At 46.9% G+C, this 130840-nt stretch overlaps 27 protein-coding genes across 27 annotated transcripts; 13 read left to right on the top strand and 14 right to left on the bottom strand.

Annotated features, from left to right (window-relative positions):
• Positions 1-10459: 10459 nt before the first annotated feature.
• On the bottom strand, positions 10460-10714 carry F5B22DRAFT_616500 (uncharacterized protein; the record flags this gene model as incomplete). Its single annotated transcript, XM_047975587.1, has 1 exon — positions 10460-10714. A coding segment is annotated over one exon (255 nt), but the record flags the coding sequence as incomplete, so codon positions are not given.
• Positions 10715-15050: 4336 nt separating this feature from the next.
• On the top strand, positions 15051-17922 carry F5B22DRAFT_648916 (CP2 transcription factor-domain-containing protein; the record flags this gene model as incomplete). Its single annotated transcript, XM_047979090.1, has 3 exons — positions 15051-15064; positions 15155-15310; positions 15675-17922. 3 exons carry the CDS (start codon positions 15051-15053, stop codon positions 17920-17922), a joined length of 2418 nt encoding a protein of 805 aa, XP_047828456.1.
• Positions 17923-36350: 18428 nt separating this feature from the next.
• On the bottom strand, positions 36351-38233 carry F5B22DRAFT_648913 (major facilitator superfamily domain-containing protein; the record flags this gene model as incomplete). The annotated part of the gene is made up of 3 exons (XM_047979089.1): positions 36351-37080; positions 37134-37547; positions 37605-38233. 3 exons carry the CDS (start codon positions 38231-38233, stop codon positions 36351-36353), a joined length of 1773 nt encoding a protein of 590 aa, XP_047828455.1.
• Positions 38234-44515: 6282 nt separating this feature from the next.
• On the top strand, positions 44516-47662 carry F5B22DRAFT_323001 (sulfate permease). The gene is made up of 4 exons (XM_047970720.1): positions 44516-44985; positions 45055-45772; positions 45836-46677; positions 46785-47662. Exons 1-4 carry the CDS (start codon positions 44728-44730, stop codon positions 47337-47339), a joined length of 2373 nt encoding a protein of 790 aa, XP_047828454.1. The 5' UTR covers positions 44516-44727; the 3' UTR covers positions 47340-47662.
• A 2957-nt stretch (positions 47663-50619) lies between these two features.
• Positions 50620-53257, bottom strand: F5B22DRAFT_322979 (uncharacterized protein). Its single transcript, XM_047970719.1, has 2 exons — positions 52303-53257; positions 50620-52249 (listed from the first exon to the last, which is right to left on the bottom strand). The coding sequence occupies exons 1-2, from the start codon at positions 53063-53065 to the stop codon at positions 50643-50645; spliced, it is 2370 nt and encodes a 789-aa protein (XP_047828453.1). The 5' UTR covers positions 53066-53257; the 3' UTR covers positions 50620-50642.
• A 1993-nt stretch (positions 53258-55250) lies between these two features.
• Positions 55251-56230, top strand: F5B22DRAFT_616455 (Rhodanese-like domain-containing protein). The gene is made up of 3 exons (XM_047975586.1): positions 55251-55612; positions 55667-55781; positions 55842-56230. The coding sequence occupies exons 1-3, from the start codon at positions 55460-55462 to the stop codon at positions 56024-56026; spliced, it is 453 nt and encodes a 150-aa protein (XP_047828452.1). The 5' UTR covers positions 55251-55459; the 3' UTR covers positions 56027-56230.
• A 70-nt stretch (positions 56231-56300) lies between these two features.
• F5B22DRAFT_658031 (uncharacterized protein) lies at positions 56301-57414 on the top strand (the record flags this gene model as incomplete). The annotated part of the gene is made up of 1 exon (XM_047980094.1): positions 56301-57414. The coding sequence occupies exon 1, from the start codon at positions 56419-56421 to the stop codon at positions 57412-57414; it is 996 nt and encodes a 331-aa protein (XP_047828451.1). The 5' UTR covers positions 56301-56418.
• A 1101-nt stretch (positions 57415-58515) lies between these two features.
• Positions 58516-61308, bottom strand: F5B22DRAFT_322945 (HET domain protein). Its single transcript, XM_047970718.1, has 2 exons — positions 60424-61308; positions 58516-60367 (listed from the first exon to the last, which is right to left on the bottom strand). Exons 1-2 carry the CDS (start codon positions 61177-61179, stop codon positions 58817-58819), a joined length of 2307 nt encoding a protein of 768 aa, XP_047828450.1. The 5' UTR covers positions 61180-61308; the 3' UTR covers positions 58516-58816.
• Positions 61309-64022: 2714 nt separating this feature from the next.
• F5B22DRAFT_322897 (arginase) lies at positions 64023-65461 on the top strand. The gene is made up of 3 exons (XM_047970717.1): positions 64023-64323; positions 64383-64966; positions 65054-65461. The coding sequence occupies exons 1-3, from the start codon at positions 64240-64242 to the stop codon at positions 65364-65366; spliced, it is 981 nt and encodes a 326-aa protein (XP_047828449.1). The 5' UTR covers positions 64023-64239; the 3' UTR covers positions 65367-65461.
• A 1141-nt stretch (positions 65462-66602) lies between these two features.
• On the top strand, positions 66603-67880 carry F5B22DRAFT_322875 (uncharacterized protein). The gene is made up of 3 exons (XM_047970715.1): positions 66603-66966; positions 67107-67381; positions 67518-67880. The coding sequence occupies exons 1-3, from the start codon at positions 66776-66778 to the stop codon at positions 67616-67618; spliced, it is 567 nt and encodes a 188-aa protein (XP_047828448.1). The 5' UTR covers positions 66603-66775; the 3' UTR covers positions 67619-67880.
• On the top strand, positions 67499-67974 carry F5B22DRAFT_322864 (uncharacterized protein). Its single transcript, XM_047970714.1, has one exon. It carries the CDS (start codon positions 67634-67636, stop codon positions 67880-67882), a length of 249 nt encoding a protein of 82 aa, XP_047828447.1. The 5' UTR covers positions 67499-67633; the 3' UTR covers positions 67883-67974.
• F5B22DRAFT_322878 (uncharacterized protein) lies at positions 67855-68994 on the bottom strand. The gene is made up of 3 exons (XM_047970716.1): positions 68412-68994; positions 68215-68317; positions 67855-68098 (listed from the first exon to the last, which is right to left on the bottom strand). The coding sequence occupies exons 1-3, from the start codon at positions 68503-68505 to the stop codon at positions 68068-68070; spliced, it is 228 nt and encodes a 75-aa protein (XP_047828446.1). The 5' UTR covers positions 68506-68994; the 3' UTR covers positions 67855-68067.
• A 75-nt stretch (positions 68995-69069) lies between these two features.
• F5B22DRAFT_658028 (glycosyltransferase family 90 protein) lies at positions 69070-71981 on the bottom strand (the record flags this gene model as incomplete). The annotated part of the gene is made up of 3 exons (XM_047980093.1): positions 69070-70846; positions 70907-71591; positions 71862-71981. The coding sequence occupies 3 exons, from the start codon at positions 71979-71981 to the stop codon at positions 69720-69722; spliced, it is 1932 nt and encodes a 643-aa protein (XP_047828445.1). The 3' UTR covers positions 69070-69719.
• A 1137-nt stretch (positions 71982-73118) lies between these two features.
• F5B22DRAFT_322447 (uncharacterized protein) lies at positions 73119-76105 on the bottom strand. The gene has a single exon (XM_047970712.1). The coding sequence runs from the start codon at positions 75711-75713 to the stop codon at positions 73833-73835; it is 1881 nt and encodes a 626-aa protein (XP_047828444.1). The 5' UTR covers positions 75714-76105; the 3' UTR covers positions 73119-73832.
• Positions 76106-76497: 392 nt separating this feature from the next.
• On the bottom strand, positions 76498-79594 carry F5B22DRAFT_637971 (pectate lyase superfamily protein-domain-containing protein; the record flags this gene model as incomplete). Its single annotated transcript, XM_047977518.1, has 7 exons — positions 76498-77791; positions 77912-77952; positions 78011-78354; positions 78404-78485; positions 78558-78989; positions 79052-79102; positions 79160-79594. The coding sequence occupies 7 exons, from the start codon at positions 79592-79594 to the stop codon at positions 76498-76500; spliced, it is 2679 nt and encodes an 892-aa protein (XP_047828443.1).
• A 9742-nt stretch (positions 79595-89336) lies between these two features.
• Positions 89337-91031, top strand: F5B22DRAFT_322284 (ankyrin repeat-containing domain protein). Its single transcript, XM_047970710.1, has 3 exons — positions 89337-89788; positions 89977-90778; positions 90877-91031. Coding segments are annotated over exons 1-2 (708 nt in total). The 5' UTR covers positions 89337-89786; the 3' UTR covers positions 90683-90778; positions 90877-91031.
• A 513-nt stretch (positions 91032-91544) lies between these two features.
• On the top strand, positions 91545-93062 carry F5B22DRAFT_321538 (uncharacterized protein). Its single transcript, XM_047970709.1, has 2 exons — positions 91545-91745; positions 91881-93062. Exon 2 carries the CDS (start codon positions 92081-92083, stop codon positions 92945-92947), a length of 867 nt encoding a protein of 288 aa, XP_047828441.1. The 5' UTR covers positions 91545-91745; positions 91881-92080; the 3' UTR covers positions 92948-93062.
• A 2857-nt stretch (positions 93063-95919) lies between these two features.
• Positions 95920-96977, top strand: F5B22DRAFT_322802 (uncharacterized protein). The gene is made up of 2 exons (XM_047970713.1): positions 95920-96356; positions 96558-96977. The coding sequence occupies exons 1-2, from the start codon at positions 96128-96130 to the stop codon at positions 96848-96850; spliced, it is 522 nt and encodes a 173-aa protein (XP_047828440.1). The 5' UTR covers positions 95920-96127; the 3' UTR covers positions 96851-96977.
• A 1-nt stretch (position 96978) lies between these two features.
• Positions 96979-98479, bottom strand: F5B22DRAFT_321409 (uncharacterized protein). The gene is made up of 2 exons (XM_047970708.1): positions 98462-98479; positions 96979-98216 (listed from the first exon to the last, which is right to left on the bottom strand). Exon 2 carries the CDS (start codon positions 98137-98139, stop codon positions 97276-97278), a length of 864 nt encoding a protein of 287 aa, XP_047828439.1. The 5' UTR covers positions 98140-98216; positions 98462-98479; the 3' UTR covers positions 96979-97275.
• F5B22DRAFT_322426 (uncharacterized protein) lies at positions 98357-100884 on the bottom strand. Its single transcript, XM_047970711.1, has 2 exons — positions 99297-100884; positions 98357-99242 (listed from the first exon to the last, which is right to left on the bottom strand). The coding sequence occupies exons 1-2, from the start codon at positions 100558-100560 to the stop codon at positions 98575-98577; spliced, it is 1932 nt and encodes a 643-aa protein (XP_047828438.1). The 5' UTR covers positions 100561-100884; the 3' UTR covers positions 98357-98574.
• A 387-nt stretch (positions 100885-101271) lies between these two features.
• Positions 101272-102825, top strand: F5B22DRAFT_637967 (uncharacterized protein; the record flags this gene model as incomplete). The annotated part of the gene is made up of 3 exons (XM_047977517.1): positions 101272-101671; positions 101724-102446; positions 102503-102825. The coding sequence occupies 3 exons, from the start codon at positions 101272-101274 to the stop codon at positions 102823-102825; spliced, it is 1446 nt and encodes a 481-aa protein (XP_047828437.1).
• Positions 102826-107571: 4746 nt separating this feature from the next.
• Positions 107572-109810, bottom strand: F5B22DRAFT_616375 (uncharacterized protein). The gene is made up of 6 exons (XM_047975585.1): positions 109012-109810; positions 108707-108933; positions 108500-108639; positions 108346-108440; positions 108179-108292; positions 107572-108090 (listed from the first exon to the last, which is right to left on the bottom strand). The coding sequence occupies exons 1-6, from the start codon at positions 109147-109149 to the stop codon at positions 107722-107724; spliced, it is 1083 nt and encodes a 360-aa protein (XP_047828436.1). The 5' UTR covers positions 109150-109810; the 3' UTR covers positions 107572-107721.
• A 1412-nt stretch (positions 109811-111222) lies between these two features.
• Positions 111223-113549, top strand: F5B22DRAFT_616372 (uncharacterized protein). The gene is made up of 2 exons (XM_047975584.1): positions 111223-111624; positions 111735-113549. The coding sequence occupies exons 1-2, from the start codon at positions 111588-111590 to the stop codon at positions 113390-113392; spliced, it is 1695 nt and encodes a 564-aa protein (XP_047828435.1). The 5' UTR covers positions 111223-111587; the 3' UTR covers positions 113393-113549.
• A 1212-nt stretch (positions 113550-114761) lies between these two features.
• On the bottom strand, positions 114762-117137 carry F5B22DRAFT_616371 (putative secreted beta-lactamase). Its single transcript, XM_047975583.1, has 3 exons — positions 116306-117137; positions 116080-116250; positions 114762-116026 (listed from the first exon to the last, which is right to left on the bottom strand). The coding sequence occupies exons 1-3, from the start codon at positions 116829-116831 to the stop codon at positions 114972-114974; spliced, it is 1752 nt and encodes a 583-aa protein (XP_047828434.1). The 5' UTR covers positions 116832-117137; the 3' UTR covers positions 114762-114971.
• A 1229-nt stretch (positions 117138-118366) lies between these two features.
• Positions 118367-120174, top strand: F5B22DRAFT_321268 (uncharacterized protein). Its single transcript, XM_047970706.1, has one exon. It carries the CDS (start codon positions 118469-118471, stop codon positions 119675-119677), a length of 1209 nt encoding a protein of 402 aa, XP_047828433.1. The 5' UTR covers positions 118367-118468; the 3' UTR covers positions 119678-120174.
• Positions 119899-120801, bottom strand: F5B22DRAFT_616367 (ankyrin repeat-containing domain protein). The gene is made up of 2 exons (XM_047975582.1): positions 120399-120801; positions 119899-120326 (listed from the first exon to the last, which is right to left on the bottom strand). The coding sequence occupies exons 1-2, from the start codon at positions 120751-120753 to the stop codon at positions 120220-120222; spliced, it is 462 nt and encodes a 153-aa protein (XP_047828432.1). The 5' UTR covers positions 120754-120801; the 3' UTR covers positions 119899-120219.
• A 311-nt stretch (positions 120802-121112) lies between these two features.
• F5B22DRAFT_637962 (prion-inhibition and propagation-domain-containing protein) lies at positions 121113-123849 on the bottom strand (the record flags this gene model as incomplete). Its single annotated transcript, XM_047977516.1, has 4 exons — positions 121113-121145; positions 121348-123104; positions 123151-123231; positions 123273-123849. The coding sequence occupies 4 exons, from the start codon at positions 123847-123849 to the stop codon at positions 121113-121115; spliced, it is 2448 nt and encodes an 815-aa protein (XP_047828431.1).
• Positions 123850-130840: the final 6991 nt, after the last annotated feature.

The raw sequence follows: 130840 nt of genomic DNA, 5'->3' as shown, positions 1-130840 counted from the left end.
TCGTTGCTAGTCAAATCACTCCCCGAGACTTTTCTCGCTGACTCTGGTTCTTCCCTTCCACCTTCTGCCTGCTCCGCTGGGCTGTTAATGCCCATCCTGTCGATTCTCAGCTCATCGTCGCTATTATTCTCACTTCTGGTATCGGTTAAGTAATTTCCGGTTGTATTAGGCCCCGGGTGCTTAAAGCTTCGTGCCAGCTCCTTGTCTAGCAAGCTATATCAAATGGATTTTTACCCACTTCTATCATTTGTCCTATCGTTTTACAAAAGCCGTCGGGTATCTTCAAGGTTTGACGTATACAGACACCCTTGTATTCCGCTGTCACGCCTGGATTTTTAGACGTTTACGCGGCGCAGGCTCTTCAGAAGAACAGAGCTAAATCTGTAGTCGATTTAGTTGGTCGCGACTGCAGATTTAGCTATGCTCTTTCACAAGGCTTTGGTAAACTGAATTGTAGTGCATTTCCTAACTATTCCCCTCTTTGATAGGCCTCTTGAGCAAACCAGAACCCTTTATGGGTAGGAGCGTATCCAGGACCTTGAAGGGACATGTAGATGATACTGTAAGTAAGGTTAGATAGACATCACTCTATGAAATGATCAATGAGACTTAGGTAGTCAGGATTAGCTATCAAATTATATATACAGTCGAAGCTAAGCCACCAAGATCAAGAAGAAATTGGTTGGCCAAGGACCTTGCAGCCCTAGTAAACCATTATATTGGGCATAGATGCAATTTCAAGCCCTGTCACCTGCATTTGTTATAATCACGATCTTCATTGGAGGTCAATTCTTTTACATACAAGTTCGAGGATATGAGTTATGAAGAAGTGCAAAAACTTGCCTCTACTTCCAGAAATTCTCCAAATCTAATCGTTAAAATGCCCATCTGGTGTTCAATAACCTAAAAAGGGATTGTTTCAAATACAAATATCACGAGACACCAGGACCAAGAAAATGAAGGTATGGCAACTCCCAACGCCATTATGCCTGCAAGCAACTTATCATACTGTCAAATCATCAGACCACTATATGCAAGATTGAAAGGCGTATAACCACCTTACTCCAAATTCTGGTGATTGTCGAGTAAGTAGGTCGCCACGTGTCATGATTCAACGCATGATGCGCGCCACGATCATATGACTGGCGAAATGAGGCGCAAACATGTATACTGAGGAAGAATGTGTCATGTAACTAACGTTGTTAAATGCGATAATGTATCGAGTTTTATACAGTATTCATAAGGTGATCATCAGGCAATTCAAGGTTTCATAAGCACCAGCATACGTTATTATAATACATGTAACAATAGAATAGTGGAGAGGGTATGTAACAAAAACAATGATGCCATTGGTCTGCTTGTATAACTAAGAGGTATATGCATATGGGTCCAGATTCCAGAAACAAGAGAGCTGTTACCTCCAGCGCAGTAACATCAAGAAAGCTTGTAACCAGAACTACAAAACCCTAAATTCTGACTCTGGGAGCCTGTGAGTCAATAGAGAATTGCGGTCAAGCTAATCAAGCGTCTCATAACAGCTTTGCGACATCTGTGTAACCCTAACTGTGGATAGTAAGTCCGCATTCACTAAGGGAAGAATCGTATTGCAACTCTAGGCCATTCGGCTGCGGTTCAGGCTTCAAGAGCTCAGGCGAGGTCCAGTATATCACATACATCGTCTTAGATACTCTAATTCGTCTGATCTGAGAACTATGTATTGTCTCAGGCAATTGTTAGGCCAAGTTTCACAGCCATTGGCATGTGGTTAGCAACAAATTCACCTAATCTATTGAACTCTCAGTTCCTATCAGAGACTTTTTTTTACCTTTGCATGGGCCTAAGGACATTGATAACTTGCAATTAGAAATATATATGTGACCATATAGAGCTGATAGGCGAGTTTCAAGTTTCACCGCCGGTTTCGACTAGGGGTTTTTAAAATGAAATAGTTTACAATAGCTAGAGAACCATCCTTGTAATTCAAGATAACAGGCTCAATACGCGCATAAAGAACAAGGAGATACCACGACGGTATAATTATAAACAAGCTTAAAGACATAACTTGGGAACCTTCAAAGTACCAGCTAATCACGCCTGCATTTCTCTTTCAAATAGTGTTCATTCTAAGCATGAGACATTGCAATTCGGTACAGGTAAACGTGGTATGGTCAACTGCATTGTATTTCTTGTATGCAATTTCATGCTTCGAGATTTTCTATCAATTTAACTCTTATAAGAAAACAGATAAGTTCCTATCAATAGATGATACTTCGAACAATAGTGAGTCTATTCTATACAACGTGAACACTCGGCTTCTCATCAACAATCTCACTCTTATGCTGCTCCAGCAGATTCTCACTGAATACCATGCCCCAGGCAAAGCGCCCTTTATCAGCGCCGAGGCCTCTTTATCATGCCCTCGACGCATAGTCAACAATGACAAGGGCATGTGATAAAGCCTCAATGCAACTCACGTCTAGTCTGCAGCTAGCGTAAGAGCGCGTAGCGACCTATCCACTGCAGCTGAAGAGAGTCCCTCACTCCCTTCTCAGTAGCGCGAAATGTAGGATAGGCTATGGATTAACCCCTAATTCAGAACACGATGTGATGCGCAGAGGATGAATTCATAGTATCCTCAAAGTCAGCTTACCAGCGTCACGGGAAACTCCGTTAAGATGCAGTACGACGGCCTCCCGCCGATCATCTCGTGTCTGAAGTAGCCTCGTAGCCTTATCCAAAGGTGTGTATATCATCCGGTCCATCAGGCTCTATTGACAGGGCTAGGTGAAGATGGTCGCAAGGGGTGTGTTGCTCGAAGTAGAGGTACATACACTACACGATAGGTGTGGCTTGTGGCGAGGATACGTACTTCGTTATGGCCACATGAAAGCCACTGCTATTGCCAGGGATCACCAATAAGCCACGGACAAAGGAATTCGCCATCATGACAGCATCGACTTTAACGTTACCTAGGGAGTTGCCGTGTGGTGGTCAGCAACGACGATGCCGGAGATCCAATCAATGCGGCAAGCGGGTTGTATAACTGTTTTCACATAAGGAACGATACGAAGGAAGTCCCCTGCGAGAGGCGACGACTTGGGCAGCCGATCTTATCATTGGGGGGAGGGAGATATGTTCAGGGTCCCCATCCTGTTGTATGATGTAGTGACAGCTGCAGGTCCCAAGCTCGGACCCGAAGGGCTACGGGAAACGTTCCAGAAAGGTTGCTACGAGCGCTAAGAATAGACTAATAATTGTATGAATAATTGTATGATATTCTGGGGTCTACGTAGTAGCGGCCAATAATTGATTTTTGGCTATCCCACCACGTTACAGGGGGAAATGGAACCTTGGCTAGGGGAATTTGGCCGCTCCCTTCAGCATGGTAACAACCGCCCTAGCGGTCGCCCTATCATTCGCGGAAATGATCGACGTCTTTTTTTGTGTCCCCTTGTAGCACAGATTGATTTCGCTGGGGTTGGTTACATTACCATCGGACAATTAGTGACGAAGGGTCTCATCGTGGCAGTGCAGAGACATGCACGATGATGTGATGAAAAATCAAGGCACAAGCACCCATCCGGCGGCACAAGCCGTGCTCTACGGATTCACGGGAGAGGGGCGAAAGGAGGGTTTGTGCGGAGCGCCGAACACGAGTTCTCCTGCATCGACAACCGGCCTTTCCGATTCAACCCCTTAACCTGCGGCGACCTGACACGGGAGCAGAGTTGTCGGCCTACCGAGCTGCTGGGTGCACCGTTCCATTGCGGTTCAGGTCTATCGCGGGTTCCGGATGGAGAGAGAATCACGGCGTGGCACGAATCCGGTCGCTGAGCCTTGATTCCGATTTGGTATACAGTAAGTAACATCGCCGACCGGCAGCAGCAGCAGTAGCAGCATATTCTGCAAAGCAATTGAGCGTGTTCTAAATGATCCTTTACTTTGATGTCCAGGTTATTCGCGGAGTTGTTAAAATAAGACTCACACTAGAAAACTACTTAGAGTCGATAAACAGAAATTAGGGTGATAGGTGGGCAAATCGGAGGACATGCCATCTTGAGAGGCTTATCTGGGGAAAGCAGAGCAGCATAGTAGGGAAGATGATTGCTGTCGCTGAACGATCATCCACTCTTAAGCCTATCCTGGTAACGAAGCCGAAAGAGCATGGAAGTTCTCATTAATGATTATTGAGCACCGCCACAAAGCACTATTGGGCTAGGGTGCAATACTTCATAGTGTCGTACCCGTCAATACTACTGCGCTCTTTGGGGTCCTATGGAATGCAAGGGTATCGACAGGGTCGATCTATCTACTACGTAATCATTGTCTGTACACATCCAACTGGCAACGTCTGTGCTAAGACACCCAAGACCTGTGTGACGTTATTAGCCCAACGGGGACGAGCATAGGCGAGCAACGCGAGTAGAAAGGTGGAAAGGTGTAGAGTTATACGGCGCCTGCGAAAGGAACCTGCAGCACCCAAACATGAGCGCAATGTAGTACACAGTCAGCAGGACATGTAGGTACGTCAGGTAGGAGGCAAGTGACAACGCTTACCGGGCCAATGAGCACGTATCTCACGACCCCTGGGAGGAGAACGGGACGCGGACAGTGATATTGCAGCCGGCCGGCGCTAAATTGTAACGCAATGTTGCAAAAGAGCTGCTCGATTCCGGGTAAGGTAGCCGTCTTGGGCTAACGACGGCTGACCAAGACAGTGAAATCAATAGTGCTATGCGCAGGGCACACGCAAAGTCGCGGCAAGGGTTTGATTGCTAGATTTTGCTGGGCAAATTAATCGGATTTATCCAACGATCGAGCGAAGAAGCAAGCATTGTCAAGCTCCTCGCGGACCGGCTACTTGGAAATGCAGCAACTAAGACGATGCTAGGGCGATGTTATGGCGAACATATCAAGCCCTATCCCTGTTCCTGCATAGACACAATCCGCCACGTTGTCCAATGAATCTGTTATGATAGTAGGGACTGTGTGCACGCGAGACGACGGGTGGGGATATGTGTATATATGTCTTCGGCATATTATTGGGCCAGTGTTGATGAACGATAATAATAGGATTCTATACTAAGAACGGCAATTGCTTCCGCTATAATCATAATTGAAGATTTCGACCGGAAATGATGAGAGGACTGAAGAGGCATTGACTGGCTTACGCAAGAGACGGGATACCAGAATCCAAGAGACTCAAGCCGCCAAGGACAGCGAAGGGGACCTAGTATCTATCTCACCAAGTTCATACTTAGTCCCAAGAAGCCCACGACTCTGTCCTTGTGGGGTGAGCTGACGAGCGGAGGTATAACATACGGTAGGCTGCATCCCCATCGAGCTGATTATACTAGTAGTATCGATACGCTACTAGATTTGTGGCTGAATAATGTACAGCAACGTACCTATTATACCCAGGTAGCGTATCTGGCGGATACACCCCATTACCATGTACGGTCAGCTACGCGAGATGCGACCAAGATCATCTTAGACATAAAGCTTGGCATGCCGACTATGAGGGAAAAGCGTGCATGCGCTCGAGAGGCACAGGCGAGTGACTTGCTCAGTATCTGTTCCTACGCAGTAGGGCTCAGGTTCGGCCCGCAACGATATATGGAATGTTTTGAGTGCGTCGAATAACACAGACGGAAGTGCGGGCACCGATGCACGTTGACGGGAACGTCATGTTTCAGATTAAGCCCGCTATACCGTGTTATTGGCCAGCCGGCGCTGCCTCGACGAGAGACTAAAGTGACCGTGCTCACTTGACACGTAGACATCTGCCCACAGAGGCTAATGTTTGTTGTTGTTGGTGATGGTGGTAAAGGAGGAGGAGGTGGTGATGGTGGTGGTGGTGGTGGTGTAAGACACTCGAGTAAATCATTGCAGTATTTAGCCCCCAACATACCGCACGCGGTGTAATGTCAGGGGGCATGCCGCTTGACAGAGGCCGGGGGGCAATCCGGAATGCTGTACAGAAGACACTTCCCGTGACGTCGCATCGTGCAGGATCCGCCATGAACCGCAGGCGTTGTCGGCTGCGATGGAGACGATTTAGACGCAGTCATGAGAAGAAGGCTGTGGGGTTCTCTTTACTCGAGTCTGTCATGAGATGTCTGTTTGACACGACTGGGCTTCCCGATAGCGTAACGGCCTGGATCCCTGGACTTGCTGCATCCTGTCGCCTGCGTCGTCTCCGCCGCCAGTCCCCATCAAAACATCATGTCGTCTCTTGAGAATTCAGAGATGATACAGCAGATGATACCGCAGACGAGAGAAGCCGCTGCTGACCTGTGCTGACCTGAATTGGTTGACCTGTGCTGACGCACGTGCGATGCCCCCGAGTCGGCCATATCGATGGCAAGTATGCTGGTACAAAACGTGTAGCCAGCGCCAAGTTGAGTCTGCGGCTGCGCGTAGTAGCGTTGCTGGGAAGAACCAGGATGGCTCGGCAGCTTCCGAGTGAAGCGAAGCCAACTTCTCGGCGTCATAATCGCGCAACCCCCTTTACAACCAAGACCCTGGTTTGGCCGGAAGCATCAGATAAGAGACTGCTCCCAACTTGATATCAACAGCGGGTTAAGTATATCCAAGCTGTCTCGTCTTGAGTTGCTATCCATAACAACACGATTCTGGTCATAGACCCTGGAGCCGAAGGTCATCTTCGAGAAGGAAGGCAGTCGCCTTGTCAATAACTCAACTGGTGATGCCCGATAACAAGCGATGTTGGAGTTGAAGTAAATGAGGTCCTGAGGAGACAGATACGGATGCCCCAAAGGCGCCAAACTAGGCAAGTGATGGGGTCGCCGGGAGGCAGGGGTCCAGATTAGAAATATCCTCGGGATTCCATGACGTCAACCAGCGACGACTCTGGGTGTCTTTGTTTATCTCTGTGCGCGTGCGTGATCCCGCCATGTCAATAAGACTGCCGGTATATTTGGACTGCTGGAAGCACGCGTCCTGACTGGTTGGAAGCGAGCGCTGCCTCCCTGAGCATCGTGTATAGCCGCACCAATTGCTGAGCGGATGACTGGTGTTGAAGCAATGTAACCAAAATGGGATTGATATTAATGCAGACTGGGAACCGGGTAGTCCTGAGTTCTCTAGCCTAGGTAGGTAGGTAAGTAGATAGGTATATCTAGATGTAGGCAGACATCGATGTGTTTGGCGAGATGGTAAGTAGGTAGGGAGGGTAGGGTAAGACAGCCAGCTACAGGTAACAAGGACAACGAGAACAACATGCACCGCACCTACGATGCATACAGCGCAAAAATGGGCTATATACCAAGCCTACATTGTAGCGAACGGTAGCGAACAGGTCGTACAGCAGTATTCTGCACTATCTAGATACTGGCAGAAGAAGGGGCAGGAAAAAGCTCACAGAGTGGATGCCCTTGGCTGCCCACAACAGTAAATGTGTCCTATCGCGTAGTATACCGAAAATAAATCTCTATTAAAGGAGGGTGAATGAATATAGGGTGTGTGTATCGGGAGGCAAATTCCGAAGGGACGTACTACCCAGTGTATACTACCCAAGTTCACTATTATTAGACCATGTATACAGGGTTGCAGGGCAGGGTATTGACTGTACATATATGTACAGTAGGTACAACAATATTGAAGCGCAAGGGGGTAGAGGAAAGAAAGAAAAGAGCTCCAATAGGTATCTATCTGCATATGAGTTAAGAGAATGAGTATCTGTGAATGCGCGTATTCGAATATGATTATACAGTGTCGGATTTGATATCGTTACCTTAACGGTATATCGTTTTCATTGGGGATATAGATTGCCTATTCAAGTTATAGGAGTGGTGAGGTATCTGGAGTCGACTAGGATTCATCTAGGCGTATTACCAGAAACGGCTGTATCACCAGCTAAAGTGCGGCTAGGGCCTGCTTAGTAAGTGACAATGCGGCCTTCTTACTGTAGACATGTAAGTCAGTCTGTAGTTCGTCTTGACTTTGCCAATAGAGATCTCCTATGCTTCGGGTCGCTAAAGGTGTTCTGTCAGAATCTCCTCCTGCCTCCTTGCGTTGCGTTCGTGACAAGTTGCCGGTTACAGCTGATTTGTCAACCTTCATGTCACCCAGCTCTCACCACTGGAGCGGTGTAGGTGGCCGCACGACAATTCGTCCAATCGTCCTAGGTTGCAGGTAGCGCACATCATCTGCAGATTTGTCTCGCTGCTGCGAGAATGAGGTGCGCTATGAAGAGAACGGTTAGCTACTTCATCCGACGGCGCTCAAGCTAGCGGCGATGACCCCATTTTGACCCCCCGAAATCCATGCTGCAACAATAGTATCTATCAGCTGACAGGCGCTCAGATTTGCTTGCTTTCTTTTTTGTGTGTCGAACTTGCGTTCGCTCAAGCATCTACTCACTTATCTACGAAACATCACGACGATCCTTCCGCAATTCGGTTACGGGAAGGGGTTGCCAGGGCATTTTGAAACCGATCTCTCTACTGTACCTAAGCGTAACTACACTAGGTAGAGTAAAGCAATTGGTTTAGATATTGCTAAAGAAGCATCCACATTGGAGAAATATGCGATTCTAGCGCCACCGCACATGCTCATGACAATCCCATACCTTGACACCCGCAGTGGAGATCCTGGCACGGAACTGGAGGCGCTCTAGCACGAGATGTTCTTGGAGTCAGAGCAACTCCAGTCAAGTCAATAATTCATCCGTGAACCTCCCCACAGCTCAGTATTAATTACACGTTCTAACCTTGCGAACTTGCTGCCGACTCTATGAGGAAATGTGGTCAAACACAGGGTTGGCTCTGCACGGGCTGTGCACGCTGCCGGGGGTTATCAAGCCGATAGTTCGTCAAAGAACCCGAAACCCCCCAAAATTGAAGCAACTTGAAAAAGCTAATATAGCCCGTATATCTTCAATTTCTAGTAATACACTACAAGGGAACCTAAAAAAAGCCAAGATAATTCTATTTGGCCGAATGTGGCATATACAACGAAGGAGTCATCCTATCCAACGTATTTCTCTGACAATTACACTTATTGTGGCAATGTATACTGGACGAAATTTCGTAAACACGGGCTTCTAGTAGGGCGAACACAAACGAAAATTCTAATGCTCTATTCGAAACCTACAACACTTAGATTTCCGGCAGAGCCATGGTATTTCGACTATTCTCTTGGAAGTCCCTAAACATGTTTCGTGACAGCATTCGAAGGTCATTCAATAAGGCACATGATTCTCTCTATATGCGCGAGAACGACGCTAGACTAACCTGATACGAGGCTTTTTTACATTCATGGGTTGCACCTCCTTTTCTCAGGTAGGTGGCGTCTCTTGCAAAATTCATAAAAATCAAATCGACCAAAGTCTCTCGTGAAGAGCCTCACAAAGGTCACACACAACGATCGCTCACGCATAAACAGACCGATAGCGGACCACATGACTAGGCGGCCATCGAAATCCCAGCATTTACGTTTCTAGCGTGTGCAGGTGGCATAAGATAGCGCCGTCGTGATATGTCCGCATTGATCATCCAGGAAGCTTATAGTTGCTATTTTATCCAGAGATAGAGATATACGAATACTTGAGTTGCCCTGTCACCGTCATGACCATTCGGGCCACCGGGTTCTTAACCCGGCACGCCTAGAGAAAGAGGACGGCGACCTGGAATGAAAGAAGTTGTGTGTCCCTTCATTCCTATTCCCACGGCCTGCCATACGGTGGTGTGCTGTGCGTTTCTATTGCTCATAATGCGCAAGTATACCTCAGCTTGGCGTAGGCTCTTTGATGAGGCGGGTGGCTAGAAACCGCGGTTGAGAAGGATCGGGGGGCTGATAAAGCAGAATAAGTTCACTTGTACCATATTTGCCCATTTACTAGGCAACTCGTTACCATGCAATAGTACACAAAAAGAGGGGGGTGTTAGGACATCTACGTAGATCAGACCCGATTCATATTTTAGGCACTCGATCGACAGATCTGATGGCGACGACAAAGTGTCGTATCGCGTACTTTTGTCTGCATATACAACACGGACGATTCAACATGCCGGAGTAAATTCAGCTCCATGTAACACAACATGTTTTAGGTGGCTCTTCTGCACTGCACGAGGCATTCCTAGCGATATACAGGCAAGAAGAAGGCAAGCGGAGGATGTATAGAGGAGGCCATTATTGGAGAAATAGAAGAGGATCTACACTGATACGGGGACCCAAGCACGTGCTGGTAATTAATTCTGGCAAAATTGGAGAGTTGGAGGCTAACCTTAAGTTGAAATCTCAAACACACCTCACGGCTGCGCCAAAGCTTGAGAGGGGCAAGGTGCGAGAAACAAGGTTGCCAGTCCACGGATGATGCATACAGCCCCTGAACAACGCTTCGCAAGTGGCCGAGTTAGTTTGGCATAGAGCTATCGTGATCCCGTGAGTCGGCGCTCAGCAGTCACGCACGCGCGCCTGTGCTGCGAGAGGACTATCAACCCAATATCGTGCAGGCAGAGGGCGATGAAACGTAAACCTGCCGGGCAGTTGCATATGACATTTCAACCGTGAGTTGGAGAGAGATCAAGTGTTCGGATGAATGTGCACCTGAATTAGGTAATCGGAAGTCCGATAGTCCGGCAGAGGAAGAAAGGTAATTAGCGTGATATGTGAGGTTATAGTAATGAAAATTGGGTAAATATGAAAGAAGGGTTGAAATTGTGGGAAATATAAAAAAAAAAAAAAAAAAAAAAAAAGGACAAAGGATAATTGCACGATAAAACAAAATCATCACGGAAGATACAAAGTTATTGAGCAATGATGCACTCGCGAACACAGACGTCGATCCACCACCAACCACCAACATTCAGCATAATACCTTCCATATAAGAAATGCCTACATAGTAGAAGCAAGTATGGAGTATGTGCCTTGGCACACGACCATACCATCATGGAAAGATGCAGCGCTGTAAAGAGAGAGAGACAGACAGACAGACCTTGGACAGATACCTGGTCGGTTAGACAGGCCGTTAAACAGGCCGCCGTTAGACGGACAGACACTAAAAAAGATGCGGACAGCTATATATGATCCATTCTATCACACTTACAGTAGATAAATCTTGAAGAAGAGAGGGAGTATAACAAATAGACATACAGATAGACAAACAGACAAACAGTAGATAGAGATAAGATACACACATATACATATACATATACATACATAGCTTTGACTTTTTATCTTATGTTTCTTTTATTTTATTTTACCTTTTTTTTTCTTCTGCTCTTCCTTGAACGCCACAGGCCTAGGTGAGGTACCTCGGTACCCAAGGTGTGGGACCCGGAGCGGACAGGGGCCGTCCACTGGGCCGGTGGGGCGGTGCAGCGACCTTGCGCTACCTACTCACACCACTGCACTGCACCACTGCACTGCGCACTTATGCTGCACCTCGAGGTACCTGCTGGGCCTGTGGACTCGGCGCCGGGCAGGTATCTTCCCGCGTGCTTTTGGCCCGGGACTACTCGCCAAGACATCCCGCATATGTACATGTATGTGCTTGCGTACGCCACTGGTAACTGTCGAGAGACACCCCCTCTCCCTGCTAGAGGAACCCCCCCTACTCCCCGATCTCTAGTACAACCCAGTGCGGGCTCACTTAGGCGAATAGCGAGCGTAGGTACCTACCTACAGGCATGTACCGCCCACTACAGTCCAGTATATCGATACCTACCTCCCTACCTACCTACCTACCTACTTAAGTATCTAGATACCTGTCTACAGGTACTCACTCACTTGGGGACTTACCTAGCCACAGGTACCTAGCACTACACCAAATGCCCTGCAACACAGAGGTATCTACATATGTACCTACCCACACTGCCTGCCTCCTCTACTATGTAAAGTACCTACATACATATGTAGTACGTACGGACTGTGGGTGATGGGCAAGGTAGTAAGTAGCGTGTCCGGGTAGCCCTGCGTCGGTCAGTAAATGAATGGCATGTAGCAATCCCGACAAATACCCAAAGCGCAGCGGTGATGGACATTAGATGGCAGACTGAAGGAACGTTATACCTTACCTTGCCTACCTACCTAAGACAAGACAAAGACAAGACAAAGACAAGACAATCTACGTATCTACCTAGGTAAGTAAGTTACAATTGTATACTTGAAGCTCAATGTGAGTACCTAGCCTAGGTACATCTACCAGATAAATGGTAACTCGTTGTCTGCGTTGTTTTAACTTCAGGGCTATACCTGTATGGGGTTGGTGTAAGTGTACCTAGTTGCGTCTACATTAAAAAAAAAACTAAAAAAAAAAAACTGGTAATACAAGGATGTCGTTGCTTGCTTGCGGTACAACAACGCTTCAACGGGCCTTTCCTTTCCCACAGACAAGACAGGACAGGACAAGACATGTCGGCCACCTGAAGCTCCCTGCACCAGTGTCGGTTGTTGTGGTGGTGGTAGTAGTGGCAGATCTTCTGCCTCCAGCAACTCGGGGACGGGAAGAGCAGGAATAGCAGGACTGCCAGCAGCAGGTTGCCAGGAACAGGTAGGTAGGTCCCGGGGATAGCAAGGCGTGTGTCATCGAGGAGGCAGGGCGCCAGCCAGGTTGGTTCAGGTCATGTATGTAGGTATGGGATGGATATAGGCACATATATGTTTATATGGATGTATGTATGTGTGTATGTGTGTATGTGTGTGTATATGTGTGCTGTATGCTGTATTTTGCAGGTGTAAGTATGTATGTAGGTTTGTATGTAGGTATGGAGTAGGATGGAGTACATAGTAGGTTAGGTAGGTGCTATCAGTGCTCTCTCGCTGTTGCTGCTGCTGCCGCTGTGGCTGCTGTAGGTACCTAGGTAGGTTAGGGACTCGGTAGGTAGGACTCGACCTCCTCCTCCGCCTCCGCCTCCGTCCCCTCCTCCTCATCATCACCACCACCATGATCATACCTACAGTACATACCTTATCCATACGTCCACTGCACCCAAGCCAGCCAACTACCCAGCCAGCCAGCCAGTTGCCTGCATCTTTTGCTCTTGTTTTAATCCTCGTCCACCGCTCCCTCCCTGCGGCGATCACGGAGATCCAATTGCTCTAAGCGTTCTCGCGCTGTCTGTCTACTGTATCCCATACCATGTCCCAGACTCCCAGGCCCTCATCCAAGTCATTCAGGCCATTCAATCTACCTAGTACACGGGCTGTCAAGGTAGTGCTACCTATGTAGGCATTCTACGCTTACAGCAGTACTAACCCCAACAAGTATTGACCTTGCATGCTAAACTCCAGAAGGTCTTGAGATGCCCGATCTAGGTACTGCTAGACTACGAAGTAATGTCCTTGGCTACAATATGCATCTGTCGAACACCATCCCAGCAGATACTTCCAATTCGAATCCCACTTCACAACAACAACCACAGACAACCACAGACAACAACGACGACGACGACGATACATGATACACCACCACACCCTACCTCCCTCCCTCCCTCCCTCCCTCCCCACCAACCTACCTACCTATGTATGCTACTGCCTGCCTGCCTAGGTACTGTGTAAGTAGGTCCCAACCTACATAGTACATCTGCCTACAGCCCATACCATATCGCCTCGCCTCCCCCGTGAGCCAGGGGCCGTGAGCCATGACAAGGGTTGGCTGGCCGGGAGCGACGTACTACGATGCCATGGGCATGCACGATGGATGGTGGAAAGCCGGGAATGTACCTCGACCTCGACCCCATACCAAGTCGCCCTTAGCATCGCAGCCCACAGCCCGCAGCCCGCCCATGGCCCATGGCTCATAGCCCATCAACCTTCGATGCTGTACCTATGTATCCACCGTACCCCTTGTCCACCCTCGCTCATTTTGCATTTTGCATTTTGCCCTCTCTCGCGCATGCTAGCTCACGACGGCTACTGCTATAATAAATCCCAACGGCCGGAGACCACTACGCTACTGGTTTAGCCCTTGCCGGTTTATTTCTTCTCCCTCGCTCGCTCTCTCTGGTCTCTCGCGCCCGCAAAGTAGTCTGCGGCTGCATAACTCAACTTACTTAAACCTTTCGTTGCCCTGGTACATCTCTTACTTGTGGTTTTTATCAGCATTTCTTGCCGCATGAGTCCGGCTCGACTTTAAGCACACATAATAGTCATCCCCCGTGCTTTCTCTATCACGATATACTTTCGTCGGTCGCTATTTATTGTATTGTCCCCTCCCGCCCGTTTTGCTCTCCTTCCCCCGTCTTTCTTTATATTCATTACCATACCTTATTACGACTTCCTTATTACGGCTTTCGCTGTTCATACTTTGAAACCGCCCCCCCCTTCTCTACCGTGTTGCTGTCGGAACTACTTCTATTGCTAATACGTGGTTGCCGTTGTGGTCGACCTGGTCATACTTGTCGTTGTCGTGTAGCACTGCGGTCTCATGCGGTTCTGTCTGACATGTATTAATCGGCGCATGCACATACACATACATATACAAAGGCACCCCTCACCACTCTGGCGTCAGTCGCTCTGACTGTCATCATCAACCCCCTTCCCTCCCCCCTCCAAACCCTCTCCAGCCTATGAGTGTTGGACCGGTCCCGGGTTTGTGGCCGTCTACTACACAGCTCTGCTTCTCTGCCAGACTAATAGCCAACCATTTTATTCGCTTCGTCCCTACTCTCACCGAGCTCCGCCTGGCGCATAATATTACATCCCCAGATCTACCACAAAAACAGATTCTTCCCACACTCAAGTAATTAGACCATCAGTGGACCTGTATCATCTCGGCCCAATCTTATTCGTCCCCAGCGAGCACGCCGCACCAGGCACGATAAGGCAAGAGGAAGCGCATACAATCCGACACGCCGAGGCTCACTTTCCGAAACAGCCACATCTGCGCCCACTTTGTATCCTCTTACCCACAAGCTCCGGCGCGGCAGAATAGACACATCCAAGTCGGGCTCATCTGCCTGAACAGGATCGCATCTTATTTAATTTCCCTTTTTGGTAATATCTTCGCGGGTTTAATTCTGCCTGTTCCCTTATTATAGTTGTCACTGCCTTTTTGCGGCGGCCGTAGGGGCTCGTTGACTAAATGTTTCGCCAAAGGTGAGCAAAACCTACGACTCTTTAACTTTTTCTCACTCAACGAGGCAAAGGAATGTTCCCACCATCTTGCCTTTGCTGACTTTCCCATAGAACCAGTTCACAGAAGCCCGACGATGCCCTTTTGGCCAACTTTCGGCAACAGTTCCCAAACATCGGCGCACCAGGAACAGCATCGTCGGCAGCTGCGTCTCACCCGCCATTAGCACTAGATAATCATGCCACTGGACAATTACCAACAGCAGAACGGTACGTGTATCCTATCTACTCCGAACCCGTCTGCCGAGTTTCTGTTATTCCTTCCCCTGCACTTTGTGTGGAAGACTGCATCACTTTTCCTGCATTTCCATTCTTTTGCCTGTTCCGATGGTGATCGCACTGAGGTAGATGGGGGAAGAGGCGGCTTGCGACATGCTAGCTATCCAGACATACCGTAGTCTCCTCTGCGCTTGATTGTGCGCGGGGTAACTCCGACAGCCCACTCCATGTTGCATAGCGCCACTTATAAGAGCGCGGCGCATCTCTAGTGTGCTTTGCGATAAACCATCCATAAGACGAACCAGAGCCTCTAGAATTGATAATCAAGTGCTAACTAAAGATCTGGTATTGACAGACATCATGTCGGCCCAGAGGCTTTTCGGGATCAGGACCCGACGCCGCGGGCCTCTGGCCCTGAGTGGAGATACACGCCTAGTCTATTCAACCCCAACTCTTTCACTTTCGACGCTTTTGCGAACCAGCCGCCGGGCTACTACACACCTACGCCCGGTGGTACGAACACCCTCTATCACCATCAGGCTGGCGACTTGCACACGCCGATGGGAATGGGCCTCAGCACCCCGCTGTCTCTTCCCACGAACGATGGCACCATACATGCTGGCCCGAGCGGAATGCTGGAGATCCCCCACTTCCACCAACCTTCTATCGCACCACAGCAATTTCACCATGGGCCTTTTAACCCGTTTATACAACCAGTTTCACAGCAGCCCACGTTTGCGCCCTCGTCCTTCACTCAACATGATACTGGGTACGAGACGATGGACCACGATGCCTCCACCCTGGGCACAGAAGGTCGGGTAGAGCGTATAGGGTCTATGGATGCTGCTTTCCATCCACAGTCGCCGTCCATGCTAAACCTTCAGTCCGGGCGGTATCAGATGGGCATGCCAGGCATGCCAGGCATGTCAATTTTATTGCCCCCGAACGCAACCAAGTTCCGTTTCCTTTGTACCCTACATGCCGCTACTGCTATGATTAAAAACGCAGATGAGATTCCTGTGACGTATCTCAATAAAGGACAAGTGTACCAGTTTACCGTCAAAGATACCATCTCGCCGCTGCCTGCTGTACCCGGAACAAAATATCGCACCTTCATACGTATATCATTCGAAGACGAACAACAACGACAGAAACCCGAAGCTTGCTGGACTTTATGGAAAGATGGCCGAGGTATGAACGAGGCACACCAGCGCAATGGCAAGCTGCAAGCTGTTGAGTACGTTGAGTCAGGCCAGCCACCGGTTGAAGGTGATGACCAGCGGACAAGGATTGAGCTCGAAAGCTCTTCGTTCGACGGATTCTGTGTCACGTGGACACCCGGTGCGAATGGTCCAGCTGAATGTGCCATTTCGGTCCGCTTTAACTTTCTCTCTACTGACTTTAGCCACTCAAAAGGTGTTAAAGGTATCCCCGTGCGACTGTGCGCCAAAACAAGCGTTGCGTCTACGGCCGAATCTCCCCCACCCGACGACCCCGTCTTCGAAATTTGCTATTGCAAAGTGAAATTGTTTAGAGACCATGGAGCTGAGAGGAAACTTACCAATGATGTCCAACATGTTAAGAAGGCAATTGAAAAGCTTAGGGCGCAACTTTTTCAAGCGGAAACTGGTGGAAAGGATTATGCAAAGCGGAAGCGAGGCGGTGGGCAGGGTAAATCACAGGATCATCAACGGCCTGGAAAGGCACCGAAGCATAAACGAACCTGGTCCATGTCTTCGGCAAGCTCTGCGGATGGCGGCAGCGGCGGGAATGCACGTTCATCCCAGGAGGCTGATATGCACATCAAGCTCACGACCTTGCAAGACATGTTCGGTAGCAGTCGTGCTGTTAGTATACTCTATCTTAGAGGCGAGGATTTGGACGATCCGGATCGTCATCCAGTTGCTCTCTCTGGAGAACTGCCTGATTTGTCGAGGGAGGATTCAAAAGAGGGCATAGCTTGGCGGAATCGCAGTGCGAGAAATTCGATAACCGGATCTTCGCTAGTTTCGCCTTCACCTAGTTCTACTTCGTTACATTCGCAAGCTACGGGCACAGGGCAGTGGGCAGAGAGGCAAGGGGCTGGTAGCTCTCACCGGATGTCGGATCAGGCTACCAGGGTTCCCACGAAAACCGATGATGATGGAAACCTAAGTTGCTGGATTGAAGCACTAGGTGTGGACCCTTCGTATAAACCGCCAAACGAGAAAACAGCAAAATCAATCGCCTGTTTCTACATAGCAAAGAAGCCGACCGCGAATTCGGATAAGCGCGAATTACACAAGGCAGTATATTTGACAGAGCGAACTCTATCTGATTTTATCTCCCGCGTCACTACGAAATGGAGCCTCGACCCCACCCGCATCACGCGCGTTATCCATCTCTATGAAGGGAGTCTAGAAGTCGAGATGGACGATGATGTTATCCGAGAGCTATCAGAAGGGCAGGCCATGGTTCTTGATGTTGTCGAGGTAGATTTGAACGTGCCTCAGACTAAGGCAGGGTGGGATATAATGTCAATTGACATCCCGGAACCGGACCGGAATTCCGCACACAGCGCATACCGCACGACGACCGGCTACGAGCTACGATTCCATTTCTAATCTCTAAACTTCCCCCTATTAAAGAATGTTATGTTTGGCGAAATTGCGTTCTGGCGATTATAGAAGGCGAAAAGATCTGGTTCTCGATTCACACGGTTAATAAACACATGACTGGACACGGCAGGCTTTCCTTGAGTTTCACGGCGTTTGCCCCGGTACATTCAAAGATACCACGCCCTTTGGGGACCACTTGCTTATTTATTCAATATTGCCTCTGGCCTGATACATCGAAATGATGGATAGATGGGAAGCAGATGACTACGTACTCGGATACTGACTCTACCTCGCGCTCGCACCCTCGCCCGGCGTGCATCGAGGTGTCACAAAGTACTCCTCCCTCATACATGCACACACATATGTATGTACACATATATACCTATATATAAACTTGCCTATCAATACATGCCCGTAGGCGATTTTTGTCACCCAAAGCGCTGGTCGGTCCCTATGTCGACTCGATTCGCAGTGCTGAGCATTGACTTATCGCCTATTCAAAGTATTATTATCATCGAAATTACTTGCTTTGCGACGGGAATCTGGGCTGCGATATCCTTAGTGTAAAGCTACGCAATGTCAAGTTTTCTCTACAGCTCGCGATATCTGCCTGAATGTGTGGTGTTCAAAGTTCATGTGATTAATAGCTCTATAAAGTTTCGCGGTGCTGTGTACCCGCATCACGCTATTGTTGCCAATGTCCGGCACAGGAGGGGGTGCTGATCTAATTTCCGGCACAGTGATCCTATGAGAGTGAAGGTTATGAAACTGATTTGATCTAAAGCATAAATCCTCGAGTCGGGGATTTGTTCATGCGCACTCTATGCTACTTCGTAAGGCGTTATCGTTGTCATGATGGTTCACCATGGCCAACCGAGATCTTCGAGCAGCCAACCCCTTCAAACGTGTTTCTCATTAAACCGAGCTAGTGCCATGGAGATGTGGAGGACCGGGGGTCGGTTTGGGACAAGTCAGGCTATCCAATTTCGCTGTCGAATTGGCCGACTCGTGGGCGCTCTGTCCCATTCTGTCCCATTCTGCCGGGCGGGCGACAAGAGCGATTAGACGAACTATCTATCAACCCCTGCTCCGCCAGACGTTGCGCGCGCAGGGGAGGGGAGGGGGGGACGCGCCTAGACTCTGCTGAAGCTAGCTGTGCAGCCGTCGCCCTGGATGATCAACAAGGGTCGGAGAGGCATTTCGGCTTGCCCCGCCAGCCCAGCCTGGGGCACTCGGCCCAATCACGCGTGATGGAAAGATCTGAGGAGTACCGACCAGCAGGTAACCCATACTTTTTGGAGTGGTGCTCGCTTCCATTCGGTTCCTCGGCGCTCTCGTCGCTCGTCGATCGATCGATCAAAACATGCCGCGTCGAATCGGGCGCATCCGACCACCATGCTTGCAAGCAAGACTAACCACCTGCGGATATACAGTCATGCCTACATACAGACCTGAGATGCGTGGTGTAGTCGTGTAGTGGCTTTGGTTAGATAGTAAGCAAGCAAGCAATTGAGAGAACTCTTCTCTCGGCTTTGCTGCCGACTACCTACTTGCAACCACCACTAGCAGATCGCAGTTAACAACCATGGCATCTAACCCCGGGGTCTTCTGCCCAAGGTACCTACCTTTACTTACCTAGGTACAGCATATGCCTACCGCATTTGTCGCGCGAGTAGTGTACATAGTAAGTAAGCAGAAATGCGCGCGACTCGTCCATCCCATGCCTCTCGGCCTCTCATGCCTCCGAACAGCAGTTCTGCGTCTGGACCGGGCCGGAGATGTTCATCCGGCCAATCCATTGGCTGGGAGCGACCCAAGCGCTGATTTTATTCCCCGCAAACATGAAACATTGAAACGGGCCTTTGGGCCAGAGAGAGAATCCTCTTCCCATCATCGCATTAAATCTTCTCCCCCCCCCTCCTTCTCATATTGGCTACAGAGATCTCATCTCATCTAATTTCGATCGTCCTATGAGAACATCGCCAGCCCGTCGGACCTCTTGCCCGCTTTCGACGATGGATGACACCCTTACTTACCCCTTCGTTCCCGAATACAACTGTGTCGTGTGTGCATTACAGGCGGGTATATCTGTGTAAGCGCGGCATTCTGTGGTTTCCATGGTGGCGCACCAATCAGCCAGTAGCCTGCCCGGGCAATGGAACCTCTTGTCTGTACTCACTAGTATGCACTCCCTTTTACATTTCACCTGCCTCAATCAATCAATCAATCAATGTCGAGGCAGGCAGGTGGGTGATGGATGACTGGAATAGCTTCATAGGGGAATTCGTTAACTGCATCGTGTCCTTCGAGAAGGAGTGAGCTTAGCTACCTACCTACCTTGCTATATCACGCCTCCCCCTTTCCCGTCCTCTTAACAGCGGTGACCACGACGGACGTGCGTGCGCGGGGAGTTCTAGGTATCTGATCGCAGGGGTTTTTTTTTTTTTTGGATCGATTACGGTCATGGCACAGACATACCGCACCCGCCACAACATTTCGACTAAATTGCTCGACGCAACGTGAAGTAGTTTCACGTCGTTGCAATGAAAAGACGCCTCGAATAGGTATTGGGGTATTGGCACCGACGACCTACCTACCTACCTACCTATCTATCTATCTATCTATCTATCTATCTATCTGAGAGCTACATGTATGGATGGTACCAGCAAGGCAGGCAAGCAAGCAACCGTGACCTGATCGATCGTTTCAGTTGGGCCGTTCCATTCTCACCGTTACTCGAGCGCAATGTCAGCGTCGGAGCCAGAACAGCACATCGGGCACCTACCTACCTACTTGTATGTACTCATTTGTATAGTCATCGGCCGGGATGGATGGCGGTGTGCGGTAGGTATGAGATTGTCTCTTTCCAGCTTAGGTACTTCAGCTTCAGCGGATTTCAGTTCTCTGTATAATTGTGTTTGTCTGTCGTTCATGTATATGTAGGTAGGTACTTACGTTGACGAGGCTTTATTTGGCCTAGTTAGTGAATATATTGATTTCCAAAAAATTAGATTTTATCTGGCCCTCACCATCTATCTGTCTATCTGTGTGCCCTTTCATTCAAGACATATGTAGAAATCAACTTCGGAGGTAATACCGGTAGTAGGTAAGGTGTAGATACATGATATGATAACTAAACCTACCCAAGTTACACAGGCAGGCAGGGGAAACAAGTGCTGTACCCCTCACGGCGCCTCGACGACACTTACCTACGGTATCTCCAACTCTCATTTTGCAGTCTCTCTAGGCAGGGTCTTGCACTACCTACCTACCTACCGTCACATTTCACCACATTACACACAAAACACCAGGTATGTCAGAAACCAATGCAGTTGTCTACTTATGGTGGCTTACCATGTCCGTCTTGTCTTGTGCCCCCGTGCACCGTCAGAATGGCGTTGTTCTGTCTCGCAACACCTCCGGACGCCACTGGCGGGACCGACCTCACCTCACCTCATCTCATCTCATCACCATCCACGCTACCGGTACTGTTACTACTTACATCGTGTAAGTATACCGGTATATACATATAAATACTTAATAGTAAGGTATGTACAGAGAGTGTCCAATCCAGTGCATCCACTAAGAGGACATGCCAATCTCGCCGGTTTCACTTTACTTCACTTCACTTCTTTTTTTTTTTTCCAACCAACGCCCCAGCTGACGTGACGGACGACGCGCTGACCTGACTTTTGACTTTGACGCAGCGTATTCGACGCGCAGTGGGGGGGCATGTCACAACGACGCCTCCTCGATCTCAGGCTAGGTGCTGGAATCGTACGATGATGATATTATCAGGCATGAGTGGCTCGGTGCCAGCCATGCTGTCTGTGGGCAAGCTCGAGTACATTGCTACATACATACCTACCTATATATACCTATATACACACCTACATACCTAGCATGTACCTCATGTAAGTTAGTCGCCTAGGCTCCGACGTTTAGTTGGAACGGCGGCCTTTTTTCCTCTTCCATGTCCCGCCAAGAAGGCCATCTGCTAACCTACCTAGTGTAAGTAAGTGAATACCTAGTTAAGTACTTACTGAAGTAGGACAGATTTCGATGGCATATTTCAACGGTTGCGGCTAAACGATGCCGCTAGCGATACTTAGTCACAGCGCACCACTGCACGTTGCGTGAGCGCCGTCGAGGGCCACTAGCTAAGTACCTAACTAATGCACTGCGATAGCAGCATTAGTTAATACCAGTGGCTACCTACTGCCCGCTGTAGGTAGGTAAAGTACCTAAGGCCACGGTACTGGGTTACTTACTTTAGGTACTTACTCGGCTACTAAGTAACACTACCTACTTAAGTAGCCTACCGTAGGTGTCTAAGATAAGTAACACAGCTTCACTAAATTAGGCGCTAGACGAGCCAGACGAGCCAGACGAGCCACTGCACAACAGCAGCCACAGAACCACAGAACCACACCACACCACACGGACAGCATCCTCATTCATCCTTTCCCCGGCCTGGGTGGACACATTATCAATGCTTTGCTGCGTTGGCAAACCACACTTTTCAATACATATACACGCGATGGATGCAAATTAGACCCTTTTTGTTTCTTTTATTTCTTTTTGGCTTCCTAATATAGTCAGTCAGTCAGTCAGTTCACGCTATTTGCTGTGTGCCGCGACTCTCTAGCGTCTCTCTTCCCTTCTCTTCTCTTCTCTTTTGATCCTTCCAAGTCACGGTACTTACTTGGCGAACCCGTTTCGTTTCATCTCTATTCATTTTTACTTTTCATATTTCTTTTTTCCATTTTTCTGCAATTATCATGCGATACCCTCTCTCTGTCATACTCCTACTTACGAAAGGCAATGCATTCTGTGACTATACGGAAACTCTCATTGGATCTCTCTCTCTCTCTCTCTCTCTCACTATATCGATATTCCACCTTGCTGGACTGTCGTAGAAAGGCTGCTCTATGCTAGCTGCGCGCTTCATGACCCAAATTAAACCTTCAGAGCGAGACCAGTGCCGACAGTAGCAGCAGATTGGACTGGTCCAACAAAGTGACCCCGAGGTATTGGCGAGCTACCATATCACTAGGTTAGGTTAAGTACCGACTCGCACTCCGAACTATGTAATCAGATGACTGTGTCGTGTCCGTCCGTTCGTTCGTTCGATTCGAAAGCTTACCGTTAGCTTTGCAGCACGACTAGTGTCACGTACAATGTGTGGGCAGAGTATGGATATCGAGAGTATCGAGAGTACGATGTACCTCACTTGCGCAACCATTGATCAGAATTGATCTATTTGACAAGCTAGGCAACTCTCGGATCCTTCCCAACCCACGTGCCACGGACTATGGCCCAAGTATCACCGGCACCGAACCTGACCGAACCAGTACTTGAAATGGCATTATCATTATCAGGACTACTACTTATGTAAGTAGGTATGTATGTATGCACTTATGTAGACAGCTAACCACATGTATCCCTTCCACTTACGTCACAGGTAGCCTACCCTACCCAAGATCTGCTCGTGGGCGGGACAGCGCGCGGGAGGCTTGAGCGCCGTGTGGACCCCCCGGCTCGACCTGCCCCCCCCCCCCCCCCCATCCCCGCCATCCCACCATGGCCCGTGTGGCAATAGCGGGTAGCCGTGGCGAGTCACGGCATTCTACAGCAGCGTCGTCGCCGCATTCCCAGTCCCGGACACGGCAAATAGTATGTATGTATGTTGGTCCATTAACACCATCTTAGCCGCGCGAGCAGAGTAACTTCCATGCCATACTTACATTTTCACCCGGTTTTTTGGCGAGTTTCGTTCTCTATGTCTTGTCTTGTCTTGTCTTGTCTTGTCTTGTCTGTGAGTTGAACCCCCGCCGCCGCCGTGAGGCGCGCCCGGGTCCGTACGTGTGGCTTTCGTTCTCGCCACGATTCGCTGATTGTTCGAGGTTGGGTTCGTAGGCTGCCTCCCTCGATTGACGCCAGGTCACACATGGTTAGAGCCTAACGAGCATTCGCGGCATGTAGTCCTTCAGCTGGACAGGGTACTAAGGAACCTTGACAACATCGACTCAAAAGACTAGAATACGGCATTCCTCAATGATCGGCCAGCCATCTTCTCGATTATCCATCGCCACAGTGGCTAATTTGAACGATAGACCCTGATGAGCCACACGAGACACTAAGGCTTAGTTGTCTGGCGGCTTCGGTGGTCGGCCCCCCGCCAATGAAGAGTTCTAGCGACTACGATAAGAAATGTTCTAGGCGTCCGACGCAAGACTAGAGCTACCTCTAATGGATACTTGCGGTCGCCGTGTATACAGTACGAGCTTCGTCCTCGTACCACAGCGTCATTAGCCACGATTTCTTCCATCACACCCCGGGGTAGCTACTCTATTCGGCGAAATGCGTGCGACTGAAGTGCCGATCACTTCCCAACAAGTCAACAGCCCTCCAAACTGGTTGCGGCTTAACAGGTACATTCATGTACGCGTTAGCCCTACCCAAGGAAGATGGGGGGGGCGGACGGTCAATCTACAGTAGCATTGGTAGCGGTAGAGGTGCCGGCAAAGAAAAAAAAAAGACACGAATCACTACCTTTTTCGCCACACTCGTACTTACACACACACACACTTCTCGCCCTCCCCTGAGCTACAGTACACAGGCGAGAGACTTCTTGAGTCAGGCGAACGGTTGGCGTTAACCAATGAGTAACCGAGATTTCACCATGTACTTTCCCCATCAGGCAGTCGAGACCACCGTCCACGGCCTCGGGAAAGTAGAGTTTTCGTTCCCCTCTCCCCTGCCCATCGTCTCTCTCTCTACGGTTCAGTGAATCAGTTCCGCCTGTACTTATGCGTTAGTTGAGTAGATTGGTTAGGTAGCAAGCACCGCCGCCCCGGGTACTTCCTTGCTTCACCTTGGTCCCCTTCTTTCCTTCCTTCCTTCCTTCCGCCGCTGAGATCTCTCTCGCCCTGGTTTCTTCACCCTCGGCCCTTCCTCTCCTCTCCTCCCCCCCATCCCCCCGTTTCTTTCCCGCCCGCTGCGCCAAGGGCGGCGGGAGTCATGTGAATAAAGCCCGTTCCCGATGCGAGTCGAGTAGGATAGCCGCTAACCTTAGGCATGTATTGTTCCGCGTAAAGACCGAACTGCGCCGAATACATCTACGACTGAGCTACGCTATGCTATGCTATGTACCTGCATGTAAAAGAAGAAGAATAAATCGAAAAAGAAAGTTAAACGTGCTAGTGGAAGGACTTGACTTGACTTGACTCGAGCCTTGACGCGTGGACATCTTCATCTTTCCAGTGCCAGAAGGGGGAAAGGCAAGCGACCGGCAGAAAGCAATCCATTGGGCCCGGCGATCTTCACTAAGGCGCCTACAGCAGGCAGGCACCAGGCAGGTAGGCAGGTCTGGCAGGCCTAGAGTCGCTGCGCGGGAAGAGGCGAGAGAAGGGTACACACAACCCACCCTTGACCTCGTACACGCAGTAGTGATCGGCAGAGAAGGCTGCTGTTTTCGGCTACTCGGATGGCGGGGGAGGGAGGGAGGAGGGGGGGGTACGGGGTAAGGAAAAGCTGAGTTTCGAGAACCGTTATGGGCGTTCTGTCGGTCGGTTCGGTTCGGTCTCACTTTTTCTCTTCTTCTACATTCTCACCTGTATTTTCCTTTTTCCTTTTTTTTTTCCTTGCTATTTATTACAATCTATGGAGTTAAATACGATTGGGTTTTCCGGTAATTACATTAAGAGATTTTTTTTCCCTCGTTCTTTCCTCTGAATTAGAAAATTCTATCTACCTAGGTTTGGGCAGGGATGGATGTATGATTGTATGTATGGCCGAATCTTATATATGCTGTGTTTGAATACCACGAACGCTCCCATCCTGCCAAGACTTTCGATGTCCAATCAGGATTTCTTGCACTTGTATTCTACTTGAACATATAATCACGTGTACGAATTAATACATCGGTTTTAGCGTCGTCTTGGGGAGAGATTTGGGTATCGGTTATGTTGATCCACTAGGAGGGACTGCAAGATATATAGCACGTGATAGGACTGAGTTAGCAATATATTGGGGTGTTCGTGGTATGCAAAGGTACGGTTTGTGTTTGGGTATCTATTTTGTGGGGATAGGTAGGTAGGTTCATGTAGGTCTGTAAGTAAATGTGATGTGATGTGATGTGGTGCCAGATAGGGTTAATTCTCGCCATCTAGTATATCCTGTTGGTTTTTTAAGGGTTGGGTTTTGCGGTGTGAACTTGCTGGAGGTTGTTGGTTATGTGAATGTAAATGAACGGACAGAGACGAGGCGATGAGCAAAAAAACTGGCACTTCCCTCCCCCCTCTAGATGATTGAATAGGTGGTGTTTTGGGGAGAGGGAAGTGCCAGTTTTTTTTTTGCTCACCGCCTCGAGAGAGTAGATAGAGAGAACGTTAGGTGTGTGGGAAAGTTAAAAATAGAAACAGGCATCATGTAGAGAAGGGCGGAGAGGTAGAAGTGGCATGGTATGCATAGGCAAAGTGTGGCCGGTGAATAGTAGATGACGATTTTAATACTGCATCGATAGGTGATAATTTGCCATGATCGTCGTTGGGATGGTAGGTTTGTGGGGATAGGTATGGGTATGGATATGGGGTATGAGTACGGTCCATGTGTACCTAAGGGACGGCCAGAGGCAGAAGCAGAGGTAGAAGGGGAGGGGGATGGACCCTGACTTTTGCATCGGGCGAATCACAGACAACTGAAGGATAGGCTGGCAAAGGGATCTGCGGCTTGTCCTCGTGTCAATTCACATGATTTTCTTGCGAAATAGCAAGAGATGGTCAGTATCGCGTGCCTTGGTGTGTATATGTGTGTTTAATCTGATTTGCGCCGCGCCGCGTTGCGTTGCGTGGCGTTGCATTTCGACATAGGTATATACTACCACCACGCATATGAAGAAAAATCAACCGAATATATTTTTCCGACGACGTGTAAAACGTCTACGTTAGATGGACAGATAAACTTGAATAGACGCAAAGTCTGTAGTTCTTACCGAAGAGCCTCCGGGCTCTCAGATTAGATTGATGCAGACAGAGTAGGTAGAAGGAGAGAGGAGGGGGAAATTACCTAATTCCCCGCGTCCGCGACCGTGTCCTACGCAATTGACGCGGTTGAAGCTGCGAATATGTGAACGTGGTTTGAGAAGGGAATGGATTAAATAGTCTCAAAACTTTCGGGCATTGTAAGAGCACCCTCATAGATTAGAGGAGGAGGAGATGGAAGAGGATACTGTCGTTGGCAATGGCAGCGCGTTGAAGGTTGAGGTCGGAGAGTGACGTCATCGGTCAAGATGCACGCATGCTGGGATACAGGGAAAAGGCAGGCGGCGTACGTCACGGGTGTAATGTATATACCGGTATAATGCACATGTACATCTACATTCTGCATAAGTACAGTAGAATTGACAGGGAGTATCTCGCAGGGATATAGGTATCTATTTTAATGTTGATACGTAGGTACTGTACCGTAGTACCTACAGTACTATGCAGGGAAGTAGGTATAAGTACAGAGTAAGTACTGCCCAGTTAAGTAAATACTTCCCCTCACGGATAGATGCATGATGACTAACGGCATACGGCAGTATCTTGGAAATGCAACCCGGGCGGACCTGAACAGGCGACAGACATCAAACGCACTTGTAAAGACCCGGAAGTACGGTATTGCATTGATGAGATCCTTGAAGACTTTACATCGCGCCATCTTGCATGCTAATAGAGTTCGCTTTTCCTTGGGTACCTGCGTGTTTGGCCATGTATAGATAGCCAGACAGACGCCGGCTCCTTTCTTCCGGGAATTGATTTCAAGCATATTCATGTACCTATGCAGCAACTGGACGCCTAGAACTTGATGATTCATCCACTCCTTACCGTACGCACTACAGGAATCAGCAGGATCATGAGGACAATTTCAGGAATTCAGAGATTTGTCTACGGCATCTGAAGATGAATGTGGATCCATCATACGCATGGCTCGCTATGATAAAGTTCCTCTCGCCACTGGGAAGGTTCAGGTGAACGACCTTCGACAATCTTGATATTCGTGGCTACCGACATCCAAAAGCGACGACAAGGCTTGCGGTTCTGCGATGCAAGAGTGAACAAAATCGCAGCGAATAGAGACGAGAGGAAATTAAGTTGAGGCATCAGTCTCGGAGTCTACGAACATGTGTGCGATGCGTATGATATTACTCTGAACATACAGATATCGAACATGCGTCCGCCAAGGATTCCTGTACTGGAATGAAAACATGCTCCGACCTTCAGCGTTGCTGGAGTTTACGTGTCGTATGGCACGGTCGTTTTCCGGAGTAAATTCGCCGAGGGCATCATCTCCCGTGTTAAGCTTTTGAGCGCAATGCTGCGAGCTGGAAGGGGGCAAGGACCCTAGGGTTCGAGGACGCGTGGGATGGATGGGGAGAGGGACAAGCGAAAGTGGAGACGGAGAATGACGGAAGAGGAGAGAAGGGGGGAGCGTAGAGGGAGGATGGATGTGGGCCGAGAGAGCATTAGGGTTGTGTATCATGCTAAGCAGTGGTTTTGTCACAGCCTTGCCACAGCCTTGCTATCTAATCTTTTGTAACCGTGGGCTGAACTTAGGGCACTTCATGGCTAATCAATGTCTGTCCCCTCTAATGACGAAGAAAGACAGTCCTTACATAACCAAGGGCCCTTGATACAGGCTTCACAGGTTTCATCAGTGAGGGCTGAAATCTCACCACCGCTAACGCGAGATGATCACGTCTAAGAGGATTCCATTTCGATATATATACTTCTATATATACTCCGCGAATTCGTCATATTGTCTTTACGAAGATGAGCGCTTGGGAAAGGTTGCTCGTATTGGGATACAGCCTCGTATATGTGCGTTCCCGCCACACCACATTTCAAGGATCCCCTATAACCCTTAAGGAAGACTATTTATATATGCTTGTTGCTTGATGAAGCAGTGGATTTCTGTTCATTGTGAAAATTTCTTAAGACTATAGCAGAATGTGAAGATAATTTTGAAGAAAAAAAAAGTTACAGAAAGAAAGGAAACCTTCATCTCTTAGCATTCGTTATTGTGCTTGGGCTATTGTATAATAACACATGTAGACAAGACTAAACTGCAACTAACACCAATTTAGAGGAATCAACCGCTTCTGTTAGATGTGCTGAATGCGCTGCGCTATCCTCATGGTCAAGGTTGGCTTCGAAAATTGATTGAACCTCGGCAATCTTCGAGCCGGGATATATCACCACAAGTCGTCGTCTGCACTAAAACAACTCCTATGGATTACACCTCATCTAGCGCCTCCACCGCTTATATCAGGGTATAGTGATACCAATGCGAAGGATTGATCCATGAGAATCTATGGCGGTCACTAGGGTATCCATACACGGTAGGTAGATACAGCCAGCCCAGGGTCCAACGGTGAAATAATATAGTTGAGTCTTTCTACTCCTGAAAAATTACACACCAGTCATATCTACCATGCTGGAGCCGGACACCGAGCACTTCATCTCCGAAATCTGCAATTTGATGTATACATCAGGAGTGCAGATGTCGGCGTGAGGCCAGATCCCGGGTAACTTTCTGCTACGTGACTTTATATACGAATAGAATAAATTGGAGGACGATAGGGGGTGACGGCATGACAATCGTCGTTGCATGGAGGCATTGAAGCCTTTTTGGCTTAAGCTAGGGCTATATACAGCGAATCCCCTTGTTTATAGCCCTGAGATTGCGAGAGAATTTGAGCGTCGAGAGCTAGCGCTTCTAGGTTCTCAAATGAAGGCATCCATTTAAGCCGTGACCTGCAAGGCCACGTATCTTCCCATGACTCTTCGAAGCACATAGTCCTATTAGGTAGGAATCTTAGTTCAAGAAGTATCGCACTGTGTAATACTGAGACTCTTTCTATAGAAGGGATCCCGGGTTCAACTTCTATGACTCTTTAGAGAGTTGTTATGAAAAAGGAAAGAGGTGTACAGTAAGACTCATTGTCGTGTGGAGGATATAGTATGGGTGTAGGATCAGCAGTGAGGGCATTCAGACTCCTTTTGGCTATGTGTATCCAATTTCTTTATCATTGGTCTCTGTCTCCTAACGGGGATGTAATTTCAAAAATGCGACGACAAGATAAGAATATGCGCAGCTGTCCTATAAGGTTTTAATTGTACATAGCTCCAAATACTATAGCGAATGGCGCTCTTAAAATAGATGAAAGGCAGTTAGTTTCTTAAAATAGATATATACATAAGATTTAATATTTTAACGTTATTTTATTACAGCTTTACGCCGTATGGTTCTAGGGTATATATTCTCAATGAGGACTTTAAACGCATCTCAGCCCACAGTATAGCCATATATAAACAACGTGGATATAGATAGGAAGAAATATCAGCACTATGTATAGGATGTATTCATTTCAAAGAACGGGATGATGAAAGAGACTTATTTTACTTGAAGGCAGTTTATTATCTTCATGTTTTTAAAGCTTTCTACGTGTAGGACTAACATGAAAAGTTTCACCACATAGTACTCGCACCTGAAGTAATTTATGAAAATTGGTAATTACCCTAGTCATTGTTGATCTCTCATGGAGGTTCGGCGGCTTAACTGGTTCTATTGTCTCTCACTACCGCCAGGATTCCACCTCCTCGGTCTTCGCATGAAAGTGATGGGATAGCTTAGTGCTACAGGTGACACTGTTCCTCCTGCTTAACTAATGCCGCCTTTGCTTCGGTTATCCATTCACCCTCTTCTATAAAATTATGAAATGATAATCGTTTAATACGATACTACAGACAAAATATCTTGCAGACTCAGTCATGTTATCCTCCCGAAACCTAGAATCCCCGCTTGAAGAGGTTGTGTCCAATGTCGCCTAAGACAAGTTGAGCTTTGGTCAAATCTATTTCCGGGATTAGGATAGAATAGTTGCTCTGCGGTGTCAGATTTCTGTCTCGCATTGCCAGTGTCTTTGAAAACTGCCCATAGGCGTAAAATAGAGGAACATACCGATAGTGTATGCAATAACATATTGGGTCCCTACAGTAATCCTCATTATTAGTGAACAAGTTTCCAATAATGTCACAGTAAATGCCGTCGTATCTTGTGCAAGTGTCCAATCTGAAGGATGTACCACAACGGAGTACGAAAACGAAGGGTCTCATATTTGGGTTAGTGCCAGTGGTTATGGCGTCTGCCTTGGATGTGAGAAATCCTAAGGTGATAATGGAACACTTGTGTGTGAGTTGATTTAGACCGACGCCGAGAATACTGAGAGCCTTCAGCTTACCTTCATAATGTATATTAGACGAGGTGGTTAATGATAAGGGGACTCTGGGAGGCTGTATAAGATGGAGATACCTAAGAAAGTCGGAACTGTTCTAGGTTTCCATGAGCTCATGTGGTCGTCGGGCCTTATAGGTGGCATTCATATTATAATCATCATCACAACTCGCTTTTCGGGAATTCCATTGGTAGAACAGTAGCGGCCTCATTAGCAAGCTGTGTGGGAGAAAAGACACCATAGGTACTACCTCGGCTTTTGAAGATAAATATTCCTTGGTGTTATTACTGGTGGCTACTCTTATCTGTGTAGGAAAACAATCCGACATTACAAAACCCCCGTCGGTACGGCAAACAGTTTGCTAGGGAATTTGGAAAGGGATATCAACGATGCGGAGAAGCAACCACACAACGGAATGATTGCAAAACAAACAACTAGCCAGTTAACATAGAATACAAATGTAGAACCAATGGCACTATGTAATTTTATGACCAGTTGGTTAATGAATTTGACGTTAGAAGGATAGAATCCGGATCCTTCACAGGGGCTTTTGTATGTGCAAGCTAGTGTAAACTGTATATCTTGTTCCTATTCGCGAGGACACCCTAGTGTACAAGAAATCTTACAGACTTTTCGAAACACATGTGATGCACTTCTTTGCATAGGTACTACTTTCTAGGCTCGTGCTGTGCTTTCGTATGGGCAGTTGAACCCCTTACGGGGAACAAGGCAGGACATTGACATAAAAGACGCACCATAGAACAATTGAAAGAATCATTTCTTAGTATCGGAATGTAACCAATCGCGTGATAGTCAGTAGTGGCTGCTGTAGCAAATGTTTAAACCGGCACGCAATTTTAAAGTTAATATAAAAGCGTTTAAAATAAGGGGTTAAGGATAGAAATAGGGGTTCTTATAAAGTAGAAATATAAAAGCAAGGAAGCCTATCTGTTATATGTGCCAGTGGACCATGAACCTCACCTGGAAATGGAGCTGCAACACAGCTTAAGAACTAAACGCAACGTAATCAGAGCAAAACAAGTAACCCAACCTCAATCCATATTCACTGGGTACTATTGATACTGTACCTGGTCGGACTCAGGTATGTATAACCAGCCGGGTATAGCACTTATTCCCTCCAATATATACTTGTGCGCTCGCTGCCATTGATCTTGTTTGTTATTACCTTTCTCCTTTCTTTAATGCTATTAGGTAGCACCCCTTAGGCGCAGTGGCAGCGCCCTCCAACCGCCACCCGTCATCACTTGAAGGTGTCTTTAAATTCTTAAACTGCCTATCGACAAAAAGACTGGTCCTCGATAAAGGGAAATATAAGTCGATGTAGTTTTAGAGGAAGATTGGAAAGGGAAACGACGGCGTTCGAAATTGTTTTCTCAATTCTGACAGTCATCCAGTGATAGCCCTGTGGCGGGCTGGTCCACTAAATACGATCCGTTAGAGGGATATCGTATTCTGGGAACGCGGGAAAGAACCCCAAGTCAGGTCATCGTTGTCACCCTTGCCCCTGATGAGAATCGTAGTTGACGCGGTCGGGATAAGCAATGTAGAGCGTATATCCGTCCAGCCGTATAAAGGGGAATGCCACAATAGCTGCGTCTATATAGTCGAACACGAAGAGGTAATCTCTAAATACAAAGCGTAGTTCAAGGTACGTTTTCTGAAAAGAGCTTAGTAGCGTTGCTAGTATTTAACATAATCAAGGATGGGGATTTACGCCTCGAATTAGCTGCTTCTTCATACTCTTCAGCTGTTTGAAACACACCCAACCCCCCAGATCTGCAGCTTTGTCGAGCATATGAGAAAAACGACTTTCTCAGTTTCAACGCTTTTTTGCTGTTGAATTAGACAGTGTCAAAGGTATCACCTTCTTCTTCTCCTCGCATCAGCTCTATGGCGTTCATATTCACCGCCCTACTGCTCCTTGTGCGTCGTCATCGTTGCAGCGCTTCCCATCTCGGCGGCGCAGGAGTACCTTATGGTGCTATTTGCCTATAACGAATCAAGATCGAATTCTTGTTTTGGGCGTATGACTGTCGGCGAACCTGGATTTCAACATATTAGTAAGAATGCAAAAGGCCGGTGACGTGATCATTGGTCCGGACATATCAGGCTCAGCCGAAGATCAATGTCTAGGTTGGCATGCTCCTATTACACTTATTTATGGAGAATCTTAGGAAGGGCAAACAGTTCCATACTTTGGTGCGTACTGCCAACCAACAAGTGGGAGTCAACTCCCGAAACGTTTCCAAAGCTGTAAGCCTAAATTCTATCCTCCTGGCGAAGACGCCTATTTCTCTATGGCTTCGTTGGAAGGTATTCGGTCGATGGAGGTATTTTACGATCAAAATAGTCGCCACTGTAGAGGCATTATCTTTTATTACCAAAACGGTGGCTGCCGCGCGGTTGGACAGTGTCGCATTTCCGTGGACTCAACAAAACAACTTGCGCAACCATCGCAGATATGTTTTCGTATCAACTCGGTGCGCGGAAACCACGGTGATATACTCTCCGCGGTGCAAGTTGATTGTAAAGCTGATCCTCACACACATGAAGAGAAGGGATGGAAGTGCGAACCGCTCGAAGGGAAATTGATATATTGGTATACCTATGATTCATCATTTGTGGCTATAGAGAAGTGAAAACCTTTGGCTTCTGCCTGTAAGCCTCGTCTTGCAGATGGGGGATCCTCGTGGCCTTGTCTTTCTCCTTCGCAGCCCACAGAATCTTGGTCGTATAACACAACACTTAAGATTGGCGTTGAGCATCCACGATAGTGACTTCGTCATCATGCCAAGATGATGGGAGAATTACATTTGCTGGCCTTGGGGATGCATAATGTAATAAATAAATGGTTTATACGAATTGCTTATAAATATGCGCCATCTGATTAACAAGCAACAGCATACAACTACTTCACAGCACACAAAAACACTTGCCAATATGCTTCACTTTTCAATAGTATTGGAACGCAACCAATCGCGTAATAGTTAGCAGTGGTTGCTATAGCGAATGTTTAAATCGGCACGCAATTTTGAAGTTGGTATAAAAGCCTTTAGGACAAGGGGATAATTAAGGATAGAAATAGGGGTTCCTATGTTATTGAAATCTAATAGAGCAGTGAACTTCATATGGCTTGACTTTGCAATGTTGCACAATATCACAGACTGAAATGGTGATTGTAAGATTTCCTATATCGTGACAGATGAATAATTCTTGAATAAGAGGTATGAACAGGTCAATAGTTAGCATTTAATACAAGAAGCAATTCATCATTAATTTAAATTGACGCGACACTTATTGTAAGGCAAGACTCTCTAGTATTCCTCTATTAGTATACCCATTTTAAGTGTAGTTCTCCCTTATACCCCCTTTACTTAGATTCCTTTGCCGACTTATATTCTTGCACTTTCTTTATAACTCTTTGACAACTTCATTTAGACACATTGTCTCAGCGTTAGGCCAGAAAGGGCATATCGTACAAAAAGTACACATTATATTATGCTTTAACTATATGTACAATAACAGCAATTCTATCATCTAAATCACCTAATTGTTAAGAAACAGGTCAAGAAATCTGTTTAATGTAATAAACAAATGGTTTGTACCAATTGCCTACAAATATACGCCATCTGACTTTAATAAATCAGCTAACTCACTCAATCACTACCATCTGATTAACAATCAACGGCATACACAACTACTTCACAGCACACAAAAACGCTTGCCAACATGCTTCACTTTTCAAATCGTCTGCTAAGCCCTGCTGGGTTCCCCACACAAGGAGGCACCCACGTGGCTCTCTTGGTTCTGCGACAAGCTGAAAACGGCGGCCATGAAGTATTGGTAGCCAAAAACCATGCGCTCCCTGAACCTGACCGAAAGTTTCACATCCGAGGTCGACAGGTGGGAGAAGGTCAACTTGAGACATATGCTATCAAATCCTTCGCTGAGGTTGACTTAGGAATTGACCTCACCCGCGAAGAGTCGGCAGTTGAGAGGTCAGTCCTTGTTTACGGTGGTGGTGATATAGACAGGGTCCGCTGCTTCTTACATCAATCTACTGCTGATCTCGAGGCTGCTGTTGCTCGCAACGGGCTAAGCAGAGGTGACTCTTGGAGATATGAATTTGTTCCCCTTTCTACCTTTGCTCAGCAGAAAGTCACTTTTCCTGGGATCGAAGGGATGCAGTTTGATGAATTTGAGCTGAAAGACCTATTGACCGAGTTGATGATCGAGTTCATCAACTATCTTGAGCGTGGTCATGATCTATAGTTGACATATGGATTGAGTTCACTGACTATGCAGCATATGCATTCCTAATTGCTAGCATGCAACAATCCCCTAAACCAGATGGTTACTTATGGCCATTAGTAGATAACTTAATAAACCCTTAATTAATAAAGATTTTTCAAACCTTTACAATACCACTTTGAAATATGGAGAAGAAAAAATGTGAGGCTTGAGTTTATAAAGGAATGGATAATTATCCGAAAAGATTAATTGTTAACCTAAGCTGTCCACACTGAGATATATCCGTTATGCTCACATAAGACAACGCAAATGATGACAATACCGCCACCTTACGTAAAAGCGATAACAGACGTTGAATAAGCCGATACTATATTAACTTGTAAGTATATTTACAATCTGACGTCCAAATCGCAAGGATAGGTACCTAAGATGGAATATTTGTAAAAAAAAGCTTGTAAGATGCTGACTGATCGTACTCAGTGAATGAGTCACTGAATACGCAATTTTTCATCTCATCGAAATGATTGAAGAATGTAACTCGGCCAGTTGACTGGGGGTATAACTGAGATGAAACTCAGGATACGTCACTCTGTGCGCCGAGAAGGAGTTGTACTCATGTACATCCAATCATCTCGCAGGCGCATAGACAAATGGCATTGTGGCAAGAGCATGTAGGTTCAGGGTATCTAATATATATTAATTTCAACAAGTATGACTATGTACTATGGTGCCGGCCGTGAGGACATGTTTCAAGACGTATTATGACGTGCCATCTATAATGCAATCCAACTCCGCTAATGCAACTCCCTATCCTCCAAACATATCTGCATTCAACTACATCATTCAGTGTAGCTTAACGCCGATTTCCCATTCAGATGTAGACCTAAACGCTTTCCTCCTTTTTGATGGGGTCTGAGGTGACACCGACTGCGCTTTTCTGCTGTGCCCTATCCTTTCGTCTTTGAGCCTTCGCCGCTCTGCGCTCAATTCGCTCTTGATCCTCACGGAGCTCTTTGATCGCAGGGCTCTTAGCACGGATCTTGTCACCGTAGCGCCAGAAGACGAATGGGATAGGAATTAAAGCAACTTCGAGTAAACCGAGGAAAGTGCCGGCCCACTGTGGTGTGAGTGTCGCGTAGAGTTTGGGACCGGCGAGGGGTAGTAGACCACCCAACAGGCTGCGAGTAACAGCATTGCCAGCGAGAGCCGAAGCAGCGTATATTCCATAGGCACCAGCGAGATAGTTAGATCCGTAAATAAAAGAGAAAGAATTTCCAAGCCCAAAAGGAATTCCGAATGCTATAGAAACAGCCCAGTGTGTCGGGGGCAATGATGTCCAGGCAAAGACCAGCTGGCCGATGGGAGTCAGGATGGAGCCAATGGCGAGAATGCGCGCAGTAGCTTCAGGGGGTCTGCGGCCTGTTTCTGGGTCCACGGGGTGGCTGTTGATAACCCGACGCCAGATAGGCTCACCGACAATACCGATCGTCGTGCCAAGACCAATGCCCACGAAGGATAGACCTGTCAGGCCGGGTGACCAGCCGCGATGTTGACTGAAAACAAGTGGATATGCTACGAAGCACAAATACAAAATTCCGTACACGATCGAGATCCTAATGTCCAATTAGAGAGGCATATTGCACGCACATATAGGAAGGAAACATACCACAGGTTGAAGAACCACAAGATGGGCTCGGTGAAGAAAAGAATGAATGGTCGCGTTAGGTTCAATTTGACAAGGTCGTATGGCGAAAGATTCAGGTCATAACGAGTCCACCACCGGTCGTCATTCGTCTCCTTGCGCTTGCGGGCTGCCTTGGCCTTGAGGATAGCAGGGGCGTATGTCTCTGCCGTACCCAACATAGAGAGCGAAGCAGCGCCGGCGAGAATAAGAATGAGCCAGTTATTCCATTGCCAGCCGAGATACTGGTAAACGAAACCGCCAATGACAGGTCCAGTAACCGGGCCATTCAGAGGTGCGATAGACCACAGCGATAGGACCAACGCCCGGGTTTCCTCCGTTGAAATGTCGACAACAGTCCCGGCACTGTTTGCAATAAGGGCGGCGCCGAAGAAAGCACTAGAAGAGAGCAATTGTTAGCAGATATCCCAGAAGAGGTTAATTGCTCCGACATACCCGAAGAAGCGCACCACGATGATTTCGGTGAGCGAGGTCGCAAGACACGTTGGCAGGACCAGAAGTGTGAATATGGCCATGCAAACGATATACACAGGCTTGCGCCCGTACAATTCACTAACAGGCGCCCAGACAAGTGAGCCAATGCCCAAGCCTATAAGATATGTCGTCACACCCAATGTCGCAATAGTCTGATCCGACACACCGAACTCCTCCATTAAACCTGGTATAGAAGATGTGTATGCTGTACTATACAGCACAACTATCCAGGTAGAGTAACTGATCGCAAACGTCATCCAGGCTCGATACCAGAATGACCATTCTCTAGGGTTTTCGCCATCTTCAAAGTCGACTTCGAATTCGGCTGGTCGCGCTATCGAACTGCCCACACTCGTCGCGGTCTGGATCTGTATGACTTCCTGCAGGGCTGGTGAAATGCTATGGTCCAAGGGCGCCAAGCCGATACTGTCTTCTGATACGCGACCGTTCGAGCTAGAATCGCTACTATGGCTGCTGCTGTCATCCTCTGCGATTGATACTTTGCTTGTTGCGCGACTGCGTTTCCCTTCAGACTGCGAGTTACTAGTCTCGACCCAAGTGGCCTTTTCTGAAATCCCCGGTTCGGCCATGATGATGTGAAGTTACGCTCTGGGCACGCCGGTAGTCCTTTTCGTACCAACAAGCCTATTTCCCAGCGAAGCGATCGCGGGAAGCTTCTCCAGCTTCTCCAGTGCCCGTATCCTTCGGAAGGGTTCCACTTAACACTCGACTTGAAGACTGACTCGAGTAAAACACACTTGGCGAGAGAGCCGTGGATAATTAGAGTCACCGTAAACCTCGAGTCAGTGCTCGAGTGGAAAAGGATGGGAGCAAAGCCTACATCTTTAAACAGCTATACATGTCAAGGGCACCCGCCTTGTGGGGTGGCCCGATTAGTAAAAGGGATTTTCAAGGCTCCATCAGCAGCTGTTAGCAATACCCACTTGTCTGCGTCTACTGTACAGCGCATCATGTTCAGAACTCCCATGGTGTTCATCAAGAGCTAACAAGCCCACTTTCGGAGGGTCATAGTTTAGTTGCAATCCTACCGGAGATAAGATGGCTAGCTCCTGTCCACCGTCAATGGGGAGAAACAAGCGCTGGTACACTACTTACTTAGATTGCGCATAATGAACACCTGGGCTGCTTACCAGCAGTTCCAACCCTCTCGAGTTTTCTTAGAGAGAGGCTGTGCATCATCGGAACTGCCGACTTTCGACGATATACTTAAAGTAAGTGGATGTAAAGGGGTGAGCGGGCGGATACATCTTTCTGACTACATACTTACGACAGGAGTCAGAGCGGGCCTAAATTTGCGTGCCATTGACTCATTGTCCAACCCACTACGCCAGAAGAAAAGGGCATTGAGCCGAGATTGTCGACACCACTTACCTACATACCGTTACTTATTTACCCATTTGTGCGCATCTGATTAGGTAGCATACACTAAGTAAGCTTAGCTTCGCGCTTCGGCATTTCCACGATACACGCGAGCAGAGGGGCATTGCTAATCAGTGATCACAAAACGTGCTCTATCCAAGTCATAGACTACCAATCTTTGACTTCAGATGTTCACAGAGCAGTATGGAAAATGATATATATAGTTCTTAGATCATCAAATTAGACTTTTGGCTGCTCACCCGCTGCAATAAATGGTCATGTCAACAAAGCTTGGCAACAAGAATTGGAGTCGAGGTGGGGAGCTTTGACGCATCGAATATTCGTTGCAGTAGCAGCCCCCACCACTGGATTCAGGTCTGTCCCATTTATTTTTCATCCCTCTCTTTTATTGGGTCTCGTTTAACCTCGGGAAGTGGGTTTCATCATGAACGCAGCTATCATTTTCCTACTTATCTAAAGGAGCATTGCTTTAAGTATGGCTTAATAGTACGGGGGTCACTTGAGTACTGTATATCTTAAGATTCAAGAACAAGTAGCTTTCAAGTAGTGGCTATTCTCGCAGTCATTTCTAGAGACTGCCAATCTACGTGTGAATTGAAGTTCTAAAGTCTAGTTGTTTTCATTAGCCGAAAGACCTCTCGGCAGGTCGCAGAGTTAACTTCAAAGGAATAATTCGGTAACATAGTCCAGCATCCGAGCTTAAATCAGTCGAAAACAAGCAAGATCAGCACAGAGTAGGACCACCCGCCAGGCTGGGTCTTCCATCTCACGCAGAACAACTTTCAGCCGTGACCTCGGCCCATGCTGGTCTACTGGCCTCAGATGCAGAGCGCAGACATAAGTATGTACAAGGGTGGAACATGGCCTGTGGTGGTACTAACACACGTGGGGAACGGAAACCGGAACTCCACTCATCTATCGCGGTAAACATACGACTGGTAGGACTACTTATAACATTTTTTCCCGGGGTCGTCCTTGATCAGTCGGATTGATCATACACATACTTGTGGTTTCAACACGTAACTGCCTAGTACGATACCGATTTGTAATCAGTTGTCCCGCGAGCACGTGTTAGAATCCATTCGCAACTTGAGTTCTCACCATCGACTGATAATGCGTTATTGTTATTAACCAATCTTCCCAAAACATTGGACCTTTACCTCTTAACGCCGCCTTGTAGGGATATTCCGGCCGTACATATCCGAAAGGTCTGTTATCCCGAACCGAGGAACTGTTTTGGAGTGCCACTACTGTGCCCATATCACCGCTTCACGCAGAGCTGATTGAATTTGAAAATCGACTCCCCAGACGGCACAATTCACGCGAGTCTTTGAGCTCTGCACTTTGCCCCCAGATATTTCCCATTGAAGCTGATTGGCCGTTTATGTTTAGTGTTGTAGCACAGCGTGAGGCTAATATCCCTAGATTTATGTATCAACCGATCGAGCTATAAAGACACTACGCGTGAAGGTCGTAAAGATAATAGGAGCCATATCTAGTTGTTAGATGTATGAAAAATCCCTGGAAAAACTTGAACAGGCACAATTGACCTCGATTGCCCTGATAGACACTTTGTTATACATAGTAGGGAGTCCGATACTCCGTCCAGCGATCGAGTTGAATTAGCTACTTGGCAGTACTGACGTCAGCACTAAATCGCCATGATCCCTTCCACTGCCTGCATAATTAAGTACCTAGATCTAAACGCTGAGACCGCCATCGGCCATCGACTCACCATTGCCCTCTTTCAAAAGACCGTATACACATGGCTAAAGAGGCCGGTTCAATTATACTCTTCTAACTCACAGGATAATGGCTATGCGCTAGGGCGAGGCACTACAGGTCCGCATTGAGCTAGTTGTGCATGCGTTTAGATCTCGGGTTCTCCCGAGGCGGCTCCAGTCAGTGCAGAAATTGTCAACCCGCGGTTGTGACTCAGACGGGTAGAAGCTGGATTCGTGTCGTAACAGAGGTCTAAGCGGGGTATAATGGATATAACGAAGCTAAATTCCGCTTCTCATTTTCCCGTCGGCTCACATCCTTTCGCGGCTTGCCAAAACTAACACCGATGTCACTGATGCTAGAATGAATCATGGCAAATGCCGACAACCTGACTGCATTAAGACGTGAAGCCCCAATATAACGCCGTTGTCGTTTTAGTATTTTATCAGCAAAGCTTAGCTGAGAATCTAAATGGAGCGTTTGCTAGCTAATAACACGGCTAGAAAAACCAACAGTCACCGCCGGTTTACTGTACGGACTATGATGAGTGCCGCGAATACGGAAGCTCCCAAACGTCCCTAGAAAAATATATACATTTGAAACTTGTTCGATGGTGATTTTGGTGAAGACGTATCATGGCATAGTTGTTGCGCTATTGCAAGCATTTCGCTAACTACCGTCTACAATTGCCGATATATCACGTTATCGACTATTTGGACATGAGTTGTTGTCAATAGAAGTCGTTCTAAAGAGAGGATATCAAACAAGAACACAAAGCCAAGTGCGCCAAGTGCTTACACCTCATGGTCATAGTGCCTTTATCTTATCAGAGACATGTTTCTCCTCTCGAGCCTAGACACTAGTTCATCCCACGATACGATATAGACCGGGGATTGCTCTTCAGCACTCCAAATTAACGTCCTTGGGTAATAAGTTGGTAGATATTCGTTCAGTGATCATCTTATAATCCCATCATCGGACATATCATGTTATAGCAGTATTCAGCCTATCTATCTTGTTCTTCGCAACATAGCAGATTCATCCCTCAAGGTAATGCTATGATGCTCGGCGCATCTGATATGTTGAGCTCAAATGATAAGACAAGATAATAAACTGGATTATCCCTAGTTGAGCATTGATGTTTCGTAACAGGATGTAAAGTTAAAACCCTCAACGAATTCAGTAAAGACGTAATAGTGTATAGTCATGTCGGGGAAATGGCAGTCCCTGGGGCCAAGGGACTCTGGTCCATGTAAAATTTAAGTTCAAGTTAAACCAGAACAGTAGCATGGTCAAGGTAACGATCAGATCTCATGGAATATCGTTCAGCAGATCTATAATGCTCGTAGCGATGAATTGCGAGATGGATCAATGCGCAGTATGAGAAAGGGATAAAATGGGTGCGGCAGTACAAAGAGTGGGAAGACCTTGGCACCTGGAAAGTACACAGGATGACGAGACAAGTCACGCATCGTGAAAAAAAGCACCCTGTCAAAATAATCCCAGCTGATAAAACCTTCTTGCCACCATTCCTTGCTATCCTCAATAAGTTCTCATAGGGTCACCGGGTTGACGCCTCATTGACCGTTATCGGAACCAAAGCATTAAGATTTCCCTTCTACCTCTCACGCTGCAACTCCACGAAGCAAATAAACTGTACAAAGCGGACAAGTTGTCATGTCCTATTCTAGTTCAGAATAGCGAGTAGCTAGTAGCAGTGTGAGCAGAAATATATTGCTAAATATGCCCATGCTCGGATCAAATTCCTGAGGATCAAAATCTTCCAACGATAAAGATAGAGGAGTCATCCCTTGGTTTTTGAAACTATACAACATGGGCCCAAACTCGTTTTAGTTTACAGTGATGTAATCTATAGCTAGCATGCCTCTAGCTGAAGAATTGACTGCTCAATAAAGACCAATTTGGTAAGTTTTCAGCAATAGTGGTAGTCCCTGCTCATGGTCACCATCTATAACGCGCTGCCCGCGGTGACATGGGATGATAAGCAGCTAAGTAAGATCAGTTATCTATCATTAGAAGTAATCCCCCACGTACGTTTATGTAACTATTTGTACATCATGAGGAACGCCTGCTATAGATGGTGTCTAGATCGGTGTGCTGATCCATACGTCTCAACTGCGGCGCGAATTGCGTGAGCTTAGCTGTAGCGTCGATCTATGGAATGCCTCAATCAGCGAATAGGCGACCCCGAGGACTAATATCAAAGCTCGATATCTTGACAAACCGAAGAGCCCAGAACTCAACACTGGCGATCCTTACTACAAAGATATCTTATTCATCTAATTGCCACTTGATGCTTTCATTGTTGCTATCATGATTGACAATTTTGGGGTGTAGCATCTGGGGTGGCAAAGCCTTCAAGCTCTGCGACTCCCATCTTTGTCTTCCCGGGGTGCAGAGAGCGTCGAATAATTTTGGCCTCAATGGCACTTGATCTACTTCCTTATCCAGAAAATTGAGTCGGCAGTTAACCGTAGCACCATACTGACGCATCAAGGGTTGAGTACATGTGCTCCATAGCACAAGTAAACCATTTTCATGGGTTGATCTGTCCTGGGCACACACACAGCAAAACTTTCAACCCCGCTCATTTAGGCTCCTCTAAATTGATATGAGAGAGCTATCAAAACAAGCGAACGATTGAAGATAACCGGCTGTGTGACTAGAAGAGACCTAGAGCTGAACAGAACGCATTGGCGTTTTCACGTCATCGTAAGGCGGATGGCATGTTGAGCTAGGTGGTCTGAAGCATCCACGGAGATCCAAACTATGGTATCCCTGCGTTGACGGCTGAACAGTCTAGCCCATATGGGTCCCTTGTACATGATTGCAAAAGGCCTAGATCTCGATGTTATCGACCTTTCATGGTGGTATGTTCGTCGAGATTATTGCAGTTCCGTTGGCTTGAGCGTTACACATAATTACCAGTAAGTTAACATGCCGGACTTCCTCGTAGAAAATAGCTGATGTGAATCTTCGAATGTTCAAATTCCTAATACTGAATATACATATGAGGGGAGATATGGCTCGCGTCAACAAGATGTGCATATAGATTATGCACCTATATCTGAACCCTGGGGTTATATTGCTGGGCAATCCTGCTGTAGAACTCGCGTAGTAAGTCTAGGCGAACAGGAACGCTGGCATTGTAAAGAATAAGAAACAGCTCACAAGACCTCTTTACCATGTCACTGGGATTTGAGGCGTTGATGATGGATGGGCGATTTTGTCATTGAGAGAGACTAAGACATAGGAGAGGGGTTCGTCGTCATTTTGGGCTCTGATGTCGTGATACTTGGCATTGCGCCACAGACGCGGACCCCTACCTCCGCTTGGAGCTTCCGGTGCTTTGCCCCGTTAGCGCACACCTTGAAGTCAACCGTATCATTAAAGCGTGGCATCGTCACACAGTTAGGATCAAAAGCAATTTACTTCAGCTTGTCGTCCCATCAGCCTGGAAACGAGCTAGGCGGGCGTGGTGACATCCCCACGCAGCATCACGCTGAGAAGAATTGACGCAAGAATGCGGCTGATCCCAGCAATTCGAGCGACCCAGAACCATGAGATCGCCAGTAGAAGTTGTTCACACCTCCTCTATGGCGGAGAGGCTTTCCAAGATCTGGGCAACAAGTCTTGACTTCTTGGATGCATGCTTAATCCTCGCTGGCCCTGTCTGGGCACGCTAATCGGTGCTAAATATCGCCGTGGTTGAACGATATCGCGCGCAATTTTTGTGATGATAGAGGAGTATAATAAGACGATGCCCGCGCCGTGGGTATTGAGAGAGAATGGTTGATTGTATGAAGAGAATCTGCAGCTGATTTTTCAAGTTGGTGACGAAACTTGAGTAGCAGACCTTCCAGATTCCACAAGGCCCTCACCGTACACCAGACTCATTCACTTCGCGCGTAAAGACTCTGCGAATAACATAATCATAGCCATGACGGGCAACAAAGTCGGCCGCGGCTTCGCAAAGGCCGTTGGTATCGACGTCGACCAACGGTACAAGGCTGAGCCGTCTGCCCTTCTCGACTCTGCGACGGCCAGCCTCCAGTCCCGATCAATCGATCCTTATTACGAGACAGAGCCCACAGTAAAGGAGTATCTCCTTGAACACAGACCAACCCTGTCTGGCTTTATCCGATACGTTCGAAGCTTGTTCCCGTTTCTTGACTGGATCTTCCATTATAACACGACAGTAAGCCTCAAGACTACCATACTATCCCACCCTCGAGCTTCCTATACTAATTAAGACGCTCACTACTAGTGGCTATTTGGTGACCTCATTGCCGGTATCACAGTAGGATTTGTCGTTGTTCCGCAAGGAATGGCCTATGCCCTGCTAGCCGGATTAAAGCCTGAATATGGTCTTTATACTTCCTTCGTTGGTTTCATATTGTACTTCTTGTTCGCTACGTCGAAGGATATCACAATCGGAACGGTAGCTGTCATGTCGACGCTTGTTGGGCGAATTGTCGCTCGTGTCACGGAGGCGCACCCCGAATTTGCGCCAGAAGAGATTGCACGAGCCCTCAGCGTCATCGCCGGCTCAGTTTTGCTCTTCATTGGTCTCGTCCGCCTTGGCTGGCTTGTCGAATTCATCCCTCTTATCGGTATCTGTTCTTTTATGACTGGTGCTGCTATTAGCATTGCTGCCGGTCAGGTTCCCAAGTTACTCGGCGTCAGCGGTGTAAACACTCGTGACTCGACTTATCTGGTCATTATCAACACACTGCGCGCGCTGCCAACAGCTAAGATTGACGCTGCCCTGGGTTTAACGACCCTGTTTATGCTCTATTTCCTCAAGTGGTTTACCAACTACATGGCGCAGCGACAACCCAACCGCAAGAAGATGTGGTTCTTCATCGGAACTCTTCGACTGGCTTTCGTCATCCTGCTTTACATTCTCATCAGCTGGCTCTCGAACCGCAGTGTAACTGACTCGAAGAAGGCAAGATTCGCTATCCTTGGAACTGTTCCGAGTGGTAAGTCTAAGCAAACCCCTCATTCCTAGTACATCTGATTATCTAACCGTTGTGCCCATGTAGGTTTTCGAGTCCATGGTGCACCGAAGATCAGCAAGGAGTTGATCTCTGCATTTGCTCCAGATATCCCGGCAACCATCTTCGTGCTCATCATTGAGCACATTGCCATTTCAAAATCATTTGGCAGACTGAACAACTACGTTATCAACCCGTCCCAGGAACTCGTCGCTGTCGGTTTTACCAACGTGCTTGGGCCTTTCCTTGGTGCATACCCTGCCACAGGCTCCTTTTCGCGCACGGCGATTAAGTCCAAAGCCGGCGTCAGGACGCCTCTTGCTGGTCTGTGGACTGCTCTCCTAGTCGTCTTGGCCCTGTACGCACTTACCAAAGTCTTCTTTTACATCCCCATGGCTTCTCTCTCGGGCCTCATCATCCACGCAGTCGGCGACCTCGTTACACCACCATCAACCGTGTACCAGTTCTGGCAGGTCTCGCCCATTGAAGTAGTGATCTTCTTTGCCTGTGTCCTCATCATGGTGTTCACAGACATTGAAACCGGGATCTACTTTGTGGTCGCCGCGTCAGCCGCGCTGCTGTTGCTTCGCCTCGCCAAGGCGCACGGAAGTTTCCTCGGCAAGGTCGATGTGTACCGTGTATCAAGCAATACAAATGAGGGAGGCGAGGCGGCGGCTGTAACGACCAAACGAGAGACGTTCCTCCCGCTCGAACGCAGAGATGGCTCGAACACGAGCATCGCTGTCCGCAACCCCTATCCTGGCATCTTTGTCTACCGCTTTAGCGAAGGCTTCAACTACACGAACACGTCACATTACATGGATGAGCTAGTCGCGTACATTCAAAAACATACACGCCCTACCACGGTCGATCGCTTTGAAAAACTAGGTGTAAGTGCATCATCCAGACACCCAAACATCCCTGCAGGTCTAGAGCCACTCCCAAGGTTCTCCCTCAGATCAACTCAGAAGTAATTAGAGCTAATGTTATTGTACAGGATCGTCCCTGGAACAACCCCGGCCCCCGTCGCGGGAAAGTAATCGACACTGCAGACGATCTCCCCACCCTCCGCGCCCTCATCCTAGACTTCTCCTCCGTGAATAACATCGACGTGACATCAATTCAAGGCCTGATCGACACGAGAACGCAGCTCGACTACCACACGTACCCAGACCGTGCAGAGTGGCACGTCGCCAACGTGAGCAACCGCTGGACGCGTCGCGCTTTGGCCGCCTCGGGCTTTGGCTTCCCGCGCGTTTCAGCCGACGCCCCTGCAGAAAGTACCATCTGGCGCCCGATCTTCAGTGTGGCTTGCTCTGAGGGTTTACATAATTCCGAGAAGGAGAGGGCGGTGGTGTCGCACAAAGACGTCGAGACGGGCTCTGCGGATGGGATATCCTCGTGCAGTCGGGATGGCACTATCAGGGTGCCGGAGAATCTGGCTTCCTTGCAAAGCGTTAATCGCCCATACTTCCATCTAGATGTTGCGTCTGCCGTAGAGACGGCGACCGGGAATATAGAGGGACGTCTCGTCCAGGAGAAATTGGCGTAGGTGCGTCATGATTTGTATTTCGGTTGGATGTTCATAGCGTTCGTTGAAAGTATAGTATACCATGCCCTGAGAGATTTCTTCTGATTATTCGATTCGAAATATACATAATACGTTCATTTATGAAAGTGTTATTAGTCTCAGTGTTTCGTAAAGCATTCGCATGATGTTGGAATAGTGTCTATAACAGTAGCAGTCGCCATTTCGGAGGATCGCTAGCCACTAGTTGATGGAAATGATGCAAGTTCACAGGAAAAACTGGTGATAACGAGGAAACTGCCTTTATGGCCTATTTTTGGCCTTTTGATGCATGTGCAGATTTAAGATAATGTAGTGTCATAGCTATATGTTCCTCGGCTGAATTATACGCTACGCAGGAGGACTTCACAATGTGAGTCCCGTTAACCTCTAGCACAGGGATTTCCTCGGGGTGCAATTGAAAGTTACACAGTTATTCCACCATATTTAAGTCTAACCTGTAAAACATAGCAAGGGCGATGTGTTTTAGCCAGGTTATGACTGAAACTGGTAATTACAACTAAATGGCCAAATTCCTAATTACATCGCAGCCATTTATGTATTGCACGTATCATAAACTCAGACAAGCTCGATCTCGATTAACTTAGACTCACTTTCAGGCCAAGCCTCGTGCACAATGCCATCCACATACAGCGGGGACACGAACGTATATCTGCTATTGCCGTCAGGCCGGAGGGCAACGGGAACTGGGCAGCCGGCCAGAAGAGCAACCACATCGTGTTTTTTACAAACCCTGAATCCTCATGTGAAATAATCAATGATCAATATCATAAATGCATAGTCCGCATGTTTCATAAGATAATTGGCAATGATACCGGAGGGGTGACATTTCTTCTAATGGTTTCGAACGCAATTCCACATAATCAGGCCTATAAGGTCGACCGACGGATTTAAATTGCTGTCTGTGTCTGGAATTTCTTCAAGATCTTCCTTTTCACGAATCCTTTGAGCGCGGGCTCTGAGATTTTCTGCGTTAAGTGATTTGCAGTCGGGGTATAACATAAGTGTATGGGGAAGGAACAAAGGAGAACAATAGAGTTCGTTGTGCTGCTTTCTAGGTATCTAGCTTGGGCAATGAGGATACTACACGTTGGCACCATTTGCGACAGGCAGTCACAAACCCACGATAATTGAGAAGACGTTGCGAGCCCTCTACCATGTACCCAGGCTCACTCAAAAATTCCACATTGCCAATAATGACGCCTTACAAGTTTAGTATTTCTTGTTGTACCACTCGTTGCTGAGTTGCGCGTGTATCCTTGGTGGCTGAGTACCAGGAGGCGCTCAATTTACTGGTGAAGAGGAAGGAATACGGCTTCATTAACATGCTGATCATGTATAGAGATAATTCGCTTGATTTGTGCACATAGGGGCCTAGCTTCATACGAGTAGTCACTATACCTATTGCTCCATTAGACAACTTTCAAGAGTTTGAATAATCTGCCTGTGTATTTTCGGGAAGGCCCAAGCCATATAACAACTCTTGTAGCTCTTGAGTCTGTTTATATCGCATCAGGTCAATACATAAACCTCAATGCAAAGATTTCACAGGCTTGCACTATGAAGCTCATGATTGGATAAAATATGAAAGTGGTTCGCAAATTACTCACAAACCCTGACCCATAAGCTTGACTAGTTGCTCTCTCTCTCCTTTGTGCTGTTGATCTCTTTGCGCTGGTCGATACAAATAGCATCGACAAAAAGGCAACGAACCTCTGAACTTTTTCGAAGTCGGACTAACGCATCTCTGCAATTAGGAGTTACTAAAAGCCATATTCCGTGGCATATAACTGGAACAGTTCTAACACGACCACCCCACACGTATGACAAGGCTTCGTATGGCGTTGGGAATGTAATCTCGTCAAGGTTAATTTCACTAAGTGTGCATTGAATGGGCGCTTCCAACAACTTTGCTGGCTGGATGTTTAGTACGCGGATACATCTCGGTGACCTCAGTGGCTGATGTAGGTGGAATGGGATATCCGTCATGTGGAAAGTAGTAGGCGTTCAGCTAGCTCAATGGTGAAGTGTTTCTAAGCGCATTCAACTGGCTAGCAACGCCCGTACCACACCAGCCAATACGAATAGACGCTCCTAACAGACCTGAATCGAAGCTGCGTTGGTGCAATATATAGGCAGAAATGCTAATGCTTATATTGAACGGTGAAAATTTGAGGAATAGATGAATGTTGGGGCTGACGAGTTGTAGGGCGTCTTGAGTCCCAGCATTGCCTCGACGTCGTGGGCGGTGATCATCAGAGTGCGAATGGAATTATTATACAAAACTCGACCTGATCGTCACTATCAGCGCGAGGCTAATGCATACTGCTGACTCATTGTCCACACGAGAAGTTACCAGTGTAGAACGTGTTATCACAGGCTATATAATCAATACATCCACCAACTTGATCGCATATATACTATACATCTAAAATAAGAAAGCAGATCAACGTTAGCTTAGAACTTAAATATTGCTTTCCATCAAAATCCTCCATCAAAAAGTTGTTACACCTTCTAGCTACACTCACTCCTAGCACTGGGCGTCAGTCATTTCGCATCAAAACACATCGAGTTACTCAAGCCACTCATTCGTTCACGCGACTTATGTCACTCACAGTCACAACACTCAAATTTGTTCATACCGAACTCATCGAATTTCAGAAACCATTAATTAGGTTCACATTTTCAATCAACAATCATCCATCCGTCCATCAAAAATATTACTTCAAGACAACACATGTCAACGCTCAAATAAGTATCTCTTCGAATACTCAAATCAAATCAAGTCCTCTAATAAGTCCGATATCCATACCCATTAGATCCCATAGATTCCCATCAACGCCTCGTACAAGCCCGCGCTCCTTACCCATTTCATTTAGATAGGTAGGCACGCGTTGATTTATGGTTGTACATGGCGCCAGCTCGGTCCCAGTCCCTTTCCATTTCAAAATCAAATCAGCAATCCCAACCCCGCAACCCAACGACAAGAAACCAGTTAAGCAGGTAAGTAGTCGCCCTTTTCTTTCGCAAGCAAGCAAGCAAGCAGATCTAGCTTATCATACACCCATCCATTACTTTTCTCCGCACCATCGGATCCGATTAGAGCAATTGTTACACATCCGCATGAGCATCTCATCGCATCGCTCATCCGGTCCGCATAGTTTCCAAAGCACACAAACGCCGCCCATGACAGTACACGAACAAGACACTCCAGACATCTGATAGCCAGCGAGCCCTGCAATGAAAAAAATTACAAAAGCTTCGCTATTAATGTCCAAAGATGAGATCATCATGACTAGTGAACATATCAACGCCATCATACGCGTCTTCGAACTTCGCGACATCCGCGGCAGAAGCAGAGGCAGAGGAGCCAAACATGTCGCACTCGAGTATCAGACTGCTCTCGTTCGATCCTCCCAGGGTGGGAATGCAAGAGATGTCGGACGCCGAGGAGATCATGGCGTCCAGGCCGGGCTCAGACATGTCGAAGTACTGCGTCGCCAGCGGCGATGAGTCGTCCGTGAGTTCAGGCGGGTCGTTGACGGCGCTGGTAATACTTCTGGCGGGCGAGGACGGGGAATGGTGAGGGGGTAATAGATCCGCGGATGAATGGGGCGTGGCCCGCGAGGAATACGAATGGATGCTCGAAGGCGACGCAGCGTCGAGCGCGGGCATCGGCGCCGACGACCCCATGGACTGGAGACTGCTCGGGTTCAACGTGGTTCCGCCCAGCGAGACATCCATCACGTCCTCCATGAGGTCAAACTCGTTCATCTCTTCCTCGGGCGACGTAGCAGCCGAGACGTCGGAGCACGTGCCTATCGAGGACACCGAGGAAACGCTCTTGTTCTTCCTCCTCGTCCTGCACGCCTTCTCTCTGCGCTCCTCGTTTTCCGGCCTCGGCTTCCGCGGCCGTCCGCGCTTGGCGTTCTTCGGGGCGGACCCCTCGAAGGCGCCTATGCACATGCCCCTCTGCCTGTGCCGGGTCAGCGCGTCGTGGCGCGCGAAGCTATTCCCGCAGAGACACGGATATGGTTTGATCCCCGTGTGTATTTTCGCGTGGCGCTTTAGATCGTGTTGTCTCACGAAGCATTTCTGGCACGCGGGGCATTTGAACTGTCTGTCGTTGAGATGGGTCTGGACGTGGGACTTGATGTTCTCCTTGCGCCCAAACTTCTTGTTGCAGTCTTCGAAGGTGCATATCCATTTGTTGTCCTTCGGATCGGGGCCCTCGATGTATTGCTGGATGTCTTCGAGCGTGATTCCCGTGACGGTCTTGGTGCTCTCTATGTCTATGGTGGCAATGCTTGCGGCGCTAGCTAGAGATGCGACGGATTCTGTGCGCCGGTGGTGAGATGTCTGGCTGGATGGTTTCTCGGTGGCCGAGGATGAAGCGACGTCGGAAAGCATGTCGTTTGATATAGCCTGGGGATCAGACTCGGGGTTGCTGAAGTCGAAGGCTTCGAATTTGTTCATGTTGGGGGTGACGGGGGACATGTGCTGTGAGTATTCGGAGCGTGCGCTGGATGGGTACGATGGACCCTGGAACCCGTCATTGTTGGTATCAATGCGGAGATCGGTATCTGATGAGTGATTCATAGCCAAGTATTCCGGCACAGAAGTTGCAGGTTGGACAGCTGAGGCGTTTGTGGGCATGGTGTTGGCACGCCGCGTTTCCGGTACTATCGTCAACGACTCAGTTGCTTGCCGCATTTCGTCAAAGATAGTTTGCGACCGCCGGTTAGCTTTCTGCCGTATAGGCTTTACGGTCTCCTCGTTGGATTCATCATATCCCTCAACAAATCGTTGAGGAGGTTGCGTCTGCTCAAAACTTCCTACTTGAGGCGTCTCCATAGGGGTCATTGGGAAATAATCTGAATTGTTGATCAGCTGATTTGTGGCCTCGACTGGTTAGGAAACTACTCACCTATTTCATTCTGTTTTGGTGGTGTAAGAGGCCGTTGTAACGGCTCTTGACTCAGATTCTCGAATTTGCTTACTCTATCCGCGATCCCGTTGCTGACTCTCCGCTTGAACTGAGCAGCACTGTTGTCAGCCAGCCAGCCAGGGACACCATTCATGCTATCCTGGAAGTTCATCATGGTTGGGGTAGACATGGCGCTCTGGGGAAACAAGTCAAAATCAGGGGAATCTAAGCTGCTGGGATAGCCATCTTGTTGTTCTTTGATGATGACATCCATGGATCCAGGGTACATGTCAAATACCATGGACAGGTCACTGGGGAGTGGAAGGCCATCAGTCCACTGCTGATCAAAGCATTGGAGCTGGGGTGTCGCGCCGGGCGACACCAGGTAGTTCTCGTCGGTTGCCAAGTTCGCGTACGCTTGCTGGGGGCCCGGGCGTGCTATGCGTTGCTGCTGCGCTTCTCGCACCACATGCTGTGGTGTGGTTGCTGATCCTGTGCTGTTGTTAGTATTACTTACCATGCCATAGCTCTGCCTCTTCTGCGACAGCATCTGGCGCCGAGTATCGAGGCTCATGCCTCGGCGGTGGGCTACTCGGGAGCGCTGCTGTTGATACTGGGTGTGCTGTGGGCGCAGGGGGCTCGGCTGTATGTTGGGCAGATTTGTGGCGATCTTCATTGTGTCGTATCCTGTGGGCGTTGAGTTTTGTCGTCTGTGTTGTCGGTTTCTGGCGTGAAGACCGCTCTGTGGCGGATTGGACAGCATTATGATGGGAGATGAGTCCGGACGGGGGTTGCTGTTGTCGTCGATAGATGTTAGTTGTCGAAATTATTAGTATGGCCTATCAATTGGGTCCGAAACTGCGAGCGCGTCCATTGTTAGCGATGGATTCGAATCTTGGATAGGCTATACAAATGCCTCGCGTATCCAATCGTCGCAATGACAGGAATCATGGCGAAGGAGAAGGACAGAAACAGGCTTCTGGAGTGAATTTACTCACCTCGCGCAGCGCGCAAGCCAGGCTAGCCGGGCAACGGGAGTCTTAGAATGTCCTCAGCAAGCAATACGGAACTCAGCAAGCGACCTGGATAGTAGAGAGATGTAAGTATAGCCTGTGTCTATTAGGCGAGTATCAAATGCGCAACTTTTCTAGATTGGATTGGATTTGGCGATGCAATTGGAGATGGGATGGGATGGGATGGATAAAGATGGGGATGTGGATGGATGGATGGATGGATGGATGGAGTTGAACTGGTAGTGTAGATAGATAGATAGGTAGTTGGAAGAGAGAAAAAGGGAAATGTAGGCAAAGCTAGCTCGGGATTGTAGACGGGCTGACTGCTCGATGCGGACGAGCCTCGGAATATGAGAATGAATCGAGTGATGGCATTTCAGCAGGGCCAGGCATGTTGACTGACGTTTCCACGGCGTTGCGCGCGCGTTGCTACGGCGACATCCAGCGACATACCCGCTCCGACGAAGTTTCCCCCCTGTAATAGACCCTGTAACAACTCCACTGTCGTGAACCCGCCTCCACTAAACCCACTAACCCTCTTCTGTCTTCAGGCCTTTCTCCAAGTGGCTCCAGTGGCTCTTCAGCGCCCTCTTCAGCGCCCTTTCCAGCGCCTCGGTTGCTGCCCACGACACCTCTCCACCTCGATCAGGCCTAGCCCAGGCGCCACTGACAATTGTACATGGCGCTAAACGGCCCGCTAAAAGCGCTGCGAACTGCCTAACTGCCTACCGCAAGCTTGGCACACGCATTCCCGTCTTCCAGTGTTGTTCTTTTGCCATGTTCGTGGATTCTTTTTTTATTTTATTTTCCGCTCTGTCTCGAACACAGTAATTCTATCGAGTCCATAGTGTACGAATAGTTCCGTCTATCATTCGAGAAGCACAGTGGCGAGAGTGGCAATGTCTGACTACTACTATGTACGTACAATGACTGACTTGTTCTTGTAAATAATGACATGGTGATGGCCTCTTCTCGCCGTAACCAAGCTCAGTAGAAGACGACGATACCTATACTTGTCTCAGATACCAATGCAAATATCTTACCTAGGTGCCCTGCAACGGGAGGTTTAGATCATGTCGGCACATCTGTTGATCGATCTACACTGCAGCACGCTGCACGACCTGACTACCGGTACCTATGCGCGTCTACTACGAATCGCACATTACCTATCGAGCTTCTCTCACCTGAATATAAATAGTACTGTAGCTCTAAGTAAGCAAGTATTACGTAGTTCTGGGCTAACCTGTACTGTTCATCTTCTAGAATACAGTATAGAAAGAGAAAGGTACAGGCAACGAGTCTTACATCAGCCTGTCTCGGCATCATGGCCACAACTATTGAAAAGCCCGGCTCCTTGTTTATCTCATGATTTATACTCACCACGACCCAAACCCAAGTGTTTCAGGTTTCGCCTCATCTCCGGACTGTCGGCGTCCTGTCAGCGCTAAGAATACATCGTCCCAGCAGCACAGTGTTTTGTCATTGATAGACCTTTGAATACGCCATCGTCCCATCTTTTCATTTTTCAGCTAGGTTAGGTATCTAGTGTAGACTGCCTTGAAGGCCCTTGCGGCTATGTCGTCCAGGGCACGGAGCCGCCGGTACGACATGCAATCAAATTTAGACGCCGTGTGGAGGGAACGATACGGTGCCTTGGTACTGGATTCTTTTGGGAACCTTTAGCGTACAGTCCAATGACACGGAACTTCGGAATCTGGAACCTAGTGTAATGAGATTGTGGACTTTTTGAGCAAACTGAATTGCTCCATGAAAAGTGCAGTATGCTCTTTTATGTGTCGAGATACTGTGCTGCACAGATTAAAGAATTATTATGTAGCTACAAGTATGCGATTCATGCTGGCCTATGACAACAGCACAATTCGGCATCATTTAGACTAAAGTTACCTAAAACTACCTAACCTCAAACTATTCACAGCCAATCATGCGAGGTCAACAGCCGTGAGGGGAAGGTGAGGGAGTGGATTCCGAATTCCCTCACCTGTCGAAGTGAAGAAGACCATCCCTCGATACATCCAATGTTAGGTAATTAATTAACTTGTGCAAAACCATACAAAACCTATCAGCCCATACTGCCTCGTGATCTTATTGATTGATACCTTGGGGAAATCCTCGCATCAACGACCATGCAATCAGAACAGCCATGGCACACAGCTTTTCCTGCCCCGAAAACTACCCAGCCGGGGTCGCTTTCGCGGGATGAAGTCCTAGAGAAGCTACGCGCAGGTGGTGCCGGACGTGACTTTATAGTTGTCGATGTTCGCCGCAACGATTACGAGGTGCGTCTATGATCGCTCTCCAAGACTATCTATCCATTTACACACCGAACTCAGGGCGGCACGGTCCGCGGGGCCATCAATCTCCCCGCGCAATCACTCTACCCGACTATTCCTACCCTCTACAAATTATTCAAGAGTGCTGGCGTTGAATACATTATCTGGTTCTGCGGTTAGTCGTCACCAGCGCAAACCAGTACTTCATTAAGACTGAGATCTTTTTTTCCCTTAGGCTCGTCACAGGGTCGTGGGACTCGCGCCGCGGGTTGGTTCAATGATCATATTCAGGAACAAGGGGACGCGAACATGAAAAGCGTGATCCTCACGGGCGGCATCAAAGGTTGGGCTAATGCTGGTGAGGAATACGTTGAGTTCATGGATGGCTACGTACCAGAGTACTGGACTCAATTCAAATGAGCATAAAACAAAAACGTATCAAAGGCTATTGTTTTCTCCGGAGCACAATTTCTTTCACATAATTATTGAATACTTGTTGAGCCAAGGAAGATTGAAGTGAAAAGACTGAACAAGACCTATGTTCTCCTCGTGAAAGGTAAACAAGCAAATGAACACAAAGACAGCAACAATGCCTTGAATTGCAAAGTCCGTTTTCTTTGAAGACTTGATATAGAGTTTCTCTTTGGAGTGAGTAGCAAGTGATATATAAAGTGTTGTAATTTCTACATGATCTGATACGTGATACTACATCCAAACAACACAAGTAATCCAACTCGAGACTGCGAACATCAACAACCATTAACTACACGAACGTCAAATCTACGAAGATAACTCAGCACCGCTCCAACAACATGTCCAACATGGAGTTCATTGACCCGCAACTCATCAGTGACAGCCCCGTCACCCCATCGCCCTCTCAAATGGGAGAGGAGCAGGCAGAGTTTTCCTTCACAGACTTCCCGTTCCATTACGATTACACTAACAATGGCATGCCGCAGTACTACTCTCCGTACGCAGAGCCATACCCCTCGGGTCCTCTCGAGCCCAATTATCAACCGGGGTATTTCCTCGACCCGCAGCTCCCGAACTACCCCCCCTTCGCAGCCTCAGAGTATCCGTACTACAGCCAATACGTGAGCGCCGCAACGCAGACAGACATCGAAGCACCCCTCTCACCCGTGCAAGACGTTGACTTGAAATCTGACGGCGTGTTACGTAGTACATACTCCCTCCGCAACCGCGTAGTCCATGTCTCTCTCTCCTCACGCGTCGCCCGCGAACAGGAAAAATCCCGCGCAAAAGCCGCGCGGGAAAAAGCCCTCCGCAAGTCCAGATTCCGCGCCCATTTGTCCTCGCCCTCATTCTTCCAGCCCGAGCAACTGACGTCTCCCCTGAGCATCATGTCTCGCACAATGCCATCTTTCACACCCGTCGATCTCGAATCCTTCGTGTCCCGCGGCGCCGACGGGCGCATCACGCGGGGGAAGATCAGCCGTCCGTTGAACCCGTTCATGCTGTACCGCGTGGCGTACGGGAAGGCGGCGTATTGTTTGCTCCCCGTGAGTCAGAATGCGCAGGTCTCGAGGATCGTGGGCGCGAGCTGGAAGATGGAGGATGTGAGCGTGCGGCGGTATTTCAGTGAGCTGGCGGCGCGGGAGAAGGAGAATCATAGGCGCTTGTTCCCCCGGTATAAGTATAGTTTCAGGAAGACTGACAATGTAAAGGCGCGGTCTCCGTTGCCTAAATTTGAAGAGGCTGATGGGAGTTATGGCACTGATAGTACTGATGGTGCTGATAGTGATGAGGGATCGGAGTACGAGGATTGCATCGTTGCGAGGTCTTGCTGAGTCTTGCCTTTGGGTGGGATATTGCAGTAAGATGGGTGTAATTAGATATTGAGAGTTTTGGATTCACTAGTTGTTTGTTTACATTAGAAGATGGAAAACATAGGTTCTAAATACACGACAAATTCATGAAATTCTTAGTACCATACACATGCCCTTGCTTTGTTAATATAGATAATCTGTGCTCTTTATAAATGAAAGTTTATCCGTATTTCACAATTGATGTGTTAAACCATTCTTAAGCATTTATTTATAAAGGGCGGGATATAAAAGCTAACGGAATGAGCGCTTTATCTTTTTATTTTTTAACAGCTAGTAAAGAAGAGACTAGTTTGATTATAAATATTGCTACGGCTACTATACCTATGGTACATCATTTCGTACTCAGCAAGATAATGCACCGTCATCCTCATTGTTTTGGGCACAATGATATTTAATATACTATAACGTTTCACTACTATTCATGGTGCATACCATGTATGTCTTGCTTAGGGCAAGGAAACAAGTGTGTATAATAAACTCTGTTTAGGCCTTTAAGTCATTTATGCTAGCGTGGCCAAATTGGATCCCTCTAACTGAATACTCATTGGCTCATAGCGAAATGAAGAATATATGTATTTATATATCGCTCCGCGATTCTTACCCTTTAAGGTTTCATCATTACATCTCCGGGCCGCGATAACTGAATATCCACAAGGTTCATACGTCTGGGACTCATCTGATAGGTTTACCAAGATAGGTACATGAAGTCAACAGCGTGATGTTGTGAGGTTGAAAGGCGGCTGATAGCCTATTTCACACACCCGTCCCACCGAGTTGCTTATCTATCCTAAGGCTGCCCATTTAGCTCTGCTCTTTTGAAGCGTTCCCTTAGCAATAACCTCATTATGATATTACCAGAAAAGTAATACTAATTTTTTTTTCTTTTTCATTGTATGCTAATTACCCTTATTCCAAGATGCCAGCAATGCCGGATAAGGTGGCATATAATTTTCATTGCTGCGCAAGGGTCTTTCTAAATTTCTTAAGCGGAATTAAAGCTGTAATTCTATTCTGAGAGGGTTTCTTTTGTTGTCTTACATCCTTGTAATTAGCTGCGCTACACTGGTCTGTTATACACTATTTTCCTGGGTGCCTGTTCTGGGATGACGCTCATATAATCTCATGGAATGATAAGCTGACTGAGTTTTTCGTGTGTTCTTTCCGTTCGAATTGTTGACTCAAGGACTCTCTCTTCTGATCAGAACTAGCTTCCCAAATCATTGGCTAAGGAGTAGATTCATCAACCCTTCTGTGTTTCTCCCTTATTTTGTTGCTGCTGCAAGGACCTCTGTCAGCAACACGATTAATAACCCCTTCGTATATTCTCCTTATTGTACTTCTTCCGTGAGAACTTGATCTGTTATTAAGGCTTGTCGACCTGTTGGGCAAGGAGGCAGGTCATGATGTCTGCTGCGCCCACTCCTTGTCGTGCTGCTTCCATTAGCACCGTCTCTGTGACAGCGGCTTTATCGCCCTGACGGCGAAGAAGCAAGGCGAGTAGCTCTACTAGGTCTGGTATGCTCCGGCCAGAGCATATTGCTTTGATAAGAACTCTTTCGTTAATCATGGTTTTCTCAGCTTTTCCAACAAGGAAGGTCATTATTTCGATGTCGAAAAGCTTGTTTCCAGCTGCTTCTTCGAGAGCCGCTTCAGTGATCTGGACCTCGTTCCCCTTCTGGCGAAGAAGTAATCTCATCAGCTCTACATCATGCTCCATCGCGACCTCAAGGATATCATTTTGTGTGATGCTGAGGCCGTCACTTTTGTGACCGAGAATTCTCCCTATTATCGCCAAGCGTCGGACTGTACCTTCACCATGAAGATCTGTAGCTTTCAGTACATCAGGAAGCTCTATTCCCAATTCCTTCTCATAACAGTTGATTGCTCTTAGAAGCAATTCACACGCATCCGTTTCTTCATTCAAGTCCAAGTGTACCAAACCCGTGATATGGAGCCTCGCCGCCTCACCTGAGTGATTTCGGGGCTTACTATTTAAGCGATCAATTACTCGATGCTGTAGAAACTCGTAGTTCTCGCAGTTGTCTGGAACTATCAAGGGAGCATTCCAATCCCAAAGAAGCAGGAGGTCCACAGGAGAGCCTTGCTCAGGTATTATACGGTCTCGTAGCATATCGAATGGTATCGTAGAATTTCCGCCCCCAGTATTCGTCAGAGCGACAGTAATCAGCTCGCAATAATCCTTATACATTCGGATGATTGTTGGCTCGGATGCTCCTTCCAAGAAACAAATAATATCCCCCTGGCGTAGAGGCCTGGGAAGGGGTTTAAATGAATAATCAAAGAACATAGGACCAGGGGCTGTCCAAATATAGTTCTTGGGTAAATATTTTGAAATCTTGAGGCGTTTTGAGAACACAGTGCTCAAAGACAGAAGGGTTTTCCCACTCGATCCAATGTTATTTCCAGTTGAATGCCCCGTTACTCTGCCGACAATATAGCCCTTGGTCCTGATCAGTGCAACCTCTTCTTCGTCCCAAGTGTCTACGAATGTTTCTTGGCCAAAAACAAACTGAACGAGCTGACGAAAGAGGTGTCCCCATGAGATCGTGTAGTTAACCGATAGGCTATGTGGGCTGTAAATGTCAGAACTCATTCCGAGCAAGGCATAGACCTTGTCTCGGCGGTCGGTGGCTTTTCGGGTATAATAGAGATCAATTAGTTGACCGAGAGGTGCCATATCGAGGGAAAACCTGTTCATGCGAGGACTGACATATTTGGGTCGGAAGAGCAAGTCCTCGAGCAGATAAGTCAGAGAATGGACTAGATGTTGCGTGTTATAGTCCTTCAAGGCGACATTAACGGCTAGTAAGCCTAAGTAAAACGCGTAACCCTCAATTTCGTTGCTCCAAGTCATGACGAGGATTTGCCGGGCTGCAGATATCTCCTGGAGTACCTAAAGCAAAACTGTTAATAGTATCCACAGACTTCTTTGATTAGCTATTCTCTTACCCAGACTCGCTGGAACCATGAGCGCTGCAGAAATTCGAGAATTTCTCTCTGGGCTGCTTGATCGAGTACTTTATCGACTTGACGAGAATTGGTGGGCTGCTTCTGTGCAGCAACGCGTAACGCTTCCAGTGCTTGGTCGCCATTGGTTATGGTTCCTCCGTCGAGTTCGCAACTACCTCCTTGTGGTTCCTCAAGCCAGACAGTCACACGGGTTGCTTTCGCATATACCATTGCCATCATTTGAACCTGAGAGGCACGCTCCGCCAAATCATTTTGGTTGATGCAAATACCATCAGCCCAGATGATTCGTGGAAAGGTGCAATCGCGGAGACGTAACAGGACCGCGTGAAGATTTTGCGTGATGGGAATGAAACCCCTTTCCGTATAGACTTTGTAAGCTTTCTCAGATGAGCCCCAAACGTAAGATATAGCTTCATAGAGATGGGGCCCTGCCCCTGGGTCTGCGTCAAGAATAGAGTGATCGATGAGTTGACATTGTATCGGGGCAGATTTATCCGGATGTGGCATGAGTTGAAGTACTCGGATATAACCATTTGCCAAAGGGTTGAAGTGATACATAGTCGGAGAACCAGATGTTGGCGGCATGGATGATGCACGTTCCACAGTTCTTGCCTTCATGGTCGTTCGTGACTCGATAGCGTTTGTTTTAGTATTGTCTTGCAGCTCCCAATCGTCACCTTGTGAATCGCCATGCCTCCCCCGTTTCTCAGAAGCGTTTGATTGTAATTCGCTCATGGTGTTGATTAAATATGATCAAATGACGCTGCCGAAAAAGAACATAATAAAGTTGTCGATGGTGTATGAGTTTAGTTGCAATATTCAGAATAAGTTCCATACTTGTGAATACAGTGAAGTATGAGCAGGTGTAAAGTTGCCTGATCTGCTCATATGCAAGCTTGCGATCGTACATATAACAGCAGCGGGGAAAGATCCTAAGTATGTGTATTTGTTGGGCTGACCTGCAGGTACTTTGGCACGTTTGAATACTACCTACGAAGCTTTATATAGAAGTGATCAAATAAAGTGAAGGTAAACCACCTCTTGCTACTCTAGAGGGTAGAACATTTAGAAGTGAAAAGATTCAAGAATAATCATAGTTGAACTGTGATTGTTCGCGGCCTAGCCGCTGCCAACCTGGTGCCCTTGAAGTGTCAATATACGGGACTTTCAAGGTCAAGTGGAGGTACCCTCAGTTTAGTAGTGGAGGAGCCATCCTTACTATACCTAGTTGGTATACTCTAGATATTCATAGCAGAGAGGCGAAAGAGGTAACCTCCGGCTGCCGGATCGATAAGGGATATTGGACAGTAGGATGCTCAATATAACTTGGTAGCTAAGTAGTTTAGAGTTGGTTCCCGCCCCAACGTCTACCAAGACCAACTCGTCGTGTTCCAAAACAAGGGTTGGGAATAGGGCGAAGCTATTCACAATCTCATAACCTGTCGTGGCTGCCAAGACTCGACCGATCTTCCTGACCTTCAAGTTCCAGCGGTTTGACTCATATTAGTGAGAGATAAATTGCCTCATGTCGGTGTGATTGAGACTGTCCTAGCTATGACGAAACCTGCCCTGCATCCCAAAAGCGTGCAAGGGTTTTTGGCGCGTTCAGCGCCTGTAACAGGGTCTGCGCCTCTCCGCATCAACAAGGGCAATTTAAGTATATTTAGTCTCGAAGAATGTTACTTATGTGTAACAGTCATGCACAGTGAAAGTTGCACGACGCCTAAATTTATCCGTGACTGTATCGAGACTCATTCTAAAGTCAAAGTTCTCCGTAGTTGACACGATGAAAGACATTCGCAACCTTTCGATTCTTTGCAGATGCGATGAGGAGTTCTTCTTATGTAAGCTCACCAATCTCCACCCACTATGCAAAATGGGGCTGAAACTACTGTACTTAAGCAGGTAATCTTCAACAAGCTCACGCGAAGAAAGTAGAATGACTTCATCTTATCGCTCGATGTTCCATACTTTACTTAACTCACAGCGCATCAAAGTGAAATAGGCCATGATAGAAACGCCGAAAAAGACAAGACCACACTTCTCGGGATAAAGCGGTGAGAAAAGACGCGGTCAGATGACGGGTCATGAGATGCGGCAATTTTTCCTCCGGCGCTGATTTGATTGACCGACGGACAATCAACTAACCTGCGTGGCTTGGGATGAAGCGTGCGATGTGGTAACAATTATGTGTTGATTATGTGTTGGGAAGCTGGCAACGCCGGCAAGTTTGGCTCGGGGCCCGGAGGTTTGTCACTTAGGGGGAAAGCGTTGTCAGCGCGCGCGAGGGCGTTTATCACTTAGGGGGAAAGCGCTGTTAGGAGATATGTCACTTAGAGGGAAAGCTTCGGGTCGACGCGGCCTCTTTATTTTTCCCTTTCGTGAGACGCTCTGCATAGTTCGGAGTCATAGTAATAATGGCCTCTGGTCCCCCACATTTCTCCTGAATCCGGCGAACTGAGCTGAGTCGAAGGGACATGACGGCGAGATGCGTAGAAGACGCGGCACGAACATGAGTGACAGAATGCTACGTAATTTAACTGTAGTTAAGTGGTATATATCTGTTATATATCTTGTCTATTTCGCAACCGAGTTAGGTCATTCAGGGGTCTGTTTACCTACCTACACATCTCCCTATTTAAGTACTTAAAGGTAGCGTCTCGTCCAGGTGAAATGCTTCCGGTCCTTGGGTTGCATCGTCACCGGCAATTGGAGCCAGACAGACACACTATCCACGACGCTAAACACTGTGAGACTTAGACCTTGGAGCCCTTGGAGTGGGGTAAGAAGCACAGAACAAATAGGAGTAAGACATAAGCCAAGGGCATTGGCACCAGCAAGCGAATGATAGCTGTCGGGTTGTCTGGTTTTGGCAAGTCTACGGCAGAGATACCTAGGCGAAGTAAGTATCCAGTTGGAAGCTTTTCTGCTGTACTTAGCCGGGAGGCCGCCATGCCCTGTATCCCGGGCCTCTCTGTGCGTCGTTGCGCCCGATCGTTACGCGTTGCCGCATGTGCCGCCCTAAGCCGAGCTTACCAACGACAGGCTGCTGACTGACTCTACCTGCTACTTCGTAAGTAAGTATCCATGGTGCTACGCATCAGATATTAGATGGAGATGCTAGGAACTTCCCGTATCTTTACGTGTCCATCGAGCTTCCTGATTGATACCATCACGGACGAGTTGGAGAAAGGATGGAGGGCCTCGGTTGGGGTTCATTACCTGCCTTCCCGAACCCCAGCGGGACAGCGGATAGAATGCTTCTAGAACAAGAGGAACACTAGGGAAAATACAGTAGAGCCGTGTCAAAAGAGGCGCGAGCTGCAACTGCACGTCCAGGGGGGACCCTGGGATCTGCATTATCAGATTCAACTAATAACCTTGGAAAGGCGCCAGTGGGCAAAAGCCAACGTGGGATGGGAAGGTCGATTAGTCGATCGGCTTGTCGACGGGGAGAGCTTCAAGACGTCAGTCGTCGGTCAGACAGACTACCAGCCAGCCAGCCAGCCAGTCAATCAGTCAGTCCGTGACTCGGCTCTTTGTAGGTACTTAAATAGCGCTGTCCCTAGCGACAGAATTTAGCCAACAGTAGAAGCAGAACAGCTCTCTCTCTCTCTTCATTCTTTCACTCTTTATTTAAGACCATTGATTTGTCCCGGCTCTATCCAGTCCTGTCCTTCCTGTCTGCTCTGCTCTGTTCTGTATAGCAACCCAACGGCGTTACTTAGTATTCAGGCTACATTGGTCTTCTATTGCCCTATTTCCCCACGTCGCCCGACACAGCATCTACCAAGAATGAACACCTCCATGGTGAAATCCAAGTTCCTCTCCAACCCGGAGGACATTGGAGTGGTGGCCGTCGGCTTTAGTGGAGGCCAGGTACGAAAATTTGCTACCGATGAATGCTTGTGGCTCTACTGACAGGCACTGTTCTCCAGGGCAAATCCGGCGTGGACGCCGCTCCCTCGGCCCTCATTGAATCCGGCCTCCTCGCCCAACTGCAGAATGAGCTCAACTACAAGCTCCACGGCGACGACAGAGTCAATGCCTACAACGACCTGGTGCCCAAAGAGGACCCGCCCTACCGCAACATGAAGAACCCTGGCACCGTGAGCGCCGTGACGCAGCGACTCAGCGAGCAGGTGTATTCGCACGCTAAAGAGGGCAGGATGGTGCTGACGCTCGGCGGCGACCACTCGATCGCCATCGGCACCATCGCGGGCACAGCCAAGGCCATCAGGGAGAGGCTAGGGCGCGAGATCGCCGTCATCTGGGTCGATGCACACGCCGACATCAACACGCCCGAGACGAGCGACTCGGGCAACATCCACGGCATGCCCGTGGCCTTCGTGTCGGGCCTCGCCAAGGAGGAGAAGCCCGAGTACTTCGGCTGGCTCAAGTCGGAGCACATGCTCAACGTCAGCAAGCTCGTCTACATTGGCCTGCGGGATGTGGACGCCGGCGAGAAGAAAATTCTACGGGAGAACGGCATCAGGGCATTCAGCATGTTTGACATTGATCGGTAGGTCACCCCCCCTTGTTTGCATATATATGCGGGATGGGAAGCAGGAAAAAAAAAAGAAAAAAGCTAACATGGGATGCTACATAGTCACGGTATTGGACGTGTCGTCGAGATGGCGCTCGCTCATATCGGCACCGATACACCCATTCACCTCTCGTTCGACGTCGATGCACTCGACCCCATGTGGGCGCCCAGCACCGGAACTCCAGTTCGAGGAGGCTTGACGCTGCGAGAGGGCGATTTCATCTGCGAGAGCGTCCACCTAACTGGAAACCTGGTGGCAGTGGACCTGGTCGAGGTCAACCCGAGTCTCGCAGCAGACCGCGAGGCCGAGGCGAACGAGACCATCAGGGCCGGATGTTCGCTCGTACGGTGTGCACTCGGAGAGTCGCTGCTGTAAAAAGCAGTCGTAAGGGGGTGGGTGAAGCTCGTCGACCCATTTTCATCGGTAGGTAGGGTTGGGGAAAGGGGGGGCATTTCCAGGCAGGCTTTATAGACATTCAGGCGTTTATGATGGAAAACTGGTCACGAACATAGCTGGGAGACACGGCTGTTGGAGTATATTTTACGCTGAAGCGTACGATGAACGGTTAATCGACCGATGACCTGGGCGACCAGGCAGATCTGGGGGCAGACTGAATCTCGCTACTCGTACCGGCGATGCCACGGCGGTACTCAAGAGATACATACCTATTGAGTGTGCAACCGAATTGATTGTTAAACACACCTGCTGCCATCCGCGTCTTTTCTCGTGATCTACCGTTTGTGACAGCAATGAATGGACCAGCCAGTCCACTTACGATGGCCATGGTTGTATGATGGAGGAATTTACACATGGTAGGTAGATCTTGAGAGAAGCCGCACGTAAGCCCTACAAGGCTTCACTAAAAGCGCGATTCGGGTCATTTACAGGGGGGTCCTACAGGGCCTACAGCCTTAACCGGCCCCCCGCTGCAGCAATCCCCCGGGCCGTCGCCTAGGTATCTCCCTAAGGCAGGTCAGCAAGCTACGGGCAGATACCCACATCATCGTCAGTGGCTTTGGGTTATGCTGGTTGGGCGATCGATTTCGCGACAAATGCGCTCGGATTCGCTCCATCTGCATCATCATTCCCACCCAACCGGGTTCGTCGGGTCTCTGCTCCCCAACACCTTCACCACACTCCAATCGACGAGTTCGTCATCACGAGCCCTCTGCTCCGCCACTGCGCGACAACACTCGAGAGTAACCAAGCAGGCAGGCAAGCAGGCAGGGTTCTCGTTGCTTGCTTGCTTTGCCCGTGGCACCACCGAGCAACAAACCAATCGGCGCACGCGCGTTTGTTTCCTCTCTGCGTTGGCAAATTGGGCGCGCCCGCCCTGTACCATCACCGGTGCTCCCTGCGTCGCTATTGGGCTCCCTGGATGAGGCGGTCAAGTGACAGCGTCGACACCGACGGGGGGAATTCGTTCGTTTGTCCTTGAATCAAGATCGATCTACATTCTACGATATTTAGAGCCTCACTCGGTCCGCTTTCGATACCTTGCGCCCATTAAGCATTCCGCCGTCTATAATACAGCGACATAAGGACGCACTTGCCAAGCATTTACATACTTCTCAAAGGGTTGGAGATTGGACGATTTTATTCTTGGAATAGCTTGGGAGTTGTACCCGTGCTTGAACAGCTTGGAAAGAGAGCTTATAAGAGCTAGGGGATCTGCAAACGGACTGTTGGGCAGCCATTAGAGCGCGCAACGAACGACACCCAGGAGCCGCAATTCTACTTCGATAACACGCGCTATTGTTGCTTGGACTGGGAATATTGTCAAGATGGCTGCATCCGCGACGACGGGGGGTTCGTACGTGTACGAACGGCGCATCGCCCGCATCCACCGCTACCACTGGCCCGCCATACAACTTAACGTCTGGATGCTAGTCATGCTCGCAGCATCGTTCCTCATCATTGGTGTTTTCGGCTCGTTCATCGACATACAGCAGCAGTTGGACCTCTTCGTGCCTTGGTAGGGTCATCCCTTTCTGTCCTACATCCCTCCCTTCCCTCTCCCTAGCTACGAACACCCCCTACGGACACCCCTCTCTTTAACAAGCCCCCAGCGAGAACCATATCCCATCGGCACTGATCACTAACACAAGAGAACAGGTATTTCGCCTACTACATCACAGTCGCCGGATTAACCGTAGGCTTCATCGTCCTATTACTCTGGTTAATAGCGCAGCGGCGCTTATTACCTGCCATCGTCATCATCGGCGCCTTCGTGCTCTTCGTGCTGTGGCTCGTGGGGCTGATCGTGATCAGCATCGAGCTCTGGGGCCCCGCGGGCTCCGTCAGCGCGAATTGCGAGAACTTGGTCTGGAACAATGTCCAGACTGGCAATAACGAGGCTACGCTGGCGTGGTTGGAGCAAAGGTCGATATGTAAGTTACACATAACCTCTTAATTCCCAATCTAGGCCTACATTGCACACCCATTTGATGTGGACTTCATACCTAAGGTTGAGATATCAACGGTGAGCTTAAGCAATTGCTAATGCGCCATTTGCGTTTATTACAGGTCAGCAGTGGCAGTCCGTCTTCGCCTTTGGTGTAATAGGGAATATTTTCTTGCTTTGGATCATCGTGATGGCCGTCCAAGTCTTTTACGACGACACGTAGCGGATCCGTGCCACTATGGCACATAGTCGGCCTACGATTTTCACACCCAATTTTGGATTTTTTGGGTTAATTACTCCGTTTGCTTCTTATTGGAAGGTGTATGCCATGTATGATTTGGAACGACCTGAATTTCTGCATCTCGGTTACACTACGGGCATATTCTGGCGTTGGGTGTTATACGGGTCGAGCGGCGGTACAACTTTTACAATGTGGATTTCTGGTTTATTTGGGGAAGATGGGGACATTGAGATACCAACAGGCTAGATAGAGACACGTGCTTGATGCTGCAGATGATTATGTATTTTACAATGTGTGCTGTATTTTACTTATTAATTGTGCCGATGGCAGTATTGTTACAGGTGAAGGACGTTCTCTATGGCCGATATCACAGCGAGAAAACCCATAAGTCAGTCAGTCTGACACCAACACATATCATACCCCTCAACCACTTATTCAGATAGCTTGCCGGGAACTTTCTTGCTACACATATATAACGAATTAGCCATATCCATTCATCTCTCACCATGAAGTATAACCCGGTATGTTTTACTTCTCTCCTCTCCCAGGGAAGACCACATGAGAATACCTCAACTTACCCCGTCGCATTCTCGAACCCCTGGCGCGCTGTATCCGTCATCTGCTCGCGCTGGTCGGCTGACAACTTGTCGCCCATATACTTCTTGTTGATATACTCGGCGCCTACAAACACGCGACTTCGTTAATTGGGTTTCTTAATCACCTTATTTGAGGAGAAAAGAAAGAAGAAAGCAGATGAAATAATAGGAAAACATACCTTTGTCGCCGTAATCCTGCCCCTCCTTCGCTGCGCCGGGACCAGATTCATTCGCCTTGTCACCCTTTCCGACGACTTTCTTGAGAGTGTCCATTGCGATGTGATATATGTGATCAGAATGCGTTTCCAGGTATTTGTTTGTATAAGTGTAGATAAACGGAACGAAGAATGCGATGGGGAGAAATAAGTGATCCTAACGCCGTAAAGAGGAATCCGAGCAACGGGGGTTTTAAATACTTATAGCAATCCCCTGGACCTCGATAGGTAGGCAGATAGATAGATGATAACTGTGTATGCTGTCATAGTTATGTGAGCACCTATTCTCTCTTTTTCAGTTTCATCCTATTGATCTCTGTACGGCCATACCTACCTACCTACCTACCAAAGTCCATCTTCCACCCGTCCTAGCACGTGTTAAGTATGACGTTCTTCATTTCATCTCTCCATCATTCACCTCACTCTCTATTCCACCATCTCAGTCCCCCCTCTTCTCCTCCCCGAAGTATCATACATAGCTAGTAGACGGTCTAAAGCAAATGACATCACCAGCGATCATCTTCATGGCGTTTCCCTACCATATACCGCCAATAGTGAGGTCATGGGCCGTATATATATCGAACCACCTGCATCATCGCCGAGTTTATTCATTTAGTAGGTAGGTAGGTGGGTATGTAACACTTTGAATTCAGTTGGTACCCAGGGTAGTTCCAAGAAAGAAGCAGCGCTTGTAGCCTGCGACTCTGATGGAGGGGAGATACGTATTCGAGAAGATATTTGAGCAAGAGAAGCTTTATGCCCATCAATCTCATCTCGCCGCCCATATTCATTAGATATCATCCAGGCCTCAAAGACCTAACACGTAACAATTTGAACAACAATGTAGGTTTCTAGCAATTTTTGGTACATAGGTGGGTATATGATACACAGTATCGATGCACTCAGCTCAGCCCTTCCTCCGTTCCGTCAAAAGCAGAGGAAAGGTATGTAGGTATGTGTAGGTATGTATGCATGTAAATATGTACACGGCGTGAAAATCTGACACTTTCTGTTCTGCAATGCAATGTAATGCAATGCATCATGCGGCGCGTCATCAACGCCAGCCAGGGGTATGTATGTATATATATATGATACCAGCGAACTTCCCCCCGAGAAATTCGCCCATGCCAAAACGATAACGCAAAAAAAGAAACAACAACAATAACAACGCCATGGCCATTGAATACACCTGTTTCATGCAATAGCGGTCCCTATTTCCCTGATCTTGCGATAAGATACGCGCCTTTCTAAGGCGCATGAATCTCATCATGCTCATGATTTCGATTTCAAGTCTTCAACCCACCCCATACTCTCTCGTCGATCATCAGAGAGTCGGGCGTACTCGAGCAGTAGGCGGAGGACATATATCTGCATGTCTTCTTTCCTGAGGACGCGCTCAGCCCATGCCTTGCCGTCCATGGCGATCTTCTTAGCGGCTTCGTCGTGTCCCGGCATGACCTTGCCATATCCTAAAAAGTACTCCATGATCCCGTAGTAGTCGCCGAAGCGGCTGTCCATGGGCACAAAATGTTTCCACGCGATCAGCCGGCTATCGTGCCATTCGTGCCACATGGTGCTTTTGATGGGGACCCCTGTGCTGCGGAGAAAGCCGAGATACCGGCCGGAAAAGGAATTGCCGTCGATATCGGGGAGGTATTTGTATGTGAACTGCTCTGCTAGATCAACGCCGTCAATCACCTCAAAATGAGGTGTGGTATAGGGACAAGTTTTGTCCTCTTCCTCTTCATCATCATCGGACTTTGGTGGTTTTGAGTCGGCATCGCACATCAGATCAGTGAAACCAACATCAGCCCATTCAGATACCCACTCCCCCAAACGCTTTTCTTTGCTTGCCATAATGCCGTAAGCAGCCGAGGGTAGTTCAAAATTCACCGGCGGTTCGACGCCAGCTTCGGCAAGGGCAAGTTTTGTTCCGTTATTCATGGCCACAAAACGGTGTCGTTGGAAACCTCGCCAATTCGACTCCTTATTCAACCCCCCCGTGGCGACCCCACGCCATATGAGTGGACCGTACTTGTCCTCCCATTCAGAGCCTTGGAACCCCCCACCGGTAAACCTATCCTCTTCATTCCAGTACATAGGCGCGGGCAAGAGAATTTCATTGTTCGTAGCTAGCTTACTGCCACCGAAGAGAGGGAAGAGTACTCGAGTGGAACGGGTGGATAGAGGATGAATGAAGATTCCCTGAAGACCCTGTAGGTCGGGCTGATGACAGAATTCGGTCGAAAGTGTGTAGTTTGACACGTATCCTTGATATTGATGAGGTGTGGCCCATTCGGGAGAGAACTTGGGCGTATCATCGTAAGAACCTACAATACTTAACCGACGAGCTGGGCTGTCCGGGGGACAACCGCGACGCGCAATCAACCAAAATGGACCTGTGGGGGGTTAGTGTGTCTTGCTGGCACGTATTATTGAACCATGGAGAAGTAGCTTACTTGTTTCCTCCCACTTCTTTTTCCTCGTGGTGGGCTTCTCATAGCCCTCCTCAGGGTCGGGCCGGTCCTGGAAGGTTGATACAACCTTGTTTGTTGGGGTCAGTTTCCGAGTACGCTCGGCCTTTTTCATGTACGTCGCGACCTCTTCCCATGGTACCACCAATCGAGGTTCATCCATGGCGTTGAGGGCAACGTCCATATCGGGTAATAGATGCTCAATAGTCTTGAACATCTTCAACCAGATCTGTGTCCAAAACCAGTCGCTCTTCGCGCTTGCATTATGATTGCGAATATTGATGGTCATTTCAAAGTCCCATGATTCTTTGCGGATGATGTTGGGGTCGAGACCCCAGAAGGGATTGAGATCGTGGTATATGCGGTCAAAGAAGTCCTCGACTATGATGGCATTGTTTTCCTGGGCGAACTCGAACCACTTATCGAACCCGGGAGGTGGATGTCTGCCACGGCGCTCGCGATAGGCCTTGGCGGCCCCAGCGAGAGTTGTGGACTCTTTGGCGAGGACCTCTTTGAAATTCTTGTCTGCGAGTCTTATTAACTCATCTATAGGATGATCGGCAACGGCATTCGAGCTCGAGTGTCCTTTCGATTTCGCAGGCGTAGAATCGTCATCGTCGTCTTTGCTGGTACCTCCACTAGAACCACTTTTCGTTTGTCCGGGTTTGTCCTGTTCTTTGGCAGAACCACTCTTCCCTTTATCTATCTTCCCTAGGCTATCGTCCTTATTGCTAGATTCGCCCTTCGTTTTGCTATTTTGGCCTATGGGTTTCTCGACCGGGCTCTCTTCTTCCTTCTCTGCCTTGACCGCCTCAATATCTTGAATTTTCGTCCCCGCCTCCAAGTTAGACGAAGGTGGCGATGGTGGGTGTTCTATTGGCACTTGATCGGTATCGAGGATAAGAGTATCGTGGCTCTGGGGATGGGAGATATCGGGGACGGGCGAGCGGTAGTTAGAACCAGTGAAAAAATAGTAAAAAATGCATGTCACAAGCACAACAGGAATGAGATAGCGTATCACGTGCGATGGTCGCCGTGGCGGGAAAGCAGGCGACCGCATGATGAAGCGACGATATGGCCACAGCCGGTGGTTTGACGATTCGGGCGACGGGGTGTGTCAGCGCTTAAAAGCGCGTCGGACGTCAGGTCGAAGGCCAGCGACTTTCGAACCGGTAGTAGGCTGACGTGGTGTGCCAGACGAAATGAAGTCGCAGGGATATTTCGGTAAGGGCTCTTGTGGTGCAACTCGGCCGTTTCATTGCCCCTTCGGACTTGTAGGATGATCCATTTAAGCAAGCGCAAATGTTGAGGCAGAAAAGGAAAAAAAAAAAGGAGGGGAAGTCAGAGATTCCGAGACAAGACCAATCAATGGAGGCGGTGCAAAAGAAGGGACAGAGAAGGGATTAACAAAGGCAGCGGAGAAAACGTGAGGTGATGATCGATGAAGTGCTAGGATTAGGATCATGCTAGCGCAGAGCGATGGCCAAGTTAGATTGGTTCGTCTAGGTCAAGGCGAGCCAAGGCAAGCCAAGGCAGGGAATCGAAGACGTGGTGGCTGGTTTAGGGCAGGGCGCCGTCGAGGTCTACTCAGTAGGACAGTACTCGCTATGCGGAACAAGGATGATTTCAATACAAGACAGACGAGACAGATATGCTTATATTCCAAGATCAGACGAACAGTTGGAGAACCATGATACCATATCATGTCTTGTGCTGCAATTCACCAAGTTGTCGTGTTACCAAGACTTCTGGTAACACTTCCAAGGTTCAGTGGGCAGAGAGAGCGGGCTACCTAGAAGCGCTAACGCCTACTGTCTTTCAGGGGCTTGGCGCCTGAGCCAGCACCATGGAAATGAACTGGGGGGTGTTGTATACTCGCCGGGAATCACACGCAAACAGCCTCAAAACCATACGCCGTTGAGGGTCGAGAGGCAGAGAGGGGTCAAGGACATGAAGGAGAGAGGACGCCAGGTACCTGTCCTGCAGTGGGAAATGAATTGGCAATCCGTGAGAGGAGGATGGGAAAATGAAGGGGGACGGCGGGATGACGCGCAGTTCGCTGGGCTTGCTGAATCAGGCCGATCTCAATGTCCCACTATTTCCCCGGAACGCTAAGCTTCTGGCTAAGCCTGCTAGCGCACACTGTAAATACCAGGTAAAGGCAAGGGACCTGTGGGCAGCAAGCAACACCTTGAGCTTCATGTAAGATGGGCTGGAATCAGCAACATCATGCATTTCATTTATAAGTTTGTACAAATAGAGCAAGCAGTCTTACTCAGTATATACTCGGGCTCCTAGACAAACAATACGGACACATCATTCAACACGGAAAGAATGGTCTGCATATTCCTAGCCAACATTCCTACTTCGTAATGCCCCTTATTGATGTTGTGCAAATACCACACGAGGTCATACCTCGGAGAGACACAAGGGAAACGAGGGGAAATAGGAGGAACTGTCTCATAGGTAGTCCTACGAAGTAATGTCTGTTCCAAATGCGACGCCACCAAATTCTGCAAGTCTCTCCAGCCCGGGCAGACCCGGGTATTGGCCGCTGGCAGGTCAAGGTCAACGCATCCTGGGTACATACGTCATGCCAATTCACCCTCTCCAAAATGCACCTGTCCAAATGTACTGTAGGTAACCATAACCCCTTGCTTAATATAGATATTGTACAGGATAAAATGCGGCCATTGCCCGGCTATAACCTTACATTCCTACGTCTATATGCATGACGAGCAACCAGATCCTCAAGCCGACATGCTAACTCAATATCGCACAGTTACATATGTTACTATACACAGGTACCAAAGTAGTTATGAGGAGGATTCAGTGGGTTTCCACCATGGGAGCTCGCGCTTTGACGTGTTCCGAAAGACATGACGACGGTTGCGGATTTCGGAGCCGGGCGCTAGAACTCCAAGTTGGGGCTGTCGTCATCCTTCTCATTCAGGTCGTCATGGGCCCGTCCCACTAATTCATAAAAGTCGGGCCGGAACGGCCACTCCATCCAAAGCTCGAAGAGCTCTTCCCATTGCCGGGCGTCCAACGATCGCGGCGTAGGCTCGGCGCCATGCAGATGGAGCGGGAAGCCTCCCTGGGACAAGTCACTACTGCTCTTCCAACGCGGCATGATGTAGTCTGCGGAACCAGGCCACAAGGCATCTAAATTGGGACCGAGGGGGTGGGTAGGCTGGTGCATTAACGTTCCCAATATAATGTCGAACATCTCAGCTGACCGATTCGAGCCTGGCCCTGTCTGCCGCTGTAGGGGATGAGGTGTACGCGGCTGGATGTCTAACAGACCGCAGGGGACATTGGGGAAAAATTCTTCTGGCTTTACCATCATGGGCTCGTAAACCCGCCGGTCCCATTGAAGCAGCGGCGGGTCTCGACGAAAAGCGTCCAGGTTGTCCCTGTACGTTCTGTACTCAGCCCCGAACGTGCCAGCGAATCCTCGTACTTGCATCTGCCATTCATGTTCAAGCGTTGCCAACTCGGGAGTCGCACCACCGGATCGTCGGAGTTCTATAATGCGATCTAAGCCTCTCGAAACGTGATGTAGTCTCTCGGCCTTCCGGAGGTCTGTCTGCGCTCTCGCCGCATGTCTTTGCAGGTCTTGTTGCTCATCAGATCCCTTATCAAAACCACCTTGCTCCGCATTAGCAGCCATTAGGTCGGCTAAAGTATTATGATAACGTCTTCTGAATGTCGGCATCTTCACTCCCGGAGTATGCACCCACTTCCCCAATGCTTGTTGCCCTTTTATGAAGTCCTTTGACTCGCGTCCAGTGGGCATCTTGAATTTTGCTTCTTCCATTCTTTTGACTGTCGCCACCATACTGGCATGCTCGATAGTATCATCACGGAGGTAATATGAGGTCGCTAGTGAGTCGCTCCCGCACACTTCGCGCACCCATTCACATACAAAATCATTCGTGATCGCTTGTCGCCTCCGCTTCTGGATAGTTTTAGGTAGGAAACTTGCTTTGTCATCCGGATGAGTCCATATGAGCATGCGAACTAGACCGTACCGGTGGAACAGAGCGCCAGGACGAATGGCGTCGACAAATTGGTGCAGTACCAGCGAGGCGACAGAGTCGAACCGAAGGAATTTCTTTTTAGGGTGGAAGCAAAGATTGGCGATAACCAGCAGTGTATCGTTGCGCGCGGTTGGGTCGTCTGGGATGGTCTGGTGAGGAAAATACTCGGGTGTTAGAGCCGAACCAAGCTCGCGCCAGATGATACCAGACTTGGGAAGTAGAGTCGTGCCGGGCTGGTCAAGTAGGGGTTGGAGAAAGGGTCGGTATAGCTCGGCATCGGGTTCCAGCATGACATGTGATCGAGGTTGCAGAAACTGGTGCAGTTTCCTACTCCACAAGCCGGCGCCCGGATAGAGGTCGAGTATGTCGCAACCACGGTGGCGCTCAAGGGAGGAACCAATGTAGGACAGTATATCGTCGCATAACTTCTCGCCCACGATATTTACGCGCCCCTTGTCGCCATCAGGTGGGGAAGGTGCTTTTTCTTTGGACGAGCGCTTCTTCGCAGGCGTCTTCGCAGGCGTCTTAGCAGGTGATGACGACTCTCTGGGGCGATGTTTGCGCTTAGAAGTCCATACTCCGGTGGCATGCAGTTCCTCGGCGACTGGCCCATGGGCTTCCAGAATGGAAGAGGAACCGGTCGTGCTGGCGGCTGATCGGCGGCATGTGGAAGAGAAGAGGTATCGCTGGGTATTCAGGAAGAGGGGAGAGTAGAGAGCCCGGCCATGGCTACTGCGGACTGTAAACATAAGAAATTACGGAGTCGGAAGAGTAGCTATAGGAGCTATTAATTCTGGATAGAGATAGTAAAGAAAAAGGCAATCGACGAAGATGTCCTATAACTTCGAGTGGGTGTTAATCAACATGGAATTTGTTGTAGACTACCGGTAGATAAGATAAAAAAGTGCTGCTCATGCTCATCCAGATGGGGGAGGTAGGTAGTGGCTTGGCAAATATCCTGGATGTGGCGCACTGTGGCTAAGACAAGACCCTCAACCAGACTCGCCCAGACTCAATACCTACCTACCTTAGGCTACCTACATATATTCAAGCATCATACCTGATCTACATCTCCAAGCTCCTGCGTGTCGATGAACGCCTTAAAACCAAGTCGATCCATGCAGACTACTGTCAAGTCTTTCTAAGAGCGCTGTTGTGGGGAGCCTAGGATAGTTGCGAGATACTCGATAAATACAGCAGCTCCTCCATGCTGCCACACAATAACAACAACAATAACAACAACAACAACAACAACGATACGATACTACTCCTAGATGCTACACATACAGATGCAGATGAGAGAAAGTTGCGGCAGGCCATGTCACGTGTTACCACCATTCCCATAACCAACCCAGCGTGTTCATGAATGTCTATCTCGAAGCCACTCCCATTGCTAATTTCCCCGCGGCTCTTGATCGCAAGTTGGTTGAAGTCAAGGACCCTCATGCATAAAATTGATGCACTCTGCACCAGCTGACCACAGTATTGGTATCAACCATTGCTGCTTTTCAGCTTGAATCATTACCTGTTAAATCAAACAGGAGCTGTTCCAAGAGATGGAACCTCATACAGCGAGATATGAGCCCAAGAGGGGTGGCTGGTGACAGCCTGGTTTGCACTTGACGAAATCGCCGCGCCGCCCGGGGAAACAATCATGTTCTTGGCACCAATGGCTATGATGTTTTGCAGTCGATTGTTATCATAGTTCTTGTCCAGAAGCCACAGTGCTTTCTGGCATGCATGTCCGTCAATGCAGTCCTGGGAATATGTCCTGAACCACGAATAGGTCCCTGCCGCCCCGATGTGGACGTTTTGGCAATTTCTCATAATGACCGCCCACGACTCGTCACATCCATCCATATCACTGCCATTGCAGGAATAGTCCGGATCACCCGGGAATACACCAACGACATTGTTGAAAGGGGCTGGTGGTGCAGGTGTTGGTTGGTAGTAAGCTGACTCGGTCTGCAGGAAGGTGGTAACGATGTTTCGCGCACCATTAAAATTGTACTGGTAAAAGACCGAATGCTCTGACGCCGTGCCATACAGCCATGTCGCCTTTTGGCTCTCGATGAGCATGCCGCGGGCACTGTATACTGAGTTCTGCTCCAAGCCGTTGAGAGGATCCGTGAGATTGGGGTCATCGACCATGTGGTCGGATACCCAGAGCCACATATTGTCGAAGTAGCCCGAGGCGTTCTTAGTGACGTGTAGGAGCATACTTGCGACTTGACACCTAGAAGGATTGGTCCCGGTCGTGGTCGGTGGACACTCTGCCGGTGTGAGCTGGGTCCCCGTAGCGCCGCCGAGTCTTACATGGACGTCCCACAAGGCCGCGGCGCCCGGAGTTTTGGCCGAAACATTCCACTCCATCAACACCGCACCGGGGGTCGGGCCCTTGCTTGTTAGGATCAGATCCTGCATCTCGACAGTGCCAACGTCGCCGCTGTTGCCGACCTTGAGCATAACAACAGGCTTACTAGCATCCGAAAACTTGCTGCCACTGGCGGCAAACTGGGACCATGTCTCGCCCACGATCTTGGCATCCTTAGGAATGGTCACCGTGTCCTTCAGAATATATGTGCCCGCGTCCACGAAAATGATCTTGCTACCATCTCCGTACGTGTTGAAGGCCTTCTGCACTGCGGCTGTGTCATCCGTTACGCCGTCTCCTTTTGCACCTTGGTCCTTAAGGTGGACGAAGTCTGCGGCCGATTTGTCGGTGTACTGATTTCTCTTTCTCTCAAAGTACGGTGCACCCTGAAGCCCTGTGACTTGTGAACCTAGCAGCGTGGATTCACGTGTGTAATCCATAGATGCAGTGGTCCTGTTGCACGCTAAAGTCAGTAATCACCACAAAGAATATCACACGTGTCTCGGGAGCATGTAGAAGCAATGAAGCGCAAAACCTGCCCAAGGGGGGGATAAACAACTCTGGGGAACTAACCATGCGCGCTTGTCCTGTTTGTATGTTGCGCCCATGACATACTAGTAAAATAGAAAGTTAGCTGCTGCTCATCTTCTGCGGAGCGGAACTTTAGCTCACAGACTTATAGTACCCTGCCGGGAGAATCACTTGAGAGCTCCAGTGGTCTTGGATCTTGCCTCCGAGATTGACGTTATCCAGAACCAACCCTGTGAATCCTGAGTCGCGCACATCCTTAGGCACTGCCATCTCGATAGCCGACCCCTTGATATTAGTGAAGATGGAATCCATGATAGTAACCGAACCCGGGATCGGCCCGCCATCATCGTACAGCCGGAAGCCGACCTGGGCATTGTTCACTTTGATGCTCTTCCACACCCATCCCCAGTTCCAAATGAGCTGGACGGCAGTATTGCAGCCGTTGAAAGTCAGTCGAGCAGCGCTGAATTGTTGGCTACCGCCGTCTAGTCTTACAGTCAGTCTATTGTATGCGCGTACACCAGTCATACTCACAAATGCCAAAGTTACCGCCTGTAAAGGTGATATCAGACATCACTCCTCCGCTTCCATTTTCAGCAAATATGCCTTGTTGAGTCTATGAAACTGAAATCAGCAATCTTATCTTATGAACATGCAGATACCGGAAGATGGAAACAACAATGCTTACCGTGGCAGAATTCGCAATTATTTCAACGTTCTCCAGACTCGTAGCCTGAGCAACCTGATAATGCAGCGCAGCGACATATGCCCCAGCGTCAGTTGCAGTGATATCAATCTTGATGTTTCGAATTTGGCTGTAGAAGCGCGCAGTATTAATGTACCATTCCAGAGCGTTTCCGTCTGGCCCTTGTCCGCCGCCATCGACGTAGACATCAGTTGACAAGACTCCCAAACCAATGAAACTCGGCGCTCCCACGATGGTTGGCAAGTTATTGGCGTCACCTATTATCTGGGTGCCGAAATAGACGCTGATAGAGCTAGACACGAGGTAGCGTCCAGGGGGGAAGTACACGATGGCGTTTTTGGTGGTCGACCCGTTGCACGCGGCGCCACACCTCTTACCGTCGTCAATCGCTCTCTGGATGGCTTGAGTTGAATCCTATGATAGATTTCATAAGCATGGGCTCTCACGAGATATTTCCCTCCTCCCTTCAAACTTACCCTCTGGCCAGTAGGATCAGCCCCATAGTCGGTGACGACATTTCGAAAAACCTGCACTTGGAATATTAGCATGTCTGGATCTCGCAAACGTAAATTGGTCATGAGAACCTTATAGGAAGCGTCATTTCCCCATGGTACTGTGCCTTTTCTCGCGATGCCTTCCATCCAAAAAGTGCCGGCCCTCTTTTCAACGGAAGGGGGAGTATTTGATGTCTCATTTGGCGCAGGTTTGGGTTTGAGGTTAATCTCAGCCTTTACACCAAAAGCCTGCGCCATATCAGTCGTAAGTTGCAGCAACTCAGGAATCAAGTCGTCGCGTTTTGCCCTCTTTTCAACAGAACGGGGAGTGTTTGATGTCTCATTCGACGCAGGTTTAGGCTTTTGGCCGATCTCGGCAACTATGCCAGCAGCCCGTGCCATCTCGCTCGTAATTTCCAGCAACTCAGGAATTAAGTCGTCGCGTTTTGCCATCTGGCTGCCAGGCTTGCGTCTGGAGTTTCTACGGTGTCGGTTTGCAAGCCGCGCTTTGTTACGTTTGGTCATTTCGGCAATGGCATTCTGAACAATCTGCTGAGCGGTTTCGACGTCACTCTGGGATGCATTTTGAGCTGTTATGAAGGGAGACAGGGAGGGGTCCGGGGAGCTAGCTGGGGCTCGGCGTGCAATCTGAGGAAAGGCAGAGGCGACACCAGAGAATACAAGGAGAGCGTAAAAAGAGAGGCAAGCGCATAGAAGCGCAGAACGATAGGTATCTCTCATCTCGTTGGCAGGATGAGAAGCAGACGTGCAGCTTCTCGGAAAAAGAGAGGACGTGGTTTGTCGACTTTAAGGGACGCGGTTTAACGCGGAGGTCTGAGGAATGACCATGTCTCGCCTTTCCACGCTAACAGAAGAACTAGAGGCTTTTCCATCTTTATATATATAGACATTACTTACCTGATCCCTTCTTGGGCATGCTCATTCAATAGACTCACCATGCCCTCCATCGTGAGAAGGGAGGGGATGAATGCCAGACATTTCAGTCATAGACAGCGACAAGGGAAATCGCAGCGCCACAGATGTGGAAGGTCGCACAATGTTACAGCAGAGAGTCAGCGCGGAGGTATCACGGTGTTAATATACATTCCCCCGATTGGCGGCGCCCCCCAAACAGGCAGGACACCGCTGCACCTCGCCAACCACTTACAATCGTATTCATACATCATCTGAGAGAAATCGTCATCTGAGCAGGCTATCATATGAGTACATCTCGATCCGAAAAAAACCGCCGTACGCCCGCCGACTTGACAGCTATGTGCGGGGAGAGTTGATTCTCGACCTCTCGCAGCTCACAAGGGGAACAAGGTACTTCGATCTCACGTTGTTGCTCCCGCCATCCTCTGACATGTCCCAGAGACATAAAAGAACTATCTCGGACAGGGCGCTTGGCACTTGCGAGAATCGGGCCTTGGTGCTCTCGGTGGTGGGAGGACTTGTTTCAGATTATGTCACTACGAGTATCTTGCGGGAGAAACTCCTAATCGTGCAAATCCATCACAACCTGTTGGATCTGTCACTCAATACTCCAATGGAGAAGCAACAACGTACCTTGTCGGGAAGGAGATCCGTTCGGCGTCATCTGTTGGTTGGTTGATGAGTACGAAATGGTTTCGTCGCTAACTTTGTTCAATATCTGGAATCTGGTCCAGTTTCGCAGATGTTGTATGGTCGGGCTACCTTTTATGGTCCCATGACTAGCCCATGCAACATGAGCAATACAAGCCAATCCAACAGATATTGCTCTAGTCACAACCTCATCAAGTCGTTTCGCTGCAATTTGGTTTTTATTGCTGCCATTAGTAGTGATATCCATAGAGTGACATAGCTTCGCGTCAAAATAGGACGGTCGAATCTGGGACCGTACCTTCTTAGCTAGGGAAGATAAAGATGTGGTGGACAATGGTCAGAAACGCATTTAGTAGGCAGGAAATAGAGTCGTTGCCAACCGCGAGTCAAGCAGCTCTCCGACGTCCCGCTGAAGGGGGGAGAGAGTCTGTATCTTGTGGCTTCAAGGTCTTGAGGAGGATAGCTACTATCAGCCACTTGATGTTGAGAAATTAGCTGACTGTCACATGTTACCACATCTCTCAGAGGCTTCCTCATTCTCAGATAATTGGCCGAGGGGTGGGTTTTCCTTGGGGAGCAGTAAGAAACCCGATTCTATAATTGATGCGAAATAATAGGAGGGGTTATAGTCAGACTGCAGCTGATTTCCATCAAGGGGGCTGGGCTCGTGTCCGTGTACTCCGACGCTGGCTCTGTATCAGGAATCAGTCACTAACCACTACGCCAGGGTGGTTCACGAGAATCTTATTGGCGGCTGGCTTGATCTCCGTAACACACCCTCTACAGTTGAATATCCATGTTAACATTTAGGAATTCAGCCCATCGAGATTACACAAATGCTCGAAAGTGATAATCTCTAAGCCTCCAGTTACAGCAATTGCTGCCACTCTCGTTTAGATCCACGTTGAATAGAGATAGGCTGTCTTAGAGCCAGGTACTGGGAGTGGAACGTGATCAAGTTTGATTTGCTTGAGCTCAAAATATGGCTCTCAGCTGATGTCTTTTCGCTCGGGTTAATAATGCTAGAGATTGCGGCAAATGTCAAACTGTCGGAGAATGGGGCTCTGCCTCCTGGTGGTTGTCCCCCTGCCTTTGACATCTCGTATCCTTTGCCGCCTCTAGAGTAGAATCCACGGAACGATCCAGTGGAACCGTTACCGAAATCAAATTCGGCCAGACCAGCTAACCACATCCATTACATTATGATAAAGAATGATGATGATGGTGATATGAGAATGCGATAGGGGTTTCCTGAGATAGTGAATTAATGCACTCCGGGTATCAATGCAGGTATGAATCCTTCGGAGTAGTAATCCTTGGATATCTTTCAAGAGAACTAGTCGTTTCGGTTGATTTGAGATACTCGATCTCTAGTTAGCAGTCTTTTCGATTTTGCGCCTCTGCACAGATCTCCTCACGTTTTCTCTCTTTGCTTTCGCTTTATTTGTATGCTTGACCAGTTCCCGCTTGTGTCAACGGCATGAGCCATTTGTCTGCAACTCGTGGATCATGTATGTACCGCTGAGCAACCTTTTACAATGCAGCCACCCAAGTCTCCATGTTTCGAGTCTTAATCACTCTTCCCCCGTTCATTTATCCGACCAGCGCCTATCCAGAAGGAGTAACATACCATCACCATGACGTCTGACGAGAACTATGACCTACGCCTACACATACACCAAGACCCAACTATCAAGGATGAAGACAAGACGGACAAACTTGAGGACCTCCTCAAGAGAGAATCTCTGTCGCTAGAGTTCACATGCCGATTCCATAGGACGAATGCTGATCGGACGTAGTGTTGGGAAAAGTACGCTCTCCCACTTTTGTGTATGGCAATGTTATGCCAATGGGATCAGTGATAGTTCTGTCATCCTCCACGCCAGCAACCCCGGAGAGGTAAAGAAATGTGATGTTGAGCTTTGAAGTGGCATCGCGATGGGCAGAAATCATGTCGACGTCACGGAGAAATCGAACAACTCGAATATCAAAACCTACAGCGAAAATTAGTGTTCTTAATTCTTCCTTGCCAGTTCAAGATTTGCGAAATCATGTCGGTTGGGCCAGCACCACTACTTATCCTGTGTGCTTCTCGGAGCTGATGTCACACCTTCTTGGATCGTTACAGTTGACGACGGGTAAGTGGAATAATTGTGTCTCGGCTGTATCAGAACTATTCCTTTCTCTCAAGTCGAATATGCAACGATGATGGGAAGGCCGGAATTGCTCTCCGCAGCTGGGGGCTTTCAGTGACAGCTTTATTGGTAACAACAGAACGGTGCCGGATCAATATTCTAGCCAAACTGGCTCACTGGATGGATGGACAAGGCTACGACTTCGTCGACGAGTAATATTTAATTCCTGGTCAACGACTGAACAACTGCGCCAACTTAATTTGATTGCTGAAGTAACTGACGTAATTCAGTGCGAATCCTCATGGCGAATCCACACATCAGTGTAACGCAAATCAGCGAAGTGCTCAGTATCGACATGACTAGCAGCATTTGCGAGTGTACAAGGTCATGAGAACACCGAAGTGATCCTATAACTAGACTGAAGGAGACAGTCCACGCCGCGACGGGACACTATATACTCGGTCAACGAGGTGTAGGGTCCGATAACCGAGATTACAGCCCTCGAACATGACGGTGCTGATTGCGAGTGTTTGACGGGCATTTTGTGCACGACAACGATCTCGAGGGAATTCACGATCGACTCTGACGCGCCGTCACGACTTCACCCTTCTGGGAAAATCAACTATCGCCTGTCCTATTCTGACCGTCTTTGTCGGCCCTAGGGGTTCCCCGAAAACACCCACCCTTCTTATACTTGTCCCTATCAGCCTCAGCCACATGTTTCTTAAGAAAGTGGCAGCCTGCATGACGTTTGTAGAATGGGCCGTGGAGCGTAGATCAAAAAGATGCTTGGCATTGAGGCCTTCCTGAACAGTCCTTCCATTGTTGAACTCGTGTGCTTGTCTGTATTCGATATTCTGAATTCGAGAGAGGTGTTGAGATGGGGAATGTCGATCGAAATGGGTGCACTACTGCCGGACGTTTGACCGTATAATAGGACACAGTTCAACCTCCACCCTCACGGTTACGTCAATAAGATTATTATTAATTGTATGCCCGTTTGAGACCGCCCAGAACACATTCTTCATAGACAGCCCAGAAGTTATAGACGCAAACATCCTCAAAGTAACTCTAGAATGTGAGCTAGGATCTGATTCCACTTGGAATTATCAAGACTCTACCGCCCCCGTGCCTCGCTCAAGGAAAACGGATCGACCAGGCTCGACGAGCCAGGACACCCGAGTCTCTCTCACTGAACGAGGAAATATCAATTCCACGCTTCCCAAACTCCGACTGTGTGTTCCTCGGGGCTTCTTTCATTCCGTGTTGCATGTACATGGAAGAACCACGCCCAAGTCTTACGGGAACGGTAACAGAGTGAACTCCTACATAGATGGAGGGGTAGCCAAAGATGGATAATAATAGAATCAAGTGCGCGATCCGCCTCGATGCCAACGTGTATTCTGCAGGCTCATCTCCTTCCCCCTAAGAGTGTGGGATGCTGAGAGGTGTTTGAAAGCACTGCTGTGATGTAGTGGCAGAGAAATACCTGCTTGAAATGAAAAACTCACAGAGAGTACTCCGAAGGAGGGATGAAGAAAAAAAACCATATAATCTGGCTTATCATCTGGCTCAATGGCCTGTGTTTGCATCCTAGTTGTCTCCCACGGTAGGGCTTATGGGGGGTTAGGAATAATGCGACATACTGAGGATTCTGGTATTGGTTGGTACCGAATAGTTGAAAATTAACTAGCTGCGGATGAATGTTCGGATGCTTTTTTTTCGGCCGCCGAACAACTGGCATGCTGTAATTGTACCGCGTAGGCGCTGGCGCCCGTGCGGGCATAATAAGTTCTTTGACAATCTGGGCGCGCCATCAAATTCGTTCGGTCTATGGCTCATTTGTGACGACTTATGCGCAATTATTACCTGCATCCTAACCATGCACACGAACTGTAAATGACGAAAAGCGACGCTCGACAGGTATTCGTTGGTGCGAATTTACGACTTGCTTGTTGACGAGGACTTCATTCGGGACCCGCCGCCTGAGGTTGGACAACAGCTGGAGCATGTGCTTTAACTGTTGAATCAAATCGTTATCGATTACCGATAGATGTTCGAAGAGTCGCCTTCATATCGTGGAACCTGCACCCATTTATATCTACTAATTGGGAAAGATGGTACTGCGAATGGTAAAACACTGAACCGTTATGGTATGGCGTGAGGCAGTGAGGAGGAGGAGGGGGAAAGTGATAACCAGACGTTGGTCCGAATCTGTCGTTAAAACGACAGATGTGACCCAACTGCTTCTTGAGTCGCGGATATTGAACATAATAATATCTACGCCGGAGTTTCCCCATTCCTTGACCGATCCCCTGAACGTCAGAGCGAAACCTGGCGCTTCGTTCTGCAACGCCATGAACGAATAATTCATCTCTTCTTACGCAACCGTCTGTACACTAACACAATCCTGAGAAGACAACATATTCATAGACCCAATTCCAGCGAAGGCCAATAACACGATATTATGGCTCGTGGGTCCAAACGCTTAGTGGACTCTTTCGGGTCTGCCGTCACTCCAGAGCCGGAGTCCGAAGGCCACATCGACTAATGGGACACGTATGTAAGTCAAGAGGATAGGTAGAATGATACGTGCCAAGAATACCTGACCAGGTCCCTTTTTCTAGCTTACGACTATGTAATCTGAATTCCAAGTTCCAAGCCCAGTATCTCTGCCCTTCTTATACGGTCTAACAAACTGTATAGTGATTAATGTGGTTTTCGGCCCCAATTTTTCAATACATGCAGAAAGGCTTGACAAGAAGAAAATCATACAGGAAAGAAGTGCAGTACTCAATGAAGCTATACAAAAATATCTGTGTGCCGTCATCATCATCATATCGCTTCTTAGCTCTCTTGAACAAAAGCCCGCACAGCAGCGGAACTTCAGAATAGGTTTTGTATGCATTTCTTGTCCCTACGAGCCCAATCTCTAGTATTAGGTGTATACGGGACTTGTGGTGGCACCCAAGACAGCCTAACACGTTCCAATGAACCAGAGTGTTGGATTCTGTGTGTAATACGCAGAGACCTGGATTGACTGTCTGATTGAGTGAAGTTGTTACTATCTAGAAGGTTACTCTAAGGTGAGTGCTGGCTGAAGTGGAAATTGTTACATGTCCAACCTCTGTGCCAGCTCAATATGCAGTTCGCCTTCCACTTCGGCCGGACGAAGGACCTTTGGAGGCTGTCAATGGTCTTTCAAGACATGCAGGCAATATTGGAAAGTGAGGTTATACAGACTTCGCTTCTTGAAACGGACCCCAGAGACCTAGGCGGTCTGGGCTGGTAGACCAGTTGTATATACAATCAAGTCTAAACACCAACAGCCGAGAAGGAGTTGGTTGGTCAAGGACTTATGCAGCCCTAGAAGTGCAACACTTCTTTCTGCTGGCTGCCTCACGATTCTCCAGAGTAACCAATATCTCTAAAAAATTGCCATTCTCTGCTGTCCAATGGGTGTCAATATCTAAGAGGGCCCTTCCACAGTTCGGGGGACATGATACGTGGACACGTCTGAATCACACTGGGCATGTGACTCCCAGAGCATCTCCACTACAGGATATGATGCTGGACACTGGTTGGAACGGTTTTGAGGAGTGAAAACCTCCCTAATGGCACTTGACCGCTGTGAGCTAGAGCCAGAGCGCCTAACCCACGGAACCACAAGAGCTGTCTGGCTTAGAGCCTCTGACACTTTGGGTGCCAACCGGTCATGCCGTTAGGCAGACCTTGTGAACGGCTCGCGGCAGATCATATGCTGCTGCCTTCAGCAGTCGCATCCAACCAGCTTCGGACGAAAAAGATCATTGGATATCTGACCCGATAGCGTTGCACCAAGTAGGCATGTCTTATCTTGGAGGGATAGTTTGTTCGGTCGCCTCACGTGTTCCGTTTTCGTTGCCCTTCTGCATTTTACGGAAGAATGACAGTGCAGCTGGTACCGGATCCTGCTACGCTTCACCGCTCACTCGCGTCTTTTGCTTTTAGACTCAAGTATAAATTCCCTCCTCTCCCCCCAAGCCCCCCTCTCCTCATTTTCAACTATGGTCGCGCAGCGGCCATCTTCATTTATTCCCCAATGAGCTCATATTCGGTTAGTGGGATGACGCTACCTGTCACGCGACGACTTTTGGTACCCTACTTCTATAACAAGGGCAGGTAAACTGGGCTTGGAACTGGGAATTCAGATTACAATGATCTACTAGGGCTGCATAAGTCCTTGACCAACCAACTCCTTCTCGGCTGTTGGTGTTTAGATGTGGGCACATCTCCCCCTCGTGAGTCTCCAGCCAGTATCTGGCTCAGTTGGGGCTAAGGAGCTGAAGCCATTGCGACCGAAACCCGTCGCTTCCACGAGGAGTATGAACACCCTAAGGACATCGAAGCCTATAATCGCGCCACTAAAGATTACTGGGATAGGCTTTCATGTCCCTACGAAGATTGCGATGCGCAAGTATCCTTTTTACGAAATCAAGATCTTCAGATGCATATACAAGCTGTACACCTCAAGAAAAAACCATTCGCTTGTGATAGATGTACAGAATCCTTTGCACAAAATGGACATCTTCAAAGGCATAGACAAGCTGTACACGATACCTAGGTAAGAAAAGCCATTCGCCTGTGACAGATGTCCAGAATCCTTTGCACAAAATGTTTCTTTGAGACTCTTTCTGCGGAATTCGTTTCCCTGCGTTTAGGGGAGGTTCCCTGCGAGAAAGGTCCGGCAATGCTCCCATCCACTTACTCTTAGACTTGTCGCCAGTACTATGAGCAGTGACAACTGGGATGGAGAAAGCCATGTTGCCTTATCCGCTTTATATTCTCCCCAAGATATGATATCTCGATCATATTATAAGTCAAGCAGTATATCTATAGTATCTATTACTGGGCTGTCCGCGGGTGAATCAGCTTAGTGTCCCGTTCGTTTGCTCGTACGTGGTGTTATTATTGTGGATGCTTAGCCATCGTACGACTTCACCTAGGTCCGACATTTCATAGGTAGTCTCTGACATGATCGAGACATGTCCACGTGAAATTGTGCACGTGGTCCGCCCTAACTAAATGTTAGGAGTAATATCTTCACTAGAAGAACAACATAGCTCGGAGATGTCTCCGCAAGTTCCAGTCAACATTGGGAAACTTGGCTTATAGCTATTTTAGGCGCTCTTGGGGGTTTCTGAATGGCTTCTATCCAAAGTGGTAGAATTAGGTTCGCGTTCATACCCCTGTAAGGAAAGCTCAGGTTCCTTTTGGGTGTTGCTCGTATAGACTGTGGTATCTCCACCATTGGAGTACACACAACCCGACACCTACATGTCGATTATTTGACCGTTCCAGTTTACACTGACGTCTTCCTTGGGGATACTCAGGTATACGACAGATGGTTTTAATCCATATGCAGCCACGGCAGCATTTTCCCATGCAAACAGATGAAGAGGCGCTATTTGGGGGGATGTTTAGTTCCGGGATAAACCATAATATGGGGATAATGGGACGACAATTGCCTCGCAAATTGACGTGAACCTCGAGAACCCTGGCTTATTTGAGAGAAGAAGCTCAGATGAGCTCGGGTCAACGATGTAAGTTGGCTAGTAAGTGATGTCGCGTGTCTCAATTTCCGGTCTCCTTTCAGCACAGACCATCCGCACTCATCGAGCCGATGTGTGATTTCGACAGCTACCATTGTGTGTTGTGTGGTAAGGGCAATGTTTGGTTGAGTGTTTGGCCTCGCCCGCCCCAATGGGGCCGAGGCACGGAAACGGTTGGGGACGAGGCATCTATATACGCTCGTGTAAGAAGAGAAATCAGGGATGCGTCTTCAATATCAAGTCCATCAACTTCTACTTTGAAATGGAGGCAACAATTTCGCAACCCACGAGTTGTGGCAGCCTTATCCTCTGTCTAAACTTTATCACAATCTCAATTTGTGCTTGGATTCTAACGCCTCACCTTGCCTTAGTCTCATTCAGACTCATCATCTTCTGAGATTCTGGAGTTCTGCCTGGTAGATGATGATCCGTAGAGAAAGCGCTCAGGGAGAGGTACATGAGAAGACGGACGAGCTTAAAGTCTGATATAGGTAGGCTACAATTCATTACCTAGCTCTAAGCTCCCCGGTACCTGGGTGGCGGTTATCTTTTAACCCTCCACCCATGCGATATAGGTGTGGGCAATTGTGTGCATCTCTACAATATCCTCCCCACCTACGACGACCACCATACTGTTTCCGAAGCGGTCAATGCGACTGGCCTCGGAATAGATGGTGTTTCTGGTTGCTGGGCGTATCGCAGTCAGCGGTATACTGATCTGCGGCATGATAGGGCTATGACGAGAGTTATATGAGATGTCGACTTTGCGTCCTCAGCGTAGTAGTCGGACCCAGGCAGCTTTGGCTTGAGATGACATGAACACAAACGCACAGTTATGGCTACATGAGTGCCGACGGCAAGAGTCGGTGCAATGGTATCTAAGGGTTTTGGAGCCACGATGCTCGAAAGGCTGAGGAAAGCGATAGAAAATAATAAACGTTAATATAATATTTATAATATATATAATATGGTAGTAATGGAAGGCTTATTATGTAGCGGTAGGTGGGGAAGGAACCTCTCAAGCTGCCCGCGGTTGCCTCTTACTTAGAGAGGCGAGAAGTGGGAGTCGGATCTACCCCTCATCCGTCATTAGCTGCTTCCACTCGCTCACCTTGAACCATCGCAACTCACCAAACAACAACTCGCGCGTGATGACACTCATCACTCGTTCACGCCTTTATCAATCAGCCCGGCTCTACGGGCAAAGCGATGTAAAGCCTTTCTCTCATTCTCCTTCGTGATGCGACCGTCCATCTTCCGTCTATATCCACCCCCGCTGCAGCATCCTCAGCATTCCACTTCTCTCTAGTTAGACAACGCAACCTGCGCAACTGGACCACTGCCTTGCAAGGCCGATATCTTCGGAAAATACGTGCTTCTGTGCCTCCGACAACATCATCAAACATGTTAGTCATGTTCCTATAAACACCGTGCGACGAGAAGAGCCCGAAAATCGTAGACGCTTGCTACTCGTCTGTGATTGCTTCTTGCTTCTTGCTTGCTTCTTACTTCTTGCTTGCTTCTTACTTCTTGCTCCCTCCGAGTATCTCGGCCGTTTCTGAACCCCCAACTGACATCTACGATCTCCTGATAGGATCGAGGCGCCACAGCGGCTACGTCGTGCCGTACATAGCAACGATGCCTCGCTTGTTCAGCGCATCATCAATTCTCATCCAGACCTCATCCACAACCCCGACCACTCCGCCGACGGCCTCTCCAACTCGAATCTCCATCTCGCCGCCAGTCTAGGACATCTCCAGGTGTGCAGGGTCCTCGTCGCCCTCGACCACGAGAAGCCCACCCCTGCCCTCAACGACAATCACCAGACCGCCCTGATGCTTGCTGCCGGTGCCGGCCATACCGAAGTCGTCCATTTCCTTGCCGAGAACGACCCCGCCACCATACTACGTCGTGATATACGAGGCAAAGATGCTATCATGGAGGCTAGCATGGGTGGTCACGACACGGTTCTTCAGATTCTCCTCACCTATGTTCCCGACGGTGCCGAGTCGGCTGTCAAGAATGCCGATGTTGATGGCAACACGGCCCTCCATTTCGCCAGCAGTAACGGCCACTTGCTCGTATTACGGACCCTCCTCGCCGCTGGTGCTGACGCCGACAAGAAGAATATTTGGAGCTGGAGTGCCGTTGCCTACAGCGCGACTGTCCAAGCTGAAGTCTATTTCAAGAACCTCGTGGTTGAGGTCGAGAAGCGAAGGCACATTAAGAATAAGGCTGAAGAAGGACGGAAGGGAGGTGCAGTAAGACTAGTCGATCAAGAAACGTTGTCTTCAGGTTGATTGAGTGGTGTACGGGTGACACGCATTTCTATTCAACTTTGATGCTCACACATCCTATAACTATACCCCTCGGATTGTTAAACCTGTAAGTATGGTGCAAGTATACATTTCTTCTTTGAATTAGTACTTGCCTTGCCCATCGAGTTGGCTTGATTCCTTTTGACTAATTTGGTTAGCATATTGTGCTACTCTAGATTTCTTCAGGAGCTCGCAAATTGGTAGCATAGGAAGTTTGTTTGCTTGATTGGATATCACGGAGCCCCGTGCGGGGTGTGACGATGATTCACCCACAATGGAAATTTTAGGCTGCAGCTCTATTCGCGCTGTTCCCAAACCACCGGGTCTCACCAGCCTATGGCATTGCTGGCCCTTTTCTCGGAATAATGGTCACATTATTATCACTAGGTTGCCATTGGGTCTGAGAAGTCGTTTGCCATTCAACACTACGAACTCAGCCTAATAGTTGTACAACCTACCCTCACCTCAACGGCTGTTTTGCGGCCAATGCACTTATTAGGTCACATGGACCTGGGCCTATTGCCCATTGACTTGGCTCCATTACCAAGCCAGAAAGACTCTGCAATGGTTTTCAGGATTGTATGATGCTGGGAGGCTGTTCTCATCCTCCCCTCTCCACAATCATCCAGCTGTTGAGAAGCATCGTGGACTGTTATATACTCAACCTATTCCTCAGCCCACCAGCGCTTACATTGATCCTTGGCCATTTCGTTTTCTCAGTGCAGCTTCATACCCAACTCTCGCCACAGTACACTACCTCTTGTTGTTGACAGCTCGTGCACCAGCCGAGCTGTGACACCCAACGTGGATTCTCCGGACAGTCAATTTGCTCCGCCCGAGTTTCCTTACCCTGCCACGAAGCTCATTATAGGAAGGTACTTCTGGGCTCACCCAACTGATAGTTCTTGGGCCTGCCTGGTTGTTGGATCATTCTACGACGCTGATGACCGTGAAGTTCGGCGCATTGAACTTTTTCTCGGACATCGAAGTGATAACAGCTACAGTCCCGAGGCTGATATTTTGGAAATTGATACATACAGAAGCGGTAAGTTCATGTTTCCCTGTTTTTGCGTTCAATCCCTGCCTTGAGCCTCTAAATCAAATCAACAATGGCCTGATATTAAACACACTATTTCTCTTACCTCACGCCTATATCTTCGTGCTAACGTGCTGTTCATAGACAACTTCCCATTGTCAAACCAAGATCTTGTCTTCACTGAAGACGGTTATCTGATTCTCTCCGCTGGTATCTGCATTGATCTTGACTCGTACCCATTTGTGACAGAGCTCGAACCTGCGACATTTACGATTCGAGAAACAACCCCCGGATTCAACGCAGGTCTTCACTACCATATTCCATCTACTCAACCTTTCGCTGCCATGGCTGGACGCGGTGGCTGGAACACGCAGTTTGGCTGGGATGACGGTGTACCACTTATGTCGAGTATGCCAAATATGCCAGGTATGCCAGGTATGCCAGGTATGCCAGGTATGCCAGGTATGCCAGGTATGCCAGGTATGCCAGGTATGCCAGGTATGCCAGGTATGCCAGGAATGCCAGGAATGCCTGGTATGCCGGGAATGTATAGTATGCCTGGTATGCCTTTGGGAGGATATGGGCCTGCTGCTATGGCCCCAATGGCCCCAATGGCTCCAATGAACCAAATAAACCCAATGAACCCCATGATGAACACCGCCGCCTATAGCATGCCAGGAACATACCAACCAGCAGGAGCACCAGGCTATCCGTTTCTACAATATGGACAATACCCAGCCGCACAATACCCTAGCAATGGCTACTATGCAAACCAACGCCTTCCACAGCCACATCCTCGCGTGAGCACCCAGTACCCAGGCATCAACTTAGTGAACTCAACTGGTGGGGCAGGCTGTGAGCCGGGCTACAACTACATCTTCCATGACGAGCATGTCAAGATTCACGTCATGAGATCACCAGAGCCTCCATGGAGAACACACGGGTTGCTTCAACCATTTGCCAAGTTTGTGGTACCCACCAACACGACCATTAAGGAGCTCATGGGGCGCCTGGGTGCCGTCAACCCGGACCCTATGCTGAACAGAATCACTGAGATTAAGCAGGCAGGCGATGGCAAATGGAACCGGGGAATGATCTTCACAGGTGACCAGGAAGCCGACCTCAAGCTGACGCTAAAGGAGGTCAGCTGGGATGGCACGCGAGACGGTCGCGGGAAAGACGAAGTCTGGGTATGGGTTACCTCGGATTAATTTTGCTAGTCTGTCTCGCAGATTGGTACCATTCGCATCTGTTCAAGCTTGATTTGTCGGAAGATTGGGAAGGGGCTCTGTTTGGTGATGATTTCGGAACGGTTCTCGTTATGTAAGATTTTATGCCTAGGGGAGCGTTAAAGGTAGCATCGCGTTGATCCTATGTGTCGGCACTCCTATGAATTGTTGGGAAATGGTATAGATATGGATGGGATGAGAGATGTTACGACATGGGATACTTGCTTGTATGGCGATTGCTTGATCGCTCTCTTTTTTTCTTTCCCCCGGGTCCTGCGACGCGTTCTAGGGAGGGAATAGGTCTCAAGCGCTGCTCATTTGTTTCTTACTGGATTGTCATCAGATTGGTGAAAGGCGCAGTTGGGATGCTGTTGTGATTTCACTGCGGTTTGTGCTGTGAGATCTTAGATAGCGAACTCTGCCTGACATGCTCAGTTGTCTGCTGATAACTATGATACCGATGTATACATGCTAATTGATTTCTCTCCTCGTCGTTCATTCTTTCGTGAATGTGTCTTTGGTGTTGCAACGGCAGGGTTGGTGTAGGACGGCATTCAATCCGCAACAGAGCTGTTGGTGTTTGCTGCGTAGGCCAGGCTCTCACGAAAGAAGGCACTTCTCACGACCCCTTCGAATACGATGACTCTAGGAGTTATACGATCGGGGTTAGTTACTATACACCTCAAAGCTCGATCAATGCAGCTCAATCTGCCTATCTCACATGCCACATCTATTCTAGGAGTTGTTCTCATTCCTAACCTAGCGAATATGAACGTTCGTCTTTTAGGCCTTCTGTCCAATGCTTTGGAGGCGGATTAGATCGAATTTCCAACAGAAACGTGGCTGTGGTCGATCCTTCAAACAAGTGGCATTAGAATTTCCCGCTCACAATAATGGCAAACTCCTAACACCGATCCCGCCAAGTACGCATGATATTATAAATCAACTCGAAATACTATACGTCGCGCAAACGCGAGGCCCGAGGGAAATTACAATGTGGCGATGATGACAATTGCAATGGTGTCGGACGCATATTGTTCACATGTTGTCACAATCTTGGAATTGCAACAAATAGCCTCCTCCAGCAGTCCATAGCCCTAGCCTGGGCACAAGATTTCGCCATGACCTTCATGCAACAACAATTGTAATATAATGTCCCTCTCAGCGCAGGAACGCTTCCTTGGCGCAAGCCCACCGTCATCCCACCGGCGATCCCATCGACAGGCATTGTTACTGTCGCACTACGCTACCGGTACACTAGCCACGACGATGACAGATCCGGACATCTCAAAAAGTGAGTTAGAGCGAATGAAGTTAATAATTACAAAAACACACCGCCTTCGTTTAAGCCGCCTTTGTATTAGCTTTATTGTCCATTGAAAGTAACACGTGTACAGTGATTGTGCAGACAATTACATCCACCTATGTGTTAATGGTACTAAGGTATCTAAGTATTTATCTATCTATCTATATCAAGCATAATAACTACGCCCTATTACTACCCCGCAGCTCGTGATTGAAGGATGATTGATGCCAATCCAATTGTAGAGATAAAGATTCCTCCTAAGTCCTTGGCCATCATCATATACCGGTAATCTGCTCAGTAAAGCCACTGCGTAGGGTAACATCCATCAAGCCCCTGAATCCTACATAGCTACCTACATCTTACATGAATACTACTTGGCCAATTGCCCGAAGTACCTTGATGGCCACAGGCGGGGTTGTCAGAATCCCGATCCCAGCTCCCTAGTCTAAGTAAATAAGCACCTTAACGGAGGGGTAAGTAGACTAGGAACACTCCTCGAATCTGTTTCAATTCCATACTAATTACCGATCGTCCAATCGCCTGGTGGTGTGGTTACTAAGCGATTTTATGCACGAGGAGGTTAGGATTCTAAGACCTCGCGCTCGATAAACGCCGACGTCTTCGGTATTTATATTCAGTTACCTGTCGGCAGTGCTCGTTGCCGAATAGATCCGGCCAATCTCCCGCAATCTAAGCAAGACAGTGAGCCCAGGGACTCTGGACATTGCCATGGAACTTCAGTTTCAAATACGGAATCATCCGTAGGCGCATGGTAATAGTAGTCTCTCATTAACATGATATCTGCACACTGCGTTTTAGGTTCGGCTTTGATGCTCCACCAGTGATTCCATACAATTCTAAACTACCTAGCTCAAGCATCATTCATCGACAAATAGAAGTTGTATGGTAAACAAGCCTAACCCTTGTTCTTATTATCCTCTCGGTCAAGCTGTCGCGTCAGGACTATGCGCTACAGACCAAAAATGCTATTAAGATTCCATCTGGTCACATCAGAGCCATGGCTTAGCTGCGTGAGTCAGCATTAAGCGTCCGGCCTTGTGCCCGGCTTACAGTCAGTAACAAAAGGCCACAAGTATGAGTTGCGTAATTCCTTCAAACTGTCTCAACATTGCCAGATGAAATATCTCCAACGGGAATCAACAATGGCACAGTCCTACACGGCGGAGTGCGCGATTGCCGTCTCGGTACGTTACTAAGGCTTACAAAGTATGGGCGCCCAAAGCGAATGTCGCATGAACGCAACCTAGTGTTCACCGCATCATTTCCCTCCGCTCCCTAGAGTCAGCTCAGATAACCAGCGGCAGAATGTACATACAGCTCAGCTATCTAGCTAGGTAATGTCTAGTGTAACCACCTCAGCTAAGAAGCCCCGGCAGCTCCTCACTAGGACGAATCGGCCCCTGCTCACAGCCCGAGCTGGCCCCATAATCGTCAGCGGATACTGCATAAGTATAGGATATCATATCTCCACTAAACATGATTCCTAAGCAAGGCCTACGAATAAGCCACACGCCAGGGGATGGGTGGAAACTCGTCGGGCCCTTTTTCATGGGACCATTGACCTCCTACGGCAAGACGGCTTGTGAGAGGCAGTACAGTAAGGCGGTGGAGAGCAGGGTGGGAGGGGGAGGGGTCGAGGACAGCTGGCTTGTGTTTTGAGACGGAATGAAGTGTATCACCTACATACCTGTCTAGTGTCTGTTCATGTATATATCTAAGGGGACCACGTCGTTGTTGTGATCGATCTTCTCTCTCGTCTCATTCATTCTCAACAGACATTACACATATCTCCCTATACATTCCACACAAGATCTCATTCTCTCACAGCCGCAACCATGACTTCCCTCTACGAGCTCACTATTCCCTTCCTCATCAAGGCCTTGAAGTCGGAGCAGGGCCTCCTCGCCAAGACCGAGGGTGTCCCTACCAGCACTACGTTCGTTGAGGGGCCTGAGCAGAAGATGTGGGATCTGGGCCAGCAAATCGGCATCAGCAGCATCCACGCTAGAAAGATTGTTCATGAGCTCACTGGCAAGCCTTTCGCCTTTTTCAAAAATGAGGAGGGTATGTGACTGAAATTTCCTCTTATGTCATCACCGTCCACATGTATCACTTACGTGGAACGAGGCGTCGTCAAGATATTGATACGATTGTCTATGCCACGCGTTTATCTTTCAATGATGAGTCTCGATCTCGCAAAGTCTCGAGAACAGAACGAATAGAATGTAACTTAAAAAAACATACACAAGCTAATAATTGATATAGGATTTTCCGTTGACGAGCTCAAGAAGCAACTCGACGAGACCATTGCTCTCCTCGAGTCTGTCAAGCCCGAGGAAGTCGACGGCAAGGAGAGCCAGATTGTCCAAGCCATGTTGGGCCAGATGCCCGACGGCACCCCTATCACGAAACCCATGAAGGCTATCAACTACGTCGAAGGCTACCTCAAGCCCAACGTCTACTTCCACCTGACCACCCTCTACGACTTACTGCGGTGGAAGGGTGTACCCCTCGGCAAGGGTGACTACCTCAGTGCCTTCCTCGTCATCGAACAATAAGCGATCGGGAAGTTCTCCAAAGGCACGAAAAAAACAAATAAATATGTAAAATGATTGGCGCACGTCACGGGTGGACTATAGGAATTGCATAGACTCAATAGATGATTGCACCGCACTGAGCTGATTCCCGCATTTTTTGTGACTTGGGGTTAGATTGACATTAAGGATTCTTGAGTCCTTCTGAATTATCAAAACATTAGGTGTGCTCTTCGGCCGTTCGTTTTCCCGCCGTTTCACGCCCAAGGCACAGACATTACCGAAGTGCCTGACGCTATATAGGTAAGTAAGTAAGTATTTTACACGGCCACCGGAACAGCAAGACAAGTACCAATCCCTGCCTCCTCGGATATTCACCTTAAACGGCAGCAGGTCGTTGCGCAACATGGAAGCAAATATCTCGCACATTGCTCATATGCATTGCTTTTCTAACCCAGCTCAGGAGCTATATCGTGGAGGTTCACCCGCACCGGCATCGTTCCAATACCCCTGGCAACAGCCTCGTCATAAATGGCCTGAGTCGCAGACGCGCCTATCCTGCTCGCGCCCGCAGCCAACGCGACCAAAGCCTCGTCGAGCGAGCGGATGCCACCCGCAGCCTTAACGCGCACATTTGGGCCAACGCTGGCCTTCATCAACCGGATATGCCGCGCCGTCGCGCCTCGACACGCGTATAGTGCTCCGCCTCCACCGCCATGCCGTTGCTGCTTGACGAAACCGTACCCCGTCGAGGTCTTGACGAAGGCCACGGATTCCGCGGCGCATATCTTGCACAGATGGACAATATGCTCATCCTCGAGGAAATCGTTTTCGAAAATGACCTTCAGACCACCCGTACCGCTACCCCCACTGTCGCCGCCAATATTGCCGATGCTGCTACTGCTGCTGCTCCGACCGTATTTCGCAACGGCGTTGTTGACAGCGTGGATCTCGTTCGTCACGTACTCCCAGTCGCCGCCGAGGACCTTCCCCACGTTGACGACCATGTCGATCTCGTGCGCGCCTTCGCGGAGCGCTTCCTCTGCCTCGGCGACTTTTATCCCGGTCGTGCTGTTGCCGTGGGGAAAGCCGACGACGGCGCAGATCGGCACGCCTGTGTCCTCGAGGACGTCGCGCGCTACGGGCACGCTATATGGTTTCACACATGCTGCGGCTACCTTGAGACGCTTGGCTAGCTCCAGCCCGGCGAGGATCTCGGCGTCTGTGAGAGTGGGCTGTAGGAGGGAATGGTCTATTGTTTTGGCGAGTTGTGGAAGTGAGATGGTTATGGTGGCGTCAGCGTGGGTCGCCATTACGGGTTCGTGACCCTTTGGACGATGTGGGAGGTGTGGGTGGGAGGGTTAGGTGCTTATTGCGATGGAATTGGTATCTGGATCTAAGGTTAGGAGAAGAATAGGTTCGTTTGGAGCGGGCGGTTCGACGAATTTAGAGTTCAGCGATAATGCGAAGAGCATGTGATTGTTGGAAATTATGATGTAACTGATGCTACCTTTGTACGCGCCTCACACCTCGGGTTGATCTGGGGAGGTAGGGTGCGGGGTTTAACGCCGACATGCAAATAGCACGAGGGCAAGGGGGTTTCCGGACTGGGTGGATGGGCGGGAGTATATGTACCAAATATCTCCAATTTCCCCAATCGAGTGAGATGTTGTTCGTTGCCTCCCGTCGATCCTCTAGGTGCGATCGATGTCTAGAGCATCTGTAGAGACCTTGGGATATTTGATACTTCATCCCCATTGCTGATGCCAGTCAAACCAGTTTGTCGACGTTCCGAAGTCGAAGTTCCCTTCAAGAGCAGCGTCGACGGCTCCTAGATCAAAGGTGGGATCAAAATGGCCAAACAAGTCCAGGTCAGGAACGGCATCAAACAAGATCATCTCATTACCAGCTTTGGCCGGGTATTGCGTGAAGTCCATAGCCCGAGGTTCTTCGGGCTGTACCTGGGGCCGCTCACCCTGCGGTGCTGACTCGACCTTCTTGGAAAGATCTGTTAATCCATTTTCTTGGGCCAGCGACGCGACGGTCTTGTCCATTTCATTGAGAACCTGTTCCGCCATCGCCACCATGGTCTTCGATTTCCAGAACATGTCGTCCATTGACTTCAAGAGCAACATGTTCTTTTGGAACGCGCGCTTGCCGCGATTCCTGAACATGGGCACTCTACTGTGTCGCATTTTCCGATATGAAACACTGAGAGATAGAGAAAGCGCATAGGGAATAAACGGCATGTACGAGAGCTGCCCGGAGAACTCCTCGCCGACGATCCAGGTTATGCGGTCTGCAGCGAGAGACCTCCGGCTATTTGTTGAGGGCTTAGGCATGGCAGATGATGCGACATCAGCTGGCGTCTGAGTCGACAAGATAGCGACTGAATGATAGAATATTTCTAGAGAAGCTAGAGGCATAGATTAGCAAACGTGTGATTCGCCACTGTACATATTTGACTTACCGAGGCATGAGCTTGTCATTCTTAATGCCTCTGCGTCCAGGATCATCTGCTCGAATATAGGCAACTCAATGAGAGTAGACTGGCTCAATCGGTTTTCAGGGCAGTATAGATTGATTATCTTATCAAGTAAGCCGATAATCATGAGAAGAAGGCGGAACGGCGGCGTCTGTGCTCGGATGCAGTCATCGAAGTTCCAGCCCACGTCTTGTCGGTGAATTAGACGAGCTCGGCCATAGAACGCACTTGTAATGCGATCGAGTGCCCAGACGCAGCAGAAAATGGTTTGTATCATCTCTTTCTTCGGGTGCGCATCATCCACTGCCATCTGAAGTCCGAGGGTGTGCACTTGGTGGACAGCCCGGCTGTTTAAGAGGGATGGAATGTCCGCTTCTTCGGAGTTCGTAGGCTGCGTGTACAACGACAAAGCAGCCGACAGGCGCACGAGCCAAATCCGATCTGTCACGATCCCCGCATCTAGCGTTGCGAGAACAGAATTGGACAAGCAGGCGCAGAATTCTTGGCGAGACATGAGGGCACCGTGCAGACTCACCCGTAAGTGCTGAACGGCTTCAGGATCGGCGGCCGCTGCAAGACTGACAACCTGTTGAACTAGGATGTCTGTTGGTTCGTCCGGTACACCAGACACGGACGGGTCTTCAAATATTGGGAAAATAGGGTTCATCTTCTCGAAGTAGATGCGTCTCAAGACCGCATAGTCGTCTGGCGGAGGGCGACATGGTAGACAGTGGTTCCACAGATACGACTTGACCATATCTTGGACGGCCCGTCGCGAAGATGATTGTACACTAGGGACGCTAGAATTCCGAGTGCTTAAACGAGGCGCCATGGGAGCTTGCCATATGCCGAGCCCGCCGGGCGCAGACACATCGCGACGAGAACACAGGCTAGTGGCCTCCATGAGGATGGCCTCTGGGTTCAAGTCGCCGAAGAACGTCGATGGTTGAGCCTCTCCGCGCTTCTCTCCATTCTGGATAATCGGCGACACTGGATGTGTATCGTCGACTGCAGGAGTCGGAGTTGAGACCCGTGTCTGGTTGTTCCGGTGACCATGGTCCGTTGACGATTGCCGTCTCCCCGCCCCGGGCGACTTTTCAGGTGATCCGGAAGAAGTTGGGCCAACGTTCGGCTTCGGGTCCGCGTGTACACATCGCTTCTTCCGCCGGCGACACTTTTCGCACGCTTGCGCGACCTGTTTCCGTTTGAGAGGCAAGCCGGACGTGTCTGTTTCCACGAATTTGACCATGGCGACTGACTGAGCGACGACGGACCTGTTGAACTGGGTGGGATAGGTGTGGCGGCGGGTGGTCTCAGGCGGTGGTGACCAGATTTGTCAACTCCGCCGCCTCTCTCTAGATCTACTGTAAGGAAGACGTGAAGTTATCATACGGGATCGGCAGCACAGCTAACTACAGTACAGATCCCGGTTGGCCGCAGCTCGTGAACTCACTGGACCTAGTACGATCAATGGCAAGGAAAGTATCTCAGAGCACAGGTCCCTCGGATCTTATTTTCCTGGGGAAGTATTTACTAGCCTCGGGGTGCGGCGGGGCTTCCGAAATGGGCTAGTCCGCCCGTTCTCTCTCGTCCGCATATAAAAGATGCTGAACTATATATACTTGTGTCTAATACTCTCAAATTTAGTCGCACAGGTCCGACAAGGGCCCGCCGGCGATGATGATATCGTCTTACTCCCCCGCCTAGGGCTAGAGGAGACGGAGTACGCTATTCGTGCTAGCAGTATAGTCGTCGCTGATGTGCGAAACAATGTCCGTCATCATTCCGACGCGGGATGGGCCGCCCTAATTTAGAGTGCACAACTCTGACATGATAAATATCTCTTGATTAGAAGGATCACGGAATCTGTACCTCTAGCTAACATAACTAATAAAAAATGATTTCAAAATCCAAACCAGCTACTGTGTTACTGTCCAAGACAGCCTCTCTAGCTCGAAGCATGGCTACTATGGCCCCGACACAGTCTCAGCCTCAAACGAAGAGGGAAGGCAATATTGCCGATTCTTTCGCTTCATTATCCGGCGGTAACCAACCGCCACTGCCAGAGCGCTTTCTGGACCTCAAAAGGTCCCTAGTCGCTGGCCACGAGGATCGTGTTATCGAAAGTTGGAATAGGCTTCTTGCTCAACTTAAACAGGAAAACGCCATCCTTGCAAAAGACAAATCAAAGGTGATTCCTATTCTGGAATTCTCAACCCTTGATGAAGATCTCATAAGATTGCGATCGGATATCAAGAAGAGGGGTGTTGCACTGATCAGAGGTGTGATACCTGAGAGCGAAGCTCGATCATACAAGAATGAAATCGAAGAATACGTCAGACAGAATCCTTCAACAAAAGGCAAGCCCCGTCCCACCCGTATTGTCTGATTGCATTCTAATCATTTGTGTAGCATTCCCACAGGATGACCCCCAAGTGTATGAGCTGTACTGGTCAAAGCCTCAATTAAAAGCAAGGGCGCATCCAAACTTGTTGGAGGTGCAGTCGAAGCTAATGAACTTTTGGTACTCTTCGAATCCCGAGAGCTCCATTGCACTATCACAGACCCTGACGTATGCCGACCGCCTGCGTATACGGCAGCCTGGTGATGCCAAATTCGCACTAGGCCCCCATGTCGACGGCGGTAGTGTTGAGCGATGGGAAAAACACGGTTACGGGCTCGGTGGCGTTTACGACAAGGTGTTCGAAGGATCATGGGAAGATTACGACCCCTGGGATGCTAGCGGAAGAGTATCAGCCGTCATGGACAATTATAATGGGCTGGGAGCATGTTCAATGTTCCGCATGTTCCAGGGATGGATGAGCATGAGCAACTCTAGAGCTTTCGAAGGCACCCTCCTAGTAAACCCACTGCTCCAACTCTCAACAGCGTATCTTCTGCTACGGCCTTTCTTCCACCCCCTGAAGCAGTCAAAAGATGTGTCGAAAGAAGAGTACCTGGCAGCAGACAACTGGGCGTTCTCTGGTTCCGGAATGACGAGCGAGCTACAAGGTGCTACTCCAGGTCATGGACAAGAACTGAATTCAGAGCTCCACCCACATCTCGAATTGGACACGAGTATGGTGCATATGCCTGAAGTCAAGGCGGGAGATTTCGTCGCGTGGCACTGTGATAGTACGTCATCATCTTCACCCCCCTTCTCTTTTACCTTTCTAACATGTTCAATCTAGCTATACATGCCGTCGACAGTGTACACCAGGGTCAATCGGACTCAAGCGTCCTCTACATTCCCATTTGCCCGGTTACCGAGCAGAACGCCCACTATCTTGTTCGCCAGAGAAAGGCTTTCCTTGACGGGACTCCTGGCCCAGACTTCCCTGGTGGGGAAGGTGAATCGCGACATATCAATCGGCCGACGGAATCATATCTCAAATCGTACGCCAACCCTGAGGGTCTGCGGGCCTTTGGGTTTGAAAAACTTGTTGTATCTAGTTCAGATAACCCTGGGGCTCGGATGGTTACGAAGAAAGTAAACGAGATTTTGGGATTCTAGAAAACTCGCATGTTCTATCATTAGGTTTTCTACGGCGCGAGGGCTTTTACGTTGACTGGGGTGGGACTGATCTAATAAAGGGGACACACGAGTCTGGTCCACAATGGTGATCAGTTATACTTCGCTACGATCACTTAAAGTCATGAGCTAATTTATCTGTACGGTTGCCGTCTCTATTGTTTGTAATGAACAAGGTACGAGGCACACAGTAAGCATATTATTGCTGCGCAAAGTCTAGAAGGTCAGGAGTGAGGGCTTTCAGATTTTTTCAAGCTATATACACTCGCTTTCTTTGTCCTTGACTTCTATCTTCCGAAATCGCCTCTTACTTTATGAGGGATCTCTTGGGGCTTGGTTCTCTCGTTGCGCATTCTCGAACGTCAAAAATGACGCCATTAGACGTTCGAGCGGTCTAATGGTTATTTATAGCCCTACCTACGTTCAACACATATCCATTTCGCCTTAGCAAAATCGAGCAGACGCAACATCCGGACGCATTCTTGGCGGCATTCATGTAACATATTCTTACCCTGGTGTGGAGTAGCTTGGAAATGAATCAGCGCCGCCTTCGGGAACGATCAGTTGACGATCTCAAGTGATCTAATGTCTACGTTGTAACATGCAAGCCTAACTATTGAGATCGTCTACAGATAAACAATACCCGCAATAAGGTTATGCCGCTCCATATACACTAGTTACCTGGTGACAGCTATAATAAGCCACGGCTAGGGAGATGCCTACAGATTGGGTGCTGCAGAAATGGCGACATCTATAAGTTTCAGACTTTGTTGATGCTTTAGCCTTAAAAACAACTGTATCAGCCCTCGTTCATTATAACCACGGCCGTTGACAGGTAGTCTCAAATAAGCGAAGACTTGGAGAACTTAACTAAGAAGATCGAGTTAATAAGTACCGAGATGTGCTCATGGGATCTAACATATATAGCCTTCCTATATAGCCTGCTGATTGAAATATGGTACTGTATGAGATATTACACAGATATTGGACATAGGATTGAATGTGGTATCCGACTCTTGGCCACCAATTGTGATGAAACAGCACCATATACACAGCTTGTGGTGTAGATGTTCCTATCTCTCCGAGGTAGTATTTATTATTAGGAGCTATAGGATAATATATATGATAATTAGTTCTTCATTCATCTCTGCTTACCTCAACCTTCCTCTTTGTTATTCATCTGCATGGTTAAGCTTCGAGATGGAAGCTCACGATAGTTCAACATCGCTCGTTAATACTGCGGATGTGATTTCATCTGAATCTCAAACTCGCTTGACCAGTGAACGCAGCGATGGTATTTCAAAACTTATTCGCTAATTATCAGATAATTGCCATTGTATCATCACACTGGCATTTCTGGCCGGATCGATCACATGCATTAGTCTTGGCAAAGTCGTCCGGGAGAGGCGGACCCCTATAAACCTGGCCTCGAAAGATATCAACCCCAGCTGTACCGACTTTGGATCGAGCACGGCAGAAAAATGCTTAGATCTAGATCTTGCCTGCGGAAATTCTACATTTACCCAAGCAAAAATTATTGACGTGACGTGGGATATGGCTGTTAATCAAGGTGGACGGTTTCTTTATAGCTGGGATACTCTATCACTGCATTATCTACTCTCTTGCGCTTTCAACGGAGCTATCCATTGTGACGCATCCTTATTATATTAATTTATCATTTCCCAAAGCCTCTTTAGAAACTGTTGTAAAACTGGCCCAGATGTAAGGTCTAACAAGAAGATATTCCGAATTGTTTTGTACCATTTTGCTTATCTATACCTTAACATACGCGCTCTTTTTCTCTCTAGTGTGGAGTGCTGCCACTGAGTATGTAACTCTATCTTACAAGCTCTATTACATACCGGAATATAAGATAGTTCCCCTGAATAACAAACATCTATCTTCTTGCTGGCTGTTAGATCCGACGAAGTTCGAGTTATTTATTCCTTATGCTGAAGTAGGCCCCAGCTTCTCTGCAATTCTTTCCGGTACTCCTCAACCTTCCATCAGTAACATAATGATTGCTATTACAAGACTGCCGATAGGCGTTTGGGCGCGAACAGTTGGTCAAGCCTGCGCCTGCACTACGACTGTTAGCTGGACGATCCATGACCTGTAGTACGGCCCTAGTGGCTGGAAAGTTAATCACGCAGATAGCGCAATTTGGGATTTGCCAGCCGTGACAGAGGAAAATACGTCTGAAGCTATTACCCGCAATCCACTACATTGCGATATTGCTAGCGTTTGACCAAAACAAACTTACCTTAACCCCAGGGAGTGGCTCAATTCTAGACGGGGAACAAACTTGGAAGAAACTTCTGTCTCCAAAAATGACACCCTCAAACCGCTGTCATGGCCATCTCGAACAATGGATTGTGATAGCCTTCTAGGGGTCTTTATTCAAAGGTTCGCATGATTACCCTAGATCTTAATACTTAGTATTATGGTAAAGCGTCTGTCCGGAGATGATCTGTAGCTGCCATACCTGCCACACCCTCGAAGTTAACTCGCTACAGGAGCACACGAACCTTTTATAATCTGCAGTCACTGGGCTAGATACTCTTAGGTCTTATTAGCATCACTTGCGATCTCCTCGTCGTAACACGCTTCTCTATCGCCACCAGGTTCGGCTTGGCATCTGCCATCCAATGTTTCTGTACTTCAAACCTGCGAGGTCGGACGCGCATCATGGCAGGGAATTATCAAGAGAAATTGTGGAATAGTGCAGGCATGGCCTAAATAAGATTTCAAGCGGGGCTCGGTGAGTCCAGGCAATGCTGCAACGAGGTCTGAACGAGGTTGGAATCCATAGAGCCCGCTCTGGGCTTGGCGATTAACACAGCCAAAGCCTTAGGATAGATATCGGTTATCATAAAATACGTTTTAAGGCTATACCTAGCCCTGATCTCCCACAAGAGGACTAGAGAAAGGGGCACGACCCACCGCAAGGGCAACGGCACTTCCATCTTAAGTAGTTAAGGCGAGTGACAAGGCCCCCCCTGAGCCAGCTTATTTTCCGCAAGCATGGAGCAGTAGATGGAGCAAAGGCTCCAACCGAGATGCGCCCATTCAAGATCAAAATCAATCACAATGCTTCGAGCGTGGTTGTACGCTGCCGCGTCTTACTGTTCTTTCCCGTTTCTGTTACTACTGAGCTTCACCGATGAGACCGAGCGTACTTGGGTGTCGATCTCGACAGACCAGAAGTTTGCGTTCTCTCACTTATGGAATTTTGTTGTGCCTCTGGTACTTGGTTATCCTCTTTGACGACTTTTTGACCACATTTACAAGATTGGATCTGACATAGGTATAGTTCGGTAGCCGCGTTACATGTGGCGATACTGAAAGCATCGCCGACGGGAATTGCGACATAGCAGAAACGAGACTCGAGTCGGTTCTGATTACTAGGACTTGGATAACAACAGGGTTAATAATAATAAGGGTTACGCGTTGCGAATAGTCCGTTATTACCACATGGTGATAACGGCGTCAGGTTTTCCGTGACGACCTATTTGCTTGAGCTGCATATCGTGCCTTCTGCGACGCGGCCAGAAACAGGAATATCAGCACATAGGAGGCGGACGAACTACATCAGATTCCGCCTTTTCAATTGATTTCAGTTGTAGTCGACTCACTTTTGACCGTTAACCTTCAGCGCACTCTTATAGACTAGGATCCCCATATCCTGGTACCCTTGCCGCAACGGTATATGCGCCACCACAGTCTTGACCGGGCTTTCGGAACAGTACGTCATCGGGTTTCAGGGATTTAAACGTACGAAGCATGCATGACATTCTTTTCAAAGGCGAGAGGGTTCACATGGTAGCGTTTTCACTACCGCCGGGCTGCGCCGGGAATGTGCGATCCGGGTGTAGCGCATAAGAGTGGCAGATATTGACTAGGACTAGGATAGGGTAAGGCATTGGATTCCTTGCGTCAGGTACGGTAGTTGAGTTGTGATGAACTATCATTGTGCGTGTAGATATCTGCAAGAACAGTCTTCCTACCAATCGGACACGATCATATATACCATGTACTGTGTCCGCTGTTTCAATTTGCTTCAAGTCCGGCAGTGTACTATGTAGCTACTAGTTGGATCGTGCTCGACGCCTGTTCCTGCGCAAGTTATGCACCTAGACGCTTATGGGATCGTATTATATGTACATGTACACGCTATGCGATTTTAGGACAAGAGTCGAGAACGTCGCGCTATAACCATTCTGTCTTCCTTTTGTCCGTATCACTGTATCAGTCTCTTTTGAGCTTTGACAACATAACGTCCGTTCCAGTCCGTTCTCCTCCATCGAGCTCTCTATGCTTGGCAACCTGAATGATCCTTCAGTTCCGTTAAACCCACCTAGCACGTGGCTGGCGCTGAATAATTATGTGTGGAGGTTAGAGGGGTTACATAAATCCTTAAGCCAATAATTTCTGTGTTCAACAACCTACGCCGTGATAATAGGGAATAGAATACACTCTGCTGACTTGATAGCAACGCCCCCTCGGGTTTGACTTGAATGTATGAAAGATGTCTTCGGTCCGTGCCGTGAATGTACGCACCTTCAAAATCTTTGCGGGGATTTATTCAATTTGCATAAGCATATTGTTTTCTACAGGTACAGAAGGATGGTGTTGGGTGGCAAATTTCTACTACAAGCACAGCTTCAACTGTAGTCATATATGCATAAGCCCACTGGCTGACTTTTGGGAGCACGGAACACCTTGACATTGTTGTTATATATATATAGTATTAATGAATTAGATAGGCTACCAATAACTTTTCGTTAACCGTATCCTTATATATGAGTTGTTGTAGTATGTTGTACGCTAGAAAAACAGGTTTCGTGTTATATAATACATTTACCCCCGGAGCCAGGCTCATTTGCCATCTAAAGATTCTGATTTCACTGTCAGGTCATGTGTAACAATAATGTTTTTCGAGTTATGGTCGAACCGCTCGATCGAGTCACCGCTCGTGTCTTCAACGATTCTTTCGTCGCTTGCCCAAGCAGTTCCGTTGTAGTATGTGACTGGGGCCACTCTTCTATCCTTGGTATGATCCATACTGCTTAAGGGGTGACTTTGGCCCTTAGTAGGATCAGATCTAGAGAATATGCCACTTAGGCCGACTTTGGAAGCCCAAGCTCGGAGCAAAGGTTGGGAAGCAGGAAGGTTTCCGATGATGGCGGCGACGAACGTCTCGCGATTTGCCCATTGACTTCCCGTCACAGCCCCTTCCGGGCCAGCCTGTTACCCAAACGAGTCAATATTGGTACTTTATCCGTGCTGCGCGGCGTGTACATATGTAAGGATTGAGAAGGGACACGGAACCTACAGTTAGGATAACCACTCCTCGAATGAGACCGGCTACGATAATGAAGATAGAACCGCCAAAAAGTCCTAGCAATATAATTTTCTTCCTCAAAGGTATTTGTACTCCCCATAAGAGCTTTATCTTGTTAGTCGTGAAGAATCGAAATTAAAGACGTGGAGCAAGCTCACAGACAAAGGGATCGAACCCAAGTAGAGATCGGTGGCGACATCTGAAATCAGGGCTGCCAAAACATAGAATGGCGAATTTGTCGGTTGGCATAATGCTACGGCTCGGTTAGGCCTGATTTCTCCAAGAAGTGCTCATTGTGGCGACAAGACATACCTCCAGGATTCGGATTAATCTGCCAAAAATGATGGAACGGCTGGCAGCTCACCAGCAGCCCTATCGTCACAAACAGATAGGTAGCGATGAGTAAAATATATGCTATACGAACCCGCATACGCAAATGGGGAACTCCCGATCTATTGTTGGATATCCAGATCAGTCGTTTTGTCTTGAATACGTTCGAAAAAAATAGATTGCACTCACGTCAAGCGGCTAAAAAAGACGGCGAAGGAAAATTTAATGCACCATATGTCGAATACGTAGAGGGTCCAGCCCGCTACCTGGATCTTGGAACCCCATTGTCGTTTTTCGTATTCTGATGATAACGGAGAGAGTGCTGCACGCTCTGCATCGGTCATATAACTGTTGGTCAATCCATCGAAGAGTGCGCCGACTGTATAGGCTAGAGCAACATCGCCTGCGAAACCAATCTGCACAAAGGCCCCAAGTGCGTGTTATAATGTATGAACTTCACATAGATGGACGTGATCTAACGTGGGATAACTCACAACGAACACTACCATGAGATAGTCATCCCAATCCAGGTTTCGGAATCCAACTTTACTCCATCGCGCATAAAGTCGAAGCACAACGAAGAATGTTCCCAACGACAATAGCACCCACGGCTCCGCCTCCATACCGTTCATGGAATAGGTTTCCCTCGGTCAATGGGTCATACGGCAATGCAGCGTAGTAAGCTTATAGCCATGAAGTGAAATTGAAAACACCAGACAAAATGGATTATGTCAACTTTCAGATGGCGGGGCCAACGTTGAGGTTTATAAGGAGATCGTTCTCCTGGTCTCGTTCGCAATGGAGATGTAGAACGCAGGGGGTTGCCACCTCCCTCTTGACCGGGGAGCAACGAAGTGGATGATCAAGGTGAATAGTGTCGAACGCTTGCGCAATGTGCTACGACCTATGCCAGGGACCACGAGTGCCGTGCACAGTTGCTCGAGCTTACAAGGATATGTTTCGACAACTTCATAATAGCGAGCCTGGCCTCATATATTTCGGGGAAGATACCCCAAAAGTAGCAGTGTTTCGCAAATCATCTGCACGTCTGGCAAGAACCGTGGCCATAGTTACCGGACCGTCAAGCGCGGTGCAGTAGTGTACGACATTGCAACAGTCAAGTTATCCTTGACACCCTACTGCACACATGGAGCCCCAGTCGATGCTAGTCTAGACGATCCGAGGGATTTTTGATACGTTAACAGTAACTGCACAGAATACCCACAGATAGCAGTATGTATGTAAACACTGCGAGTAGATACCATGGTAATGGTTTGGCTACTATGGCGCTCGTGGCTTTACACTAATTCCAGACCTGAGAATTTAGACATCTTGCTTATACTTTATATGTAGTAGTCCTTATCTAGCTGTGGGTATGAAGCAGCTTGACTCTGTTCATTCTGCGGGGCGTGTGCAAATTCTCCCTGATCCTGGTTACCATGTAGGTATGATGCATGATGTTGGTGATCTTGGCAATCCCCTAAGTCTATGCAGGTCAAGTTACAGCGGGAATGGTGATGCGACACTGTAGTTCTCTTGCTTGATACACAAATGATCTGATACCCAAGAATCTGGTTCGATGCGAGCGACACCAAACCTAACGTATTACGCTCTGACTGCACTCCTGTATGTTGCCTTATTGAGACCGCTGTTAAGAGTGTCGATGAAGAGTTAATGGTCTATATGTTACACACTAAGTTAGTACAATCACAAGACACTACCTAAGCAACGTCCAGTTTACACTATGAGAACTAGGACAGGAAAATCTTCCGTTCCCAATTGGGTATTAGGTCAAGTTGACGGCGCACGGTTACATGCGCACGGTCGCGAGTAGCACGCTCCTGTATACTTTAAGCATAGTTGTTCGCGCACAGCAGTGGGGAGTGGGTGTAGGTCGATCCATATATGGCTAGGTTAGAGGCATGACTCGCCCAACATACTTAGTTCACTGGTGTCTACTGAGTATAACCTCTTCACGCCTAGATCCGTCGACCTACCATATGCTACGCATATCCAGGCCTGTCTAGTTCATAGCCACCAATCGTTGGACTCGGATCCGAATATCCGAACCCGGCCTATGGTGCCGTAAGTAGATTGTTGTGATTAGTGATGCTAAGGAGTCAAGGGCTGGGTGGTTTGCCTTTATACTACTTACTTCGAAACTTCGGTCACAGGACTGGACACTTGGGAAATTGCTTGTACATAGTAATGGAGCACCTGGCATAACCCGCTACTCAAGTTCCATGTTGTGAGATAAACAATGAAGACTTAATAGCCCTCTGCCCACAACGCGTGAGAGCCCCACGTGGCCCTGGGGAAACCCAACGTTGTTTCTGCCCTCCTGGCTCCACACTAGACCCTTAAGCCGTTGAAAGTCGCACGTATTTCTGTATCTACCTCTACTATGTAAGTAAGCAGCATGAACAAGCAGATGAAGAGATGGAGTAAATCCAAGCAGAGCGATTTGCTAGTCCCCTCTCCCACCCCTCGCCATTCCCTGCCAGCTGATTATCCGGCACTCTTCGAGTGCAGGCCGGAGTTACATAGCCGATGCTAGTATGAGGCAACGCCACAGAACTCCAATCAGCGAGGACAGACACTTGACCCTGGTGGGCAAGGTCCTCCATCCTCAGTTTGGTTGATCCTAATAAGGTTAGACTTGATGCGGGATAGGGAGCAGATTAGTGTATGCTTGATAAACAACGAGTTAGAAAGTACCTATCTAGAATTGAAGGAATGTTTATGGAATTACATTGTAGCATTTTCCATTAACACCTGAACCAACGGTAGCACTGATATCCGACGATAGTGGGTTTCATCTCTGATTTCCGGCTACCTGGGAAACAATTAGTGTGCGCACATATTTGGAGCTCAATGCACACGTAACGGTCCCCATCCAGGGTTATGGGTTCAAGTTGGCCAATATGCATATCAATGCTATGGAATGTGGTAGTGTATAACTTGAGCCGAGTCCCTATGGTCGATTAAACTCTTGGTTCTTTTATCTTTAGATCCCGAACAACTTCCTATCCTCGAGCTAGCTACCTGTCTGGAACAATAGAGAGCTACAATGGCATCAAACACATTCGATTTTGTGGTTGTTGGAGGTACGTTGACCTGATGGCGTCGTTGCTAGCCTGCGGATGTGGCTGGCAACTGAGTCAATAGCTTTCTCTATCTGTTAGTGATCACCTTCTCATATGCTAATGATGAGTAGGTGGCCCGGCCGGCTGTACGTTGGCTACCACCCTAGCCAAATCGGCCAAGAAACCTTCAGTGCTCCTGATCGAGGCTGGGGGCGATAACACAGATCGCAACCTCCGCGTCAGTGGACAGCGTTTTACAGCCTTCATGAAGCCTGAACTGAACTGGGGCTACAAGACTACTCCACAGGTCGACTGTGCAGGCCGAGAGCTTGATTATTCGCGTGGTCGCGGCCTTGGTGGATCCAGTGCTATTAACTTCGGAGTCTGGAGCGTAGGCGCACGTGACGACTACGCCGAATGGGCTCGCATAGTTGGCGACAAGGCGTTTGACTGGGAGAACATGCAGCGGCGTTTTAAAGAGGTTGAGTCCTTTGATCCGTCGTTGCCTGAAGGCGTTAGTACCAAGTATGCCGCCCCCAAGGCCTCAGACCACGGTTTTTCAGGCCCTTTGAAGGTTGGATATGCTCGCGAATTTGAAGATGATTTCACTGAAATGATTGATATCTTCGAGAAAGGCGGCTGGCCGCTCAATCCCGACCATAATTCCGGAAATCCCATCGGTATGGCGACAGTCATCAATTCAGCACAGGCAGGTTACCACTCTACCGCGAATGATCTATTGGCCTCTAAGCCTGAGAATTTGACGGTTGTGACGAATGCCCCCGTCCAGAGGTTGATCTTAGAAGGAACCAAGGTCCTGGGCGTGGAAGCGAAAGGAACTCGCTACTTCGCATCCAAAGAAGTCGTCTTATCAGCAGGGTCGCTGAACTCGCCTAGCATCATGATGCACTCCGGCATTGGGCCTGTGAAGCAATTGGAAAAGTTTAATATCCCTGTTGTTCGGGACATCCCAGCGGTCGGCCAAAATCTACGAGACCATATGTTTGTCCCCATTGTCTATCAGCGGAAGGAGACAAGCACCTCGCGGCCCTCGTTCTATGGCGACGCCAAAGCCATGGAGGAGGCTCTCGAGCAGTGGAAGAAAGATGGTTCAGGAAACTGGTCGAAATATTCCTCTGAGCTGGGCATCGGATGGAAGAAGCTCGATGGTTTAGAGTCTTCGCCAGAATTTCAGAGTCTACCTCAAGACGAGCAGAACCTTCTCCGCAAAGAGACGGTTCCTCATTACGAGGTCATAACTCATTTCCCTGTCCATTATTTCATCCCAGACATCACATCATCCACACACTATTCATGCTTCCTAGTGTTTTACTACAACGCAGACAGCCGTGGGGAGGTAACTCTGCAATCTTCAGACCCGAATGTGCCACTGCTGTTTAATCCCCGATTCCTAGGTTCTGCTTTTGATCGCCATGTCGCCGTTAGGGCCTTGCGAGAGGTCATGGAGCTTTTAAAGAACGAGCCTTACGCGAAAGACACAGTGGCAAGCTTGGCAGTCCCGAAGTCAGAGTCTGACGAGGACTTACTTGCTTACTGGCAGCAATATGTCGGTTCCAGTTGGCATATGACCGGAACGTTGAAGATGGGAAAGCGTGGTGATGCAGATGCTGTAGTAGATAATGATTTCCGATTTATCGGGTTCGACGGCCTTCGTGTTGCCGACATGAGCGTTGTCCCTATCTTGGGAAGCTGTCACGTGCAAGCTATAGCCTATATCACTGGTGCAACTTGCGCAGAGAAACTGATCCGGGAATATCAGCTCTCGTAGGGATCGCTTGTAGTAGAAACATATGATAAGATATCTAGGCATTGATTAAGCGATATAGAGGTTCAGGAGCATTGGGATACATAGACCTTCACAAAAAGATAAGATATCTAAGTAGCTCGATACGAATACTAAATTAAATGCTAAGCACCACACTAGCGAATCTTCTGTACACCGTAACCGTATTCTGATCTGGGTTGTAAATACTGTCGTCGATTCCAAAGCGCTGGTAGAGTGGAAGGAGCGGTTTGCATCTGTCTGACACAGGCAAATGGGTGAGAACAAAAAGGGGCACAGACGATACCGTATGAACACTTGACTACCTAGGTACATAGAATGACCATTCTGCCCGGTTCCACGCACTTTCAAGATCTCGAAGCACAGCGTCAACACTGATGAAGCGTGAGACTAAGCGGGTGGGAGTCTGGCAGAGCCAGGGCAAGGGCCTACAGTCGGCGTGCACAGGATTCTGTTGGCTATCATCAGCAGAAGGACTCATTAGACGTGAAATGACGAGTAAGGTTTTGATCAACGTTAGCTTTTCTTACTATTCCCCTTTTCTTGAGGAGCAGAAGAAAAGTGTTCGGGAGATGGTAGGATGTCATCTATTCCATGATCGGAAGGCAATTTCCCCGTTCTCGACCAACTTCGAGACACAGTACCGACAGTGGCGAAAAGACGGTCACTTTCTACTACCGCATCGGGACTTCGAGGAATTGGACTTGATACTATGAGGTGCGAAGGCCATATTGGTATCTTTTACGGTGCCAGTGCACCCTTAGTTCTAAGACCCCAGCATGACAAAGATATGTACATGAAAATCGGCGAATGCTACATCCGTAAGTTAATGCATATTGAGACTGTGCAGCGAACGCCAAAGCCGGGGATTTAGTTTCAGGAGGCTTGGGTTAAATCTGTAAAATCGGAATTTGCTAGCAGGATAGGAGGAGAAATGAACGTGGTTTCCGGCGGTACTATGAATGTGCATAAGTTTCAAAAAAAAATTGGAATTGTCCGTCTGGAGTACCATAAACTGGAATATATTCAGAAACGACACCCCAAGAACATGAACTGATGAAGGGACTGGACAGTGGCGAACATGGATGGAAAGGATGCCTGGGTCAACATGTGGCTGCAAACAGCCTTCTTTATTAGGATTCTACAACCTAAGACAGCTAACAGGCAATGTAATACGTCCTGACTACTTACTATAGTCCCGTCAATATTTTTTTGATGGCAGGGACATGACGTCGCCGTAGATGACTCATCACAAGGTTAGGTTTCGAATTGCACGGCCAACTACTGCAGTGAGTGAGAGTAATTGTCAACAGTGTATGTCACCCAAACCTAAAGAGAAAGACAGCTTCTACGCTTGGATAGGCATTTGAATAGCGTCACTCACTATGGAGACTCGCGATTAGGAAATTAAACGCAGGATATTCGCGAAAAGCCAGCTAAGAAGGCTACATGCGCACCTTATGAAACTATGCCCTGTCCCTATGAATTACACAAAGACTATTGACTAACCTTTCACGCCACATAACGTGATTCTAGTCGGATACCACCTATATACTGCGCAGTGCTATCTCCTAAGCAAAGTCTCCCGCAGCGCTACCAATCGCACGAAGGTGGCGTTTCCATCAGCATCGAGGTCAAACGCAATCAACCCAAGCGGCACATTAGCATACGTGTAATCGTCAATATCAAGCCAGCTCTGGCAGGGCCAGTAGAATTCGTCTTTCGGCGGGATCTCCGACGGCGGTTGATAGACGGCGGAAAATCCCACTCGAGTGCGGCCGTCGTAGAGCTGATTTGGAATGAGCCGGAACTCGACGTCCGACCCGAACAGGGCGAATACACTCCCTAGAAGGTCCACGCCACTGGCGATGTACTCGGTGACCCGGAGGCCTAGCGAGCCATCCGTCGTCACGGTGATTGACGTGTTTGTTCCCATGTTAGGGGACGTGTACCGGCCCGCAAAGTTTTCACTCGCCTGTCGTTTAGTGATGGCCTCGAGCGCTGGGAGGAGCGTGTTGACGATGTCGTTAGACAGGGCGTCGACGACCGCATCTCTCGCCGTGCTCGATGCCGAGAGGATGCTGAAGCCGAAGTTGTACGCGGGCAACAAGAAGAAGACGGAATTGTAAACGCCCCAGTTACCGCTCTTTGTGAAGAGGTCTACGCTGTGCCCGTTGGCGCGCACGCGAAAGATCTCCCAGCCCCGACCGACTGCTTGTTCGATGGTATCCACGAAGGACGTCGTTGAAAACCAGCGGCGTGTCGTCGCTTGTGTCATCAATGTGCTGTTCAAAATGGATTTACCGATAGCTGCTAGGTCGTTCGTGGTTGAGAAACCCCCGGCGCCGCCGTTCAGAGGACCGAGAGCATCCCACCAGCCACTCCTCACCAGGCCACCGCCGGGAATAACAGAGTTATTTGTAATTTGCAGAGGGTTCCCCATAGTTGTGGAGCGAAGATCGAGAGGCTTTGCTATATGTTCATCAAATATGTCTTCAAGTGAAGCCCCGAGCATGTTCTCCAGCGCAAGGCCCAGTATAGCAAAGTTAGCATTACTGTAGGAGGGTGTATAGCTTGACACGAAGCTCAATCCTAAGTTGGCAACCTCTTTAATGTACACTACGGACTGTTAGTGTGAGATGGTCCCGTCATGCGCAAGGGAGCTGAATTACCATCGCGTGAACATGGCAGGTATTCGACGTTGGCTGTGAAGTATCCGCATGCTGGATCCTCGCTCTCAGGAACACCAATACCATTTGCTGGGTTGTTTGGCAATACGGTAGCTGCCATAACAGGGAGAAACGAGGTGATGTAACCCGAAACAGCCACATCATTCAGGCCATCTGAAGTAAACTTAGCAGATCTGTTGCGTGCCTACATGCGACAGGGGTGTCTCACAGTCTCTCGCGATCCCAGCGAGGTACATAGCCAGATCGTTGACCGTGATTTCATCCCAGCGAGCCCCTGGGTAATGATCATGGTGCTCTTGGTACTCGAGAAGCTGCGGGATAAAGTCAGATATAGGGCTGTTGAACTTCCGGTCTCCGTCCGCGATTAGCCACTGATAGACAGTCAAGATCTTGGTGATACTAGCGATCCGGTATATTGAGTCTGCGTCGACCTCATTCGCTCCAATCCCACTAGTCGCGACGGCTGGATCAGTGTGGTGAAATTCATAGAGTAGCTCGTCGTCCGTCGTGCTGAACATACCAACGGAGAATGTCGTCTTATTGTATGGCATTTTCCCAAGACTTGCCCGAATAGACCGTTCAATCATACCCGTCGCGTTCCGGAATAGGGCCTCGGAGCCCAGGCCCGTTGGCGCGGGGAACTGTGGGCCTTTCAAGGGGCATATTCGTTCCTTTCTATGGGCTCCGGATAGAGGCAACAAGATGGCGAGGAGTGCTGACGCAGAATATCTCATGGCTACTGAGTCACTCACAACCGAATGTGAAAAGAGACGTGAGGGAGAGGAATACCTAGGGGACTGATGGCAGGCTACTACCCATGATTGAAGCCTTTATAGAGAGTATGTAAGCTTATCTAAGCATAGACTGAGTCTCGGCGCAATGCCGCAACCACATCAGCTTCTTTTCTAACTCAACCGCCTATATTAATCTTCTGAGTGTCCAAGGAGATTAGCCCTCTCTTATCTTGTATTTGAGGTTGATCATTAGGTATAGCCAGCGTGCCGGGGAAGAATTTCGGTCTTGCTGCTAAACTAATCTCTCGTTATCTTATCGGCGCTATCAGTATTGAACGCATCCTACCTATACTTGTCATCTGTATAGGTTTAAGCGGTGCGACCGTAACGCTCAGGTTTTGACCAATTCCGGATCGTTTTGTGCCTCCCCTGATAAGTGACAGGTGTTGACAACTTTATTTCACCTCAAAGGCTTTAAGGTTAAGTTACAATGTGCTACATAACCTTAAAACCATTAATCTTTGAACATACTTTAAGGGGACAACTGCTTGGCGTAACAATTGTATTCAGCATATTCATCTTAAAAGATCTTTAAGCCGATTATTCAAGTTCTCAATTATGTCGACTAACCGGCTCCTTTCTACGTTAGGTAGTGACTTCAGATTAGCAACAGCTGTGTGTCCCAATTATCTATATAACGCAACATATCACAAAGCGGGGTAGTACCATATCCACAGGGTCAACCCAGTTGCTATAGTATTCAAAATCCTCGCTATCAGTAACCAATGCAATAATACTAATCCAACGATATCGTGACAGTATACATAATAAGACGAAATGCACATCTCATTCGGGGTTGTCGGCAATTGCAATCTACCAGTAGGAGATCCAAGACTTTGGTTGATGTTGTATTAGCGTAGCAAGCAGTACCGTGCTTCATCTCCTGGCGCAGCCGCCGCTGTCTCGCTCCACTAGGCGGAAAACGGCACTAGAGTACGTAACTATGAATTTTTAGATCATCACGCTAATTGGTCGCCTGAAAAGCCGATGCCCTAAGGATCTGTCCATCCTTGGTAAGCCATTTTCGCTGTCTGTATTGAGAAAGAAACCGTCAAGAAAGTGATCTATTCCTAGTCTTTGAATAGAAGAATAGAGATTCCTAATGGCAGTCATCTTACACCTTGGCGTTTACTTTGCTAGCCATATATACCTTTTAAACTTCACGAAGGTCATAAACAACGCGTGATCTCGCGATAGCGTGGTTTTCATGCGTAAAAAGCTCGACCCAATAACCGATCCTCCACATCCAGAAAAGGTTTAAAAGCCGACGATCTCCATCCCAAGCAGCTGAAAACACCACAGGTTGATTTCTTCTGGCTGCCCTTTATGCCAGAAATGCATCTAGCGTACCAAGCTAAAGGTGCGCTAGACATCTGTGTAGGACTGAGTGGATGCTATATGCGCCTCTCCCCTTTTCATTTGATTCTGTCGTTACCAAACCACGTCATTGGCTTTGAATTATAACTTAGCTGACACCCTCTGAATCGAGCCTCCGGAATGTCATCTTCAGGTGTTGTCAACTTAAGGAACTCTTGGCCTGACTAGTTGTGTTTCTGTGCAACAGCACAAGAACCAGGATGCGGCTTCTCAATCTCTTCAACGTATTGCAATTACAATTTTCGTTGTCCTATGTTGTCGCTGCCACGACGGCCTCTTTACCTGCTAAAAGCGTCATCGAGTATGCACTCCCAGCTGCTGCCCAAACACACGAAATTCTCCCCGTCAGCGATCATCTTCTACTCATCTCTCAGCAATCAGATGGAGGTTTACTCAAAGTAGCGCTCGACAACAACGGAAGGCCGACTGGTGCTCGCAAATGGATAATAACAAATCAGTGGTCTGGTCTGCACGGATTGACACCCTCTTCAATTTCAAAGAGAAATTCTTCTACATCCAGTGTCTGGGCAACTGTCCAGTTTGATAATGCTATACTCCACATCGACCCGAAAGGCGACGATATCAACGCAGCACCCCAAGTCATCAAGACTATTCCCATACCTGCTCCTGCGTTCGGGCCTCACGGCATATTGGAGCATAGTGGGAATCTATGGGTTGCGTGCAAAGACAGTTCACACATTGTTAGAATCAATGCCACCAACCCAAGTGATCACCAGATCTGGGCTGTGAGCCGACGTCCAATCTTCGTTGCCGCGCACCCTACTAGTGGCGATATCTACTCTGGATTGGATTTGGATAGCAAGATCTGGCACTACAAGAACGACGGAGGAAATGGCGAGGAGATCGAAATTCCTGCAGAGAAAGGGAGTGTTCCTGTTGGTACGGTTGCTGGGCCGGACGGTAATGTCTGGTTCGTTCTCTTGGGTAACGCTACTGGCGGTACAGGCACATTTGGACGCATCAATAAAGATGCGTCTATCGATTGGTTTACCATGACTTCTGCTATTGGAGCAACTGCGCCTCTGATCCATCTGGCATTTGACGAAAATCCAACCCGATTTTGGTTACTGGGGTCGTCAATTACCTGCAAAACTTGCCCCGATGCTGTGTATACCGTCAAAATCGACGATATCTCGATTGGTGGTACGTCTGGCCCAAGAATTGCGATACAGAATACCATCATGATGCCTACCCAAAGGAACTGGAATCATCGTATCATGTTTCATAGGGGGAACCTATACATCACCGAGCTTATCACGTCAACGCTTGCCCATATAAGCGGAGCTTTCATTGATAGTCCGAAAATCAGTGAGCCATGGGATCAGTTCGCCGCCTCGGGTCTAGGAATAGGTGCGCAGGTTGTCACATATAATAACACAGCTCATTAAAGAATTGGATTGTATTTTGAATAAAGGAGCTAATTTAATAATAGTAAATAATGCTAGTTAAATACCACTTATATGGGCAATAAATAAAGGCTATAATACAACTATTAACCTATTACTTTATATTACAGACGTCGCTTCTTGAAACAGACCCCAGAGACCTAGGCGGTCTGGGCTGGCAGACCAGTTGTATATAGAGCCAAGTCAAGCCACCAACAGCCGAGAGGAGTTCGTTGGTCAAGGACTTATGCAGCCCTAGTTGATCATTGTAATCTGAATTGCCTAGATTCCAAGCCCAGTAATCCTGCCCTTGTTATAACATCGGCCCCCTTCTCGATTAAATTCGTTTCCCAGAGAAAACTAGCCACCGTCAAGTTAAAACGATCGCACGGGAAGAAAAGGAGGCAGGCTCTATAGCTCCCCCAAGATCCATCCGACTTCTACTGAGTCTTCTTGTACGATGATGAAGAACGACTAAGTTCGAGATCAGCATGGCCTGGGGTGCAAGGATAGTTAACAAATGTTATTCTCTCATAGGCTACTTACTAGCTGGGGCATGGGGCATCCTTCTCATAACCCCTAGCATGGTGGTTGTAAGTGATCAAACGGCCATTTGAAGTTGTTCGCTCGATCCGTTCGCTTTGACGGTTCCCTATGAATATACGGCATTAGCCTCTCGCCATATCATATTTTGTGCAGCGGTGATTACTCATGCATCACGTACTTGACTTATATGTCCGGATTATATCCTGGCGGACAACCGTTGAGTAACCGGATGAGAGATAAGAGCCGGAGCCGGAGCCGGAGCTGGTGGAGCGGTCCCAAGACGACATGTTGTCGATGATGTTATGGGAAGGAAATCCTTGAGAAGGGAGAGCAAGAACGTCGGCCCCCTTCTCAAGAAGGTTCAGGACATCAATGTGGCCATTGTTTGATGCTAAGTTTAATGGCGTCAAGCCGGCATTATTTACTACTGTTAAATTGGCTCCCTTATTAAGAAGAAGCTCAATGACCTCGATATGGCCACAGGCTACAGCCGAATTTAATGGTGTCCATCCATCCTTATTTCCTATAGCCATATCAGCCCCTTTTTCAAGAAGAAGCTTGACAACATTGGTATGGCCGTGGCCCGAAGCTGAGTTTAATGGTGTCCATCCATCCTTATTTGCCACAGTCATATCAGCCCCTTTTTCGAAAAGAAGCTTAACAATATCGGTGTGGCCACGGCCCGAAGCCGAGTTTAGTGGTGTCCATCCATCCTTATTTGCGATAGTCATATCAGCCCCTTTTTCGAGGAGAAGTTTGACAACATCGGTATGGCCACGGCCCGAAGCTGAGTTTAATGGTGTCCATCCATCCTTATTTGCCATGGCTATATCGGCCCCTTTTTCGAGGAGAAGTTTAACAATATTAGTATGGCCATTTCCCGAAGCTGAATTTAGTGGTGTCCATCCGTCCTTGTTTGCCATGGCTATATCGGCCCCCTTTTCGAGGAGAAGCTTAACAATATCGATGTGGCCATTGCTTGAAGCTGAGTTTAGTGGTGTCCACCCATCCTTGTTTGCTATGGCCATATCGGCCCCTTTTTCGAGGAGAAGCTTGACGACTTCACCGTGTCCTTGACTTGCACCAGCATATATGGGAGTTCTTCCCTTATTGCTTGCAATATTCACACTAGCCCCTCTTTGCAGAAGCTGTATTACACCTGACACCCAGCCCTTTGAGGAAGCACCGAGCAATGCTGTTCGGTTTGATGAGTCAACACAGTTTACGTCCAATCCGACCTCCTCTATGAGATGAGTTAGTGTTTTTGAGAAGCCGAGAAGTGACGCATAAAACAGTGGATTCCCTGACAAAAGTTCCCCTTCATACTGTATCATCTTGTTTTGGAATCCATTCTCGCTATATTTTCTCCATGACTCCCAGTTCTCATTTTCTGGGTGGAAAAACGTATTGATTAGCTGGACAACATCTTCGGAATTAACAATTCCATGCTTCACGTGCTTGTGCCACAAGTTTGCTGCATACTCTCGGAACGCTTGGATTATGGAATTATTCCCCTCTTGTTGCTGTATTTCTTCCCAGACGTCCTTGCAATCCAAGTAGCGGATGCATATTTTTGCAAGAATATTACTTTGGATTGCCTCATTCGAAGATCGTAACTGCTCATTTCCGATCAACTCTCCGGGACGAGCCGGCATATGACACAGAATGTATTGCCTCACTGAGAAATGACTCAGATGTATAGTTGAATAACCCAAGCTTGAAGCTGATTCAGCCCTTCGAACCTCAATAAGAGACCCACAAAGTTCTGATATTTCAGTCTTGATATAGACCTCGTCGATGGAGTCGGGCAGTTCTGTGTAGTCCAGCGTGCCGCATTCGTCGCCCGCCAGAAGCAGGGCCTCAGTGATCTCACAAATAGTAATCGGACGTAAGGCAAATGTTGCCCACCTCAAAATCGAGAATGCTCGCTGTCTACTAATATTTTCAAGGTTCCTAATTCTTTCCCAATTGCGATCATAAATGCGATCGAGCTTATTAGGTGCTTCGTCAATGAGTCGCTGAAGTTGTTTTAGATTTTTGCCACCCTTTAGGTCGGGTTCTAGCAATTTAATTCCTAAAAACATTGAGTCGCACCGGTCGACCATTCTATGTGCAAGTTCTTGCCGTTGTGCTTCACTTTTGTTGGCGAGCTTCTCTTCGATAATGCTTTGTGAAAACAGGGTAGCATCGGATTCGACATCCCGTGGAAGTATTGGTAACTCAACCAGTTCACACTCCATATTAGTCTTGTTACCGTTTAAACCTTCTCGAATCTCCTGGTCATTGCGACTAACAACTAGAAGCCGTGATTTTGAGTTTGAGATGATATACTTAAGAGACTTGAGAAACTTTAATAAAGAATCCCTACGACCTGTCTTGCCGTCGTTCTCTCGTACAGTACACTCGTCAAGGCCGTCTACGATGAAAATGCATCTCGGTATATTCTGAACGATTGATTTGAAAAGCTCTTCAATATCGGTTTGCGATGCTATACGTCCGTCGGTCGCCTCCCGTTTTTCTCGGGCGAGATCAAATGCATCTCGATTTTGTATCGTAATCTGAGAGATCCAGGACTTCATAACAACAAAAGGATCCGCCCGGCTTTCTAACTCTGAGGAGAAAAAGAAATATGCCAAGGGACTGTTAGAAGTCGCCAATAGGTGTTGAACGATTCTTGCACAAAGAATCGTTTTTCCGTATCCAGGAGGCCCGTTAACCCATAAGAGCTTTGCGTTTTCCGATGGGAACGACTGCCATTTCAAGAACTCAGGCCGATTAAGTATCCAGTCGCAGGTACCATCTAGTATCCTACGGACAAAATCGTCGTACATCTGTTTTGTATCATGCGTATCGAGCCAATCGTTCAGCTCTTTGCGGGTCTCATCTTGACGTATTGAGTATAATCCAATGTAGGAGAAGAGGGGTCTTACTGTCTAACTGTTTTTCTACATCGGCCAAGATCCTTTGAATGTCAAGATGCCATGAAGTTTCTCCTGTTTTTGTAACTATATCTGGTGAGTAGAGATGACGTATAAGTAGCTGTGGGACATACCATTGAGAGAGGCAAGATTGCTATGTCTTGGTTCTGAGATCATCTGGCCTGGAATAGTGGGCTGATCTGGAGGAACGAGATCATATAGCTTCTGGACTAGAGCGTCAAACGATTCGACAAATGCAAGAGACCGCGTCTTCCATCTCAGAGCCCATCCAAGTCTACTCTTTCGTGACGTTGCGTCCTGATACTTCTCGAATTGTGGACGCTCTCTGGGAAGAACGCTCTTGCTATGGGCTAGCGGATCAATTAAACCGGAGATTGGTCGCAAGCAAGAGGTGAAATCGCCTGTATCATCATCGAAATGCTTGATACTTTGTAAGATCTGATCAACTACCGGTCGAATTAAAGGGTCGTCGAGGGCTTTGTGATAGCCGTCTCCATGTTTGCCTTTATCAATACCTACGCGCTGACCCCATTGCTGAAATCGAACCCTGTCGGCTCTAAAGCGAGCTATGAGAGAACCGGATTCGACTCCAAAGTCTTTATAGGAGTCCCACCTTTCAACGATATCCAGACAGGTACTGAAGATTCCGATGAGTCCTGTGACGCCTACTGCCAAGCCTGCAGGTTCCATAGGTGTATTAGAAATCGTGAGGTAAATGGTCACGACGGGCGCGAATAAGAGGGATGTCAATTTGAAAGGCGAATATAGAACACCAAGTAATTGCGAAGAAATGATTTATTCACTAGGTAGGATCATTATATTTGTTGGAGGGGTTAGAAAAGACGGAAGGATGGTTCGAGGAGGATGATGGGGACCCAACGGAATAAATGGATGAATGCGCGCAGTGGCACATGCACCAGCCGACAGCCATCTTTCTGTAAAATGTAAAATGCGGTAAGATGGGGAAACAGCTGCCCTCCATCAGCAACGCATCACTTAATGAAGGTTGGGTGCCCTATCCAGGCAAACCATCAGGATAACTAGATGGCGTTCTTTTTTTCGAGATTAGACTCAGACACAGCCACGTCCCAAGGGTGCAATTAGGACTTTTATGTTTCTGCATTGGCCATAAAAAGGTGTGGGGAGGTACATACAAGGCGAAATGTGGATGCCCGGGGTAGGGCAGAACATGAAGGTCCAGTGGGACCACATAGGACAAATCATCGGAGATAGCCTAAAGGACTTAGCACTTAGCACTTAACATTTAGCATATAAAATTTGGGATTATATTTATATAAGTTATTATTATATAAAAGGATATCTAATTTAATTAAATTATATACCTATTTAATTATTAGGTTTTAGTTTTATTAAAATACTTTTATATAATTGGTTACTTACCTAAAATATTATATAAAGGTACCCGGTAGTTATTTTAATACCTTTATTTATTTAAGTTTTATTAATAATAGAAATTATATATATTTAACCTTACTTTAACCTATATAAAGAAGAAAATTAATCGTATAAAAAGAAATAATATATATTTAAGTAAGAATAATAGGGTTAACGGTTAAATTGTTAACTAAATAACCGGACTAATAATTTAGCATCTTTAGCTTTTTTTTTACCAACTAACAAAATATAAAAAAGGGTATATAATTATTATTATTATTAAGCTTATTTTAAACAAAGTAATAAACTTTATAGTTTTAATATTTATAATTGTTATAATAGCTATTAAAATAACTTAATAATTATATATAGCTAGGAAATAGCTATATTATATTATTAACTAAAGTACTTTAAATATAATAATACTTAAAATAAAGTAAAATAAATAAAACCCTTTAAAATTAAATTAAAAGAGCATTAATATAATTTAGCTAATTAAATAAAATTTAAGTTAAAATATAATATGTTTATATAATAATAATATTATAGTTAAATAAGTTTAAAATTATTTATTAAAATATATTATAATAATAAAGTATTATTATTATTATATACCTGCTATACCGCTTATATGGTGCGGTCCTTCTACCTATATAGTTATAAGTAAAACTGTATAATAATTAAATAAAAACCCTATATAACCTTTAGCTATTGCCTTATTATTTCTTAACCCTATATAAGCTAATATATATCGTTTAACTATATGGTAGAAAAAGGGAAGGTAAGAAAGCCTGGATTCTTTTGCTTTTTTTACATTCTTTAGTTATTTAAAAAGGAAAGGAAGGCCTTTTCCCTTTCCTTAGGGACCTTTAGGGGGGCCCTTTTAACTTTTCTATTTAAGTTCTTTTTTCTTCGTATTCCTCTTTTTCTATTCCCCTTAATCCCTTTAGCTTTATTATATATAATTATTTTTCTAATGTTTAATAGCTATTTTATAATCGCTTTTATTTTTATTAAGTTTTCTATTATTATTTGTAGGTTCCTATTAGTTTGTAGCTATATTCCGGCTAGTTCCTTAATTAAGGTTTTCCTTTTGTTTTTTAATAGCTTATATTATAGGATTATATATTATAGAGTTTTTTTACCCTTTATATATTTATAAAGGGGGGTTAAAAACTTTAGAACTTTCCTTTTATATAGGAAGGCTTTAAATCCTATTTTTCCGGTTTATATTTATATTGTTAAAGCTGCTTTATACTTTAGGAATTTATAAAACTTTTATAATGCCCTTTTTCCGTTAAGCTTTTACTTTACTATTATAAGGTAGCTATATTCTATTTTAATATAGCTTTATCTTTTTTTTTACTTTTTAGTTAAGGTATTATTTAGCTTTTTCCCCTTTGCTTATTTGTTTTATTAATAATATAGGTTTATAGTTAGGTTACTTTATAATTAGTTCCTTATACTACTTATAAATCTCCCCCTGGTTTACCTTTTAACCCGCTATTTTTAAAATGCTTATATAAGTTAATCGACCTTTATTATAGCTTTTATTAATACTTTATAGTATATTAAGTTTTTTAATTAACTTTTATTCGTTATTATTTTATTATTTAAATATAGGTTAACGGGGGGTATATTTAGTTTTATTTTAAATTAATATATTAGTATAGCTTTAAAGGCCCTTATAATATATTTAATATAAGCATTTTAAATATTTTTAAAGGAGTTAATTATACCCTTTAATTTATTTCCCTTAAGTTATTTATATTATATAATTGTTTTATATATTAAAGTATTTTATATTAAGTTTTATAGCTTGGTTATTATATATACCTAAATATTTAGCTTCTTTTTAAATTTAACTAAATATTGTTTTTATTTAAAGTTCCTATTTAATTATACCTTTAAGAACTTTATATTATTTATTAGCTGTATTATTATTTATTTAAGTTTAACTTTTTATTTAAATATCTTTTAACTTTTAAAAAAGTATATAAGTATACTTTTTAAAGGGTAAATTTTATTTTATACTTTAATGCTTAAGTTTTATATATTTATTATATTACTTTTAAAACTTTATAATTTTATTTTATTTAAAGGTTAATTATAAAAAGGTTTATATTATTTATAAACCTTATTATAATTATTTTTTAATATATTATAAGGTTGTTATATAATATTAATATATATAGGAAAAATAATAAAGGTAAAAGGGGGGAGCTTTAAAGGACCTTTACTTTAAGGAGGATTAATTAGGAAGTAATACTGTTAAAATAAAGTTATATTAATCTTTTAAAAATAAATAAATAGACCTATAATATTATTTATAGTAGGTAGCCTTTTTATTAAAGAATATAAATTATCCTTTTTTTATTAATTATATTAAAGGCTTTAATAATGTTTAATTAAAGGAAAGATATAATGCCTTTATAGTTAAAGGCTGTTTTAATTGCCCTTAATATTAATTTAATTGTTATATTTATTAACTTACCTTTTTTATTTTTTATTTAGCTATTTAATAATAGTTCTTTCTTTTTAATTATATTTATTATTTTATAATTTAGCTTTTTTTTTAAGACCTTTCTTAATATGTTAATAAGTACGATTAAGCGTTAACCTTTTAGGGTTCCTTTAGTTCTTTTTAGCTTTTTTAGCTTTAGGATTATTATTACCTTTATTTATTAAAATTTAATTAGGTAATACCTTAAAGTGAAGTTAATGGAATATAGGGTAGCTAATTATTTAATTAAAGTTGGTTTATATGCTTTTAAAAAGTTATTAAGTAATAGGTTCCCCTTTAATACTTTTTATAGGGCTAGCCTTTAGATTATTTTTATAATGTCCTTTTTTTCTATTGCGGTAACGCATCTCCCACTTGACCTGGCCACCCAATTGACCTGGCCACCCCACCAGCCCATACAAAAAACGTCGGTGCGCTAATCACGTGATAATTGAATAACTTGACGAATACTGGTCGTATAAAATAATACAATATACCATTAGATTTGTAATAAGAAGGGCTATCCAACGGTACTCTCCATTAATTTATAAGATTTATATTCGTGGAGTTATTAAGCAATACGCTAAAGTAAGCGCTAAAATAATCCTTGCCTAGCGGCCTTTTAGCGTATTGCTTAATATCTCGCCTAATAAATTTTATAAAAAACAGTAAAAAATACCGCTAGATTCCTTATTAAATAACTAATCTAATGGTATTAATTATCAAATTGTAGGACTAATATTGGTTAAGTTATTCCAAATTGAAACATTGGACTTTTATATAGGTTAAGGGGGATGGCCAGCTCAATTGGGTGGCCAGGTCAAGTGGGAGATGCGTTATTTATTTTAAACTATTAATATTTATTATAGGTAAGGTTTTTATTTAAAATATTAAATAGGTTTACTGGTAGTATTAGGAAAAAACGTTTTATTAATAGGGTTATTTTTCCTTTAAATATATTTATTATATTAGGGTTGCCTTTAGTTTTAAATAATAGTAGTATAATTATAATTTTAGGTATTAGTTTATAGGTTAACCTTATTTATTTAATTAAGCTTTAAAGTATTTTTAAATCTTTAAATGCTTTTATTAAAGCTTTCCTTTAATTATATTTCTATATTTTCGTTACTTTTTTATTAAATAGTTATTCCTTTTTTTTAAAGGTAATTTAAGCTATTATAGTTCTTTTACTTTAGAAATAGCGGTAAGCTCTTTTAACTTTTTTTTCTATTATTATTACTTTTAATAATTATTATATAAAAGCCTTTTATTTTATCCTTAAGGTTTTTTTAGGTATAAATTTGTTTGCTATTTTTATAAATTATAAAATAAGTATATTAAAAGCTTTGTTAAGCTTATTATTAATTTATAGGATTTTTGTTTTAGTAATATTTATTAGGGCCTTTATTATAGCTCTTTTTTTATTTAATTTTAACTAGTTTTACCCTTTTATTTAATAGTAGTAGCTTTATAGGATTATTTTTAGGGTTATTATAACTTTTATTATTATATAGTTTAATTTTAGCTATTTTAGGTTTCCTTTATATATTATTATTAGGTTATTGTTTATCTATATTAAATTTATCGTTAAGTCCTTTTAACCTTTTTTTAATTTTATTATTTTCCTTTAAGGTATAATTAATATAAGGTCCTATTATATTATAAACTTTAAAAGTTCTTTAGCTCTTTAGTTTTTATAATTTAATAGGTTTTAAAGTAAGTAATAGAGGTTGAAATTTTTTATAAAAAGGTATTTTCCTAATATTTTTCCTTTCCTTTTTATCTTTTATATTAGGCTTTACTATTTAATCCCCTTTTAATTTGGGGAATATATTAATTAAATTATTATTATTAAATTATTATTGCTTATTGTTATATTTATTTAATCCTTTTTATATTCCCTTTTTAATGATTTTATTATTATCCTTTTATTAATATATAGTATAGCCCTACCTTTTCCTTATATAAGTTAATAGTTATAGTTTTTAAGGTAATAAATATTATTATATTTATTAACTAAAGGTTTTTATATTGCTATATAATTAAAGTTAATATTTAAAAGTACTTTTATTATATTAATTTTTAATTTTATAATATTTTAAAAGGCTATATTATATATTATTAAGTGGATAATAAGGTTAATCTTTTTATACTGCTATTAATTTATAGCCTTTTTATTAATAATCCGCTATTGTTAAGCTTAATAAAGGTTAATATTAAAGGAGCTTTAAAGTTGGTTGCTTTTTTATTTATAGCTTTTATTTCCTTTTTGTTTTAAAAGCTTTTAGGTTATAATGTATATATTATTTTTATTTTATTTTTTTCCTTTATTTCCCTTTTATATCTTTTATTTTAAATTATATAAATTTTATTATAATTTATATATTTCTTTTTTTTATTAGCTTTTTTTATTAAATATTTTTTTTTCCTTAATATTTTAATACTATATAAAGGCTATACTTTAAGTCCTTCCTATAATATTTTATAATATACCTATATTTATAATATTTAAAGTATTATATAATTTTTAATTTTAATAAAAAGGGTTTATAATTAAAAAATTAAGCCTTTTATAAAAAGTTATTATTATATATTAACTTTATTATTATTATATTAATAATATAAATAATAATAAATATTAGCTTTACTTTATTATTTTTAAGTATTATCTTTTTATAATGTATAATGTTTAGGTATTCCTTTTAAAATAATTATAATAGTTTTTTATTTATATATATTCTTTAAATTTAATTTTTTAAAATCCCCTTTATAATTATAACTATCTTTTTATATTATAGCTTTAACCTTTTATTAAAAGCTTTTATTATTTATTTCCTGTTTATTACTTCTTTTAATATTATATTTTTAAATATTATTATTATATTGCTGCTATATAGTTTTTTTGCTATAATAGTGCCGTTTTTAAGGAATGCTATATTTATTGCCTTTATAATATTCCTTAATATTCTTTTTTTAAAATTATCCATTTATTCTTTAATTTAGATAAGGATCTTTTTATTATACTTTAATAGTATTACTTTATTAATATTGCTTAATTATATAGTAGTTATTATTTAGGCCTATAACTTTAAAAGGTTTGTCGTTATATATATAGTTTGTTATAAGGCCTTTTATAAGGCTTCTTTAAGGTTTCTTTAGGTAATTAGGGTATTGTTTCTTTTTTTTATATTTGGTTTCGGTTTTGCCCGTTTTATAGTTAATTTGTAAATAGAGCAAATTAGTTATATCCTTTTTATATCTTTTTATAAAGAAAGTTCTTCCTTTGCTTTTTTATTTATTATAAACTATAATATTAGTTTAAATATTTTATTTAATATTCCTTTAATTTTTTTTAAATTAATAATAGCTTACTTTCCGTTAAGTAGCTATTATATTACGGTTATGTTACTAGTAGGTCCATTTTAGTTTTCCGTTATATTATTAATAAATGGGTTATTTATTATTATTCCTTTATTTTCTTCTGCGTTTGCTATTTGTGCTTAAGATATAAGCCTTCTGCTAGGTAGAAGTTAGACTTCCGGTTGTAGCGGATTAATTTATTTAATAATTAGGTTTAAATCCGAAAAGTTATTAAAGGTTTTTTAAAATCCTTTAATAAAGTAATAATAAAGTATTAATTATTATTCTTTAATAAAAAGAATAAAGGTAAAAAAGGTAAAAATGCTATTTATATAAAAATATTAATATTTATTATATAAAAGAAAGGAAAAGAAGTTTATACTATAATAATAATAGTAATAATAATAATAATAGTAATAATAA

The sequence above is a fragment of the Xylaria bambusicola genome (genome assembly GCF_022495145.1).
Source record: "Xylaria bambusicola strain CBS 139988 unplaced genomic scaffold F5B22scaffold_38, whole genome shotgun sequence".
Lineage (NCBI taxonomy): Eukaryota > Fungi > Ascomycota > Sordariomycetes > Xylariales > Xylariaceae > Xylaria > Xylaria bambusicola.
The sequence above is the reverse complement of the archived record's forward strand: the minus strand, read 5'-3'. Positions and strand labels throughout refer to the sequence as shown.

What these genes read in the sequence shown, in the direction of transcription:
- F5B22DRAFT_323001 (XM_047970720.1), top strand. Translation starts at nt 44,728, where the DNA reads ATGACGGGCAACAAAGTCGGCCGCGGCTTCGCAAAGGCCGTTGGTATC. An exon ending in CCTTGGAACTGTTCCGAGTG is followed by an intron (nt 45,773 to 45,835) that starts GTAAGTCTAAGC and finishes GTGCCCATGTAG; the next exon opens with GTTTTCGAGTCCATGGTGCA. An exon ending in ATCGCTTTGAAAAACTAGGT is followed by an intron (nt 46,678 to 46,784) that starts GTAAGTGCATCA and finishes GTTATTGTACAG; the next exon opens with GATCGTCCCTGGAACAACCC.
- F5B22DRAFT_322979 (XM_047970719.1), bottom strand. Translation starts at nt 53,065, where the DNA reads ATGCTGTCCAATCCGCCACAGAGCGGTCTTCACGCCAGAAACCGACAA. An exon ending in ACCAAAACAGAATGAAATAG is followed by an intron (nt 52,250 to 52,302) that starts GTGAGTAGTTTC and finishes TCAACAATTCAG; the next exon opens with ATTATTTCCCAATGACCCCT.
- F5B22DRAFT_616455 (XM_047975586.1), top strand. Translation starts at nt 55,460, where the DNA reads ATGCAATCAGAACAGCCATGGCACACAGCTTTTCCTGCCCCGAAAACT. An exon ending in TTCGCCGCAACGATTACGAG is followed by an intron (nt 55,613 to 55,666) that starts GTGCGTCTATGA and finishes CACCGAACTCAG; the next exon opens with GGCGGCACGGTCCGCGGGGC. An exon ending in ATACATTATCTGGTTCTGCG is followed by an intron (nt 55,782 to 55,841) that starts GTTAGTCGTCAC and finishes TTTTTCCCTTAG; the next exon opens with GCTCGTCACAGGGTCGTGGG.
- F5B22DRAFT_322945 (XM_047970718.1), bottom strand. Translation starts at nt 61,179, where the DNA reads ATGAGCGAATTACAATCAAACGCTTCTGAGAAACGGGGGAGGCATGGC. An exon ending in CATGGTTCCAGCGAGTCTGG is followed by an intron (nt 60,368 to 60,423) that starts GTAAGAGAATAG and finishes GTTTTGCTTTAG; the next exon opens with GTACTCCAGGAGATATCTGC.
- F5B22DRAFT_322897 (XM_047970717.1), top strand. Translation starts at nt 64,240, where the DNA reads ATGAACACCTCCATGGTGAAATCCAAGTTCCTCTCCAACCCGGAGGAC. An exon ending in TCGGCTTTAGTGGAGGCCAG is followed by an intron (nt 64,324 to 64,382) that starts GTACGAAAATTT and finishes ACTGTTCTCCAG; the next exon opens with GGCAAATCCGGCGTGGACGC. An exon ending in AGCATGTTTGACATTGATCG is followed by an intron (nt 64,967 to 65,053) that starts GTAGGTCACCCC and finishes GATGCTACATAG; the next exon opens with TCACGGTATTGGACGTGTCG.
- F5B22DRAFT_322875 (XM_047970715.1), top strand. Translation starts at nt 66,776, where the DNA reads ATGGCTGCATCCGCGACGACGGGGGGTTCGTACGTGTACGAACGGCGC. An exon ending in TTGGACCTCTTCGTGCCTTG is followed by an intron (nt 66,967 to 67,106) that starts GTAGGGTCATCC and finishes ACAAGAGAACAG; the next exon opens with GTATTTCGCCTACTACATCA. An exon ending in GTTGGAGCAAAGGTCGATAT is followed by an intron (nt 67,382 to 67,517) that starts GTAAGTTACACA and finishes CGTTTATTACAG; the next exon opens with GTCAGCAGTGGCAGTCCGTC.
- F5B22DRAFT_322864 (XM_047970714.1), top strand. Translation starts at nt 67,634, where the DNA reads ATGGCACATAGTCGGCCTACGATTTTCACACCCAATTTTGGATTTTTT.
- F5B22DRAFT_322878 (XM_047970716.1), bottom strand. Translation starts at nt 68,505, where the DNA reads ATGGACACTCTCAAGAAAGTCGTCGGAAAGGGTGACAAGGCGAATGAA. An exon ending in GCAGGATTACGGCGACAAAG is followed by an intron (nt 68,318 to 68,411) that starts GTATGTTTTCCT and finishes GCGTGTTTGTAG; the next exon opens with GCGCCGAGTATATCAACAAG. An exon ending in GGGTTCGAGAATGCGACGGG is followed by an intron (nt 68,099 to 68,214) that starts GTAAGTTGAGGT and finishes ATATATGTGTAG; the next exon opens with CAAGAAAGTTCCCGGCAAGC.
- F5B22DRAFT_322447 (XM_047970712.1), bottom strand. Translation starts at nt 75,713, where the DNA reads ATGTTTACAGTCCGCAGTAGCCATGGCCGGGCTCTCTACTCTCCCCTC.
- F5B22DRAFT_321538 (XM_047970709.1), top strand. Translation starts at nt 92,081, where the DNA reads ATGGCTGGACGCGGTGGCTGGAACACGCAGTTTGGCTGGGATGACGGT.
- F5B22DRAFT_322802 (XM_047970713.1), top strand. Translation starts at nt 96,128, where the DNA reads ATGACTTCCCTCTACGAGCTCACTATTCCCTTCCTCATCAAGGCCTTG. An exon ending in CTTTTTCAAAAATGAGGAGG is followed by an intron (nt 96,357 to 96,557) that starts GTATGTGACTGA and finishes TAATTGATATAG; the next exon opens with GATTTTCCGTTGACGAGCTC.
- F5B22DRAFT_321409 (XM_047970708.1), bottom strand. Translation starts at nt 98,139, where the DNA reads ATGGCGACCCACGCTGACGCCACCATAACCATCTCACTTCCACAACTC.
- F5B22DRAFT_322426 (XM_047970711.1), bottom strand. Translation starts at nt 100,560, where the DNA reads ATGGTCAAATTCGTGGAAACAGACACGTCCGGCTTGCCTCTCAAACGG. An exon ending in AATGACAAGCTCATGCCTCG is followed by an intron (nt 99,243 to 99,296) that starts GTAAGTCAAATA and finishes CTATGCCTCTAG; the next exon opens with CTTCTCTAGAAATATTCTAT.
- F5B22DRAFT_616375 (XM_047975585.1), bottom strand. Translation starts at nt 109,149, where the DNA reads ATGAACGGTATGGAGGCGGAGCCGTGGGTGCTATTGTCGTTGGGAACA. An exon ending in GTCTTTTTTAGCCGCTTGAC is followed by an intron (nt 108,640 to 108,706) that starts GTGAGTGCAATC and finishes ATCCAACAATAG; the next exon opens with ATCGGGAGTTCCCCATTTGC. An exon ending in GAGGAGTGGTTATCCTAACT is followed by an intron (nt 108,091 to 108,178) that starts GTAGGTTCCGTG and finishes TTTGGGTAACAG; the next exon opens with GCTGGCCCGGAAGGGGCTGT.
- F5B22DRAFT_616372 (XM_047975584.1), top strand. Translation starts at nt 111,588, where the DNA reads ATGGCATCAAACACATTCGATTTTGTGGTTGTTGGAG. An exon ending in CGATTTTGTGGTTGTTGGAG is followed by an intron (nt 111,625 to 111,734) that starts GTACGTTGACCT and finishes AATGATGAGTAG; the next exon opens with GTGGCCCGGCCGGCTGTACG.
- F5B22DRAFT_616371 (XM_047975583.1), bottom strand. Translation starts at nt 116,831, where the DNA reads ATGAGATATTCTGCGTCAGCACTCCTCGCCATCTTGTTGCCTCTATCC. An exon ending in CGCTGGGATCGCGAGAGACT is followed by an intron (nt 116,251 to 116,305) that starts GTGAGACACCCC and finishes AGTTTACTTCAG; the next exon opens with ATGGCCTGAATGATGTGGCT. An exon ending in CCTGCCATGTTCACGCGATG is followed by an intron (nt 116,027 to 116,079) that starts GTAATTCAGCTC and finishes AACAGTCCGTAG; the next exon opens with TGTACATTAAAGAGGTTGCC.
- F5B22DRAFT_321268 (XM_047970706.1), top strand. Translation starts at nt 118,469, where the DNA reads ATGCGGCTTCTCAATCTCTTCAACGTATTGCAATTACAATTTTCGTTG.
- F5B22DRAFT_616367 (XM_047975582.1), bottom strand. Translation starts at nt 120,753, where the DNA reads ATGGCTATAGGAAATAAGGATGGATGGACACCATTAAATTCGGCTGTA. An exon ending in AATCCGGACATATAAGTCAA is followed by an intron (nt 120,327 to 120,398) that starts GTACGTGATGCA and finishes GTATATTCATAG; the next exon opens with GGAACCGTCAAAGCGAACGG.